This window comes from Prionailurus viverrinus, chromosome X, assembly GCF_022837055.1.
Source record: "Prionailurus viverrinus isolate Anna chromosome X, UM_Priviv_1.0, whole genome shotgun sequence".
In the NCBI taxonomy this organism is placed as follows: domain Eukaryota; kingdom Metazoa; phylum Chordata; class Mammalia; order Carnivora; family Felidae; genus Prionailurus; species Prionailurus viverrinus.
This window is the reverse complement of record NC_062579.1, coordinates 101,848,242-101,992,420: the sequence shown is the minus strand read 5'-3', so window position 1 is coordinate 101,992,420 and position 144,179 is coordinate 101,848,242. Positions and strand designations below refer to the sequence as shown.

General features: G+C 38.4%; 3 protein-coding genes and 1 pseudogene across 3 annotated transcripts; all 4 read right to left on the bottom strand.

Annotated features, from left to right (window-relative positions):
- Nucleotides 1-67,557: 67,557 nt before the first annotated feature.
- Nucleotides 67,558-68,209, bottom strand: LOC125157067 (60S ribosomal protein L13-like; annotated as a pseudogene).
- Nucleotides 68,210-74,349: 6,140 nt separating this feature from the next.
- LOC125157066 (olfactory receptor 13H1-like) lies at nucleotides 74,350-82,095 on the bottom strand. The gene is made up of 2 exons (XM_047843296.1): nucleotides 81,980-82,095; nucleotides 74,350-74,989 (listed from the first exon to the last, which is right to left on the bottom strand). The coding sequence occupies exons 1-2, from the start codon at nucleotides 82,093-82,095 to the stop codon at nucleotides 74,350-74,352; spliced, it is 756 nt and encodes a 251-aa protein (XP_047699252.1).
- Nucleotides 82,096-93,802: 11,707 nt separating this feature from the next.
- Nucleotides 93,803-127,206, bottom strand: LOC125157065 (olfactory receptor 13H1-like). The gene is made up of 4 exons (XM_047843295.1): nucleotides 126,412-127,206; nucleotides 124,279-124,390; nucleotides 94,805-94,972; nucleotides 93,803-93,900 (listed from the first exon to the last, which is right to left on the bottom strand). Exons 1-4 carry the CDS (start codon nucleotides 127,204-127,206, stop codon nucleotides 93,803-93,805), a joined length of 1,173 nt encoding a protein of 390 aa, XP_047699251.1.
- Nucleotides 127,207-139,996: 12,790 nt separating this feature from the next.
- On the bottom strand, nucleotides 139,997-140,923 carry LOC125156890 (olfactory receptor 13H1). Its single transcript, XM_047843111.1, is given in 1 exon segment — nucleotides 139,997-140,923. A coding segment is annotated over 1 exon segment (927 nt).
- Between the last annotated feature and the right edge of the window lie 3,256 nt (nucleotides 140,924-144,179).

The window sequence follows — 144,179 nt, the reverse complement described above, 5'->3', positions numbered from 1 at the left end:
CAAGAGTTACAAATCACCATGACAAAGGGCATTCCAGAAAATTACAAACTTTATCTTATGCTTTTGACATATGTCCGGTTGCAGGCGCTGGAGATATGGGAATGGAATTTAGGAAGATTCTTATTCTTATCTTTAGTTTGAATTTTTTTTAGGTTATTTGCTAAGGAAGCAGATGTACAATGTGTGCTCAGGGCAGAAATAGACCCCATGCTTTGAAGTTTGAAGTCATTCTGACCTTAGTAAAAGTTAAAGTATAGCCTCCCTGGGAGCCCAGGAGCAGGGCCCACAAACATTAAAAAAGTTGTACATTTCCTTTGTCAGTACATCATTGTCAAAATGTTGAAAGACAAAGAGAAAATCTTGAAAGAAGCAAAAAAATGACCCACGATATGCAAGAGAACCCGTGTAGCTGCACCCTAGCAGACTCTAAGCCAAGGGTGGGTGATGGGCTGGTGGGGCCAAAGAAAAGACAATGATGGAAAAATCCACTGCCAGAATCTACACGCAGCAAGCTTTTATAATGTAGCAACTTAGCCCAGCAACTGTCTGTAGCTCTTCCCCTCCTTGCATAGCCAGCCTTCCAAAGAAATCAAAGCCTGCCTTCTGGACATTCTCTAAGGGAGGTGCTCAATGTTGACCACCCCCGAGGCCCTGACCTTGAAGGCAGAGCAGCACATTCTTCTACATATTCTGCCTAATAGGAATGTAAAGGGAGGACAGGATCTCTACATTCTCAAGATAGTGATTAACAGGGACATTCAGGATGTGCTTGCACAAACCAGCCTTCCAGCATGTACTATGCAAACCCCATTAACATTAACAGCTAAATTCCCATTAGAAAATAAAAATGCAACGTACAAAATCTTATGCACCTAAATGCATAAAATGCACCTAAAGCAGTGCTTAGAAGGAAATTTATGGCTCTAAATGACCATATTAAAAAACAATATACTCTCAAATCAATAGCTTAACCTTTAACCTAAGAAACTGTAAAAAGAAGAGCAAACTAAACTACGTCAAGTATAAGGAAATAAAAATTAGGGCAGAAAGTAATAAAATAGAGAATAGATTAAATAACAATAAAAATCAATGACACTAAAAATGGTCCTTTGAAAAGATCAATAAGATTGTCAAACCTTTAGCTAGATTGATCAAGAAAAAAGTAGACCACTCAGATTACTCAAATCAAGAATGAATGAAGGACATCAGGACTAACATTGCTGAAACAAAAAGGATTAAAGGGGATACTATGAACAATGCCAACAAACTGTGTAATGTACGTGAGATGGCAAAACTGTAAGAAAGACATGAAAGACTGGAACTGACTGTAGAAGAAATAGGAAATCTGAATAACTCTGTAACAAGTAAAGAGATTGAATTGGTAATCAAAAAATTTTCTACAAAGACAAACCCAGGCCAAGAGGCCTTCACTTGTGAATACTACTCAATGTTCAAAGAAGAATACCAAAATTTCAGACACTCTTCCAAAGACTAGGAGAGTGACACTTCCTAACTCATTCTATGAGGACAATATTACCCAGACACTAAAGTTAGAGAAAATATCACAAAAAAGTAAGCTAAAGTCCAATATCTCTGGTGAATATAGATGCAAAAATAAACAAAATACTAGTAAACTAAATCCAGCAGCATATTAGTAAGGGTTATGCACCATGACCAAGATGTGTGATGTATTCCAGGAATGCAAGTTTGGCTTAACATATGAAAATGAATCAATGTAATGCATTATATAAATATAGGATAAAGAATTATAGAATAAACTACAAAAAACACATGATAATCTCAATATATAGGGGAAAAGCATGTGACAAAATCCGACATTCTTTCGTGATAAAATCATTCAACAAACTAGGAATATGAGGAAACTTTTTTAGCCTGATAAAGAGCATCTATGAAAAACCCACCTGTGACTGGGAATGCAAGCTGGTGCAGCCACTCTGGAAAACAGTATGGAGGTTCCTCAAAAAACTAAAAATAGAACTACCCTACAACCCAGCAAGTGCACTACTAGGCATTTGTCCACGGGATACTGGTGTGCTGTTTTGAAGGGACACATGCACCCCCATGTTTATAGCAGCATTATCAACAATAGCCAAAGTATGGAAAGAGCCCAAATGTCCATCGATGGATGAATGGGTAAAGAAGATGTGGTATATATATACAATGGATTATTACTTGGCAATCAAAAAGAATGAAATCTTGCCATTTGCAACTACGTGGATGGAACTGGAGGGTATTATGCTAAGTGAAATTAGTCAGTCAGAGAAAGACAAAAATCATATGACTTCACTCATATGAGGACTTTAAGAGACAAAACAGATGAACATAAGGGAAGGGAAACAAAAATAATATAAAAACAGGGAGGGGGACAAAACAAAGAGACTCATAAATATGGAGAACAAACTGAGGGTTTCCGGAGGGGTTGTGGGAGGGGGGATGGGCTAAATGGGTAAGGGGAATTAAGGAATCTACTCCTGAAATCATTGTTGCACTATATGCTAACTAATTTGGATGTAAATTTTAAAAAATAAGAAATAAAATTAAAAAAAGAGATATTGATGCTGATAAAAAAAAAAGAAAAGAAAAACCCACCTGTGACATATATAATGGTGAAACACTGAATATGCCCCCCACTAAGATCAGGGAAACAACAAGGGTGTTTATTCTCACCACTTTTATTCAACATTGGACTGTATATTTTAACCAGATTTATTAGGCAAGGCAAAGAAACAAGACATATAAATTAAAAAGCAAGAACTAAACCTGTGTCTATTTGCAGATGGTGTGATCATGAATAAAGAAAATCCCAGGGTAAATCCACTAAAAAACCTCTTGCTCTAATAAACCAATTCTAAAAGATCATAAGACATAGATGCAATATACAAAAATCATTTTGAGTTCTACACACTAGCTATGACATTCTCAAAATGAATGTAAGTCAATTCTATTCACAATAGCCTAAAAAATTAAAATAGCTATAAATTTAATTAAAATAAATGCAACACTTATACACTGAAAATTACAAAATGTTATTGAAAATATATGAAAGACCTCTATTTGCAGAAAGTCAACCCATGTCCATGGGTTAGAAGATTTAATATTGTTAAGATGACAGTATTCCCCAAATTAATCTTCAGATTCTACATGATCCCTATTAAAATCCCAAATGGCTTTGGTGTGGAAATTGACAAACTGATCCTATAATTCATATGGAAATGGAAGGTACCCAAAATAGTTAAAACAATTTTTTTTAAAAAGAAGAACATAATTGGAGGATTCACATGTCCAATTTGAAAAGCTACAGTATTCAAGAGAGCTAAAGGTTAGCAGAAGTACAGACATACAGATCAATGAAAAAGAATATAGAGTGTGGAAGTAAACTCTTATTTATGGTCAATTAATTTATGACAAGGATGCCACAGCAAATTAAGGTGGAAAAAGTAGTATTTTAACACATGATGCTAGGACAACTGGATATCCACATGCAAAAAAAATAAAGTTGGAAACTTAACTGAGGCAAAAGACTTGTACACTGAAAACTACAAAGCATTACTGAAAGAAATAAAAAAAGATATACATTAATGGAAAGACCTCTCATGTTCATGGAATTTAAGACTTAACATTGTTAAGATGTCAATACTACCTAAATCAATATACAGATTCTGTGCAATCCCTATCAAAATCCCAGCAACTTTTGTAAAAATAGACATATCCATCCCCAAGTCTCATATGGAATCTCAAGGGACCAGAAGAACAAATTTGGAGGTTTAATAGTTCCTGATTTGAAAACTTATTACAGTGCTACAATAATCAAAATGGTGGGTACTGGCATAAATACAGACATATAGAGCAATGGAACAGAATAAAGAGCTCAGAAAGAAACCTGTGTGTATAAGAGCATATGATTTTTGACAAAGGTACCAAGACCATTCAATGAGGAATGTACAGTGTTTTCAACAAATGGTTCTGGGACAAGTGGATATCTACATGCACGAGAATAATGACTCTTACCTTACACCATGTACAAAAATTAATTCAAAATGTATTAAAGACTTAAATGTAAGACTTAAAATTACAAAACTCTTAGAAGAAAATATAGTGGAAAAATATTCATGACATTGGATTTGGCAATGATTTCTTGGATATAACACCAAAGGTACAGGCAACAAAAGTAAAAGCAAAGGAAAAAAAAAAAGCAAAGGAAAAAAAAGTAAAAAAGCAATTGGACTACATCAAAATTTAAAACTTTTATGCACTGGACACAATCAACAGAGTGAAACGGCAATCTACAGAACTGGAGAAAACATTTGCAAATCATATATCTGAAAAGTGGTTAATATTTAGAATATATATGGAACTTCTTAAACTGTAGATGTTCTTCTAAACACGTGGACATTATGCTAAATGAAATAAGCCTCTCACTAAAAACCAAATAGTGTATAATTCTAATTATATGATCTATCCAGAGTCGTCAAACTCCTAGAAACAGAAAGTAAAACGGTGGTTGCCAGGGGCTGGGGGGAGGGACAACTGGGAGTTCTTGATTAATGGATACGAAAAAGTTCCGGAGATTGGTTGCACATCAATGAGTATATACTTACTACTGAACGGTACACTCGACATGGTTAAGTTGGTAAACTTTATGTTATGCATATTTTACCACGTTTAAAAAAACTTACTCTTGCACATCAATACTTGTGATTTCAAATCGTGTTCTGGGAGATAACATGATACGTTGCTAGCATAACAAGGTGAAATTGCCTGACCACTCTTTATTGCTCACTCTGAGTATAAATATTGTGTTTTTTGTGTTATGCATTATTTTGTAGAATTGAATTTGAATCAAATTCTTTTTTCTAATTGTTTAATGTTTATTTTGAGAGAGAGAGAGCAGATGAGGGGCAGAGAGAGAGAGGGAGAGAGAGAGAATCCCAAGCAGGCTCCGTGCTGCCAGTGCAGAGTCTGACTCAGGGCTTGGAATTCTGAACTGTGAGGTCAAGACCTGAGCCAAAATCAAGAGTCGGCCATTCAACCAACTGAGCCACCCAGGCGCCCTTCAAATTTGAATCAAACTCTTGCTCACACCTAAGATTTAAGCAATAATTAGAATTATTGAGTCATCTGATCTGAAGTAAAAGGAACCACAGTGAGTCCTATCCTTCCAGGGAATAAGCCACTCCCTAAAAGTGAGTGTGGCCGTTTATACACTGCTCCAGCTCTTGCTAACCCACTGAATGCAATAAAAAAAAAAAGTTGATTAGTGGGAACAAAAAAATTTCAGATATAGATCCCAGCATATATGAAATATGAATTAATATATGACCAGATAGGTGTTTTGTGTCTGCGGGCAAAGTGTAGTTTCTTTATAAATGATGCTAGCCTAATTTAATATTTACAGAATAAAACTAAGCTAGCCTTTTTTCTCATACCTTGTGTAAAAATATCATACAGATGGATTGATGCCTAAAATAAAACCATACAATGTTATAAGAAAACTGGGGATGCTATTTCATGATCTTTGTATAGGAAAGACCTTCGTAAGACGGGTTACCCAGAAGTCACAAGTCATAAAAACATTGGCATGTTCAATTCCATTAAAGTTAACAAATTTTATACATCAAAAATCACTAACAACAAAACCAAAAGAGAAACAATAAACTGAAATATATGGCATACATGTTACGTGAATGCTAATGTATCTTGCTTCGAGTAAAGCAAACGAACAAATGGGAAAATTAATGAACAAGATATTCTCAGAAGAGAAAATACAGATGTCTGATAAACTCATGAAAAGATTCTTCGTTTTTGGTGAGGGAGATGCAAAATGAAGCTATAACTAAAGGAAAAAAAAATCCCCTGTTGGTGCGACTGAGAGGGAGAGAGTCATTCACACACACATGCTGTTGGGGGGTGTGTATGTGGGGGGATAAATTACTGAAAGCTTTTTATGAAATACTTATGGTAATGTCTGGTAAAAGTAAAAATACACATGTTATTTTACTCAGTACACTCACTGTGGGGAATCAATCTTTTGGGAATAAAAACACTTAATGCACAATGGTATTTGTACAAAATGTTTATTTCAGCTTTATTTGTACTGTCAGAAAACCGAAACCAAATTGAAGGTTTATCTAGAAGGGAAAGCAATGGTTGAATAAAGTATGGTTTAATCTGCTATCAATTATTATGCAACTGTTAAAAATAATTATGCATATATAATATATATAATCAGTTGACTTGGATGCATGTCATCTACTAAGAAAAACGATTCACATAGTAAATAATTGCAGTTTTGTGAAAACAAGTAGTAACCACCTAGTTCTGTTTATATAGCATTATGTTAACTTCGAAGAAATGGAGAAATGACTTTTTCTTCATGTATCTTTTATAGCATATATTCTTTTGTAACTACATTTTATTTTACTTTATTTGATTTTTGTAATTACATTTTAAAATAAATACAATTACATGTTAGATACTTGTCTTTATGTTCCTTTTTTTGTTTGTTTTGCAAGACAGAAGTATCATTTACTAAATTTTTACTTCTAGCTACTCATCATAGTTCAGCATTTCTCCAGTGGAGAAATATGTTTGTGAGTGTGTGTTAAATTGCCTGGGAAGGGTTCTGTTTTTGTTTTTAATTTTCATTTTTTTAATGTTTATTTATTTTGAGACAGAGCACAAGAATGGGGCAGAGAGAGAGGGAGAATCCCAAGCAGGCTCTGCCCTGTCAGCACAGAGCTGGATGTGGGACTCTATCTCACGAACCTGAGAGATCATGACCTGAGCTGAAATCAAGAATTGGATGCTTAACCGACTGAGCCACCCAGGTGCCCCCTTTTGTTATTTTTTAAAGTGTAACTGCCTCTGTTCTTTCCTTTCTCCCACCCTTCCTTCCAGGGATGATGGGTGCAAGTGGGCAAGGCATTTATATTTTTTAAGTTTCACAAGTGTTTCTGATTTGTGCCCTGCACCGCAGTCCCTGGTTGACAACTACCAAGTCCATAGCACTTGAGGCCCTTATCGCAGCTAGAAATTGTAGCTGAGTTTTAATCAAATAATGCATTTTCCTAAGTAAGAAACATAACGTCTTCCTTTTCTGAAAGCGCAGTAATTCTCTGGAGGAAAAGAATGACTTACAATTTCCCCAATTTGTTTTGTGATTTTGTTCTCTGTGAGAGAGACCTTACAGCATTTTTAAAAGCACTGTAGAAGTGCTTTTAAAGCATTAGCCAAATTGAATCATATGAAATATATTTCTGAATCCATCTTTAGGGAAGTTACCTTCAACATTTTTCAACACACTGAGTCGTTGTCACCACATGAAAACAGCCTTGTGACTCCTTTGTAGGATTTAGTCTCCTTTGTTCTGACCAGTCCCTTGTTCCCTGCTTACTTCGGAATCTTTCTGCTTTCTGACCTAAACATTCCATTCTGTTGGTTTATAGCAGCCTCCCTTCATTCAACTGAACTAATGCCAGACCTGATGTTTCATAGGGCTTTTCAAGTTCTGATCTTTGCCTTTGTTCATTAACTATGGTTCATGCTTAGCTGCTTGATTACATCGGTTCTAGGAGCGCTGTGAACATACCTTGTCCATTCCAACAACCTCCTAAAGTCCTTCGCCCAGCACCGTGCTTCTCTGCCCACCAGGGTGAGGATGCAGTAGGAGGGCCCTCAGCCCAGAGCCAGCTTCTCTCTGGGACGCCACTTCCTGACACTCCAGCTGTGGTTTATTAAATTGTGCGTGTCACAAAACCCACGGTGGACCTGATGACAGCTACAGGGAAATGCACCAGCACTGCTTTCGCATATGACTCCGGGGGGGGGCGGCGGTTAGTTTTCACAGAGACTCCCGCCCTTCCCCTGCACCCCGAAGTGAAGAACCCCTGCTCTGTTCTGTTCTCCCCACTTGCCAGCTTCACACTAGCCCAGCCTGCGTTAGGTGTCCTATGCCACAATGACCGCTAGATGCCGACAGAGACCTGGCAGGACTCCTGGCCTTCTCTTCCAGGGCCCAGGGCAACCTTTTCATGGGTCCAGTTTGTCCTTGCCCAAGGGATGAAATTAGGGCTCAGGACAAACCAATGGCCCCAGATCCGCCCCCTCACCGCTCACAGGCATTTTTAAGGGCACAAAAGCAGAAACCCACTCCCTGCTTGCCCCTGGGACCTTCTCCCTTCTCCAGGTGATAGGGTTCTCTCTTGACCTCAGCATAACCCAACTACTAGGAGTACTGTGGGCGGGGCTAAGGACAGGGGCCACATTTTAACAGCTGTGTGACTTTCAGCTCATTATTTAGCCTCTCTGTGCCTACATTTCCTCATGTATACAATGAGAATTGTAATGGTACCTACCTCATGGGGCTACTGTGGGAATGAAAGGACTCGATATTTCTAAAACACTTATGACAATACCTGGCACGTATTAAATACTCAGTGTATGTTAGCTATTCTAATTTGCCCTCTTGGGTCCTTGTAGGAAGGCCTCAATAATTACTTACTTTACTTGGCATTCCCCATGTATAGCTTCTAGTTTTTGATTGCGGCTCTTAACTTTTCTTTAAGTTAGATGGCTTGTTTAATTTTATTTCCTGTTGGAAGGGATCTATTCTGGTAAAGTACAACTTTGAGTCTATAAAACTACCCAAGCTCCTGGCTTCTTCAACTGTGTCTAACATTTCAACACTTTTTGATTCTGGTTATCTACACAGCCTTGGTTTTGATGGTGGTGTTGCTATGCTCTGGGTTGTGACAGTTCTGACATTATATTACTGGAGTCAGTATTTTCTGGGAACACATGAGAGAAACAAGAAGCTTATCACTTTACCTGCAGATAGAAAAACTTCCCTTCTGATACAAATATTTGACCCTGGAGCACAGGTTCAGAGGTCATGCCACAAATGCTGCCCTGGGGATATCAGCCAAACTTTCCCCAGAAGATCCTGTGCCACTCAAGTGCACAATAGTGCTTGATCATGACCAGTCATGGGCCTCAGGGTTCTCCAAAGTGGATCTGCCACACAGAATTTTGCACAAAAGTTCAGGGTGGTCCAAAATTTCCTTCTTGTATCTGTCCTGCATTTTCTTACATGTCCTTTTTCTCTTCTTTGTTTTTAAATTTATTTTGAGACAGAGAGGGAAAGCATGAGCAGGGGAGGGGCAGAGAGAGGGAGAGAGAATTCTGAACAGGCTCCACGCTGTCAGCAAAGAGCCTGATGTGGGGCTTAAACCCATGAACTGTGAGATCATGACCTGACGTGAAATCAAGAGCTGGATGCTCAACTGACTGAGCCACCCAAGCGCACCGCCCCCCCCATGTGTCTTTTTTTTTTAATTGATATATAATTCATATATTATAAAATTCTTCCTTTTAGAGTGCACAATTCAGTGGTTTTCAGTATATTCACAAAACTTTGCAACAAGCACCACTATCTAATTCTAGAACTTTTTGTCAACCCCAAAAGAAACCCCATACCCATTAAAACACTCATTCCCAATTCCCCACCCCTACCTCTAACTCTTGACAGCCACCAATCTGCTCTCTGTCTCTATGGATTTGCCTGTTCTTGACATTTCATATAAATAAAATCATATAACATGTGGCATTTTGTGTCTGACTTCTTAGCATGATGGTTTCAAAGTTCATCCATATAGCAGCAACTATCAATACTTCATTCCTTTTTCATGGCTGTGCATGGATAAACAAAATGTGGAAGGCCTTCTTATCTTTTTTTTTGAGGTGGGTGCTTTCAAGCAGTCCTATTTGGTGCTCTGTGATCGGGCCTGCTTAATTCTGGCCATTCTGGGTGACAAAATCTAACTCTTGCTATAGTGCTGTGGGAATTAATATGAGTCTTCCCTTTAATTTTTTTTAATATTTATTCTTGAGAGAGAGAGAAAGACAGAGTACAAGCGGGGGAGGATCAGAGACAGGGAGACACAGAATCTGAAGCAGGTTTCAGGCTCTGAGCCATCAGCACAGAGCCCGACGTGGGGCTCAACTCACAAACCACTAGATCATGACCTGAGCAGAAATCAGACACTTAACTGACTGAGCCACACGGGTGCCCCCCGCTTTAATTTTTTATACAGGTCAAAATTGGTTGTAAAAAAAATATGCCATATGCAATGGCTTCAAAGGAGAAGATAAGCCATGGCAGAATAAACCTGAGTTGACAAGTTGAGGGCATGTGCAGGAGACATATGCCTGGCGGCCGACTGTATATAAAGCCTCCATATTTTTTTGAGGTGTATAAGTAGGTAGAACAAACCTAACTTTCTAGGATTGATGGAACATATTCCCATGCAACATATGCCTTCTGTTTCAAGACCAGAACCCCATGGTCTCCCACTCTTGCCATTTTCAGATCAGAATCCTTTTATTTGCACACAGTTGTGACATGGCAGCTCAAATCCTCACCTCCATTCCAATTGCCAATCATTACTATTGGAAAGATACGGTAGGGACTTATCTGGACCCTGTTCTCTGAACTCTGAGATGGCATAAACTCAAAATAAGTCACTTTCTCGGCCCAGCTCCAGCCCAGAGATGTACCTTTGTAAGCAGAGGATAGGCTGCTGAGCCCCGTGTCTATGGGTCGATGGACCCACAGAGTCTCGAGACAGAGTCACAGAGGTGAAAGCCAGGCCTTCCCTTAGAGAATGCTTGCTCTCCCTTTTTGGACCTGCCACTCATCACCAAGCTTCTTTTCTCCTCTCACAACCTGTAAAAGTGAATTTGCTTTTCCTCAATCCTGTTTCTGGGGTTGGGTGTCATGTATACTTATGACCACAAGATGCCAATAGAGAGCTTGGCTGGAAGTCTTCCCCTTTGTCTCCTGGGGCTGAGAGCAGCCATTTCATTTGATTCAATTACATTCATTCCACAATACATAGGAAGCACCTACTATGTCATGGCTCTGTGTGAGGCTAGGTCACAGAGTTCACAGAATGATTCAAGCTACAGTATGTGAACTCTGAACTCTATAAATGAGCAGCTTCCACATTCCACAATCTCATTCTTTTCTCCAAAGGGATAAACTAAAAAAAAAAAAAAAAAAAAAAAAAAAAAAAAAAAAAAAAATGGAATCTCCTACGTTGAGCATTATAAGACCTCTGGACACACCAAGGTCACTTTTATTTTCCACAGCCTTGTCTCTTCCCTACCAAGCCACATGTACAATGCTCTCTGTTTCACATCATACCTAATTAGCTCCTCTGTGTTATTTCTTTGGCCCCAGAAGTGCTCATGTATAGTTGTGGAATGTGAGTTTATCCATGGGCTCAACATAAATTCTCATGAGGTCCAAATATTGTGTATTGCAATATTTTAAAGGGCAGGAGCCATGAATTTGTCATGTTTTATTCATATACTATGTCAGTATTTTTGGGTACCTGCTACTTGCCAAGCACTGTGTTAAATTATACATATACAATAGTGAGTTAAAAGAGCATACTCCCATTCCTGGGGCTTATTGGGTTTCTATATGTCCCAGGCACAATGGTTAGTGTATATTAGAAGTTTAGTCAATGTTTGCATCATTACTTTTTTTAAATTTTTAAAAAATGTTTATTTTTGAGAGAGAGCATGCGTGTGTGCACATATGCATGCGAGGTGGGGAGGGGCAGAGAGAGAGGGAGACAGAGGATCCAAAGCAGGCTCTGCTCCAATAGCAGAGAGTGAAATACGGGGCTTGAACTCACGAACTGTGATACTGTGACCTGAGCTGAAACCCAACACTCAACCGATTGAGCCACCCAGGTGCCCCCACAGGCGTTCTTTATATGAAAGATTGTAATTATATTTAAGATAAAGCAATGGTTTTAATTGTGGACCATTCTAGTCAAGTGTCTGAATAGCAAAACACATTAATAACACTTTCATTGAGCTTCAAAGATTTGACTAAAGGACATATATTTAATAAATTTAAATGTTAGAGAATCTTACTAAGAAGATTACCATGGGCAATTTCAAAAGATTATAATCTAGGGTTACTAAGAGAGGTGAAGGATCCTTAACATCAAAGGTAAAGACTTTTGCAATGCTTCAAACTACCGTCTTTAACATACTGGAAATCCAATACGTTGGTCAGTACAGATTGTAACTTTTCTTTATTTTTCCATTTTTATTTTTATATTTTTTGAGAGAGAGAGTGTGCACACAAGTGCGGGGAGGGGCAGAGAGAGAATCTTTTTTTTTTAATATGAAATTTATTGTCAAATTGGTTTCCATACAACACCCAGTGCTCATCCCAACAGGTGCCCTCAATACCCATCACTCACCCTCCTCTCCATCCCACCCCCGTCAACCCTCAGTTTGTTCTCACTTTTTAAGAGTCTCTTATGTTTTGGCTCCCTCCCTCTCTAACCTCTTTTTTTTTTCTTCCCCTCCCCCATGGTCTTCTGTTAAGTTTCTCAGATCCACATAAGAGTAAAAACATATGGTACCTGTCTTTCTCTGTATGACTTATTTCACTTAGCATAATACTCTCCAGTTCTATCCACGTTGCTACAAAAGGCCATGTTTCATTCTTTCTCATTGCCACGTAGTATTCCATTGTGTATATAAGCCACAATTTCTTTATCCATTCATCAGTTGATGGCCATTTAGGCTCTTTCTATAATTTGGCTATTGTTGAAAGAGAGAGAGAATCTTAAGCAGGCTCCATGCGGGGCGCCTGAGTGGCTCTGTCGGTTAAGCGTCTGACTTTGGCTCAGGTCATGACCTCACGGTTCATGGGTTTGAGCCCGTGTTGGGCTCTGTGCTGACAGCTCAGAGCCTGGAGCCTGCTCTGGATTCTGTGTCTCCCTCTCTCTCTGCTCCTCCCCAACTCACGTTCTGTCTCTCTCTCTCTCTAAAAAACAAATAAATATTAAAAAAAAAATTTAAGCAGGCTCCATGCTCAACAGAGATCTCGATGCAGGGCTCAATCCCACAGCTGTGAGATCATGACCTGAGCCGAAATCAAGAGTCGTACACTGAACTGACTGAACCACCCAGACACCCCATAACTTTTCTTTAAATCAGGTGGCTTGTTTAATCTTATTTTTCGTTAGAATGCATCTACTCTGGTAAAGTATAACTTTGGGTCTATAATATTCTGCCCATGGCTGCTCAACTTCCTACAGAGTTTCATGGATGTAGGTGTTTTACCTAGCCCCTGGAACAGAAGAATGAGAAAACTCAAAATTGTTCCTAATGTTTCAACATATGTCACCCAGAAATTACCAGGTGAGCCAATAAATATATACAGTGAGGTAAAGCATTGGGTTTTGTAGAAAAACATTTGAGTTCAAGCCTTGCCTATTCCATTTACTAAATGTGTAACCATGCTAAGGATAAATATTTTACAGAAATATTGGAAATACCAAATGAGGTGGTTCCTGGGAAAAATGCTTTGCAAAATGGCAAACTTAGGTCTAAGATCTGTCATTCTCAAGAATCATACCAGATTAATCAACAAATTCTGCAAATATTTATTGGACACCTACGCTGCACCAGATCCTGTGCTCTGTGCTGGGCACACAGTAATGATTTCGGCATCTTAAATTCTAGCAACTGACAGTCTATTCGGGAGACAGTCCTGTGAACAAGAAGGCCGTCATGTATTGTCAGTGCTGTGATGGCAGAACGCATAGTATATGGCATGTCCGGCCGGGCAGACTTGTGTCATGGCAAGGCAGAAGAATGTGATAAAAGCATGCTCATTTAAATACTGGACTACCTATGTGACCTCAGGTCTCTGTGCCTCAGTTTCCTTACCTGTGAAAGAGGGGATAGTCATGATAATTTATGGGGTTGTTGTGAGAGCTAGCTGAGGGCATCACATACAAAACACCCAGGACAGGACCTGGTATAGAGTAAGGACTATGTAAATGTTAGCTGTGTTTTGTTCTTATTCTGTCAGCAGTGTCAGGTAGAGAGATTCGTAGAGGCTCTGACCCATGAACTTCATCTTGAGTGATGAGCAGTTTTTTTTTTTTTTTACCAGGTGGACATTGGGAATAATGGGGATGCTGCTAACAGAGAATGATGAACTTAGGAGACTCATGAGAAGGTGTATAGAAGGAGGCATATATCCTGCAAGGAGATCTCACAAAAAGGAAAACCACAAGAGAAGTTGTAGAGATGGCTGGAGCTGCACCACGGAGGCCCTGGTTCATCATTTTTTAGTGTTTAGACTTTGCCAGGTGGGTGATGGGGAGGAGATATGGAGGCTGAAAAAGAGGAAAATGTCTAGGAAGAACCTTCAGGTTTGTGACCTTTGACACTGGGGTTCTGGTACGGATGACCAAGAGATACAAGAGGTGTGTCTTAGCCTGAGTTCACTAGAAAACGGAGACTGAAGTACAGCTGTTGTACTAAGGGTTTCTTGAAGGCTACAATTACAGAGCAGCTAGAATGAGCAGAGGAAGGAAATGAGGCAAGGAAGGAGAGAAAGCAAATATGAAGTAGCACATTACAGAGATTTCTACAGCTTCTCGAGGAAACAGAGCTGGTGGCTTGTTCACATTGGATGTGTCTGGGTAAGCACTGTGAAACCACCTTGGTTCAGCTGATCAACGCCCTTGAACTTCTAGGTTGTGTCAGTTACCCCTTCAAGTAATCACGAGAAAGTCGGACCTCGTAGCCCATGTCATGGCACTACATTTGAGGCTAGAAGCAGGAAAGCCAGAGTTTCCATGAGATGGGGTCAGACCTTTGAGGAAGCTGTGGCCATTTGTTTTTCTTTTTTAATTTTCAAATTTTAGTGTAGTTGCTACACAATATTACACTCGTTTCGGGTGTACAACATGGTGATTCCCCATGTTTACACGCTATGCTGTGCTCAGCTCAAGTGTAGCTACCATCTGTCACCGTATAATGCTGTTACAATATCATTGGTTATATTTCTTATGCTGTTCCTTTTATTTCTGTGTCTTATTCATCCCATAGCTGGAAGACTGTATCTCCCACTCTCCTTCCCCTCTGGAATCCATCAATTTGTTCTCTGTATTTATAGGTCTGATTCTGTGTTTTGTTTGTTTATTCATTTGTTTTATTTTATTTTATGTATTTTAATTTTTTTCATGTTTATTTATTTTAGAAAGAGAGAGAGGGACAGAGTGTGAGCAGGGGAGTTGCAGAGAGAGAGGGAGACAGAATCTGAAGCAGGCTCCAGGCTCTGAGCTGTCAGCACAGAGCCCCACGTGGGGTTCGAACTCATGAACCATGAGATCATGACCTAGCCGAAGTCAGACGGTTAACTGACTTAGCCAACCAGGCGCCCCTGTTTGTTTTATTTTAGGTTCCACATATGAGTGAAATCGTAAGGCATTTGTCTTTCTATCTGATGTATTGCACTCAGCATAATACCCTCTAGGTCCATCTATGTTGTTGCATATGGCAAGATTTCATTCTTTTTTTTTTTTTTTTTAATGGCTGTGTAATTGACATTTTCATTGAAACAGCTATAAAGGAGGATCTACTGGAGCTTGGATCTCAGCCCAGGGGATTTCATGAGAGCTGGTGCTCTTAGCAGACAGGGTGACAGTGGTGACAGCCAGGGATCTCCTTTGAGCAAGTGGCCAAGGACTCCTCTTGTGTAAACTGAAAGGAGGCATAAATACAAGATGCTACAATCTACCCCTTGATAATATAATCTGGAGCCTCCATTTTGGTGAGAACAACCCGTTCTCATTTCTTTTCTGGATGAGGAAACAGTCTTTCACATTGGTGGCCAGTTATATTCTCCTCAAAAGGAGGGTTATTCTCCTAATGAAGGTTAGTACATCAAGACACAGCTCCTGCTACTGTATTTGGTCCAAGAACCATAATTTATACTAATCATCTCCTTGTACAACCAATGTGTTTATACGTTCTTCACAATTAACTAGTATACTGGCTAATTTAGTTTTCTTGCTTGGTGGGGTGACCCAGACTTTCATCCCGGAGGGGTTTGAGTACTTATTTGCCTTTCCCTTCTTTCGGTCCTGGTTGCTACAATTGGATTTTTACAGTTATCACTGGGGATAGATGCATTAGGAGATGTTGAGTTTCAAACAGAATCCTCACTATTTCTGTGCACCCTAACTCCTAGTAGAAATTAGGGTGATTACCTCAGCAAGTATAAAAATGTCTTTCTTTGCTTGTTGTCCCACTGGCATTAGAATCTCAAAACTGCAAGATGGGAATTGCTGTTTCTGGTTCATTGGAACATTTACTGTGTCATCAGGTAGAAGTAGCTTCCAATCTTGGAGCCAGTATGTCAAGCCCAGCATAGCTTAGGTTTGTGGGAATGGGGAAGCAAAAGTTCCACAAGCGGGTCACTGGAGGGATAGTCGGTGGAGCCACTCCTACTACTGCCTTTCAGTTCCTGGACCTAAGTTTTTAAGCTATTCAAGAAAATAATACATTGCCTATGGTTTCAGTGATTATACTACATCTCAAGATGTTGTGAGTGAGCTGGTGCCTTAGCTTGTCCTTCAACAGGTCCATCTACTATTGTCTTAGGCTTGCTGATTCTGAGTGACGAGGTACGTGACAACTCCAGGGATTCTCATGTTCATGACCCATTGTTGCACCTCCTTTGCTATGAAGTGGTCCCTTTGGTATTGGGTATTATTGTGCAGAGTTCAATGTCAGTGGATCCGGATTTTTCTCAGCCTTTGCATGGTGGGGATGATGGAGGTTCTACAGATAGAGAAGGCAAATACATATCTGCTGTATGTATCTATTCAGATAGAGGTGAATTGCTGCTTTTCCCCAAACTGGAAGGGGTTTGATGTAATTGATCTTCTGTCAACTGTCTGGCTGACCTACCTGAGTAATGGTGCCATACTAGGAACTAATATTGGCAATTTCTCCTACAGATGGTTTGGGATATTCAGCAGTTGCAGTGGTTGGACTCATGCATAGCTGGTATTCCACATTGTACAAGTATTGGGGTAGCTGAGGAGGGACATGGGCTGAGATCCACTGAATGAGTCTCTTGTCCACATGGTTGTTAAGAGAGTTCTCTGCAATGTATACTATTTGGTGGGTCTTAACTTGAGACAAATATCTGTATGTTTGTGTCCATTTTCACAGATCCATCCATATACCTTTTCCTTATACTCAATCTTCCGGTTTTGGCCACTTGAATGGAGTTGTAATGTGGCAGCAGCAGTCCATTTCTGGCTAGTGCCAGCATACTATGCTGACCCATCTGTAAATCAAGCCCTTGTGATTTCCTCTTCTGTCAGTTGGTTATAGAAATTTCATGAGGCCATTGGTGTGAATCGAAGAATAGGAGTTAATGCAATAGAGTTAGGTGACATGGGCATCTTGACCACCTATTCATGTAGTTCATTAGTACCTTCTGGACCTGCTTGAACATAGTCCCAAATGTATTGCTTCAGCATTCAGGGGGATAAGTGGATAGCTGTTAGAACTACCAAATTTATGACATGGTGGACTTGTTAACACCATGATGTTTTTATGGGCATCTCTGTTTGCAGTCTTTTGGTATCTTGTGGTCAGGTACCCAGTGTTGACTGGGTGTAGTAACACAGCAGATATTTTGCAAACAGAGAGTATTTCCCTGCCACAGAGGGCTTGTTATTTCTCTATAGTTCCAGGTGTCTATTTTATGACGCTCCTATTGGGGACAAATAAATACTGTTCCTCTCTTGGTGGTAAGAGTTACAAGGTGTGACAACTTGTTATTTTAGAAAAAGGCTAGTGTCTTCCAAGACATGCCCTGTTTCTGCTAAAACTTCACCAATATGGCAGGCCCTGAAGCTCTATGTGGTTTATTTACCACCTTTTGGCATACAAGTGAACCCGTAAACATTTCAACAATATCATAGGTTCACAAAACTTATAGAACTTATTTCCCATCTCTTAGTATATAAATGTCTTACCCAGCCATTGAGGGTAGCTGTCATTTCCAGCTCAACAGGTACAATTAAAATGAAGTGGACCAGAATGATAATCTGAAGAGTGTCAAGATATTCAAGGTCCCAGTGGACGATATTATGTCAAAGAGCAAGAGAGTTAACATAGCACTCAGGCAAGAGGATGTATGTACTTGGCTATTTTTGACATGCAAAAGTAAATTGCTTTCAATCCTCCCTGCTGATGTGTGTCACGAAGAAAGTATTCTGCCAAATCAATATCTTTGTACTAAGTGCCGAGATGATGTTGATCTGCTTTTATAAAGATAGCACATCCAGCAACTGCAATCAGGGCTCCTGTTTTGTTAAGTCCACTGTCACCAGGCATGAGCCACTTGATTTTGCAAAGGTCGAACTGGAGAACTGAGAGAAATGTAATAGGATCTGTCTAGTCCATCTTTTAAATCTTTGATAGTGATACTAGTTTCTGCAGTACCTTTGGCAATGTAATGTTTCTTCATCTTTTTAAATTTATTTATTATTTGAGGAGGGGAGGGCTAGAGAGGAAGAGGGAGAGGTAGAGAGAGAATCCCAAGCAGGCTCCATGTTGTCAGCACAGAGCCCTACACAGGGCTCAAACTCAAATCTATGAGATCATGACCTGAGCCGAAACCAAGAGTGGGACGCTTAACCGACTGAGCCACCCAGGTGCCCCTGTAATGTTTCTTCTTATTTAGATTTCTGGAAGGGGAAGTTTTAGGGACTTTCACGTGGCCTTTCCTATTAAAATGGTCCCTTATCCATAAGCCAGAGAAGCAACGGGAGAGATCTTGCAGAATCTAAGAATGTACATTCCAATTATACATTCAGAGACCAGAGAAGGAGGAACAGTGTGGGTGTGTGGACCCACTGACCTGCTATGAGATGGGCATTACTTTCTGGACCAGGGTTTGCATTAGATTGAATCACATGAAATTATCCTGGTTTGAAGACTTTGAAGGACTATTAAGTCCTACAAATTTATACCTAAATATTCATGGCTTCAAACCATCAAACCAAAGCCCAGAGAAAGTATGTAAATTAAATATAGTACTTGAAGAGTATATACATTTCTATGCACTTGTCCAGATAGGATATCCTCTTTGAAAGTCATTAGGAGACCCATGCTTGCATTTTGCATCCATCAGTATCCATAAGCGAGCACTGGTCTTTATCAGGAGGGACTACATGACCTACAGGATGGCCTTGAGTTGGACTGAGGCTCTTTCTGTGGTTTCTATCTACAAGCACTGCTAACCAGTGGAAACTATTAAGAGATTCAAGCTGGTTCTTCTGTCACATCCACTGCACCTGGCCCTGTTGCAAATTCTAAGGCCAGTCCTAGGTTCATTCTAAGTTAGGTTACAAAACCTGTCACATTTCACTTCCAACTCCTCACACCTTTATGTATAGCCCCCAACTTCCTATAACCACCTTTTGTAGAGCTCACTCATTTCTCACACATTTATATTCCATCTGAATAATCAGAGAAAATAAACTGGAATATTTATTGTGGAGTATCTGTTCCCTGCCACCTTCAAGACCCATATCAGGGCTGAACCTGATATGAACAGTGCTATTGATTCCCATGAGCATACTTCTAAGATATGATTGTGCCGTATGGCAATTTTCCATGTCAGTATGAATCTCAATCTATACCAAGTCAGAAATATAACTATTTTTTAATGTTTATTTATTTTTGAGAGAGAGACAGAGAGAGAGACAGAGACAGAGCATGAGCAGAGGAGGGGCAGAGAGAGAAGGAGACAGAGGATCCAAAGCAGGCTCCAGGCTCTGAGCTGTCAGCACAGAGCCCAATGTGGGCCTTGGACCCATGAACCATGAGATCGTGACCTGAGCTGAAGTTAGACACTCAACTGACTGAGCTACCAAGGCACCCCGTAACTATTTTTTTGAATTTAATTCTATTTGAGAGAGAGAGAGAGAGAGAGAGAGAGAGTGAAAGTGAGCAGGGAAGAGAGGCAGAGGAAGAGAGAGAGAATCTTAAGCAGGCTCCAAGCCTGATGTGAGGCTCCATCTCTGGGATCACAACCTGAGCTGAGATCAAAGGTCGGATGCTCAACCGACTGAGCCACGCAGGCTCCCTGAAATATAACTTTTTAAAATAAATAATTCAACTTATTTCTACTTTGGCAGAGGGGCAGAAATATAATTTTAGTCACTTTGCCCCCCCCCTTTTTTTTGCAAGATTGCATCTATGTTTGGAGGAGGGGTTTGAATGCACTGGGTAGGAAACTAGTCTCAGTAATTTTCTGGTCCTTGGATATTTGTCAGTCAGATTTTTGCCGAGTAAACCTCATCACTGCCAGACCTCTCCATATCTGGCAACGCTTCATACTACTTTCTCTCCCCTGTATATGCACTTAATTGTGATAGTAAGAATACAATAATTATACTGAGGTAAATAGCTCACGAGAAATAGTGATACTATTTGTAAATATATCCTTCTGTATTATCTTGAAAAAAATGAATTTGAAGTTAAGTGTCTTAAGCTAGAAGAATATGATCCTCAACAAAAAGCTGATGCAAATGAAATCTTGAAAATGTCAATGTATTTTTGAAATTCTAAATTGTGGCAAAAACACATAACCTACAATTCACTATCTTAGCCATTTTAAAGTGTACAGCTCAGTATGTTTAAGTATGTTCCCATTGTTGTGCAACAGATTTCCAGAACTCTCTTCATCTTGTCAAACTGAAACTCCATACCCACTAAATAACAACTCTCTGTTTTCCCCACCCCCTAGGCACTAGTAATCATTCTTCTACTTTCTGTGTCTATGGATTTGACTACTCTTGATACCTCGTATAAGTGGAATCAAACAATATTTGTCTTTTCATGACTGCTTTATTGAACTTAGCATAACATTCTCAAGGCTCATCCATGCTGTAGCATGTGAAAGAGTTTTCTTCCTTTTTAAGGCTGAACAATATTCCATTGTTTGTATATACTGCATTTTATTTATCCATTTATCTGTTGCTGAACATTTGGGTTGTTTTCACCTCTTGGCTATTATAAATAATCCCTCTATGAGCATGGAGGTGCAAATATTTCTTCAAGACCTGTCTTTCAATTCTTTTGGGTATATACTCAGAAGTGGGATTAGTGGATCATATGGTTTAAATTTTTCAAAGAAGCGCCATAGAGTTCTTCACAGCAGTTGTGCCAATTTATATCCCCACCAATGGTGCACAAGAGTCTCAATTTCTCCACATTTCTGCAAGCATTTGTTATAATAATAGTAATAATAATAATTATTATTAATAGTAGTCATCCTCATGGGTATAAGGTGCTCTTGCTATTACTGTTTCCCCTTCCCAGTGCATGGGAATAAACCTCAGTTGCACAAGGTGTTATGGGAAACAGTTGTGGTTAAGCCTTCAGCTATATACTTACATTATCTGCATCCTAGTAAACTTGACAGAGTTAGCTACATGGTTCACATCCCTCCACATTTCCCCAATGTCAAAGACACACCAGCAGAATAGCAACCCAGGCACTAGCATTGCCTTCTTAATCTGGGTTCTCATTTATGTTTATGACTGGGATGAGCAAGATTTGATTAGAGTACACAATGGGGATTTCACATTCAATTTTACATACATTTAACAGGGTCCTCTAAAGCAATGTGCAAGTATTTACAATATTTGCTACATTCCTACTGTGCAAAATGCAACATCTGAAATACATAAAGTGTTTAGTGAATGTTTATTTATCAGTGTAGGTAGAAGAGAGGGAGAAATGATAGGGAAAGAATTAAGGAGAATGAGAGAGGCAGGGAGGAATATTGGAAGAATAAAATAAGGGAAAAGAGGAAGGAAGAAATGGAGGGAGAAAAAGTGGGAGGAAGGAAAGAAGGAAGGAAAGAAAGTCTATTGTGGGGTGCCTGGGTGGCTCAGTCAGTTAAGTGTCCGACTTTGGCTCAGGTCATGATCTAGTGGTTCATAAGTTCGAGCCCTGTGTCGGGCTCTGCACTGACACCTCAGAGCCTGCTTCAGATTCTGTCTTCCTCGCTCTTTCTGCCCCTCCCCTGCTCATGCATTTTCTCTCTTTCAAAAATAAATAAACATTAAAAAAGAAAAATAAGTCTATTGGTCATAATTTTCAGATATGGAGTCTGGTTAAAATTTTTTAAAAGATGTTACACAGGTGACTTTGAAGCATAGTCAGTTAAGAATAATTGATACGTTCTAAGAACATAAGTCCTGGAAAGGGCAGGTCCATGAGAAGTACCAACAATTAAGTAATGGGGAGAGAAAGAGACTCCAGTAAAGAGAAGGAAAAGTAGTAGATAAGGGGATAAGAGTAAACCATGAGACTGTGATGTAATGGAGCCCATGGAAGAGAAAACTTCTGGAAAGTCATATTCAGCATTATCTAAGGTGGTGAGAAGTCAAACAAGTTTAGACTGAGGCATGCTCAGTCACAATGGCAAAATGGAAGACATTTCTGAAGTTTTCCAGAGCTATCATTGCGGAAGTATGGGTGTTTAAGTTGTAGATTTGGAGTAAATGGGAATTAAGTAATTTTAGCAAGTGTAGACTTCTTATTGAAGAAGCTAGTAGAGAGTGAGAGGTTGAAAATATAGGAAATAAAGTAATTAATGAATGGAAATCCTGGAAGAAAAAGATGGTGGTGTGACCAAGAAGACACACAGATCTATCAGTGTGAAAGGAAAGAAGATACAACGGTGCAGAACCGGGTGTTGCAGGTGCCCGTGTTTATACTTAAATAGGTGGAAGGTGGAAGAGAGTTGAAGCGATTTATATTTAATCGTTTTAATGGTATTAATGATATAATGTTCATAGTTATTGGGTGAGAACATGGGAGGTAGAAATTTGGTTGGGGAACTTGAGAGAAGTCACAAACATTTAGAATATCGGTTACTAGAATGCTAGAATGGAATGGAAAATGACCGAAAACAATTCAAAAGAGAGGATCAGTGAGGCCCAGCTGAGTTTGTGGGCCCTGAATCAGAATCAGGGTTTTTCTCCAGCAGCGGCCAGAAACTCAGACACAGGAAAAGAGAAATGTGGATATGCGACTAACACTGGGGTTTGACTTTGCAAAGGAGGTGTCTTGTAGCCTGGTGGAGCAGAAAAGCAGTTGCAGAAAAGCAGTTGTATCAGCGAGTATAGTACAGGCAAACAACTGCAGGCTCCTGTATTAGGAAGGAAGGGCTGGCAAACGGGGAAAATGGAGGGTGGTCAGGGGACTGCAGGGGTCTAAGGTGGTGAAAGAGTGGTGTGCTACGACATCAATGAATGTTGACAAGGTCTAAGGCATGACTGTGAATATGGGTGACTCAAGTGATAGTCAACTACTGAGAAGCCCCACAGTTAATATGGAGGGATGGAGAGAGCTTTGAATGAATTGTACAAATAGCAGAACTTAGAACATGGAGAAGCTTGGACACCAAGGTCATTGATTAATGTGGTCAGTAAGTAACATGTAATGAAACTGTAAAAGTTGAGAAGGGATAACATGGTGTTATAACTCTCCTAGGCAGGAAAGTTTTACATAATAGTAAAGGAAGAGTAGCTATGATGTAGCTGTGGTGAATTAGAGGTCAGCCTCACTTATAGGCTCCTGTCACATAGGGCAGAGGAGGTCAAACTTTCTATGAGTTCTGGTGACAGAAAGTCTTAGTTCAGAACTTCACTCAGCTACCGTTTCTTGTGCATGTCACATCGCCTCTCTAATATTCTATGTCTAATTTGCGAAATTGATAACGATTACAGCATTTACCTCATACAGTTTTTGTGAGGATTAAATTAACCAGTTCGGGTACAGAACTTAACACAATGTCTGGTGTGTATGTACTTAATGGATGTAAGATAATGTTATCTAAACACAATGTGATCTAAATTTAAGATTTCTGAAGACAAGGAGTTTTGTATCTGTTCTTTTCTACCTCACAAGCCTCTCCCCCACCTCAGCCCCAGCCCAATTATCCCACAGTCTGCCTCATTACAGTTAAATAGCAACTCCATTATTCTCATTGCTCAAGCCCCAAACAACCATCTTTGACTCTTTCTTTTAAACTATACCTTCAGTCTTTCACCTTTGTCTTCCAAGTGCATCCTTAACCCAATTTCTGCCACCAGTTCAGATGTAGAAAGTTTCAGGAAACTGTCACTCTTATTAAAAACCAAAACAAACTGAGTAAAGTACACAGTCATAGCTTTAAAAAAATGTATCGTTGGGCTGAAGACACAAAGTAATCCAATGAACTAAATTGCAGAAAATGAAAAGCCCTTTACAGAAGGAAGATGCTTATTGCCGTGCGTGTCTTTGGCGAAACTGCAGGAGAAGAAGGAATTCACCATAGACAGTGTAGGGAGAAACAAGGTAAAAATACCAGTTTTTAACAGCTCCTGGGAAAGGATACTGTCTGAGAGGCAGGGAGGGCCAGAGACTTAATCCATATCTAGGGAGTGTGGATGTATTGGGTATTTATCATTTTTCTCTCCGGATTCATTTTCAACTCTTCTCCACCCAGGTCTCCTTCTAGACCCAGGAATGATGGCCTCTATTGCTTACAATGAAGTACTTCCTTACCATTTGTTTTTTGATTGGGTTTGGCCAAAGGGACACACAGGCAGGATATTGGAAGGTGGGGGAGAAATCGAAGTCAGAGTATTTGTTCCTCTGGCTCCTTCCTTGAGGAGTCACTATTGTTGGCTTCGAGTGGCCTACTGAAGGCCACAGCTCCTGTAAAATTATCTGAATATATGGCTACCCTCTCTGGGTTCCAGTTACCACCCCTTTACATCTTCAGGCCTAGGCATGGTAACCTCTTCCCTCTTGTCAGTAATGGAATACTGCACTAAATCTGGTACATTTCACTAAATCTTGCCCACACTTTTACTAATGGTCACTCTATTAAACTATTCTCAAATTATCCAGTGTGTGATATCTGTTTCCCTCAACGATCCTGAGACAATAAGACATCTAAGGTCAAGAGTAGTCTTGAGCAGTGTATCCATTATGACAAAGTGGAACATAGCCCTAGGCTGAAGGAAAATACAGTTCAGGGAAACTGCCACCTAGGGGCCCTTCGAGGTCCTAATTGGGTAAACTAAGTCTTTTGGTTCTTTGCTCTTCATGTTTGTAGATCACACATTTCCATAACTTGAATGTACTGTGCTAGACGCAGGCCACCCATCTCTGTACATCATTTGAGTATTTTGAAATTTAGTTCCTACAAGCAATGGCTGTTCCCCCCCACCCCAGCTTTATTAAGATATAATTGACATAGAACATTGTGTAAGGTCAAGGTGTACAATGTGATGATTTGATACATGTATATATTGTAAAATGATTACCATAATAAAGGTTAGTTAACACACCCATCACTTCACATAGTTACTTTTTCTTTTCTTTTCTTTTCTTTTACATAGTTACTTTTTCTTTTTTGTGGTGAGACGTTGTAAGATCTACTCTTTTAGCAACTTTGAACTATACAATACGATATTGTTAACTATAGTCACCATGTCATACATTATAACTCCAATGTTTATTTGTTTTATAACTGGAAATGTATACCTGTTGACCATCTCCACTCATTTCTCCAACCCTCCCACCCCTGCTCCTGGTAACCACCAATCTACTCTGTTTTTATAAGTTTTTTTTTTTTAAGATTCCACGTATAAGTGAGATCATACAGTGTTTGTCTCTCCCTGTCTGACTTATTTCACTTAGCATAAGACCCTCAAGTTTCACCTATGTTGTCACAAATGGCAGAATTTCCTTCTGTATTATGGCTGAATATTCCATTCTTATGTACACACATTTTCTTTACCTGTTCATCTGATGATGGACACTGAGGTTGTTTCCGTGTCTTAGGTGTTGTAAATAATGCTGCAATAAACATGGAAATGCACATATCTGTTCAAGATAGTAATTTCATTTCCTTTAAATAAATACCTAGAAGTGGGATTGCTGTATGACATGGTAATTCTGTTTTTAATTTGTTTTTTAAAGTTTATATATTTATTTATTTTGATGGGGGAGAGGGGTAGAATGAGGGAGGGAATCCCAAGCAGGCTCTGCACTGACAGTGGAGAGCCCCCAGTGGGGAGCTTGATCTCACGAACCATGACACCATTACCTGAGCCCAAATCAAGAGTTGGACGCTTAACCTTCGAAGCCACCTAGGCGCCCCTCTGTTTTTAGTTTCTTGAGGAACCCCCATACTGTTTTCCACAGTGGCTACAATAATTTATATTCCTATGAACAGTGTACATGTGTTCCCTTTCATCCACATTATTTAAAAAGTTCTCAAAAGTTTATTTTGAGAAAGAGACGTGGGGATGGGAGAAGAGGGAGGAAGAGAAGATCCCAAGCAGCCTCTCCGTTGTCAGCACAGAGCCTAATGTGGAGGCTCTATCTCACGAACTGAGATCATGACCTGAGCCAAGATCAAAAGTCAGATGCTTGGGGCGCCTGGGTGGCTCAGTCGGTTGAGCGTCCGACTTCGGCTCAGGTCACTATCACGCGGTCCGTGAGTTCGAGCCCCGCGTTGGTCTCTGGGCTGATGGCTCAGAGCCTGGAGCCTGCTTCCGATTCTGTGTCTCCCTCTCTCTCTGCCCCTCCCCCATTCATGCTCTGTCTCTCTCTGTCTCAAAAATAAGTAAATGTTAAAAAAAAAATTAAAAAAAAAAAGTCAGATGCTTAATTGACTGAACCACCCAGGCGCCCCTTCGTCTACATTTTTGCCAGCACTTTTCTCTTGTCTTTTTGATAATAGCTATCCCAACACGTGTGAGGTGATACCTCATTGTGGATTTGATTTGCATTACCCTAATGATCAGTGATGTTGAACACATTTTCATGTACCTGTTGGCCATTTGTACATCTTTTTTGGAAAAATATCTATTCAGGTCCTTTGCCCAATTTTAAAATCAATTATTTGTTTCTTAGCTGTTCAGTTGTATGAGCTTCACGAACACTGCTTGCTATAAGCCCTGCCCCCTTTTTTGGTCTATCTGATCTTTAGTGGTTGAGCCCCACAGATTCCCTTAGTGATCTCTATCAGGCAAGATTTCAGTGGGCCTCTCTTAAAGTGTTCTGCATGCCTGGGGAGCTGGGTGTGCACCTTGAGCTATCTTTTCACACTGGAGCGACCATAGGCCCAGGGGGGCCCTCTCAGTGGCCCTCTCCTATCCTTCCAATGTGGTCTTTCTCAGTCTCTGTGGTCCAGAGAGGTACTTTAGCCCCCCTTAGGGTTTGGGATTTTCACAATGGAGTCTTTTCCATGGGTAGCTGCTAGTTGGTCTTCTTGTAGGAGAGACTTAAATCATCAACAACCTATGTCATCATCTTTACGATATCACCTTGACAGTGGCTCTTTCTAAAGCACTGCGTAGCTCAGTCCTAAGGATGTTTACATAGAAGAGAGACCAGCAAAATATAACAGCGCATCATTCTGCAGATTCTTTTGGCATGAAATTGTTTCAATTATGAATGGATGAATGGCCCCCATAAGTCAGGGCATTTCATGCTTGGGTGATGGGGGAAAAAAGCCATTAATTTTCAAAACTTGTTCCTTTTTGAGAGTTAGCTAGTTAGATAGCAAAGAAGTTTGGGATAATACTGTCAGTTGGTAATATTATGGCAAATTGAGAAACCTCAGGGTGACCTTTGATGGTTGGCTGGGGACAAGTAGGTCCATCTAAGACTTAGCCTGTATCACTGTTACTTGAGTGACTTTCACCTGCATCATTCACCCTGGAAATATATATGCCACAGGGACTTGACCTCAGGCTGCTCAAAATGCATACTTTCTCTGGTTTCCATGGAGATGGTTGCCAGCTCAGGTCATGTACAAGGCTGTGTCTGGGGAGTACATTAGAATTGTGTCTGTGGCTAGTTCCACTCTCTTTCCAGGACAGAGCGTGCATTACTCTTATTTGATGCTAGAATACTTGGGGGCATGGAAAAGGCCAAAGGGCATGCCTTGGATTTTGAAATGGCCAAGCCTCCTCTGAATTGAAAGAGAACACTAGTCAGAATACAGACATAATGTAGAAGATTGAGGGCTGGAAAGCAGGGTAAATTCTTTTATAAAAGCTAAGCAGGAGAGGAGCCACAGACTGTGAGGAGTAGTGTGAGCAATAAAATACGCAAAAGCTTAGTGATCAAGGGGTTACCCTGTCTGGATTGCCTCAGAGACACTTGCTGCCCACTGGAGAAAGGGACATTCAGGGCACTGCATGGGTTGCATCTTCAAGATGAGACGAGGAGCGGGGCGCCTGGGTAGCTCCGTCGGTTAAGTGTCCGACTTCAGCTCAGGTCATGATCTCGTGGTCCGTGAGTTTGAGCCCCGCGTCGGGCTCTGTGCTGACAGCTCAGAGCCTGGAGCCTGCTTCCGATTCTGTGTCTCCCTCTCTCTCTGTTTTAAATAAACATTAAAAAAAATTTTAAAAGATGAGACGAGGAGCTTTTGAGGGGTGTAAGATATACCTGGAGGTGGCAATCAAGAAATTGGGGATGGGAGGGAAGGAGGGAGCTCCACCTACTAGGGACAAAGACCCAACTCATAAGGGAGTTTTAAATGATAGAAAATGGAGATGGTAAAAACTCTGTGTTCTATAACTCCCTGATACTCTTCCGGATCTATTACGTTTGATATATTCTATTTTCCAGCATAAACTTTAGTAAAACCCTTAAACAGAGAAGATCCTCTTTTTGCCGTATTCTTTAGCAATGCTTGAAGTGAGAAATAGAAGACATGGGGACAGAGAGAGGAGGAAGGAGAGCAGACTAAAAACCCCAGGTCTTAAAACAAAGAAGGAAATGTAGCCAGAAGCAGTTGATCAACAAAAATACCATATCAGACCATCCTGATAGCTGATTAGTAGAAGAACCATGAGACCAAGCTACTGCAGACGATACAGAAGAGTCAATTAGAAACTAATTTTTATGAACACAAACCAAAAACCTGTCCTGTTTATAAATGGCGTATAATGCTTTGCTGGCTGAAAAGCAACTTCTGTTGTGAAAGCAGATCTGTGTGAAAGTAGACATTAATGTGAAGCTGAATAGCTTCATATTTGCTACTTCATTGAATTCCAACAATTCCAGGAAATGAGTACTGTATTTATATCATCACATTAGACATGAAGAAAATCATCAAATAGGTTAAGAGCCTTACATAGGTTAAGTGAACCACAGGTGATATGATTAATAAGTGGCAGAGCTGAGTTTCTCTGGACATTTGCCTCTAGATTCCTAGTCAAATGCACCATCCTTTTGACCACAGCATCCTCATAGTGTTTCCTGTAGAAATTCCAAATGAGAAAGACACATTTAATGAAAAGAAGTTTCAACTGGCATAGTGGGCAGGTTGCCCACCTAGACAGGTTACTATAAGAAACCATTGCCTTATTTTTTCATATTTTTAAAAAAGCTTTATTTTTTATGTTTTAAAATTTTGGAATCAAGGTAATGCTGGCTTCATAGAAAGAGTTTGGAAGTTTTCCTTCCATTTCTATTTTTTGGAACAGTTTCAAGAGAATAGGAGTTAATTCTTCCTTAAATGTTTGGTGGAATTCCCTTGGAAAGCCATCTGGCTCTGGACTCTTGTTTTTTGGGAGGTTTTTGATTACTAATTCAGTTTCCTTACTGGTTATGGGTCTCTTCAAATTTTTTATTTCTTCCTGTTTCAGTTTTGGTAGTGTATATGTTCCTAGGAATTTGTCCATTTCTTCCAGATTACCCATTTTATGGGCATATAATTGCTCATAATATTCTCTTATTATTGTTTTTATTTCTGCTGTGTTGGTTGTGATCTCTCCTCTTTCATTCTTGATTTTATTTATTTGTGTCCTCTCCTTTTTCTTTTTGATCAAACTGGCTAGGGGTTTATCAATTTTGTTCATTCTTTCAACGAATCAGCTTCTGGTTTCACTGATCTGTTCTGTTTTTTTTTTGGTTTCGATAGCATTAATTTCTGCCCTATTCTTTATTATTTCCTGTCTTCTGCTGTTTTTGGGTTTTATTTGCTGTTCTTTTTCCAGATCCTTAAGGCGCAAGGTTAGGTTGTGTATCTGAGATCTTTCTTCCTTCTTTAGGAAGGCCTGGATTGCTATACTTTCCTCTTATGACCGCCTTTGCTGCATTCCAGTATTTCTGGGTTGTGGTGTTATCATTTTCATTGACTTCCATATACCTTTTAATTTCCTCTCTAACTTCTTGGTTATCCCATTCGTTCTTTAGTAGAATGTTCTTCAGTCTCCAAGTATTTGTTACCTTTCCAAATGTTTTCTTGTGGTTGATTTCAAGTTTCATAGCGTTGTGGTCTGAAAATATGCACGGTATGATCTCGATCTTTTTGTACTTGTTGAGGGCTGATTTATGTCCCAGTATGTGTCTATTCTGGAGAACGTTCCATGTGCACTGGAGAAGAATGTATACTGTGCTGCTTTAGGATGAAATGTTCTGAATATATCTGTTAAGTCCATCTGGTCCAGTGTGTCATTCAAAGCCATTGTTTCCTTCTTGATTTTTTGATTAGATGATCTGTCCATTGCTGTGAGTGGGGTGTTGAAGTCTCCTACTATTATGGTATTACTATCAATGAGTTTCTTTATGTTTGTGATTAATGGATTTATATATTTGGGTGCTTTCCCATTTGGCACATAAATGTTTACAATTGTTAGGTCTTCTTCGTCTACCAACCCCTTGATTATGATATAATGCCCTTCTTCATCTCTTGATACAGTCTTTCTTTTAAAGTCTAGATTGTCTGATATAAGTATGGCTACTCGGGATTTCTTTTGTTGACCATTAGCATGATAGATGGTTCTCCATCTCCTTACTTTCAATCTGAAGGTGTCTTTAGGTCTAAAGTGGGTCTCTTGTAAACAGCATTTAGATGGATCTTGTTTTCTTATCCGTTCTGTTACCCTATGTCTTTGGTTGGAGCATTTAGTTCATTGACGTTTAGAGTGAGTACTGAAAGATATGAATTTATTACCATTATGTTGCTTGTATAGTTGGAGTTTCTAGTGGTGTTCTCTGGTCCTTTCTAATCTTTTGTTGCTTCTGGTATTTATATATTTTCATCTTTTCACCCCTCAGAAAGTCCCCCTTAAAATTTCTTGCAGGGCTGGTTTAGTGGTCACAAACTCCTTTAATTTTTGTTTGTCTGGGAAACTTTTAATCTCTCCTATTTTGAATGACAGCCTTGCTGGATAAAGAATTCTTGGCTGCATTATTTTTCTGATTTAGCACACGGAATAAATCCCGCCACTCCTTTCTGGCCTGCCAAGTTTCTATGGATAGGTCTGCTGCAAACCTGATCTGTCTTCCCTTGTAGGTTAAGGACTTTTTTTCTCTTGCTGCTTTCATGATTCTCTCCTTGCCTGAGTATTTTGTGAATTTGACTATGATATGCCTTGTTGATGGTTGGTTTTTGTTGAATCTAATGGGGGTCCATGGTGCTCCCTGGATTGTGATGTCTGTGTCTTTTCCCAGGTTAGGAATGTTTTCCACTATGATTTGCTCACAAAACCCTTCTACCCCTATTTCTCTCTCTTCCTTTTCTGGGATCCCTATGATTCTGATGTTGTTCTTTTTTAATGAGTCACTAATTTCTCTAATTCTTAAATATTGCTCTTTTGCCTTGATCTCCCCCTTTTTTTCTGCTTCATTATTCTTTATAAGTTTGTCCTCTATATCGCTGATTCTCTGTTCTGCCTCATCCATCCTTGCCGCCGCTGCATCCATCCATGATTGCAGCTCAGTTATAGCATTTTTAATTTCATTTGGGCATTTCTTCTTTTATCTCTGCAGAAAGGAATTCTAATCTATTTTCAACCCAGCTTGTATTCTTATTATCATGATTCTAAATTCTGGTTCAGACATCTTGCTTGTATCTGTGTTAGTTATGTCCCTGGCTGTTGTTTCTTCCTGCTCTTTCTTTTGGGGTGAATTCCTTCATTTTGTCATTTTGAAGGGAGAAAAGGAATTAATGAGGTAGAAAAATTGAAATTAAGAAAAATTAAAATTAAAAAAACATTAAAATTAAAAATAAAAACACACCCACAAAAATCGAATAGATGATGCTAGATCCCAGGTGTGTTTTGGTCTGGGTGTTGAAAGTGGTTTGACAGATTAGAGAAAAAAAGGGGGGGGGGAGAAAAAGGAAATTGTTTGAGAATTTGAAAAACTGAATACACTGAGGTAGACTAAAATGAGATGATGGGGGTAAAATAGAATTTGAAAGATATACACAAAAGTAAAGAATATAGTAGAAAAAAATTAACGAAAAATATTTTTAATAAAAATTAAAAATAAATATGAATTTTTTCATTTTCTGTATTTAAGAAAAAAGAAAAATGAAAAAGAGAAAAAAGATAAAAAGGAAAAAAAGGAAAGAAAAAAAGAAACTTTGAAAATTCGAAAAGCTGAATACATGATAGTAGACTAAAATAAAATGATGGAAGTAAAATAGAATTTGAAAAAATTTACATAAAGGCAAAAAATATAGTGATGAAAATTAAATAAGTATATTTTTCATAGAAATTGAAAGTAAAAATGAAGGTTTTTTCTTTCTGCATTCAAGAAAAAGAAATGAAAAAGAAAAAAAAGAAAAAGAAAGAAAAAAAGGAAATTGTTTGAAAATTTGAAAAGGTGAATACACTGAAGTAGACTAAAATAAAATGATGGAAGTAGAATTTGAAAAAATTTACACAAAAGTAAAAAAATATAGTAATAAAAATTAAAGACATTTTTAATAAAAATTGAAAATAATGAATTTTTTCTTTCTGTATTCAAGAAAAAGAATTGTAAAAAAGAAAAAAAATTAAAAAAAAGAAAGAAAATTGAATAGAAGAACCTGCTAACAGATTGAAGTAGGACTGAAACTGTTTCATTTTCTCTTAGGAGTCAGTCTATGTAGCACTTTATAGTCCTTAAACTATGCCGCTGGTGAGACTTGTGTTCTTGAAGAGTGAAGTTGGCCCAGTTGGGCGGGGCTCAGTGTAACAGCTCCGCTCTCCACTAGATGGCGCTGCTATCCTACTGGGGTGGATTGTTTCGGGGCTTGTAGGTGCGTATGCGCATGCGTGGGAATGGTAAAAATGGCGCCACCCAGCTGTTTTCTCGGCCCCTTACTTCCCAAGGACTGTGGCTTTGACCCGTTCCACCCCTCTGCGGGAGGGTCTCACCGAGCAATGGCTGAATATCGGCTGCACCCAGGAACACCCGCTGGACCCTGTTGTTGCTGGAGCCCTGAGACTGTGGCCAGTTGCCAGCCTGTCCCAGAAAATGTTCGCGAGACAGTGTAGCAGCAGCGTTTCAGGGATTATGGAAAATCACGACACACATCTGGCACCAGGCTTCACCCTTAACAACCTTGCCCTAGCACCAGCGAATGTGGCCACCTTCTGGGGTCTGCTGGGACCAGGGGGCTTCAACAGTCTCTACCAAATGTCCTTCGAGCAGTGGAACCACTTTTCCCCGTGTGGCCCGAGAACCTCCCGGACCCCACTCTGCTCCTGGGGATTCGCCCTTCCCACCAGAGCACTGCCAGGTTTGGAGCTGCGGAGTTGCAGCCTTTGCGCTCCCTTTGTTTACAGTCTTAATGGAATTTAAACCCTCTCCTTTCTCCCTTTTTAGTTTAGTCCCTGCGGCTATTTCCAATTTCCCACTTTCTCTCCAGCTGCTTTTGGGGAGGGGTGTTTTCCCATATTCTCTCCCTCTCCCCAGTCTCCGTCCTCTCTCTGCCCGCAAAAGCGGTTCCCTACCCTCACAGGCTTCTCGCTCCCCAAATTTCCCTCCTGCCGCGTACCTGCTGAATTCTGTGATTCAGGTTGTGCAGATTGTTGTGTTAATCGTTCAATCAGTTTTCTAGGTGTGTAGGATGGTTTAGTGTTGGTCTGGCTGCATTTCATGGACGCGAGAGACAGAAAAAGCTTCCATGCTGTTCCACCATCTTGGCTCCTCTCCTTATTTTTTCACGTTTAAGACCTTGCTTACCCTTCACACTCAATGGTGGGTGCTGCTTTTCTGGCTCTGACCTCCAGGTTCCCTCATGGGTGATAGTTTAAACTCTTTTTCACTGTTCTGTTTTAGGCTGCTCATTGAATCCAGACAAGTCTCAGAGCTCTATAACCTAAACAAACTGGCTCCTTTGGCCATGAGCTCTGCTGCATTAACTCCAAATTCATATGTAGCACTTGTGGAGGTAGAGACTTGGTAGACACATATCTTGGGTAACGTAGGTAAACTTGAGCTGTTCCTGACTATGCTGTTGAGGTTTCTTAGAATCGTGAGGTAGACAAACTCTCCATAGCTCCTAATTAATCAGGGATATCTGAAATCTAATGTGGACGCAGTCAGAACTAGCTCATAAACAAGAAATTAAATCAAGATATGAGGCTAGAGGGATGGACATAAGTGAAAATTGAGGGAAAGGGTGTTTAAGAAGGAATGGACAAGGTTGTTATACATTTTTTAAAGCTTTAATTTAAATTCCAATTAGTTAACATACAGTGTAATATTAGTTTCAGGTGTACAATATAGTGATTCAACACGTCCATTCAACACCTGGTGCTCATCACAAGTGCACTCTTTAATCTCCATCACCTATTTAGCCCATCCCCCCCATCCACCTCCCTTCTGGCAACCATGAGTTTGTTCTCTATAGTTAAGAGTATGTTTCTTGGTTTGCCTGTCTCTCTTTCTCTCACTCTTTTTTCTCTTTGCTCATTGGTTTTGTTTCTTCAATTCCACACATATGGGTGAAATCATATGGTATTTGTCATTCTCTGACCTATTTCACTTAGCATAATACTCTCTATCTTTATCCATGTCATTGTAATGGCAAGATTTCATTTTTTTTATGGTTGAGTAATATTCCAGTGTATGTGTGTATACACACACACACACACACACACACAAATGTACATACATGCATACACCACCTCCTCTTCTTTTATCCATTAATCAGTAGATGGACACTTGGGCTGTTTCCATAATTTAGCTATTGTAGATAATGCTGCTGTAAACATTGGGGTGCATGTATCCCTTTGAATTCGTGTTTTTGTATTTTTAGGGTAAATACCTAGTAGTGTGATTGCTGGATCATAGGGTTGTTCTGTTTTTAAGTTTTTGAGGAAACTCTATACTGTTTTCCCCAGTGGATGCATCCGTTTGCATTCCCACCAAGAGTGCATGAGGGTTCCCATTCCTCCACATCCTCACCAACAGCTGTTGTTTCTTGTGTTTTTTATTTTAGCCATTCTGACAGGTGTGAGGTAGTATCTCATTGTAGTTTTGATTTGCATTTCCCTGATAATCAGTGATGTTGAGCATCTTTTCATGTGTCTGTTTGCCACCCGTATGTCTTTGGAAAAGTGTCTATTCATGTCTTCTGCCCATTTTTTAAATTGGATTATTTGGTTTTTGGGTGTTGAATTTTTAAGTCCTCTATGTATTTTGGATACTAACCCTTTATCAGATATGCCATTTGCAAATATCTTCTCCCATTCTGTAAGTTGCCCTTTAGTTTTGTTGATGGTCTCCTTCGCTGTGCAGAAGGCTTTTATTTTGATGTAGTCCCAATGGTTTATTTTTGCTTTTGTTTCCTTTGCCTCTGGAGACATATCTAGAAAGAATTTGCTATGGCCAGGGGCGCCTGGGTGGCTCAGTTGGTTAAGCGGCTGACTTCAGCTCAGGTCATGATCTCAACGGTTTGTGGGTTCAAATTCCACATCGGGCTCTGTGCTGACAGCTCAGAGCCTGGAGCCTGCTTCGGATTCTGTGTCTCCCTCTCTCTCTGCCCCTCCCCAGGTTGCACTCTGTCCCTGTCTCTCTCAAAAAAAAAATTTAAAAAGTTAAAAAAAAAAAGTTGCTATGGCCAATGTCAAAGAAGTTATTGCCTGTGTCCTCTTCTAGGATTTTTATGGTTTCATGTCTCACATTTAGGTCTTTCACCCATTTTGAATTTATTTTTGTGTAGGGTGTGAGAAAGTGGTCCAGTTTCTTTCTTTTGAATGTTGCTGTCCAGTTTTCCTGACACCATTTGTTGAACAGACTTTCTCCCATTGGATATTCTTTCTGAGCAGGTATGATTGTGTGTGTGTGTGTGTGTATAAATTTATATATATATATATATATAACAAATAAATATATATTTATTTATTTTGAGAGAGAGAGAGAAAGTGAGCACAAGCTAGGGAGAGGGCAGAGAGTGAAAATCCCAAGCAGGCTCTTGTCAGCACAGAGCCTGACTCAGGGCTCCGTCTCATGAACTATGAGATCATGACCTGAGCTGAAATCAAGAGTCAGATGCTTAACTGACTGAGTCACCCAGGCACTGCTTGAGCAGGTTGTTATTTTTATACATGAATCCTATAGTGGCTTCTGTGTGTGCTGTACATATACCCCATTTCCCTTCTCAGGACCAAGGTGACTATTACCCTAGCTGTCAGTAGTCTTGCATGTTGACAGCTCAAATCTGAATTCTTCCTCACAAATTGCTTTTAAACAAATATTCTAATATTCTAATATTATCTTATAATATTCTAATATTAGACTTATAATATTATGTTCTAATATTATGACTTCCTTTCCAGGGGTAGCCTGTATCCATTGACTGGTTGACTGGTTGAAGTAGGAGTCTATAGGCCCAACCCTCTTGCCTAAATGTGTGTCAATTTTCCAAGTGAATCCCAGCTCTAGGGTGCCCCGTAAAATTGGCTGAGTCCTCATTGTGACTATATCACGACTCAGCTTTTCTCTCTCCTCAGTCCTCTTTTTCTCACTTCCTGACGAGTGTTGTTAAGCACACCCCAATAAAGGTCCTGTGTGCAAATCACCTTTTCAGGATCTGTGCTCAGAGGAACCCATCTTGTGGGAGTTAGTTCCTGGTGTGGTCCTGGGAAACAGCACTAAAATAGGATTCTCAGGTAGACATTTGCTGACTATCTGACAAATAAGAACCCATCATTGATGGTAGGTGAAGTACTGATAGCCTCTGTCATGCATGTTAAATCTTTTAGTGTTGGAGGAAACTGGGATGGGATATCAATGCGAAGCACATACTAGGAGGTACAATGTCTTCAATGTTTGAGAGATATGGGGGGATGAGTAAATGTGAAGACTGACATTGGGTGACTATTATTTGGAGTTATTGATGTTTGGAGAAAGATGGCAAAAAGCTAAAAATGATTAAGCACTAATTAAAGGCTAAATGTGCAAGCCAGAGATCTTCTTTAGCAGCCGATAAAGAAACTCTCATGTCATTCAGCCTGAGGACAGACAAAAACTGAAGATCAGCCCCACTACTGAATTACAAAAGAGGCAGAGCAGAGAATATTGAATTCTCAGCCCTGACAAGTTTTCTCAGAGCCCTGACTCAGTGAGAAACTCAGAGGGGGTGGGGGGATATCAGGGTCAATATACACAAAAATGTTGAATCTAAAGATTCCCTTGCACATTCTGAGTCTGCAAAAGTGACCCAGTACTCCATGTTAAAGATTTATGCTTGTGGACAATCACAGGAAGGCAAACTGTGCCCACTCCCCGCTGCTCCTAGAATCTACCCTCACTTCCTCTCCTCACCACCAGAACAATAACCGGCATTAAAGTCACAACATAACGCAGCCGGGGAATTGCTAGTCCTGCTAGGATAAAGAAGGGATTATACCCCGCAACAATCATAGTACCTAGTCAACATTTATTGATAGGGGCTAAGAGAGTATGTATGGGACTGGATTCTGAGGGTGCTGGATAAGGATGTGTAGGATGGAGCATAATGTTGAAAAAAGGACATTTTTAAAATATGGGAGTGCTCCAATGATACAGTATTTAATATTTTGGTAAAGATCCCAAGACCAGTGTTAAAATGCTTCTGGGTTAGCAGTTGGTAACTTGAATAAAGCAATGTAAAGGTAAAAAGGCCTGAACTGCTGTGGTGGATGGCAAAGAAAGGCATCAAGGCTCAGAGAAGTGAGCATGCTAGAGTGCAGTCTGTGTATACTCTAGAGTATATACGTTATATAGGCTGGAAAACTTATATAATTATCTTCTTTAGGAGAGCTCTGAGAACATTCCATCAACCAAAGCAAAAAGAGTTGCACTGACAGCCACTGTAAAGAACAGTATGGATGTTTTTAAAAACTTAAAAATAGAATTACCATATGATCCAGTAATTCCACTGCTGGTTATTTACCCAAAGAAACAAAACCACTAATTTGAAAAGATACATGCACCCCTACAGTTATTGCAGCATTATTTACAATAGTCAAGATATGGAAATAACCTAAGTGTCCATCCATAGGTAAATGGATAGAGAAGAGGTGGTATATATACAATGATACAATGGAATATTAGCCATGAAAAGAATGACAGCTCGCCATTTTCAACAACATGGATAGATCTACAGGGTGTAAGGCTAAGTGAAATAAGTCTGTCAGAGAAAGACAATACCATATGATTTCACTCATATGTGGAATTTAAGAAACAAAACAAATGAAGAAATAAAGAAAAAAAGAGACAAGCAAAAAAACTAGACTCTTAAATACAGAGGACAAACTGGTGGTTGCCAGAGGGGAGATGGGTGGGGGACGGCAGAAATAGGTGAAGGTGTTAAGGGTACACTTATCAAAATGAGCACTGAGTAATGTATATAATTGTTGAATCACTATACTGTACACGAAAACTAAAATAACACTGTATGTCAATTCTACCGTAATTAAAAAAATTAATTGAAAATAAAGAAAAAATGTGTCTTTTGCAATCATTGTACACAGTGTCTTATAAATATCAAAGCTACTTCATTGATAGTGTTGATCAAGTCCTCTATATCTTAATGAATTCATTCATGTCTTCTTGTTCTGTTGATACTGATTTGAGAGTGTTGACATCCCCAAATATATTTGGGCATTTGCTTTATCTCCTTTCAGTTTTGCCAATTTTTGCTAAATGAATTTTGAAGCTTTGTTTTTTTGGTGTGTACACATGTAGCATTTGTATATAGTCTTTATTAATTTACTCTTTTATCATTATGACATTCCCTCCTTAGCCCTGGTAATAATTCTTGTCTTGAACTCCATTTTGTCTGATATTAATATAAGTTCTTCAACTTTTTTTAAAAAGATAAGGGTAAGCAGAGTATATTATTTCCATCCTTGAATTTCTAAATTTTTTATTTTTTTATTGAGGTATAGTTGACATGCAGCATATTGGTTTCAGGTGTACAACATAATTATTTGATATTTGTATATATAGCAAAATGATAATATTAAGTCTAGTTACATATATTACCATATTATATACAGAATTCTTTTCCTTGTGATGAGAACTTTTAAGATTTACTCTCTTAGCAATTTTCAAATATGCAGTACAGTATTAACTACAGTCGCCACGCTGTACATTACATCCTTGAGTACCCTGTGTCTTTATATTTACAATGTGTTCCTTGTAGATTGCACATAGTTGTCTTTTAAAATCCAATCTTAAAATATCTACCTTTAAAATTTTTTAAATGTTTATTTATTTTTGTGAAAGAGAGAGAGGGAGCGAGCACAAAGAGAGAGGGAGACACAGAATCCGAAGCAGGCTTCAGGCTCTGAGCTGTCAGCACAGAGCCCAACGCTGGTGTCAAAGTCATGAACTGCAGGATCATGACCTGAGCTGAAGTCGGATGCTTAACTGACTGAGCCGCCCAGGCGCCCCTAAAAACCAATCTTAAAATATCTACCTTTAATTGAAATGTTTAGAAAATCTACATCTAACATCATTATCTACATTGTTAATTTCTTACCATCTTTCTGTTTCCTTTCTAATTTGTTTAATTCTTACCATGTTGCTGTTTTCTTTTGAATCACCTTCCATGCTCTTTGTTCATTTTTATCCTTTCCTTAGCTTTCCTTGACTCTTTTTTTTATCTCCAAGCCATTTTATCTCCAATTGGCTTACTTATCATTTTATTTTTTAGTGGTATTTCTGGGGTTTAAAATATGCATCTTTAACTTATCACAACCTGCTTTAAAATATTATTATACTATGCCACTTCATGTATAATTTAAGACACTTGAAACAGTATATTGCCATTTCCTCCTTCACATCTTTTGTTTATTTTGCATTTTATGGTTGCACATGTTATAAATTCAACAATAAATTGTTTTTAGTTTTTGATGTAAACAGTCAATGAAATGAAAACAAAACTACCTTTTTATATAGTCACTCATATATAGATGGTCCCTAATTTCTGATGGTACAACTTACGATTTTCTGACTACAATAGTGTGAGAGTGATATGCATTAAGTAGAAACTGTACTTCAAATTTTTAATTTTGATCTTTCCTTGGGCTAGTGATATGTTGTACAATACTGACTTGTGATGCTGGACAAATATACTCACAACCATTCTGCACCCATACAACCATTTTGGTTTTCACTTTTAGTTTAGTATTGAATAAATTACATGAGATATTCAACACTTTATTATAAAATAGGCTTTGTGTTAGATGATTTCTGCACAACCATAGGCTAATATAAATGTTCTGAGCATGTGGAAGGTAGTTTAGGATAAGCTATGATATTCTATAGGTTAGGTGTATTAAATGCATTTTTGACTTACAATATTTTCAACTTACAATGGATTTATAGAGACATAACCCTATCATAAGCTGAGGAAAATCTGTACATTATTTCTGGTGCTGTTCATTCCTTTGTATATATCTGAGATTTAATCTATAATTTCCTTCAGACTAAAGGCCTTTCTTTTATTATTCTTATAGTGCAGGGCTTATGGTATCAAACTGATTCAGCTTTTGTTCATCTGAAAGATTTCCTTCTTTTTGCCTTCACTTAAAAAAAAATCAGTTGTAGTGACATGTAATTTATGAGCCATAAAATACATTCATTAAAAGAGTTCACAGAGTTTTTGATGAATGTGTATGCCTGTGTAACCAACACTGCAATCAATATATAGTAAATTTCCATAACTCCAAAAGTGCTTTTGTGCTCATTTGCAATCTGTAATACCTCCCAACCCCAGGAATGCATATCCACTGATCTACTTTCTGTCACCATAGATTAGCCTTGTTTTTTTCTAGAATTTAACTTAAGTGAAGTTATTCAGTATGTGAAATCTTCTTTTCATTAGCTTCTTCTATGAAGCATGTTTATGGATCTACCCAAGTTGTCGAGTGTATCAATACTTGTGATAGAGTTCTAAGATGGGCCCCAAGATTCCTGACCCTTAGTGTATGTACAGCTTTTGCAGGTTATGCAATCAAGCCCTCACCTAGGTGCTATTTAAAAAATTTTTTTCACGTTTATTCATTTTGAGAGACAGAGAGAAAGACAGATTGCAAACAGGAGTGGGGCAGAGAGAGAGGGAGACACAGAATCCAAAGCAGACTCCAGAGTCCGAGCTGTCAGCACAGAGCCTGATGCGGGGCCCAAACCCACGAATGTGAGACCATGACTTGAGCTGAAGTCAGACACCTAACCGGCTGAGCCACCCAGGCACCCCGCCTAGGTGCTATTTTTAAAGGGATTTTGCAGATGTAATTAAAGTCCCAAACTACTTCACTTTAAGACAGGGTTATATTACTAGATGAGCCTGTATTTTATTTAAATTCCACTTTAATTCTAATTGACTTGTTAAGTATATAGAAATGCTATTGATTTTTTTCTAGCCTACATGGTGTTATTTATTTTTTGCATTTTATTTTATTTTATTTTATTTTTAATTTTTTAAAATTTACATCCAAATTAGTTAGCATATAGTGCAATGATGATTTCAGGAGTGGATTCCTTAGTGCCCCTTACCCATTTGGCCCATTCCCCCTCCAACAACCCTTCCAGCAACCCTCAGTTTGTTTTCCATATTTATGAGTCTCTTCTGTTTTGTCCCCCTCCCTGTTTGTATATTATTTTTGTTTCCCTTATGTTCATTTCTTTTGTCTCTTAAATTCCTCATGAGTTAAGTCATATGATATTTGTCTTTCTCTAATTTCACTTAGCATAATACCCTCCAGTTTCATCCATGTAGTTGCAAATGGCAAGATTTCATTCTTTTTGATTGCCGAGTAATACTCCATCATATATATATATACCACATCTTCTTTATCCATTCATCCATCGATGGACATTTGGGCTCTTTCCATATTTTGGATATTATTGATAGTGCTGCTATAAACATGGGGGTGCATGTGTCCTTTTGAAACAGCACACCTGTATCCCATGGATAAATGCCTAGTAGTGCAATTGCTGGATCGTAGGGTAGTTCTATTTTTAGTTTTTTGAGGAACCTCCATACTGTTTTCCAGAATGGCTGCACCAGCTTGCATTCCCACCAACAATGCAAAAGAGATCCTCTTTCTCTGCATCCTGGCCAACATCTGTTGTTGCCTGAGTTGTTAATGTTAGCCATTCTGACAGGTGTCAGGAGGTATCTCATTGTGGTTTTGATTTGTGTTTCCCTGATGATGAGTGATGTTGAGCATTTTTTCATGTGTCGGTTGGCCATCTGGATGTCTTCTTTGGAGAAGTATCTATTCATGTCTTTTGCCCATTTCTTCGCTGGATTATTTGTTTTTTGGGTGTTGAGTTTGGTAAGTTCTTTATAGATTTTGGATACTAACCCTTTATCTGATATGTCGTTTGCAAATATCTTCTCCCATTCTGTTGGTTGCCTTTTAGTTTTGCTGATTGTTTCCTTTGCTGTGCAGAAGCTTTTTATTTTGATGAGGTCCCAGTAGTTCATTTTGCTTTTGTTTCCCTTGCCTCCAGAGGCATGTTGAGTAAGAAGTTGCTGTGGCCAAGATCAAAGAGGTTTTTGCCTGCTTTCTCCTGGAGGATTTTTATGGCTTCCTGTCTTACATTGAGGTCTTTCATCCATTTTGAATTTATTTTTGTGTCTGGTGTAAGAAAGTGGTCCAGGTTCATTCTTCTGCATGTCGTTGTCCAGTTTTACCAGCACCACTTGCTGAAGAGACTGTCCTTATTCCATTGGATATTCTTTCCTGCTTTGTCAAAGATTAGTTGCCATACGTTTGTGGGTCCATTTCTGGGTTCTCTATTCTGTTCCATTGATCTGAGTGTCTGTTCTTGTGCCAGTACCATACTGTCTTGATGATTACAGCTTTGTGGTATAGCTTGAAGTCTGGGATTGTGAGGCCTCCAGCTTTGGTTTTCTTTTTCAAGATTGCTTTGGCTCTTTGGGGTCTTTTTGGTTCCACACAAATTTTAGGATTGTTTGTTCTAGCTCTGTGAAGCATGCTGGTGTTATTTTGATAGGGATTGCATTGAATATGTAGATTGCTTTGGGTAGTATTGACATTTTAACGATATTTGTTCTTCCTATCCAGGAGCATGGAATCTTTTTCCATTTTTTTTTGTGTCTTCTTCAATTTCTTTCATAAGCTTTCTATAGTTTTCAGTGTATAGATTTTTCACCTCTTTGGTTAGATTTATTCCTAGGTATTTTATGTTTTTTTGTGCAACTGTAAATCAATTCGTTGATTTTTCTGTGGCTTCATTGTTGGTGTATAGGAATGCAACCAATTTCTGTGCATTGATTTTATATTCTGCAACTTTGCTGAATTCATGAATCAATTCTAGCGGTTTTTTGTTGGAATCTTTTGGATTTTCTGTATAGAGTATCATGTCATCTGCGAAGAGTGAACGTTTGACCTCCTCCTGGCCGATTTGGATGCCTTTTATTTCTTTGTGTTGTCTGATTGCAGAGGCTAAGACTTCCAATACTATGTTGAATAACAGTGGCAACAGTGGACATCCCTGTCTTGTTCCTGACCTTAGTGGGAAAGCTCTCAGTTTTTCCCCATTGAGGATGATATTAGCGTTGGGTCATTCATATATGGGTTTTATGATCTCGAGGTATGCTCCATGTATCCCTACTTTCTTGAGGGCTTTTATCAAGAAAGGATGTTGTATTTTGTCAAATGCTTTCTCTTCATCTATTGAGAGGATCATATGGTTCTTGTCCTTTCTTTTATTGATGTGATGAATCAAATCAATTGTTAATTGTTTTGTGGATATTGAACCAGCCCTGCATCCCAGGTATAAATCCTGCTTGGTCGTGGTGAATAATTTTTTTTAATGTATTGTTGGATCCAGTTGGCTAATACTGTGTTGAGGATTTTTGCATTGATGTTCACCAGGGAAATTGGTCTATAGTTCCCCTTTTTCATGAGGCCTCTGTATGGTTTTGGAATCAAGGTAATGCTGGCTTCATAGAAAGAGTTTGGAAGTTTTCCTTCCATTTCTATTTTTTGGAACAGTTTCAAGAGAATAGGAGTTAACTCTTCCTTAAATGTTTGGAGGAATTCGCCTGGAAAGCCATCTGGCCCTGGACTCTTGTTTTTTGGCACATTTTTTTTTTATTACTAATTCGATTTTCTTACTGGTTATGGGTTTGTTTAAATTTTCTATTTCTTCCTGTTTCAGTTTTGGTAGTATATATGTTTCTAGGAATTTGTCCATTTCTTCCAGATTACCCATTTTATGGGCATATAGTTGCTCATAATATTCTCATTATTGTTTTTATTTCTGCTTGTTTTTATTTCTGCTCAGCAGATTAGAGACAAAAGGGGAAAGAAAAAAAGGAAATAATTTGAAAATTTGAAAAAATGAATACAGTGAATTAGAATTAAATGAAATGATGGAAGTAAAATAGAATTTGAAAATATGTACATGAACATAAAAAATATAGTAGAAAAAAATTAAAGAAAAAATTTTTAAATTGTTTAACATTTATTCATTTTGGAGAGACAGAGAGACAGATCATGAATGCGGAGGGGCAAAGAGGGAGACACAGAATGTGAAGCTGGCTCCAGGCTCTGAAATGTCAGCATAGAGCTGGACGCGGGGCTCGAGCTCACAAACCGAACTGTGAGATCGTGACCTGAGCCGAAGTTGGATGCCAACCGCTGAGCCACCCAGATGCCCCAAGAAAAATGTTTTTAATAAAAAGTGAAAATAAAAATATATTTTTTCTCTTTCTGTATTCAAGAAAAAGAGAAAAAAAAGAAGAAAATTGCATAGATGGATCAGCAAACAGACTGAAATATGATTGAAATTACTTCGTTTTCCCCTAGAAGTCAAACTATGAAGTGCTTTACAGTCCATAAAGTAAGCAGGTCGAAAGACTTGTGTTCCTGAAGAGCGAGGTTGGCCCAGTTGGGCGGGGCTTAGTGTATCAGCTCCTTTCTCCACTAGATGGCGCTGAATAGCTTACTGGGGTTGTTGCTGTGGTGCTTGTAGGTGTGTATGTACATGTGCGGGAGCGGTGAAAAATGGCATCACCCAGCTACCCAGTCTTTAGTATAGGAACTCTGTTCTCTCCAATCAGCAATTGTGCACCTATCCTTTGTCTTCCACTTCCGTCCACTTCCCGCTTTTACACTGTCCGTGACCAAGCTGTCAGATTGCCAGGCGGCACCTCCCTCCTGAGTTTTATCTCAGATGTGGCTGTGTTTCCCAAGGGACTGCGGCTTTGACCCGCTCCACCCCTCTGCGAATGGTCTCACTGAGCAGCGGCCAGGTATCGGCCGCAACCAGGAATGTTGAAGAGACCGTGCTGCTGCCGAGGCCCCGAGACTGTGGCTGAGTGCCAGCCCCCCCCCCCCCCCCCCCCAGAAAAAGTTCATGCGATCGTTTAGCAGCAGCGTTTCAAGGATTATGGAAAATCACAACACATACCTGGTGCCAGGCTTCACTCCCAACAACCTTGTTCCAGCACCAGCAAATGTGGTTGTTCTCCCAGGTCCACTGAGGCCTTTGCCTGTGTGTGTGGGGGGGTGTACAACCTCTACCAGATGTCCTCCCAGTAGGGGAACTGCTTCTTCCCATGTGGCCTGAAGACCCCCAGATTCCACTCTGCTCCTGGGGATTCACCCTTCCCACCAGAGCACCGACAGGTATCGAGCTGTGGAGCCTCAGACTCTGCGTTCCCCCTGTTTGTAAAGTTTTTCTTAATGGAATTTAAACCCTCCCCTTTCTCCTTTCTCCCTTTTTAGTTCAGTCCCTGCGGCTGTTTCCACTTTTCCACATTCTCTCCAGCTGGTTTTGGGGGGTGCTTTTCCTGTATTCCCCCTGCCTCTCCCCCGTCTCTGTCCTCTCTCCACACACTAAAACAGCTCCCTGCCTTCTGCAGCTTGTCTCTTCCCCAGTTTGCCTCTCCACGCCATGTACCTGCTGAGTTCTGTGGCTCACGTTGTACAGATTGTTGTGTTAATCCTCAAATCAGTTTTCTAGGTGTGCAGGATGGTTTAGTGTTGATCTGGCTGCATTTCATAGATGCGAGACACAAAAAAAGACTTCCATGCTGTTCTGCCATCTTGGCCTCTCCACAAATTAACCATTTTAAAGTGTACAATTCAGTGTATTTAGTATATTCACAATGTTGTCCAACCATTACAACTAATACCTAAACATTTTATCAGCCCCAAAGAAATTCTATACCCACTAGTAGTCACTCTTCATTACCCCCATCTCCTACTCTCTGGAAACCACTAATTTAACTTTTGTCTCTGGATTTGCTTATTCAGAACATATTATATAAAAGGAATCAGAAAATATGTAGTCTTTAAAATTTTTTATTTCTTTTTCTAATTTTTGTTTTTTTTAAAATGAAATTTATTGTCAAATTGGTTTCCATACAACACCCAGTGCTCCTCCCAACAGGTGCCCTCCTCAATGCCCATCACCCCCCCCCTCCTCCCTCCCCCCCCCCCCCCCCATCAACCCTCAGTTTATTCTCAGTTTTTAAGAGTCTCTTATGGTTTGGCTCTCTCCCTCTCTAACTTTTCTTTTTCTAATTTTTGATTTCAATTTATGTTTTAAATTATTTTTGACATAAAAAAGATGCACATAATATATACAACTTCATGAGTTTAGAGGTAAGTATACTGTGAAACAATCACAAGAATCTGTCCAGCTCATCCTTATATATTTATCTGTTGATGGACACTCATGTTGTTTCCATGTCTTGGCTGTCATGAACAATGCTGCAATGAACATTGGAGTGCAGCTCTCTTTGAGATACAGCTTTAATTTCCTTTGTGTATATACTAAGAAGTGGGACTGCAAGATAATATGGTAATTTTATTTTTAATTTTTTGAGGGACTTCTATAATGTCTTTGATAATGGCTGCACCAATTTACATTCCTGCCAACAGTGTGCAGGGTTACGTTTTTTCACATCCTATCCAACACTTGTTATCTTTTGACTTTTGGGTAATAGCCACCTTACCATGTGTGAAGTGACATCTCATTATGGTTTTGATTTACATTTCCCTGATTATGAGTGATGTTGAGAGTCTTTTCATAAAGCTGTTGGCCATTCGTATGTCATCTTTGGAAAAAAAATGTCCATTCAGGTCTTTTCCCCATTTTAAGGGGGGGGGCAGATTATTCCTTTGACATATTTTTATGTAAATCATTGATTAACCATTACAGCCATTATATTAGTATTTAATAACCAATGTATTCTGGTTACAAATGTGGAAAAATATAAGCAAAACAATCTGCTAGGCAGCCAGCTCAGTATATCATTGTACTATAGATTTCAATATGGATTATCTTGAATGAAAATGGATACTTCAGAAATTCTCAGTTAACTTTGGCTTTCTTACTGGAGTAAAATTGACCTTATTTTCCCCCAGCTTTATTGAGATATAAGTGACATATAACATTGTGTATGTTTAGGGTATACAGTGTGATGATTTGGTATGTGTATGTCTTACCAAATTGTTACCACAGTAAGATTAGTTAACACATCCTTTATCTCCTATGGTTACCTTTTCCTGTGTGTGGTAAAAATATTTACTCTCTTAGCAACTTTCAAGTGTACAATACAGTATTGTTAGCTATAGTCACTATGCTGTATATTATATCCCCAGAACTTATTCATGTTATAACTGGAAGTTTGTACCTTTGACCAGATCACCCATTTTCTCCACCCCCTTTCCCCAGCAATCCCCAATCTATTCTCTGATTCTATGAGTTTGACTTTTTAGATTATATAAATAAGATCATACCTTATTTGCCTTTCTATGTCTGACTTACTTCACTTAGGATAATTACCTCAAGGTCCATCCATGTTGCCACAAATGTCAGAATTTACACACACACACACACACACACACACACACACACGTGTATAATCACATTTTCTTTATTCATCTGTCAGTGGACATCTAGGTTGTTTCCATGTCTTGGATATTGTAAATAATGCTGCAATGAACATGGAGGTACAGATACCTCCTTGAGATAGTGATTTCATTTCCTTTGGATATATATACAGTAAAAACCTTGGTTTGTGAGCATAATTTGTTCCAGAAACATGCTTGTAATCCAAAGCACTTGTATATCAAAGTGAATTTCCCCCATAAGAAATCACGGAAACTCAGATGATTCATTCCACAGCCCAAAAATATTCAGGTAAAAATGATTACAATACAAAATAATAAAATACAAAATATAAAGAAAAATAAACAAATTAACTTGCACTTACCTTTGAAAACCTTCGTGGCTGGTCCGAGGGAAATGAGAGAGGAGGGTTATTGTGTAGGATGACTTTCACTATCACTAATGGATGTTGACTACAGTACAGTATTAATAAACTCTTGTCATATACTGTATTTAGTGTAACTGGCAATAAGGCAGCAGAGGAAAGGGTCTATATCTGCAGGCAGCCTAACCTAGAATCAAGCAAAGCATTCCTAAGCTTATTCTTCTAAGGAAAAGCAAAGGACTGTCCATAAGCACTCTGAAGTGACAAAAAATACACTAGTATGAGTTGTGGGTACCTTCCAACGTTCTGAAAAATCACTGATTTGTGTGAAACACCAGAGCCTGAGACCGAGCACCCGAGCATGGGAGATGATCACCCACAGTCCCGCAGAGAGAGAGGGAGAGAGAAGACCCATCGGCTCAGCTGTGATCATGTGACATTCGAAGTCACATACTACTGGTATTGCAAGACATTGCTCAATTGTCAAGTTAAAATTTATTAGAAATATTTTCTCATCTTGCAGAACACTCAAAGAACAAGTTACTCACAATCCAAGGCTTTACTGTATTCAGAAGTGGAATTGTTGGATTAGATGGTAATTCTATTGTTAATTTCTTAAAGGACTTCCATGTTTTCCATAGTAACTATACCAGTTTACATTCCACCAATAGTGTACAAGGGTTCCATGCCCATTTTTGAATTGGGTTACTTGTGGGTTTTTTGTTATTGACTTGTAAGAGTTAATTCTATATTCTGGGGTTAACCACCAATCAAATATATGGTTTGCAAATATTTTTTCCCATTCCGTAGGTTGCCTTTTCATTTTGTTGATTGTTTTCTTTGCTATGCAGAAACTTTAAGTTGGCACAGTCTAATTTTATTTATTTTTGCTCTTGTTGTCCGTGCTGTTGGTTTCAGATAGAAAATTGAGTAAATTTTTTTAGAGTGATAACAAGCATTTATTAGCTCAAAAGAATGAGTTAACTTTTGTATAAAGTGTGAATCTTTGTTTGAGGTTCACTTTTTTCCCTTTGGATTTCCAATTGTTCCAATACTATTTATTTTTGAAAATGCTATCTTTCCTCTAGTGAATTGCTTTTGCACCTTGCCAAAATCAGTTGGGTATATTTGTATATATCTATTTCTGGGTTTTCTATTTTGCTTCATCAATCTATGTGTCTATCACTCCGCCAATACCATACAGTCATTATTACTGTATTTGTATAATAAATCTTGAAATTGGATAGATTGATTCCTCCCACTTTGTACTTTTTCAAAACTGTTTATAAGCTATTCTAGTTCCTTTGACTTTTCATATAAATTTTACAATAGTTCCTAACAAAACCTAGGCAAGGTATTTTTGTAGGTATATTGTTTATATACCTATGTGTAATAGATATATATGGGCTACAATAGATCTTGCTTGGGTTTTGGTAAGAATTATATTACATACATATATTAATTTGGGGAGGATTGACACCTTTATTCTTTTGAGTCTTTCAATTCGTAAGCATGCTGTATCTCTCTATGTATTTAGATTTTTTAAATTTCCTTTCTTGTATAGTTTTCAGCATACAATTTCTTTGCATGTTGTTAGGTTTACAGCTAAGTCTTTCACTTTTTTTTAGCAATCAGAAATGATGCTATATTTTTAAATTAAAATTTTGATATATACTTCTTCACTAGCTATTTGATGCCAAGTTGATCATGAGAGGGTCAGTGTTTTGTCCTTACTGGAATAGACGCTCTGGATAGGGTTTGCCTTCTCTAGGCCATGCTTCTGCCAAAACTACCATTCATGGACTTACAGAATTACTTATGTGCCATAATGGTATTCCACACATCATTGCTTCTGATCCAGGAACTCACTTCGCAGCAAAAGAAATGCGGTAATGGCCCTGCTCATGGATTTCACTAGCCTTATTATGTTCTTCATCATCATGAAGCAGCTGGCCCAATAGAATGGTCAAACTGCCCTTTGATTATGTTGCTGGCTAGTGGCAATACCTTGCAGGATGGGGGCAAGGTTCTACAGGAGACTGACTATGCTCTGAATCAATGTCCTATATGTATGTATGGTGCTATTTCACTGATAGTCATGATTCATGGGTCCAAGAATCAAGAGATGGAAATAGGAGTTGCACCACTCATTATTACCCCTAGTAACCCACTAGTAAAATGTTTGCTTCCTATTCCTGTGTGCTGAGCCAGAAGGGAAAGATATGGCACTAACCAACCTAAGCTGATGTCTTTGTTCTCCCCTAGCCTACTAGACTGTGATGGACACATTCAAGCTCCAAGACTATTAGGGCAGAAGTCAATCCTCTGGGGAGGCCCCTCAGATAAGTTGTGGTGCTGGATGTGCAAATCGTCTCTTTCCTTTCCCCTAGAAAAGCCAGGAGTCTGAGGATTTCTTTTTGATCATATGGCATTGCACTGGGGGCAAGGACTTGGGCAAGATGTCTCAAATCATCCGACTAGCTTCGATGAGTCTGGTTTCACAGTCACTCAAAGTACAGGAACCTTTCACTTCATTTCTGTATTTCTCACGAATAAAATTTCTCCATGAGTTGTTGCTAAATGGGTATATTTGTCAGGGGAAGGATGGTCCTGAGCTTCCTACTCTGCCATCTTGCAGGTGTTACTCTCAAGGCTTTTTTCAAGCTTTGTTAGGATGAATCAAATATGAGTCTTGTTTTAGGTTTATTGTAGCCTTACTGCTAAGGTGTTATAGGGTGAAAAATGCTCCCTCCTTCAAAGATATAGTCACTTCTAAATCTCCAGAATCCATCAATATTACCTTTTATTGTAAAAGAGTGAATATTACTGTATATGTAAATACATGATTAAGTTTGGATCTTGAAAAGACGAACTTAGTTTGACTTATCTGGGTAGATTCTACATGCAATCACATGTATCCTTATAAGAGCGAGGCAGAGGGAGTTGACACACACACACACACACACACACACACACACACACACATACATAAATACAGGAGAAGGTGATGTGAAGATGCAGGCAGAGATTGGAGTGATACAGCCACAAGTTAAGGAATGCTAAGTCATCCATTAGTCACCAGAAGCTAGAAAAGGCAAGGAAAGTATTCTATAGAACCTCTGGGGGGAGTGCAGCCCTGTTGGCACATTGATTTTGTGCTACTGGCCTCCAGAACTGCTAAAGAATAGGTTTCTAATGTTTTAAGCCATCAAGTTTGTGATAATTTGTTACAGCAGCCACAGGAAACTAATTCCTCTGAAATCTAGTGAGTGCTTCAGGTTTCAGTAGCATTTATCTGCTTTAGCTGGATGGAAGTCAAGTGTGTCCTATCCCTGCATGTGAGTGCTAGAAATTATTCAACTGAAATCTTTCTATTAACTGTTATTTGCCTAGCCTTTTGGCATTTTACCTGATGCATGCACATCTTAGTATTCAACAGAATAGTCACAGGGAACCCTTAGCATATTCCTGGTGTGATTTTTCTGCATAGTTTCCTCTCTCATACTCTGCTTTAAAAATTCTAGCTGCCTCAGCTGCTGTAAAATACAGTCTCTGTCTTCACAACCTTACTGGTAGTGTTTCACTCTACTTGGTTTCCCTCTACATGTGCCACACTTCAGAAAGTGCCTGTAGACAAAAAAAAAAAAAAAAAAAAAAAAAAAAGAAAAGGTGTGATTGTAGGGCTCCTTGTAGCGTCAGTTGGGAAACTGACCTTGATATTATAGCTTGAAAATCAGCACATAATGGAATTATAGCAGAGATATGCAGAGTCATCTTAAAGAGCAAATAAAGGCAGAAAACTTACTTATGACATTAATAAGGAAAAAAATGTGTCAACCTAGAGTTGGGTTGATCCTGTTGAAAGCACCCCAAAGAAGATGAATTAAAAAGGAAAGTGTTGGCAGGGACATTCTAAACTTGTTCAGGAAAAAATGTGTCCTAGAGTTATATATCTTAACTTTTGGTAGTTGTAACCAAAATGAAGAACCAAGAGCCTCAGGGACCAAAGATAGCTAATGCAAGAGGAGGAGGTTATTTAAACTAGAATTTGGATGTTTGCTGTGTCTTTTTTTTTTTTTTTTTTTTGCAGAGCTCTTTGATGCAGTCAGAGACATGGTGGGTAGGTAGCAGTCAAATATTTTGACATTACCATGCTACTTCACTACCTTTTTCTTTGGGAAAGGCAAGTCAGAAATTTGACCTATGGAAAACAGTGCCTTCTGGAAGATTTTCGGAAAGTATGATTCTGTGGCTGCTTTTGTGGACGATAGTTTTCTCAATTGGTTTGGTAGTTTTCCTGCCAAAAGTCTATCCCTTCCCCTGTGATGTACTCTGGTTCTCCTCGCTAGTTTGTTGGGTCTGCTTGGGAGTGGGCAGTGAGCCTAGGTTCCCAGTGAACAGACATTCTAGAGAATGGTGGAAAGTAAAATGTATGCAAATGAAGAGGTCAGTTGGCATCAAAAGAACAAGATAGTTGACTTTCTATCACCTCAAAAAAGTCCCAACTGATCATCCTTCAGTGTGGGTGGTAGGTATTTGCCTGTAAGCAGTTACATAGAATTTTTCATATGAATATCCTCCCTCAGTGTATACCAGCCTTGGCTTCAAGCCCTTGTGAAGATCTTGTAGTTCTCATAGTATTGACCAGTTAGCAGGTATTAGCTATCCTGGGGGTAGAAAACATGGTTGCTTTGTAAGAGGTATTTTATATAAAAGGATGTTATATGTTGCAGTCCAATTCTTCTGAGTAGGTGGAAGTATTGAGTTATCCATACATAGAACATCAGAAGTATTCCTTAAAAATTGGTTGTGCTCCATTTAGGCATTAATAATGGATACCATGATGAAGGGCTTTCAATGGTACTCTTCAAACTTGATCTTAGAAGCTTCAAAGATCCTGGAAACTACATAGATGAATAATTTAAATTATTATGGATGCGAAAGGATTAAGAACCAGAATAAGGATAAAGTGTGAGGAATTTTTAGTGAGGAATTCCATAATCACCAGATTGAAGATATGGCAGTGGCAGGGATGCAAGTTAATGATAAATTCTCATGTTGTGGAATCTTAGAGACACATATAGGGGCTATGAGCAGTATATTATATTCTTGACTTCCCAAAGGTATTTCTTGTTTTGGCCACAGGTCTCCCAGATGCTACTATATTGGAGGATGTATAGATATGGATGCCCCAAAAGCCTACGTGAACTTTAGTCAACATCTTGAAAGATCACTGGACATAGGCATGGTATTTGAGGTCAGACTTTCTAAATTAGGGGGAAACCTATTAGTCTGTTCTTTTCATTTTTGTTTTGGGGTATACCCTACTTTTAGTCCAGCACCAGCATGGACTTCTGCTGCGAGATCATTTTTTTAAGTTTACTTATTTATTTGAGAGAAGAGAGAGAGGGAGAGATCATTTTTTTAAGTTTACTTATTTATTTGAGAGAGAGAGAGAGAGAGAGAGAGAGAGGAAGAGAGAGAAAGAGAGTGAGCAGGAGAGGGATAGAGAGAGAGGGAAAGAATCCCAAGCAGTCCCTGTACTGTTAGCATAGAGCCTGATGCAGGGCTCAAACTCACAAACCATGAGATCATGACCTGAGCCGAAATCAGGAGTCAGATGCTTAACTGACTGAGGCATCCAGGAACCCTGATCGTTTTTTAAAATTATGGCTGGATACGGATGCCCTTAAAGGTATCAGTTTGCATCATGTGCCAGGACATGCTTGTTAGGGCAGATGATCTGGCCTCAAAACCTGGTGATTTGGGGTGTCCGGTAAAATCAAAGGATTATAGAAATGTGATTGATATACCTAGCATTGTACCATTCCCCTGATAAATAGTAAGCACTCTGGTGTTGGAAGGACTTGGCCTCAGGCTTAGGGAAACAATTCAAGTGCTTGATGTAACCATGGGCCTTAGATCCCAGATTAATCATATTCCCATGTTTTGCCTTCAATTCTGAAAATGCTTTCTGGTGAGTGGTGTATTTGTCTCAAATCCCAGGTAAGGAAGAGACAGATGGTGTAGGGCCATAGTGGGCATAGCTATTACTTAAGGCAGAAGTGCAGTGTAAGATAAAGAGCATAGATTTCCTTAGGATATAGTGAGGTACTTGGATCTTACTCTGTAAAGGCAATAGACTAGGAAGTCTATATGAGCAGTAACACACTGATCATACTATTTTTTCCATGTTTTCTTATGAGCACGTCAATATAATTATCTCTATTCCTCCCAACTAAGAGAGTTCCACTTAAACTAGGATGACATTGGTATGCGGTTACCAGTGTAAAGGCCGCAGCATACCACCCAGAATTCTGTTATAAAATGCCCTCCTCACTGCCTTTTGTAAGTAAGGGTAAAAGGTGAATCTTCTGCTCTCACTCTGGGACCCTGGTTAGTATAGCAACGAGTTTCCAGTGGTGGCATTGGAATTGGTGAACAAAGTGATTAGCCTTGCTTTGGTACATTTTCAGAGGCTAGCATGTCCATAAGGCCTGTGGCATGGCTTCCTTTCTTTCTTTTCTTTTGCAGACATATCTGTATTCATGCTCTGAGGCTCGTTATTTCTGAAAAAAATAATAGGACTCTGACCAATCCATCTTGTTTCCCCCTGTGACTTGCTGAGAATCCAGAATGCAGGGCTTATTCTTTCCACTCAACAAATGGCATTACAGGTTATCTCCTAACTGGTGGGACTACTGAAGAAATATATTGCAATCTCAACTCTCCTCATATCCTGCCAGAATCTGAAGTACGTAGATTCCTTCCTAATCTGGTGTTCCATGTTGTTAGTGAATTTCCCCAAAAGCAAGAGGGACAGGGCAGCGGTGCTGGTTGAAGGCAAAGGTTCCTAATTCTGTTCTCTCTTTGCCCCTGAATGCATCGTGCTGAACACTGGAGGGCACCCTTGTGCCATTAGAGGTTCAAAGCTCTGGGTATCAGTGGAACCTGCAAACAACTGTGTGGGATGCAGAGAATTTTGCTCAGTCTCCTGAGGGATATATCAGATGGTGCCACTGAGGCCTGGGCTGGGTAAGAAGACATGAGGAAGAAGATTAAATAATTCTTAGTAATTCAGGGATTGGTGTGATTACGTTTTAGGCAGAGCTCCTTGGGCCATGGGCATGAGAGGAGAAATTAAAGGGGCCAATTAAAAGGGACATATGCTTTCAACCACCATCTGCATGCAGATTTCAGAATATATATTCCCAGACTTTTCTTCTGAGCTCCACGTATGTATGCAACCAGCTCTTCTATATATAGCCACCTGAATATCCATCAGACATCTTAAACTCAAAGTTTTCAAAGAAGCTAGTATTTTCCTTACTCTCCTTGCCACCCGCTATCCTCAATACTTATACCCCATGCCAAAACCTTACCTACCATACCCCTTCTTTGCCTCACAGACTTGCTCATTTTCCAGTATTTCCCATCTTAGTAAATAGTACCACCTTGTTCAAGTCATCAAACTGGTGGTACCATCTGGGACACATTCTTCTTTCCATCTTCTTTCTCATCCAGTTACCTCACTCATTTCATTCTGTTTTCTAAATATCTCTTGAATTCACGCAATTTTCCAAATTACTCATCACTGGCCACCATCTTCTCTCACTTGGATTACTGCAATGGCCTTATAGACATTCTTCCCACATGCAATGTTGACTTCTCCCATTTATTCTCCACCCAGCAACCAGAGCCTATCTCAAATGTAAATCTAACCATGTTACTTCTCTGCTTGAAATCATTTAGTGGACATTCTTAGCCTTCAGGATAATGTTTACATGCCTTAGCATGAAATTCATTCATGTTTCTTTGGGAGTATCTATCCCTTTTTCCAGTGTCTGTCATTTTAAGTTATTTTCCCCAGCACTATTCTTTAGAAATGCAAGGGGTAGACAAATAAAATGCTGTGGAAGAGATTCATCTGTCTGCTTTTCAATATTCCAGGCCAGGGACACTTTGTCCAACAACTAGACATTGAACAATGATGATGTAGGACTGAAAATGGTACTTCGTCGTCTCTAATTTTTGAACAAGCTCTGGGACACCCAGTTATTCCTCAATTTGGACTTTTAGGTAGACATACAGTGACTTCCTGTACTCAAAAGACTAAAGATGAAATCAGACTTTTCCATTTCTTTTTTTTTATTTTTTTTTATTTTTTCTGAAATTTATTGACAAATTGGTTTCCATACAACACCCAGTGCTCATCCCAAAAGGTGCCCTCCTCAATACCCATCACCCACCCTCTCCTCCCTCCCACCCCCCATCAACCCTCAGTTTGTTCTCAGTTTTTAACAGTCTCTTATGCTTTGGCTCTCTCCCATTCTAACCTCTTTTTTTTTTTTTTCCTTCCCCTCCCCCATGGGTTCCTGTTCAGTTTCTCAGGATCCACATAAGAGTGAAACCATATGGTATCTGTCTTTCTCTGTATGGCTTATTTCACTTAGCATCACACTCTCCAGTTCCATCCACGTTGCTACAAAAGGCCATATTTCATTTTTTCTCATTGCCACGTAATATTCCATTGTGTATATAAACCACAATTTCTTTATCCATTCATCAGTTGATGGACATTTAGGCTCTTTCCATAATTTGGCTATTGTTGAGAGTGCTATGAACATTGGGGTACAAGTGGCCCTATGCATCAGTACTCCTGTATCCCTTGGATAAATTCCTAGCAGTGCTATTGCTGGGTCATAGGGTAGGTCTATTTTTAATTTTCTGAGGAACCTCCACACTGCTTTCCATAGCGGCTGCACCAATTTGCATTCCCACCAACAGTGCAAGAGGGTTCCCGTTTCTCCACATCCTCTCCAGCATCTATAGTCTCCTGATTTGTTCATTTTGGCCCCTCTGACTGGCGTGAGGTGATACCTGAGTGTGGTTTTGATTTGTATTTCCCTGATAAGGAGCGACGCTGAACATCTTTTCATGTGCCTGTTGGCCATCCGGATGTCTTCTTTAGAGAAGTGTCTATTCATGTTTTCTGCCCATTTCTTCACTGGGTTATTTGTTTTTTGGGTGTGGAGTTTGGTGAGCTCTTTATAGATTTTGGATACTAGCCCTTTGTCCGATATGTCATTTGCGAATATCTTTTCCCATTCCGTTGGTTGCCTTTTAGTTTTGTTGGTTGTTTCCTTTGCTGTGCAGAAGCTTTTTATCTTCATAAGGTCCCAGTAATTCACTTTTGCTTTTAATTCCCTTGCCTTTGGGGATGTGTCGAGTAAGAGATTGCTACGGCTGAGGTCAGAGAGGTCTTTTCCTGCTTTCTCCTCTAAGGTTTTGATGGTTTCCTGTCTCACATTTAGGTCCTTTATCCATTTTGAGTTTATTTTTGTGAATGGTGTGAGAAAGTGGTCTAGTTTCAACCTTCTGCATGTTGCTGTCCAGTTCTCCCAGCACCATTTGTTAAAGAGGCTGTCTTTTTTCCATTGGATGTTCTTTCCTGCTTTGTCAAAGATGAGTTGGCCATACGTTTGTGGGTCAAGTTCTGGGGTTTCTATTCTATTCCATTGGTCTATGTGTCTGTTTTGGTGCCAATACCCAGACTTTTCCATTTCAATTACAGTGTCATACCCTTTGGCTTATGCAGGGCTTCAGTCATATTTTAGTATTTCTTGAATCATAATCTGTATCACCTCCTAGAATTGGGACAACAGTTATGTTTGGATGACATACTCATTCACACTCCCAATTTATAGCCTCACACCACCTTCTACTCCAGTTGGTTTCATCTAGTTCACCATTAGAGTAACCAATTTTGTGTCTGCCATCAGAAATAAATCTTTCAGTGTCTCATTAGTGAATTTCTGGGGCCTAGCTACTGAAGCCAATGTATCCAGAAAATTCCACCAAGTGTTTGATGACTCTAGAGTGGAAGTGCTATGTAATTTCATAGATATTAGTGGTTATTTAACTTTGGTGCACAGGAGGGGCACATGATTCAGCCTCGAGTGAGGATAGAGAGTCACACTCAGCAGAAACTCACTGCTGTACTTCTTATAGGACACTGCCTTGTTTTCACCTGTTGGCTACTGTGTACACACACGCATGTATATATACACATATACAAACACCCATGCAGACACAAGAAAAGCCTGAAGGGCCCATTTTATAGTGAGACTCAAGCACAAGGTTGTGCCAGAATTGTCGACTAGTGTGTATAAATGCTTAAAACTCATTATTATGCCCAGGTGCTTTGCACTGTACACTAGCAGGAGACAAAATGAAATGACCTGGGAAATTTTTAGGCGGTGGCAGACTAGGCCTGATGTGCCTCAAGGGCAAGGAAAACACTGGGGGTTGAAGAAAGGCAACACAAACCTTCTTAGGACTAGAGTGGAGACCTTCCATGCCGTAGCTTACATGTCTTTGCCCCTGAGAGTAGCCTTGGGGATTGTTTTTTGATTGTTGTTTACAGAAGTGTGTTAAAATTAATAAAAGAGTTTATTTGAATCTTCTATTCCATAAACATTTAGTCAGCCTCTCTTCAAATAGTAAGATGACTGGGTATGGCTGTCATAAATGTCCTTGAAATCTCTAGGCTCACAGAAAGTCTATTTGTTTTTACCTGAGCGTGTATTCCTAATTTGTTGCTTACAAATTCCTTGCTTCTCCTATCATAGCCAATCAAACTCTTCATATTTTTTAAAGGTCTCCATCTTATGGACTTTTTTCTCTATGAGAGTGGCCTTGTGAATATTTGAGGGTGAGATGAGGGTAGGACCAATAGTTGATAGATCACTTTTCTTTTTGGATAGATATCTATTATCCCCTCTTCCCACATCCCCATTTGGCTCCAATATGGGGAAATTGCAAGTGGTTACACAGTACAGTAAAGAAAATGTGAGCATGGAGAATGCCATTAAGCTCATTTCTAGCTTGGGCAAAGGAATATTCTAGAATATCTGCCTGATTGAAACCATTGGCAAGAGCACCTAATAAGGTCTTATCAGAAGTCTTCTTAATTGAAGGCCTTAGGGGTAATGCTGAAGGAAATTTCTGGAAAATCCCTAACATTTTGATTTCCGGTCATGCACAAACTATTTTGTACCTCTAACTCAGGTTATCACTTAAAGTTCTGGAAAAATAATCCTTTAGAGCAACATCCCAGTAACTTCCTGAGGACAGAACCCCAAACATGCTACTTCTGTTAAAGGAACCATAGTGGATTTTAGAAGAATATGGTAAACTATTTTGATCATGTCTGTACATGTATAATCTGAGGAGAGCCACTATATGGCAAGATTTCTGTATTCACAGGGTGTAATTAGAGGCAAAACTACATACCAAAGGTTATGTGAAGGGCAGTCTCTGTGGGCAGCCACTCATTTGGCAGATGTTATTTCAGTGACAACTGCCCATGATGCAGTTAGAGGGGTCTTGGCTGCTAAGATTTTGCTTTTGGAGGAGCCACTTATTTGATAGGACTTGAGAGCCTTCTTCCATTTGGTACTTTTTCAGGCAATTGTAGGTGAGGCATATCTAGGAAAATATCGATATAACATATAGAATGGCATGAGGTTTATTGTACAAACAGTGTGGCAACCATTAAACACGTGATTTGAGAAGGTATCTATGTGTGGTATGGTTTTATTTGCCAGGAAAATGCAGTCTGATTTGAGGGACAGCCTCTGCCATTGGTGTAAATCTAGTGCCAGTGGACTCAGTGGGGGGAGAAGAGGCAGGGGAGGTCCTCTACACCATGTGACCTAAAGCACACAGGGTACTTAAAGCACAGTGGCTTATTTAGCAATAATTGAGGAGCCATTGGTCTACAGTGTGGCTTAGTATGACTTCAGTGCAAAGCCAGGAATGGGCTGTGACACTATAAAACTGGCCCTGGACAGGGCAGCAGAACCTGGCCAAAGCACTACATGAACACTGAGGTAATAGCAAAGATACTATTAGTAACAAAACAATGGAAACAGAACTAACTACCATTTGTTGAGCATTTACTATATACCAGGAATTGTTCAAACCACCTACTTCCTACACGTGTATTCAGTATTTCATTTAAACCCAACAATAGCTCTGGACAATATATATGATCCTCTTTTTACATGGGAAGAAATTAAAGCGCAGTGAAGTTAATAATGCTAAACCGTGCAGATATTAAGTGGTGGTGCATGGGTTTAGAACCCAGGTCAGTCTTACTCCAAAGCCCATGGTCTTTCCATTAGACTGCTCAAATTTCAAGAATACTCTATGAGTTTTCTTTATTCTTCTTTTTTAAGAAATTTACTTATTTAAATTCAAGTTAGTTAACATATAGTCTTGGTTTCAGTAGAAACCAGTGATTCATTACCTACATATAACACCCAGTGCTCATCCCAACAAGTGCTCTCCTTAATGCCTATTACCCATTTAGCCCATCCCCCCCCACCTCCCTTCCAGCAACCCTCGGTTTGTTCTTTATAGTCTCTTATAGTTTGCCGCTCTCTCTGTTTTTATCTTATTCTTACCTCCCTTCCCCTGTGTTCATCTGTTGAGTTTCTCAAATTCCACATATGAATGAAATCGTATGATATTTGTCGTTCTCTGATTGACTTATTTCACTTAGCATAAGACCCTCCAGTTCCATCCATGTATGTTGCAAATAGCAAGATTTCATTCTTTTTTGATCAGCACATAGTATTCCATTTTGTATATATACCACATCTTTATCTATTCATAGTCAATGGATATTTTGGCTCTTTCCACAATTTGGCTATTGTTGACAGCATTGCTATACACATTGGGATGCATGTGCTCTTTGAATCTGCATTTTTGTATCTTTTGGATAAATACCTAGTAGTGCACTTGCTAGGTCGTATGGTAATTCTATTTTTAATTTTTTGAGGAACCTCCATACTGTTTTCCAGAGTAGCACCAGTTTGCATTCCCACAAACAGTACACGAATGTTCCCCTTTCTCCACATCCTCACCAACATCTGTTGTTTCCTGAGTTGTTCATTTAGTCATTCTGACAGGTGGGAGGTGGTATCTCATTGTGGTTTTGATTTGTATTTCTCTGATGATGAGTGATGTCGAGCAGCTTTTCATGTGTCCATCAGCCATCTGGATGTCTTTGGAAAAGTGTCTGTTCATGTCTTCCGCCCATTTATTCACCAGGTTATTTGTTTTTTGGGTGTTGAGTTTGGTAAGTTCTTTATAGATTTTGGATACTAAACCTTTATTCAATATGTCATTTGCAAATATCTTCTCCCCTTCTGTTGGTTGCCTTTTAGTTTTGTTGATTGTTTCCTTCACTGTGCAGAAGATTTTTATCTTGGTGAGGTCCCAATAGTTCATATATGTTTTTATTTCCCTTGCCTCCAGAGACATGTCTAGTAAGAAGCTGCTGTGGCCGAGGTCAAAGGTTTTTGCCTGCTCTCCCCTCTAGGATTTTGATGTTTTCCTGCCTCACATTTAGGTCTTATATCCATTTTGAGTTTATTTTTGTGTATGCTGTAAGAAAGTGGTCCAGATTCATTCTTCTGCATGTCGCTGTCCAGTTTTCCCAGCACCATTTGCTGAAGAGACTGTCTTTTTTCCATTTGATACTCTTTCCTGCTTTGTCGAAGATTAGTTGGCCATACATTTTTGGGTCCATTTCTGGATTCAAGAGTTAAAAGATCTGTAAGTTGAAAACTATAAAAACCTTATGAAAGAAATTAAAGAAGACACAAAGAAATGGAAAAACATTCCATGCTCATGGACTGGAAGAAAAAATATTGTTAAAATGTCTATACTACCCAAAGCAATCTACATATTCAATCCAATCCCTATCAAAATAACACCAGCATTCTTCACAGAGCTAGAATAAGCAATCCTAAAATTTGTATGCAACCAGAAAAAAACCCAAATAGCCAATGTAATGTTGAAAATGAAAACCAAAGCTGGAGGCCTCACAATTCCAGACTTCAGACTGCATTACAAAATGTAATCATCTATGACTTGTAGTTACATTTAGTTCTAAGCTTTTTTCTCTTGGCTTTTACCAGAAGAAGGATCACTTATGCTGCAGAGTAGAGTAATAGGGAACTGTAGGAAGAAATACAGTAATTGAAATAAATTAAAATCTCATTTAGTCCCCAAGGTTTCTCCAAGTTATTCTCAAACAAATGTCTCTGTACATCTCTCTAATCCATTTCCTCTTCTACATGCCCACTTCTGTGTAGGTCTTCTCATCTATACTGTTGAAATGACTTCTTAAATAGCCTCTGTGCCTCCAATATCTCCTCCAAGTCTACCCTCCACACATATTCCCTAGTGATATTTTCAAAATACAGGGCTTATCAAGTCATTCTCATGCTGAAAACACTTCAATAAATCCCCATTGCCAAAGGAATTGAGAACACCAATAATTAGGTTCCTGATGAAAATTTTCCAGCTTCATATACTATGCTTTCAGCCATAACAAACCCCTGTCGTTTTTCAAGCACAGCATACTCTCTTGGGACATTGGAATCCATCTCTATCTTAATTTCACCTGAATTAATTCAACTCTTTTTCTACACTTAGGCCTTATTCAGGCCATGTTTTCCTACATGTAGGCTGCTAAGTATTGCTAAGATGAGATATCACAGCTATGTGGATTTGTGCTTCTTAATATTTATGGATCTCAAGCTGTCTTTGACCCTCCATGCTGTATGATAATCTGATGTTTTCCTAGTGTACTCTCTCCTCCATTTCCCACAACAGCTTGTTGGAACCTCTATAAGCCTCCTCCCATCTTTTACTTTATCACTTCTACCTTCATTTTTAGTACTTGGCATCCCTACTATTCCAGAGAATAGAGGTCTTTTCCTTCCTCCTACAAACACATATGCATGTGACCCATCACTGACTCTTTACCTCCTGCTTCAGTGGAAAAGTATCCTCATTTTTTTATGAAAAGTCCTTCTATCTGTGCTCTGGATTTCATTTCCTTCCACTTGCTCTAGAATCAATTCCTTTGTTTTTTTTTTTGTTTTGTTTTTAGTACCTCACTTCCTTTTCTGTTGACTCTTATCCTACAAATATGTTCCAGTTTTTTCCCCACCATCCTATCCCTTCTCTGGATATCACTTTCTATCACAGTTCAACCTTTTTAAAAACATAGCAATCACTAGCCATAATCTTCACTACTCAGGAAAAGTCTATGAAAAGGAGAGATTCAGGAACGAATATATGCGGATCATGCGTTTATGTTGAGGTAAAGAATAAAAATAGACATTAGGTAGGGATAGAGAAAGGAGTAAAGGAAAATAATAAAACAGAAGGACAGCAAAAAACAGGTGGGGTAAACTAGTGTTTGCTGAAAGAAAAAGACAATGTTGGTTTGCTACGTAAAACATCTGCAGTGCAGGAAAGTAAATACTACAGGTTCCCTGAAGATGGAGTCCAAGGCTTGGAAGTAGTGGGAATAGAGAAATGGGTAATAGAAATTCAAATTGGTCAGAGAGGAATGTCTATTTGTTTCTTTTTCTCCCTTAACTTTAACTCTTTTCTGTATCGGAACCTATCCTTTTTTTCTACCTCTGAGGAAGAAGCTCCCACCTGCCTTCTTGTCAGAGCTAATTACTGCATGTACATGGTTAACTGATTCCACCTCTTCTTGATTTTTCTGGATCTTGCTTCAGTAGTTATCCTCACTTTCCATGCTATCATTTTTACCCTATATTTTTATTCCCTTCCCTGCTTCCTTTACTTCTTTCCTTCCCTTCCCCTTTCTCCCTCCCACTCTCCTTGCCTTTCTCTCCCTCTAAATACACACATATATCCATATATGTACACACATGTGTGTGCATGTGTATATCCTACTTTGTACCAAACTCCTTTCCTTATGCCTAAAATCATACAGTGGATTCTCCAGTTCTAAGAACTTTCATCCTTTCATCCTGATAAATTCATGAACTGTCTCATTTCTTACCTTTCTTTTATTACCAGCCTTCCCTAAAGAGTAGCCTACAATTGCTGCCTCTACATTTTCACACCTACCATCTAGCTCCTGCACCTTCCAGTCTATTGAAATATCTTATTTAAAGATTTCTGATGACTTCCTAATTGTCATACTTAATGCTTCTTAGAACTCATCCTCCTCTGAGGGCACCTGTTGGGATGAGCACTGGGTGTTGTATGGAAACCAATTTGACAACAAATTTCATATTAAGAAAAAAAAAGAACTCATCCTCCTCTGTATCTTGGAAACATTCAGCATTGGTAAACACCTCCTTCCTTTAAATTCCTTATTTCTTTGGCTTCAATAATATTTCGGCCTCTGGATTCTTTTTCTGACTCTCATACAATGCTTTTTCTCCTTAACTTGCTTCTTTCTCTCCCTACTCCATAAGTGTGGGTATTCTCCATGAATACTCCTTCTGATCTTTTCTCTGACTTAGTGTTTGGTGATTTCACTCACCTCTACAGTTTTAACTCTCATTTCTGTGTGGTGGACTTCCAATTTTTATCTGTGTGTTTAGCCTGTCAACCCTGCATATCCATATATTTGATGAACAGCTCGATTGAATGGCTCTCAAGCAACTTACATTCAGTTATATCCAATTATGTTTGGTTTTGACCAAAGCCAGCAGGTACCCTTCTTTCTTTCCCTTGTTAAGACTTTTGCTCTCTTCCTAGTAACCCAAATAAAACATTTGGATTTATCTTTGATTCACTCATTCACTCTTTCAGTAAAGATTTGAGAGTCTATTATGTTACCACCATTTAAAAAACTTCCAATGGTTTATTCTTTATAGGATAAAACTGAACTTCTAAGGCTAACAATATGCTCTAGAATGTGCCCCACTTTATCTTTCTTTTTTTCCTACTATTTTATTTATTTATTTATTTATTTATTCATTCATTCATTCATTCATTCATTTATTTATTTATAATATAATTTATTGCCAAATTGGCTTACATACAATACCCAGTGCTCATCCCAACAAATGCCTTCCTCAATGCCCATCACCCTTTTTCCCCTCTCCCCCACCCCCTATCAACCCTCAGTTTGTTCTCTGTATTTAAGAGTCTCTTATGGTTTGCCTCCCTCCCTCTCTGTGTGTAACTATTTTTTTCCCCTTCCCTTCCCCCACTGGTGTTCTGTTAAGTTTCTCAAGATCCACATATGAGTGAAAACATATGATATCTGTCCTTAATTTATAATACTAGCAAACTATCTTTCAGCCAATGGGAACAGCCATTCTGAAATACACCCTATGACAAGCATTTACACTTTGGTGCAGTTTTTCTTGCCATTTGGAATGAATATGACATGATTGTTTCCCATACTACACTTTGCTTATTAAAATTTTAGTTATGCTTCCAAACCTACCTCAAATTCATCTGTCATAGAAGTAATCCATATTTTTCTTACCCACAAATAATTTATCCAATTACTCAATCTCCGCAACATGCTGTTGCTTGCTTATAGTACTAGTCCATTATTCATGACATGGTTTGTTTGAGTTTTTCTGTTATTGAAAAGGAGAAAGATACTACAACAGAGGATTTTTGGTAAAATATCATCATGTAAATGTCTCAAAGATAGGAGATCTGAATTGGAAGGCATGATGGAGGATGTCAATTAGACAGAAGAACAGCTTGGATTTGTAAATTAAGGATTCGGTGCCCTGTCTTCATTCTTCATAAAGTAGAGTGGTTTTGGAGAAGAGGGACATTTCAATTACATCTCAGAAAAGGGAATAGGGCCAGAGATAATTGGAAATTGACCAGTGGAGCTGAATACTTAGAAAATTGTGTGTAAAAACGTAGACTTGAAAGATAATTTGGAAGCGTATGCTAACACTTTGCAGAATGCTCACATAAAAGGGAAGTGATCCAGTAGGGTTGACAGGATTTATATGCAAGAGAGAGTAGAGGTCCGATGTATAAAATGAAAGATAGCACTTTTTCTGATCATGCAATGGTAATAGCTGAAATTAATTTCTTAAAAGCTTGGAAATTTGGCAGAGGTAAATGGGAGATGAGCAAATTCATATAAGTAAAGAAAAGGCATTGAAAATGATGAGGAATGGTCAAGGGGAGAGAAGCCCAGCTTTCATTTCAAGCTGTCAGAGAGGATTGGTACAGATGAAAAAATAATTTGAAGAAAGCTCTCAAGGAAAGAAATGAAGCCAAATGCTTTGAAGAGAAAAATACATTTTCAATTTTAGAACAAACTAATGGAGAGCACAGAAAATGAATAAAGAAATTAGAACAGAAATAGAGAAAATCAAAGAGCAAATGACAAACGTCTGCAATAGACTGAGAGAGTCTGGGTAATATAGGGAAGAAACAAAATCAAGCAAGGCTACTGACATTTTCTCAGGTGCAAGAAGGGAAGATAGTTGTCATGTGTTTGAGAGATTATAGACAGATAAGCTAAGGTGACTTGAAGTCAGTTTATGAGGGTCATTTGTGGAGCTGTAATGCAGGAATGGGCTAACACAGGGGCACACAAAAGCGAGCAGAAAAGGAAAGAATGACTCAGCCACAGACCTCACAGCTCAAGTGTGAGTGAGCATCATGAAAAAGATGTTGAGAAAATCTGTATCTGCTTCTGTTATGGATGTGGCGCAGTGCAAAATCTACACGCTTTGGGGTCAGAGATGGGTTTTAGTCCCACTTCTACCACTTACCAGCTGTGCAACCTTGGGAGAATCTTTGAGCTTCCAGATCCTTGAATTTCTCATCTGTAAAGTGACTTCATATTGTTGTGAAGATCAAATGAGATGATATTTGTGAAAATATCTTGAACAAAATTTAGATATTATTATTCTAGGACTTTTTTGCATGAGCTGAGCAAACACTTATTTTTAGGTTTCTCCCCCCTGCCACTGTATTGAGATATAATTGAAATATAGCCTTGTGTATGTTGAAGGTTTACAACATACTGATTTTATATACCGATATATGACAGAATGATTATATCTGTGGGTTTCTATAGTATATAGAATAAGGAAATCACCAATATGATGAAACAAAGAGAGTGAATGATATTTGAGCAAAGAAAAACTTATAAACTTGAAGTCACTGACATTTTATATACACACACACACACACACATATATGACTTTACATATACATATGACATTATATATACATATGACATTATATATCACATATACATATAACATTACATATTAACCATACATATACATGTACATAATCACAAGTTGCCAGTGATACTTTATTTTTTTCTTCTCAACATCCTGTTCTGCAGCTTCCTTGGCTCTTTTTGCCCAGATGCCAAAGAGCCAGGCATGGGCATGGACCACGTGAAGACCAGCGAATGCCTTGAAGTTCTCCTCTCTAATGACTCTGGCTTTCTCCTTCTTACAGACATTCCACATGGGCATGACTGGTCCTGTCAACTGGGTAGCCAATTTGAGTTCTTCCTTAGGGGCTGATGGCTTCCTGGGGAAGAGGATGAGCTTGGAGCCATACTCCTTCAGCCACTTCACATTGGCCTGCAGGGACTCTGTGGACATGTTCCACCTTCTTGGACTCACTGAGATTCCAATGGTCCATGCCACCTTCTTGTGTAGGCCAGCCACCCATAGCCCTTCCATGCTGAAGCCCCTGCCAACTTGCACTTTGGTGTGATACCTCACTGTGGGGGCACCATGGGATGGGCTGGATGGGTCTGGACATGGAGGCTCTGGGCCTTGCTTTGGCTTCCTGACCTTGAGTCTGCAGATCTTCCCCGCTGGCTGGTTGAACCATGAGGCCATGCCACTGCCAGTCCTTATGGAAGTGGGGCTTCAACATCATGCCATTCGGGCTGGGTGCCATGGCTGCTGCCTACAGGCCTCCTCTGAGGGAAAAAGGCCTGCAGGAAAATAACTATATATATTCTTAAAGTTTTTATTTTAATCACCCAGTGCTCATCAGGACAAGTGTATTCCTTAATCCCCATCACCTATTTCACTCATCCCCTCCTATCTCCCCTCTGGTAACCATCAGTTTGTTTTCTATAGTTAAGTGTGTTTCTTGGTTTTTTTATCTCTCTTTTATTTTTGCTTTGCTCATTTGCTTGGTTTCTTAAATTCCACATATGAGTGAAATCATATGGTATTTGTCTTTCTCTGACTGACTTATGTCACTTAGCATTATACTTTCTAGCTCTGTCCATGTCCTTGCAAATGGCAAGATTTCACTCTTTTTATGACTAAATAATTTTCCGTTGTATATATACACACCACATCTTCTTTATCCATTCATCTATCAATGGACACTTGGGCTGATTATATATCTTTGCTATTGTAAATAATGCTGCTATAAACATATGGGTGCATGTATTCCTCTGAATTAATATGTTCTTTGGGTAAATACCTAATAGTTCAATTGCTGAATCATGGGGTAGTTCTATTTTTAACTTTTTGAGGAACATCCATGCTATTTTCCGCAGTGGCTGCATCAGTTTGCATTCCCACCAGCAGTGCAAGAGGGTTCCTTTTTCTCCACATCCTCACCAACACCTGCTTTTTCCTGTGTTGTTGATTTTAGCCATTCTGACAGTTGTGAGGTACTATCTCATTGTAGTTTTTTTCCCAGCTTTTTTTAAACATTTATTTATTATTGAGAGACAGACAGAGTGTGAGCAGGGGAGAGGCAGAGAGAGAGAGAGAGAGAGAGAGACAGAGACAGAGACAGAGACAGAGAGACAGACAGACAGACAGAATCCGAAGCAGGCTCCAGGCTCCAAGCTGTCAGCACAGAGCCCGACATGGTGCTCGAACTCACAAACCGCGAGATCATGACCTGAGCTGAAGTCGGACGCTTAACCGACTGAGCCAGCTAGGCGCCCCAATCTCATTGTAGTTTTAATTTGCATTTCTCTGATGATTAGTGATGGGCCACATGTATGTCTTCTTTGGAACAATGTCTGTTTGTGTCTTATGCCCATTTTTAATTGGCTTACTTGCTTTTTGGATGTTGAGTTTTTTAAGTTCTTCATATATTTTGGATACTAACCCTTATCAGATATGTCATTTGCAAATATCTTCTTCCATTCCATAGGTTGCCTTTTAGTTTTGTTGATTGTTTCCCTTGCTGTGCAAAAACTTTTTATTTTGTCCCAATAGTTTATTTTTGCTTTTGTTTCCCTTGCCCTAGTGGACCTATCTAGAAAAAAGGTGCCACGGCCAATGTCAGAGAAATTACTGCCTATGCTCGCTTCTAGGAGTTTTATGATTTCAGGTCTCATATTTGGGTCTTTAATCCATTTTGAATTTATTTTTGTGTATGGTGTAACAAAGTGATCCAGTTTCATTCTTTTGCATGTTGCTGTCAAGTTTTCCCAGCACCAGTTGTTGAACAGACTTTTTCCTATTGTATATTCTTTACTGCTTTGTCAAAGGTTAATTGACCATAAATTGTGGGTTTATTTCTGAATTTTCTATTCTGTTCTGTTGACCTATGTGTCTGTTTTTGTGCCAGTACCATACTATCTTGATCATTAAAGCTTTGTAATATAACTTGAATTTCCAAATTGTGATGCCTCCAGCTTTGCTTTTCTTTTTCAAGATTGCTTTGGCTATTTGGGGTCTTTTGTAGCTCCATATGTTCTAGTTCTGTGAAAGATGTTGTTGGTATTTGGGTAAGGATTATATTAAATGTGTAGATTGCTTTGGGTAGTACAGACATTTTAACAATATTTGTTCTTCCAATCCATGTCTTTCCATTTCTTTGTGTCATCTTCACTTTCTTACATCAGTGTTTGATAGTTCTCAGAGTATAGATCTTTCACCTCTTTGGTTAGGTTTATCCCTAGGTGTCTTATTATTTTTGTTACAGTTATAAATGGGATTGTTTTCATAATTTGTCTTTCTGCTACTTCATTATTGATGTATAGAAATACAACAGATTTCTGTAGATTGATTTTGTATCCTGTGACTTTGCTGAATTTTTTCATTAGTTCTAGCAGTTTTTTGGTGGAATCTTTTGGGTTTTCTATATAGAGTATCACGTCGTCTGCAAATAGTGAAAGTTTTATTTCTTCTTTACTGATTTCGATGCCTTTTATTTCTTTTTGATGTATGATTGCTGTGGGTAGGACTTCCAGTACTATGTTGAATAACAATATTTCATAGAAAAAAATTTGAGGCTCATAGTAGTACTATTCATAATTCATGAAAAGCAACAGTATGTCTAAAGGAGTAACAGGTGAGGAGTGAACTTTAGAAATCATGCAAGGAGCCAGAGGACATTTATTATATTTAAATAAACATGTTTTATTTGAACAAAATACAATTTTATATGCCATACAAAGCTATTCTGGATCAGAGAAGGGGGTTGTCATATATGAATAAAACACAACTCTGTGACTTTGGACCCTACCCTCTCCATATCTCTATGTGTTCTTTGAATGTTAGAAAAGAAGTGAATGACGTTCATGATGAGATCACCCAACCCCTGAAACCCTTTATTATATCTGTGCTAAAGACCCTGCTTCTGAGAAAATGCATACTGAATGTAAATGAAATTGCATGTAAAAATGAAAAAGGAAGGGGTACTCCAATGACCTAAGTTTCTTCCAAATCTTTTTTGCTACATTCTTAGTTCATTTCTGCATCAAGTCGCAGATTATTAACAGCCTCCTAGTTGACTCTATGTCCAATCTTATACCTCTTCAATCAATTTTATACATTTTTTTTGTAAAAGTGAGCTTTTAAAAACACAATTCTGAACATGTTACTGATCTGCTTAAAAATCTTTGATGGTTTCCCACCACCTATAACAGGGCTCAGCAAACTTTTTTCTGTAAAGGGACAGAGAGTAAATATTTTAGACTTTGCAGGCTGCCCACAGTCTTTGTTGAATAGGCTTCTTATCTGTTGTTGTTGTTTTTCTTATATCACTTAACAATTTAAAAACCAATCTTAGCTCATGGGCTATGCAAACCGAGAGCTGGATTTGGCCATTTGGGCCATAATTTGTTGACCTGTAGAGTAAATAAAGTGCTAGCTCCTTAATATAGCATAGCAGTCTCTCCATAATCTGGCCTACTGCTTTCTTCGCGGGTTTTATATATTGCCAAAACACTTCCCACACCTTCTGCTGTGGGAATTAAATTGTTGGCAGTATCTGGAAGTACACCAAGCTGGGTTTTGTACCTCAGTACTTGTTCATGTTGCGTCCATAATTGTCCTCCCTTATCCAACTGGCAAGCTACATCTCTCTCAAGACTCTACTAAAGGTGTCATCTCCTCTATTAAATATTTCCTGATTGTTTATTTAGAACTCAACTTTGTAACCTGTACAAATATGGATCACAGTATCGACAGCACTTCACTGTGCTTATTTACTCTCCAACTCCATTATGAATCTCTCAAAGGCAGCAAATAACTTACCTGGATTTGTAGCCCTAACATACAGTAGCCATTTAGTAAATGTTTGTAAAATGAATAGCCCCAGGCATTGTGTTAGCAAGCCATCCAATACCAGTGATAACATAAAGAGAAATGAAGGGAGGACTAGTAGCCCTCTGAATTGTGCATGACCCATACATAGAAGAAAGTTATTACTTTTGTAGTCTCTAGAGAAGCTCCCTCAGCCCCACTCTTACATCTTGTAGATATTTCCCCATACACTCATCAGGGCATGAGGGTGGTTGCACTAATCCTCATGGAAGACTTTTTTTTTTTTGAAGTAATAATACCATCTAACAGTGCCTGTGTTTTTAGAATCCAAATGTGGACTCAAAACCTATCTTCCAATAAACACACTTTAAAAATGTTCCCAGGGCTTTTAGTATTATTAGTGATAGAATGGTGACCTAAATAGGTGTTGGTGAGCTGCCTTTGGAATGTAGCTACTCTGTCTCTGTGGGGAAAACGTGCTCTGAGTTCCAAGCTGATGACTTATGAGTTAACTTTTGAACATAACTCATTCCTAAGTTTGGGGCTGTCTCTACTTAAAATATATCAAGCATAGGTCAGAGGAACTGGAATAGGAGTTAAACAGATTAAAAGTAAAGCCATAAAAGCAAGAGCCAAAGAGAAATATGATATAACTGTGTTTCTAAAACTAGCAAATGGGGTTCTGAGGCTTCTCGTCGTACACTCTGGAGTGGAGAATGTATAAAGGAGATTGACTTGGGAAAATAAACAGGAGTGTTTGGAAACTTTCAGAAAATCACAATAATATCTTAGCAACCTATAAAAAATTTGCTATTCAAAAAATAGCAACTTATTGAATGCTTACTATATGCTAGGAACCATTCTAAAATTTTTGTATAGGTTATCAATTATACACACACACACACACACACACACACACACACACACACACACACCACAATGATCAACCTTCAGAAAGTAAAGAGAAAGGCTAAGGGTAGAAGATAATGTGACCAGATAACCATCTACCTAAGAAAAGAATGTGGGAAGAATGAAAATTTTAGAAACAAGACATAACCACCTCCTCAATGTCCTATGACAGAAAAATTCCAGAGTCAAAGTTAAGATGAGAAAAAGAATCAACAAATTACCATGATACAAAGTGAACAATACATGTTAATTGCCAATAATAGAAAGTGCATATGGCATCTTATTAAATGGGGAAGAAAGAAAAATAATCACAATCTTGGACTTGAAGATGCTTGGGTAGAACAGAAATGCTAAAGCTCATGAATGTGTATGAGAAGTGGGAGTAGAAATGACCAGAGGGTCGCTAAGGCACATCATGGAAGAGAAGGCAGAGAAATAGGAGAAGGCAAAAGAATAACAATTTCAGTTTAGACGTTTTTGTAAGAAATTGATATTATAGAAATTTAATATTTGTAGAAGCAATGTTCATTGAGAAAAGATTTATTAATATGTATAACATGCAAACTATTTTAAAACAAGAAATTATAAGTATAATATTAGAATAATTTATTTAAAAACACTTTTTAAGCGATAAAGTGCTTTATACATACAAAAGATACTTCTTGCTATGAGAAGTTATCACCTAAATGTGGGAATTAAGGGATTATTTGTCCATTAGGTTCAAATTGGGGTAGACACCTATAAAATATACAATGGTTGTATAATCAGTGTGCTATATATGAATTTTATCCTTGTGTGGCAAGTACGAAGATGGTTGGTCACAAAAAACTGGCACTTTATACCTCAGAAAAGAACCTGTCCCTGATAGACTACTACAGCTGTAGCATCCACCTTTACCTATCTCTTACTATTATTCTCTCTCTGAGCTATTTTGGGCACATTCATGGCTTTAGGTCACAATGTGACTTGACAAAATGTTACCATTTATGGTAAACTTGATAATGAGTGTGTCTAGTAGGGACCTAGTAGAATGTTCAGTAAGATTTTTATTGTTGTTTGTTTAAAAATTTTTTTTGATCTTTATTTATGTTTGAGTGAAAGAGAGAGGGAGGGAGAGAGAGACACACACACAATGCGAGTGGGGGAGGGGCAGAGAGAGAAGGAGAGGCAGAATCCGGAGCAGGGTCCAGGCTCTGAGCTGTCAGCACAGAGCCCGACGCAGGGCTCGAATTCACAAACTGCGAGATCATGACCCGAGCCGAAGTTGGACGCTCAACCGACTGAGCCACCCAGTTGCCCCTGTTGTTGTTTGTTTTAAAAAAAAATTGAAATTTTACAGACTGAGTTCTCATTGTTTTTCCTGCACATTGAAGAGATTTAAAGAGAGCCATTAGGATTTTTCATTTCCTTTGGCTAACTTCCTCAGTGTACCTCTTACACCCTTGTTTCTTAGGGTGTAAGTGAGGGGAATTAACATGGGACTAACTGCTCCATAAAATATTGAGAAGTCGCGGTCCCTGAGTTGGAGCCCCGCATCGGGCTCTGTGCTGACAGCTCAGAGCCTGGAGCCTGTTTCAGATTCTGTGTCTCCCTCTCTCTGACCCTCCCCCGTTCATGCTCTGTCTCTCTCTGTCTCAAAAATAAATAAACGTTAAAACAAATTTAAAAAAAATATTGTGACGAATTTGTCCTCTTCCTGAGATTTCTTTGAGGTTTCAGGTACATGTAGATGGCTCTACCATTAAATATGTTGACCACAGTTAGATAAGGTCCACAGATGAAGAAAGATTTGAGGCTGGCCTCTACAGAATGGATCCTCAGCACGATAACCACAATGTGGAAGTAGGAAATAAGGATGATAGTGAAAGGCAAGGTCAATATGAACGCACTGATAACCAGACCCAGAATCAGACTGACAGGAGTGTCTGAGCAGATGAGCTTCAGCGGGGCCTGGATCTCACAGGTAAAATGGCTGATGGCATTCTGTCCATAATAACAAGCAGGAATTGCAATGAATGGTAAGACTGCTACTAAGAATGCACTTGCCCAGGTTCCCAAGGCCAACTGTACGCAAACTTCATTATTCATAATGGTGGTGTAATGCAGGGGATTGGAGATTGCAACAAACCTGTCATAAACCATGACAGCATGGAAGAGACATTCTGTCATCCCTGGAAAGAGGGATGTGGTCATCTGGGCATAACAGCTGGTATAGAAAATAATGGGGAAGTCCCTGAAGCATTGGGCCAAGACATATGGTTCCCAGCTGGTGGAGTAACAGATATCAAGGAAGGATAAATTACTGAGGAAAAAAATACATGGGGATATGAAGTTGAGAATCCCATCACACTACAACAATAAAGTTATTCCCAAACATCGTGACCAGGTAGAAAAACAGCAGTCCCAACAAGGGAGCCTGGGTTTGAGGTTATTGGAAAAATTTAACGAGGATGAATTCAGTCACCTCAGAGGCATTGTCTGTCTTTAGACTGCCCATTTAGTCATCTCAAGTACTGGGAAAGTTAAAATGTAATGTAACCTATATTAGGAAATAAGAGGAATAGCATCTCAGTAGCCTGTTAGAGTTCATGCTCTAGACTTCAGATTAATTGTTATGTGTCATTTGTTTTACTGAGTTAGACTCAGCTGCTCAAGTATCCAATGATGAAAATACAGGTTCTCTTCGTTTTCCTATCTTATGGAACCTTGTGAGGTTAAGTTGTTTGGACTGTGTTAGATCCCCATTAGAGGTACTTATACTTGATCAAGTAAGACCGTCATTAACATTGAGTTAAACAGAATTATTTCTTTCATAAAGGGTCATAGCTAGATGACTGCCTTTATTCTTGACCAAAAAAAAAGAGGCAAGTATCTACATCTCCCCACCAAAAATGCACATTTATAGACAGCTTTAAGTTGGCTCACTGATTAACAAATAATTTTTAACTTTAAGCTCAATGATATAATTGTGAATGCTTGAAATGCTTATTTGCTTTTCAACTCTTTTTTTTTTTGCTTCTTACATGTCATATTAAAACCACATATGGATGGTAAATTAGAAAGTGTATATGTAGCTAAAGCAATCACTCAAGTCAATGGAAAAACAACACCAGCCAAAATGACATGAAATAAATGAAGCAACTTGTGGATTTACTAAAGCATCACTCTTTGTTCAATTGTTCTGACATATATCTTCAATGACAGAAGCTTACTATGTTCAGATACTACCATCTCCGTATAATACAAACAAGAGCTTAAAGGGTGATGGGAAGATTGTATTAGATAAAAGGATTTTATGAAGACAATCGTTACTGGAAATTTTGAAGAGAGATAAGTCAAATTTTGGAATGTATGTTTCCAGAAGTGTGAAAGAAAGAAAGAAAGAAAGAAAGAAAGAAAAGAAAGAGAGAAAGAAAGAACGAACGAACAAGAAAGAAAGAAAGGAACTGAGAGAGGGAGGGAGGGAGGAAGGAAGGAAAAGACAGAGCCTTGTCAGTTTTGTGAGATTTCAGTAGGGAGTGAAACAGATGACCCATTGAAATCTATTTTGGCTGTAGGATTTTCTTATTTAGACACAGAATCAAATCTCTCCATACTGTATTGTTGTATTAGTGCTGCATATAATTGGGTAATTCTTCATTCCCAAAAAGCAGAATGTCAAAATACAGAAAGAAAGTGAGGGAGTCAGTGGAATCTAAGCCTAAATTGTGGTTCAGCCACTAATAAGCTGCACAATCTTGAGAAAGTCAGTTTCCTTATATATTTAGTGGGAATATCACCTGGTCTCTTGCAGGATTGTTCTAAGAATTAGATAAGATTATGTCTATAGAGAACCTAGCACAGTGCCAGGCACAATTATTAGCTACATAAGATACGTTAGCTCCATTCCCAGTTTCACATCCCATGTAGACCTTTCCTTCTGCTTGAATTTCATCCTTGTAAACATGTGCCAAAATGTCATTTCATCCCACCTTTACTTGCGATATTATCACATTATTAGAAACAATACCATCTGAAGTTTTAGGTTTGAGTAACAACTAAAGAAAGTTTGACTGTGTAAGTCATTAAAATTTGTTCCTGATGGTAGGCGGGAAAAGACACATAAAAAGATGAAAATTACTCACTGACTTAGGGCTGGAGGACAGCAACAGAGAAGTGCACCTCATTCATAACAGAAGCATTTTGCAGTTGGCAACACCCCCACAAATGACTAATCTCCAAGAAGAAATTTGATTCCTTCAACTGCGAGGAAAAGAAGTTTAATACAAGCAGCTGTGGTAATAAATCTTCCTATCAGTTGTGGTTATAAGGCTGGAAAATCTTGAGTTAACTGTGCTGGTGAATCATGCACATTTATTTCTACTTGTTAAATGTATTTTTCTTTTATTTACACAGAGAAGTCTTGTAATGAGGCTACCATGAAAGGTTGGTGTCCAAAAAACAATAAAGAAATTCATTGTCTAGCATACATAATAATAATATAGTTCATGCCAGTTCATGACATGCAATTTTTCTTTGCCTGCACAAATATGAAAATGAAATTTCTTCTTAAAGTTTCCAAAATTCTGTTACTTTGTTCCAAGCCACAGAAAAATAAATTGAGGAGATGTCCTTTCTGAATACATCTAGATATTTTTTTTAAAATATTGGTGTTTGCCAAAAATGTATAGTGTACTTACAGACCAAAAATATTTAAGTAGCGTTAAAAGAAGGCACAATTCAAATGCAAGAAGGAACCTTGGAAATTTGGATAATCTTGTGGTGGTTTTAAATTCATGACCTCAGTCTTGAAGAATAGTTTCCACTTTTGGGATTTAGGAGGTATCCTTGTCTAATACAAATAGAGAGAGAAGACAAAGGAGGAAGAAGTTTCTGCTATATTTAGCTCATTAAAATAATGGTCACTTTCCTCCTAATCTGGTTTATGAGAATTTCAGTGACCATTCCATATAGCAGTGATTTTGGTCACTGAATATAGTGGTGTTGGGGAACCACAGCCAGTCTTCCTCAAAGAGAAACTTCATTCTCTCTGAGCAGTTCATCATTAATTTATTTTCTTTTCTGCTAGCAAGTTAAATGTTCAGGTAGTGCTATGAAGAATTTATATTGAGGAATTTTGGAGAACAAGATGTACAATGTAGGATGATTGCATAACTTTTGCATTTGCCGGGTTCTGCAAATGATAACGCTATGTTGGTCAATCCAGTTCTCTTTCAAGTATGATTGTGGGATAACAGAGGTTAGGTAAAGTTTTATTTTTATTTAGTTTTTTTTTTAACTCGAAGAATTTAGACCCCATATCATGGAAGTAAGGCTGAGTGTACATTTTGGAGTTTGTAAGCCCCTGGATTTAGTGACCATATCTGAGTTGCCTCTGTTTTCTCTGGCATTTCCTTGCACAGAGGAAAGTCTTGAAAAATGCTGAAATAAAAGCTTTTGATGTCACTTTGACTAAATGGATTCTTCCATTCAGGTATTTTTTTTTATATTGCATTTAATGATACTGTTTGGGGCCATCTGGCCCTGAATATCTTTTTTCCCCTGAATTTGTACTTGTCAATTTCTTGGTACAAAAAAAAATATTGTGTTGACTGACAGAACTGTAGAAAGATGACAGGAGAGGGGACTTTCAGCCAGATGTTCACTTCTTACTGGGCATTTGTGGGTCAATCCTTCCATAGAGGGTTGATGGTAAGGTTCTGCCTATGTGAGATACTCATTCCTCAAGATTCTATTCTAGGGACTTTCTCACCCCCAAATATTAAAATAAAACATATTAAACCTGGATGGAAATCCACAAAATACGAAAGAGAATAAGATGGAGAACATTTGCAGGAGCATACAAATTGGGAGAAATTGCTGTGCCATCCATAAAATATTTCACAGAGGACATGGTTGATGCTTCCCTAATGAAGATTACAGAACTGGCATTAGAGGCAAGCTACAGTAGGAATGGAAGGCTTCAGCTGTCCAGGCATCTGATAGAAGTCTCATTCCTCTGAAAGCAGAGCCTCTGATAAATTTGGGATTTGCCTTAGTGGCAATTTCATTTCTCAGAAGGTTAAAGAAGCATTGAGGGGAAATGATGCTATGGACTTAATTATGATGGAATGGACCAGAATCTTGGGAGAAAATAACCATATACTTTAGGAGTCCATAATAGAAAGAAATTCCATGGCCAATGTTTCTAAAAGGGAAGTTGGCTGTGGGGACATAGATACATTTTTTCTGAATCTTTTAATTTCAAATTTCTTAAAGTCTCTGATGATAGTTTGACCAGAGACAGATAATCACAAGAGATTTAAGATGAAAACAGACTTTTTTCATGTTAAGTACACAGCACAGAGCATGCAAGTGGCACAGGTGCAGCTCTTCTGGGTGTAGACAATACTTATCTAGCAATCTCATAAGGCCTAATTGACAGCAACTTTCTTGCCTTATAACCGGAGTCTACTAGACCCAATCCCTATAGCATACTGATCTGTGTGGCCTACTCTGAAAGTTTACTAGGTAACTGAATTTTACTTATCTTGTGGACATTTTTTCCTCAGAGCTTTTTGGTGTGTACATGGGAGGATTCAATTGAGGCTTCGTGGTCATACAGAATAATTCATTCATTTATCCATTCAACACATATTTATTGATTTCTTACTGTGTGTCAGTTCTGTTCTATTTGCTGAGGATGTAGCAATGAACAAAAGAGACAAGACTTCCCTTCTTATTTAACTTCTATTCTGTGGGGATGAGACAGAAAACAACAAGTAACAAATAAAGTAATTCAGGTAGTAATAACTGTTAAGATGAAAGTAAAAGAGGATGATATGAAAGAGCAGTGGAACAAGATTGTTATTATGGATACTTGCTTTTGAGGAAAGTGATGTTTGAGTGGGGACCAAAATGACACAAAGTAACTACGTGAAAATTTAGGGGAAGAGAGAATATGGGAGAGGGAATAGTAAGTGCTAATAAGACTAAAGCAAAAACAAGTATAACTATTTGCTGGATAGGAGGTAAGTGTAGCGAAGCTCAGTGTAGGGTGACCAATCATCCTGGTTTGTCCTGGACTTTCTCAATGTTACCACTGAAAGTCTAATTCATGTCCCATGAAATTCTTCAATTCCTGTGTAAGATTTAGGATTACCGCAGAAACTCATTAGTGATAACAACCTCACAGAATGTATTCTCCAAGTTAACCATGGTCCTTCTATCTCAATTCAGATGATATAGTTTGTTCTAAGACCTTTCAATTACAAACCCAGACCTACTCCTGATTTTTTTTCCCAGTGTCCTCTTGAAGAGTTGTCCTTTGAACCATAAACCCTTCTGAAATCATGGATTGACCAGTGTCCATCATGGAGAAACTACAAACTGTGGCAGCATTCTTATACTAAGTGATCCTAGGATGGCCAGTTATTTTTTTAGTAGTATGTTTAGCAAGGAAGTAAGGCCCCTAAACCTTGATTTTTCCACAGAAACTACTCTCAAAACAATTATATCACTTCTTGTGACTGCACAACTGGTTTTCTTTTAACCTCAAGGCTCAGCTTTACCATTTGCTAACCAGTTCTTCATCTTGTTCAGTTTGGCCCAGAGTTCCCTTCCACTGAGGTCCTTTTGAATGCTAATTCTGGTATCCAAAACTTCACCTAAGTACTTCTTACTTTTTTGCATCACCCAAAAATTGGCACATTTGCCCTCCGGGATTTTACCAAAGTCATTTGATAAAAGTGTTGAACACAGCAGGGTCCTTGGCATGTCACTGGAGACATCCTTGCAACATAGCATTAATCCCTTAATCAATATGTTAGGAGAAATTTGGGTAGAAATTAAATCTTAAAATTTCAACCCTACTACGTTACCCATGATTTGGGATATCACATGGAATAATGAGGCCAAAATATTGCTTGAAGATAAAGTTTCTCTCACTTGCTCTTGCAGATTGCTGGCAATAAAAATGATAATACTGGAAATGTAGCTAGAATAGGTAAACAACACTAGGTACACCTAGAAGGGAGAGAAAGAGCCCTCGATGCTGGTTCACAGAGCTTACCCTTTGGGAAAGACCAGAAGAGGAGGGGGCTTGAGGAGAAATGAAGAGTTAAATGTCTTAGCTTGTTATTAAAGGTTTTTGTACTAATGCTACAGCCATAGAAAATATATAAACAAATGGGTGTTATTGTCTTCCAATAAAACTACAATTAAAAAAAACATGTAGTGGGCCAAGTTTGATGGCTGGGCTGTAATTTGCCAGCTTCAATTTTAGATGATTCAGAATCACCTTTATAGAAATATCCTCATCCATGTATATTTTAATCCGAGCGCACAGTTTCCCCCCACCACCCTTATCTCCTCTGTTAAGTTCTTCCATTTCTGAGCTTCAGAAATAGGTTGGGGTCTCCTTAACTGCTGTTTTGTCCTGATTTCCTTTCAGGTTTACTTCTTCAACCTTTCTCTTTTATGATCTGAAACAGGGACTGGTTACCTTTTTTTTTTTTGTAATCAGTCATGTAAAGGAGATTTTAGATTTTGTAGGCCGTAGGTCTCTGTTGCAACTGGACTGCTTTTGACCCACATGCTATAGTTTGCCAATTGCTGATGTAGATTGGATGCTAATTATTCTTGAAATCATGTCCTCTAGCCTGCATACCACCTTGCATTTGCTTTTTGCATTATACTAATTGGGAACTACCCAGCCCAATGTTATTCCATTGTTATTCCTGTACCCAGTACAGGTCACTGCAAACAGTGGTTCCTTATGCATACACAGGTCTTGTGTCCTGCTTCTAACAGCACTCCTCCGTGATACTCTGTATCCTCTGAATCCTTCCAAGAACTGAGGCCTAAAACAGCCTGTTGATCTGGCACTCCCCAATCTCAGAGTTCTCTAGAAGGCTGCTTTTATTTATTTTATTTTATTTTATTTTTTTAATTTTTTTTCAACGTTTTTTATTTATTTTTGGGACAGAGAGAGACAGAGCATGAACGGGGGAGGGGCAGAGAGAGAGGGAGACACAGAATCGGAAACAGGCTCCAGGCTCCGAGCCATCAGCCCAGAGCCCGATGCGGGGCTCGAACTCACGGACCGCGAGATCGTGACCTGGCTGAAGTCGGACGCTTAACCGACTGCGCCACCCAGGCGCCCCTAGAAGGCTGCTTTTAAGCCTGCTGGTTTTCATATGCCCTGCCCCTGGAGTGAAATTTCTGCCGATTTAATTATGAGGTGATGGCAATTAGCAGGAATTAGCACCCATCATGTAAAAGTTCAAGTCCTTTCAGTGAATCCAACTCATACCCGGACACATTGACAACCATTTGCCAAAACAGTCTAATCTCCTCTTGCAGCAGAGGTGATGAGACTCCCTGGGTGACCAAAGGCACTGCCGGCAACAGGCACTTGGTAAGAGCCATGACTGAGAGGAGAAACTCAGGAGTAGGACAAGGGATCCCTGCAAGATGATCAGTCCAAATGACTGCTTTGTCTAAAAGGAGGAAACCAAGTAGGCATATTCATTGTTCATGTCCCGCTTGAATTTAGATTGACAGCTACATTTTTTAAAATGCACAGAATTCTTATTTCACCCAAAGTTTAGATTAATTAGAACATGAAATTCTACAGGAATAGACAGAAAAAGACAAATACTTTATTATCTCACTTATATGTGGAACCTAAAAAAAATTAAACTCATAGAACCAGAAAGTAGAACCATGGTTACTAGGAGGTGGTGGGTGGGGGAAATGGGGATATGTTGGTCAAAGGGTACAAATTTCCACTCATAAGATGAATATGTTCTGGGGACCTAATGTACAGTGTGGTGATTATGGTTAATAATACTATGTATATATTTGAAAGTTGATAATAGAGTAAGATCTTAAATGTTCCCACTGCAAAAAAGAAATGGTAATTAGGTGACACAAGGGAGATGTTAGCTAATGCTATAGTGGTAATCATTTTGCAGTATATAAGTGTATAAAATCATCACATTGCAGACCATAAATTTAGACAATGTGGTAGGTCAGTTATATTCAATAGAGCTTGGAAATTATAAATAAATCCACATCTTCCTCAAATCTTAATTCAAAGAACAACTTAGTCTAAAAGTGCTGAGGCCAAATTTCTTGTCCTGGTTTTGCTAGAACATGCTGAACTTTAGGTTCCTCTTCTATAAAGCAAATGGATCTCACTATGGACAATTATTGTTCCTAATCAACATTTTCTCCAATCAGTAGAGAAAACATGGAAGCCATAGAAAACCATAGGTAACTGAACAAAACCACAGAGAATTCCACTGTTTAGTTGTGACCGTTAACAGAATTTGGGCTCTTTCCCTGTTCCTATGCTATTTTCATAGTCATGATGTCAGCTATACAAAATGTGAACTGCTTTCCCACTCAAGCATTTTCTCATGGAACTAAACAATTGTTCAGGACTCTTCTAGCTCTATGATTTCAGGTATGTTTAGTTTCTTATGGTCAATATAAAGTCCATAAAAAATCATGGTGAATATTTGATTTTTTTCCAATAAGCAAGTTAACATAAAGCTTTTCATGGAAACTAAGTGGAATAACTGTAATAATAAATTATTGGTAAACTTATAAGGAATTATTAAAATCCTTTATTTATACTTGTTGGCCCTCGATTCGACTGTAGCCTAATGAGCAGTCCAGCATGGTAATTTAAAGAACAGATTATACCATTTCTTTCTCCTCCAGGAGAGGCAAGTGATCCATAAGACTAGAAGTTAGCTGTTATGAAAATTACTGGAGATGAATATAATGTTTAGAAAACATTAACTCTGAGTTAAGAAGTTTAGAGTCTAATTTTAGCACCTGTCAAAATAATGAAACAATATTGCTATGTAAGATAGCACGATGGCTGACTTTGGGAATGAATTATGGCAGGCTTTATGTGACAATAAAACAGTACTGAGAAATCAATAAAGCAACATTGGAAATTTGGAGTTTGGCCAAATATTGAACAACATCTCCTACATACGAGGCATTGGCTCTAGGCACATAGCATCTAAGGACAACAAAAGTACTGTTATTGCTTGTAGAAACTCACAGTCGAGTGATGAGATGAGGGGTAATATTTTGAGACAGCTGTCTTTAAGGTGAGGTGCAGAGTAGTAAGTGTCCTGGCAGACAGGTACTTGAGGGGTTATAGGAGTTTCTTTCTTCTGTTGACATGAAAGAATCCTTGGGCTGAATGAACAGTATCACATATGAACACATATGCTTTCCTTTCATTTAGCAGAGCCCTGAAGTTAATTCCAAATGTAACTCAAAAGCAGCAGCAACTTTACTAAATGGGGAGAGGAACACTTCCAAAGTCCAATTATTAGAAAAGGTCAGGGACAGAGGTGGAATCACACCTGCCAGGGGACACAGTATCAAAGGTTTCAAAGTTGCGAAGGGAAACCATTTCAAAGCCTCCAGGATTAGGTCCCAGAGAGGCAATTAGAAGGCCGTTCACATGAAAGAGTTCAGAAGTATTTACAGGAACATGCCCAAGAGAAGGAGTTTATTTCCAGACTACTAACACTAAAGTTGCTTTCCTCCTTAATTAAGTCTCTAGAACTTTGGAAACAAAATATTTCATTACCTTCCTGGCATGGCCTTAAATGGCATGGGAATCCAACATTTTCATCTCAGTGCTACCAAGTGCCGGGATAATAGGCCAAGCAAATCTGCAGCAGTCACCTGGGTGATTCTAAATATCTGGATGGTTGACAAAAAGTTTAATCTGATGTCCACATCATTACCTCAAGGTAACATAGTCTGACTCCTCAGGTAGAACTCTGGTTCCCTTTTCTTATGCCCACACTTATCCTTCGGTGTTTTACCTATCTGTTTGCTTCTGTATCTCCCCCACGGGGCCTAATTTTAGGACGAAAGACACTGTGTCCTTGCTCCCAGTTGTTTCCACAGTGCCTAGCGCAGTGTTTGGAGCATTACTGCACACTCAGTAAATATCAGTCAGATGAAAACACTAGGACAACACTAAGTGGATACGGTAACGCTAAGGTAAGGCAGTGGAGAGAGAGCTCTGCCAAGGGTCAGCCGATTCCTTGGAGATTTGCCTACGTAGGTGGCACCATAGCTAGAGCTGCCCCCCTGTGTAAGGACTCTTTCTGTATTTTAGTTGACGATGACCAGGAACGATGGGGCTGGGGAAGCCAGCTGGATTGATATGCTGATACCATTTTCAGACCTGAACGAGGACCTTGGGGCCCATGTGGTGCCACTCGCACATTTTAAACATGGAGAAACTGGGGCACAGAAGGCAACAGCTGCTGTCCCTGAGGCACTAGCTAGCAGAGGACCCTTTCACACCCGTGCCTCCAGACATGGTCAGTGCTCTTCCCTCTGCAATCAGCCACCTCTCCTAAAGCCTGAAGGTCAACAGCCAGCGTTTCAAGGGCAGCTCCACAAAGGACATGACCACGTGGGCTCTGGGAGATATCTTCCCCTTTCCCCACCTCAGTTTCCTCACTGGGAAAATCAGCCTTATAACGTGTGACTCCCGGGGCCATGGTGAGCTAGCCTTAGAGGAAACAGTGCTTGGAATGTTCCTAGCGGAGTGCCTGTTACATAGCTGATTCCCAGCTCCTGACTCCCTTCTCCTCTACCCGGGCACATGAGGCCTTTCAGGACATGCAGAGATGAAGAGTGTCTTTCGTGGCTGGGAAGGGTCAGCTGTGTAGAGGGTCTCGGCTGCTCAGACCCGTCTCATCCTTCAGGAGACAAATTTGGAGCTCAATCCTGCATCAGTGTGCTCTTACTCTGAAGAGACTCTCCTCCCTGCTCACTCCTGACAAACCCCCAAGGAAACAGAGCTTCTAAACACAGACTTTCCAATTTTCCTAGTAAAATGAATGAAAGAACCTTTTGGGGAATAAAGTGATTTCTTTTTAGCTCCACTTGTTTACTTTTCCATAAGCTCCCAAGATGGCTTACATGTTAGCTGTTAATCACACCATCTGTTCAAACAGTACTTCAGTAAATGATTCAATTCATACTTTTATTCTAAAAGAATCTTTTTAAAGACAGTGTTTATATCTCTGTTATCCTTCATTTGGCAACATAGTATGAGCTATTTTAACTTTGCTATCGTTGTAAATACACATTGAATTCCCTATTTCTTAACTGTGCAGAAAACAAGACAACTCGTCTGCATTGGTTCCATTTGCCTCTCAGCTTGGCGGGGAAAGGGTGCTATTTATTAGAGATTCTGTATTTTAAATTTTTAAAAATTTATTTATTTTGAGAGAGAATGAGCAAGCATGAGTGGGGGGGCAGAGAGAGAGAGAGAGAGAGAGAGAGAGAGAGAGAGAGAGAACCCCATGCAGCATCCATGCTGTCAGTGCAAAGCCTGACGAGGGGCTTGATCTCACGAACCCATGAGATCATGACCTGAGCTGAAACCAAGAGTTGGACGCTTAACCAGCTGAACCTCCCAGACACCCCAGAGGTTCTATATTTTTTAAAAAGAAAAAGACAAGAATTTCCAGTCAGCATTTTCTCTGATATCTTGAGTTTAGTGACAATGACTAGGTTCTAGCTCCGTGAGACTATTCAGGCCAATTCCAAATGAACAGAGAGTCCTTAGCAGTTGGAAACCACCAGCTATGCTGAGGAGCCAAGCCACTCAAATGCATCTCATCTTTCAGGAGGCCAAGTTGCCACTGGGTTAGAGAGGTACCTGGGAAGAAGGGTTTGGATCTCCTCAGCAAGTCCAGGCCCGGAACTTGGGTGATACCAGGCCTGGGCAGGAAGTAAAACGGGCTGGTGGGGACTTGGGGGAAAAGAGAGGCCCTGAAGTCGGTAGGGTGAGAAGTACAGGGGACTAGAGGTGGACTTGTTTTTGTTGCAAAATGTTCTATGGCCCTCTGAAGGCCCTATATCTATGTGAGTGTCTGGGGAAGTTCACACGGCAGCATGGGTTTGTCCTCGTGCTGGTTTCTCCTGCTTTCTAAGACATGGAAGGAGTGCTACATTGTGCAATCATGTACACAGTATAAGAGATGCACAAAGTCAGCACATATAAAGTTGTGTGTCGGGACCCTAATGAACAAGGGATTTTCTCTTCATGCTGAGAGACAAAAAGTAGTTGAAGAAAGCTTAAATTAGAGGAGAATATCTTGCTGGGTTTCTAGGATTGGATAGTTCACTAGTTTTAAATGCACCCATTTTGCAGAGTCCACATCAATCCTATATAGAGATTGGAAATGAATGAAGGGTTTGTGGGAATGGTAATACATTTGTACGGTGGGATCAGCAACAGTCAGTTCACCCACGCAGGCTGGGTTCAGATCTTTGAAGGTCTTAAATGTCACAATGAAGAGTTTAGCTTCTTGCCTCCAAAAAACTGGACATCATTGAGGACTTTTTTTTCAAGTTTATTTATGTTAAACGAAAGAGAGAGAGAGAGCAAGAGAGAGAGAGAGAGAGAGAGAAGGGAGGAGCAGAGAGAGAGGAAGAGAGCAAGAATTCCAAGCAGGCTCTGCACTGTCAACATGGAGCCCACACAGGGCTCGAACTCACAAACTGTGAAATCATGACTTGAACTGAAATCAAGAATTGAATGCTCAACCTACTGAGCCACCAGGAATTTTAAACAAGAGTGAAATACTCTGACACATCTCAGAAAGATAGGTGACACCATAGTGTGGAGCCTGTATTGGAGTGGGTTGCTCAAGAGACCATGTCTCAAATTGTTGCAATAGTCAAAGCAAGAAATGATGGGACCTGGAACACCGGGGTGGCGCAGTCAAACATCCAACTCTTAATTTTGGCTCAGGTCATGATCTCACAGTTGTGAGTTTGAGCCCCACATCGGGCTGTCAGCGCTGTCATTGTGGAGCTTGCTTGGGATTCTCTCTCTCTTCTTCTCTCTCTGCCCCTCCCCCTGCTTACACTGTACCTCTCTCTCTCTCTCTCAAAATAAATAAACTTAAAAAAAAAGAAATGATTAGAACTGGAAAAGGGAGAGACAGTAAGGTGAGTGACTAGGGATGGAATTGAGATTTATCACAGGAATATAATAGGGAAATCTTCAAGGATAATTACAGGTAGTAGTGAGGGCGGAAGAGGAACAGAAGATGACTCTCAGGTGGCTGGTGGTACCATTCGAGACCCAGAAAACACGGGGAAAGGGAGATTTAAGGGGAGAGATGAAGCTCTCTGTTTTTGAATGGTATTATATGGGTTGTCCATAAAACTTGAGGTAAATATGGGTCCATTTTCCATGAATGCATGTGACTGGAGCTCAGAAGAGATGTCTGAGCAGTAAATAGAACTTTGGTAGTTATTACTGTAATAGTAACATGACAGTGTTCATGAGTTTGAATTTGCTCCAACCAACATCTTCTCAGGTTGTTTTGGAAAAGCCCCGTTTAACCCATGCCATGGTATGTCCTTTCCTCATGGTTTGGGGTGGAGAATTAAATTAATTATAAAGCAATAATCACCAAATATACAGTGAGTAATAATCAGTATGTAGGCAGTAAAGGAATTAACACTATGGATAGGGTTGAAAAATCTATAAATATCTATACTCCCTACCTATATAGGGAGGTATCTTTAGTCAGACATGCTGAGTATTAAAACATTGTGGAATTTAAGAAACAAGTGAGCAAAGGGGGAAAAAAGAGAGAGGCAAAGAAAGCAAAAGAGTCTTAACTATGGAGAACACACTGATGGTTACCAGAGGGGTGGAAGCTGGGTAGATGGGTGAGGTAGGTGATGGGGATTAAGGAGTGCACTTGTCATGGTGAGCACTGGGTGAGGTATGGAAGTGTTGAATAACTATATTGTACTCCTGAAACTAATATAACACTATGTTAACTAACTGGAATTTAAATAAAAACTTAAAAAAATTAAAAAATCCAATAATAAAAAAGAAACATTATGGAGAAAGGCATAGTTATCTTCAAAGGGAGGTGGCACACTGGCAGGGACAATGTGTCAGTCAGAATCAGTTTCAGCTTCAAGGGCCAGAAAATGTTTAGTGGTTGAAACAAGATGGATGGCTTTTTGTATGTCACATAGCAGATCACTGAAGATGGAAGCCCAGAATAACTATGGTGGTTCTGCAATATTCATGGATTCATAACCCTTCCAGCTAACTATTCTGCCCACATTCTCATAGACCAAGAAGGTTGGTAGAGCTCTAGATATCACATTTATATTCTACACATCAGGATGGAGGACGGGGAGGGGTGTACCTGGGTGGCTCAGTTGGTTAAGTGTCCAATTCTTGGTTTCGGCTCAGGTCATGATCTCACAGGTCATGATCTCACAGTTCAAGAGCTCAAGCTTGGCATCAGGCTCTGCGCTGACAACATGAGCCTGCTTGGGATTCTGTCTCTCTCCCTCTCTCCTCCCCTCCCCTTCTCCCTATCTCTCTCTTTCAAAAACAAACAAACAAACATTAAAAAAAGTAATTCCATAAAGAAAGAATGGAGGACGGGGGAAAGATGGTGCTGATTTGCTTCTATTTAGGATTTGCTAGAAATTGTCCACAACATTTTTACTTCTACTTCCTTGGTAAGAATTTAGTCACTCAGACACACTCAGCTTCAAGAAAATCTGAGAGCTATTGTGTTTTAGATAGATATGTTGCTATTTGAATACAATTCAGTAGTCACCAAAGAAGATTAGGAGAATGGATAATGGCATAGATAACAAGCAATCTCTGCCACAGGACATAATCTAATTTGGCCCCATTTGGTGTGAAGAAATACTGAAAGGAAAGGATTGCCTCGAAGTTCCATGGGAAGACTTCCAGTCTGAGAAATAGAACATAATGTTTAAGAAGGGTTGTCCAGGCAAACACTTGACATCAGGGAGATCCAACATGAGATACCAGGGATGCTCTCACAGGCACTTAGAGAAGAGTAAAGAAAAAATGTGGGAATAAGTAATGTTTAGAAGGAAACCAACCAAGTTGTGTATACCAGAAAGGTCAATCAGTAGGTAGAAGGGCCCCAGTCACAGTATAGTATACCATTGCAGATGAGGATGCTAATGCACAGGTGGTGGTAATGGTAGAGGACACTGACTGGCAAAAGCACAGCAAGCTCTGAGTCCTATAAAGAGTGAGGTACTAAGCAGATGTCTAAGGCAGAAGATCAGGTCCAGGACTGAGACACAAGTTAAGAGCAGAATAACAAAAAGACAGACTGGTTGTTGACTCCCCAGCTTGGGCTCTGGGCTGACAGCATGGAACCTGGTGGGCTTTTCTCTCTCTCTCTCTCTCTCTCTCTCTCTCTCTCTCTCTTTCTTTCTCTCTGCCTTCCCCACTTGAGCTCGATCTCTCTTTCTCTCAAAATAAAATAAATAAACAAACTGAAAAAAATAAATAGTATTTGAAGGTAAAAAAAAAAGGAGAAAGCAAACTCAAAACAAAGAACTCTTGTCCAAAATTCAAAATGTAATTACGTGGAATACACAATAAAAAGGCTCTCTCCTACGCCTCTCCCTTTATCACCCAGTTTCCTTCTCTGGAGGCAGCCACTGTTACCTGTTCTTTGGATGTTCTCCCAGAGATATTCCATGTATAAGTAAACAAATACATGTGTGTGTTTAGTATTCTATACACACTGTTTGTATGACAAAGGATATCTTGAAAAGCATTGCATGTCAGTACATAGTTTTCTAATTGTTGTTATGTCTGCATAGTAGTCTATTGCATGGATTTACCAAATTTAACAGGCACTTATTAATGGACATTTTTATTTCCAACCATTTGCTACTCTAAACAGTGCTTCACTGAATTGGCTTAGTACACTCTGTGAAATTGAATGAAACTAACTACAAAGAACTCATTACTTTACTTTCTTTTCTTTTCATTTCAACATAGACTGCTAAAAACTTTACCAGCACCAGCACCTTTTCATGTACTTGGGAAACACTTTTATGCAGTTCTCCACACCCTTGAAGTCATCCAGGCTTGTGAAATGGGCCATTCGGTTTTGGCTGTCAGTCGCCTCCTTTATGAAAAAGTGGGATCCATCCAAAAAGGTGGTCTATCTCACCAAGCAGGGCCTGAGTTTCTGTTTCCAAGCACTTTTTCTCATACTGTGTTCCCTGTGTTGAAATATTTTTCCTATTTGGTTTTTTCCTATTGTCTTTTGTAACCAGCCACTCCCATAATACAAAGAGATTTGATATGGCTAGACATGAGATAATTAAAGGTGCCAGATGTAGAAAAAAAAAAAAGGACAAGACTCAGGCACTTGGGTGGATCTGGCACAGGGAGAAAAGGCCATACTCTGGTGTTGGGATATATTAGGCATCTTTTTTGTACATCCTGGCTTCACTTATACATTATTCTAGCTGTCACTATGGTGGTCAGCTGTGTGGGTTCCAACATACTTCATGCAGGTGCAACCAGACAGTACCTCATCTCATACCTTCATTGGATGCCTCTCAAATCCTGAGTTGGGATTTACTAGTAAACACTACTGTGAGACCATCCTTGATGCCTACATATATATGTGCAACTTAGAAGGCTAAGGACTGGGTGGATGGGTGAATTCTTATCCATTGGGAGATGGGACATGGTGGCTAAATTCATCCCCCTGGAGACAGTGCTGAATAGTGTTTAAGGGTCCTGGAATCCTGCAGTTTGAGCTAAAATCCTGGCTCTACCATTTATATGCTGTGTGACCATGGGCAAGTTGTTTAACCGTTCTGGGCCTCAGTTTCTTCATTAGCTACTGTGGAGAAGAATAGTTCCTATCTGAGATTTTTGGTGTGTGGATTCCACAATGTCACATATATAAGGCACTTAGCACAACGCAGGGCATGAAGTAAGTATTCAGGAACGTTGGTTAACAAAGATTTTTTTCACCACATCACTGTCTCCCAATTTGCCCTCAGAAATTTGGGAAAAAAAATTAATCCCGCTGTTTCCACCCATGAATGGGACTGAGTTCATACAACTTCTTTAAAAAATTCAACTGGATTAAGCAAAGAGTCTCACCTAGCTGAGGTCCCCTCAATAACATATCCTTGAATTGGCTTCCCCTGCTTTCTTGATTCATTATCCATGTCCCGTTTTCTTATTTTCTGAAATTGTACTCCCAATATAACATCTCCACGTAATTACTCTGCGTCAAATCTAGGTAGTGATATGAGACAAGACCTTGTAGGTAAGACATAATTTAGGCAAGGGTGACCAAAACAAACAAGTAGAGGATACACATCACCAGTCAGAATTGGGGGTAAGTGATAATGAAAGCTTACCCAGACATGTTGATGGGACATGGTAATCAGAAATTCATTGTGTGTGTAGGTTCAGTACTAAGTAGTTGAGGCAGACAATCATCACTTAGAAATTTTGACAGCAGAAAGTTGTACTGGTCAGGTAGGATTCTAGTCTCTGGAAGGAGGACGTAACACTGCTGGCAAGAGTAAGGCTTCTCGTGAGTCCTAGAGAGCCTAGACTACTAGACAGCTGACCATGACCCAAAGAACTAATTGGAAGAAGGTAATGGAAGTCAACTGAAACACAGGGTCAAATCATGGAATAGAAGTGATTTCCCTGATATTTAATCACAAAAGTATTTAGAGTTACCTAAATATTCCTTCCCTAAGTTCAAGATTGAAATTGGGGTGGGGCTCAATAGGTAGACAGCTAGGTAAAGTAATCCCTGCTATGTGGAAAGAAGTGTTTCACACACCAAAGACTGGGAATGACATAGAAATTGACAAGACCTGGTAGTTGAGATGAAATAAATAAGTTATTTACTCCTCATACAGGAGTAAACCCCATGCCTCTTGGTTTAGAATTTCATGTTATGACCTAAATTCATATTTTTTCACTTGTTTGATTAGAATACTTGAACATGGCACCAAAATGAATGGCAATCAGTTTGCATTAAAACAATTTACTTTAAGGCACATGATGTACCTACCATAGAAACTACACTGGATTTATAGTTAAGACACCTGAGTATAAGTTGTGCCTTTTGGTGAATCATTTGACTTCTCTGAGTCCCTTTTCTATTCTGAAAATAGGGCTAATATTTGCCCTATCTATCTCATAGGTTTGCTGGAATATGAAATATTATAACATGTGAAAATAATTTATAAATTCATAAATTGTTAAGTGTTATGTAAATGCTAGCTATTATTAAAAGAAAGTACCTTTAGTACTGAGGGGAATAGAGTTCCTTATATGATTTGCCTTAAGTTTTGCAATGATACCAATGCAATAATGTGGGTTTCAGGGTGGACAAATTTCATATATTTATGATGTTAGGTTACTGGGCCACTGCTTTGTCCTTTCCAGCCTGATGCCAAAAATATGGCCCACAAACCCCTGTCTATGCAGCAAATGTCTCATTATCCTCTGGAGAAGTCCCAGTTTAGATGTCATTTTGTAAACAACATCATTAAGGATTAAGAAAGGCATCACTGAGTCATTGTCACATAAGCTATAGAGTCCTGACTAATCCAAGGCAGAAATCTGTTCTTTATGGAAAAATTTATTCTTTATTCTCAGTGTTATAGAAATGCGTAAGAATTATAAAATATAATGTCTAATTGTTTAAGGACTTCTGTGTGATTTTGTGTATGTAAATTTTTCTTTCCCCTCATCTCCATTAAACTACCATGCTACCATATCAGTGTCTTCTACATGAGATTGTTCACACTCTGGATACTCAAATGTGTGGTCTACATACTGGTAGCACTGGAATCACCTGGAGGCTTGCTAGAAATCTAGAAATCCAGAATTTCAGATTATAACTCTGACCTATTGAATCAGAATTTGCTTTCATCAAGATACCCCATTTAATTCATAGAGTTTGAAAAACAGGGGTCTACACTAACCTGCCCTCTTAAGTCAGCCCACTTCAGTCTCCTTAGGCTTTGTTCCTGTGCCTCACTCTTCTTTGATCTGGTATCCTTATGTCAATCCCTGACTCTAGCCTTCTTGACTAGTCTTTCCTTGTAGTGCATGTGTTCCCGTCACGTGTCTGAAATTCTACTTTTCCTTATGAATGTTGGTTTACTAAACCAACGTGGTGTCCCTGTTGCTTTCAACATATAAATATATACTGTGTATATTGCAGATCTACCTCTTTAGAACCCAATCTTACACCCCTTACCCATTCAACACAGCTAGTACTGGGTAAGCCAGACCAACTCCATAGGAAGGAAGGGAATAGGGGAAAGCCAATTCGGCAGCACCATAGATGTTACCTAGAATAGATGGGGTATGCACATCTGAATCTTGCTAAATTTCTCATTCTTCTAGTCTTAGATCTTTAGCAGTCACCTGGTCCTTTTCAGAGTATATGCTCCGGGAAGATATACAGACCTCTCCCTTTACTTTCTTCCCTCTCATTTCTGTTTGTAGGTAGGGAAGTGCTAGGGTAGGCAAAACAAAGCAAGAGCTGATCCATACGTCATTCTAATCTGGCTCTGGAAATTACAAACTTGTTGCAGCCAACATATCAAGATAAATGGCATGCCAGGGAGAATGTGGAGTGTACCTCCCTGCCATATCTTTTTCTCTCATCAGGTGAACACCATGGCTACCTAGCTGCTTCAGAGCTAGTATGTGAAATGTGTTGCTCTTAGTGGGTTAGCATCACATGTGTTTGTGGCTACCCCTTCTCTGGGAAGGGGCAGTTTATAAGCAAGGGCATTCTGTTTCGTTTGTATGTAAAAGAGCAGTTTCCGTCATGTGGTACCACAGAGACTAGATTGTCCACTGTATCCCAAGTTCTAGCACTTGCTTTTCCTTGGTTATGATTATAATCAGTGAAAAACAAATTCATGCACTAAAGAACCATCTTCAGGATCCATGTTCTTAAAGATGAAACTGTCATGGAAAGAGTCTTTTGACAACACCAATTTCCATTTGATTGCATCTGAGATAGGTTCATCTTTTATTCAATTCTGTTTTGTGGACAATTGTGAAAAGCAGAGGATTGGTGACTCATTGAAAAGGATGCTGGACAAGATACCTATGGCCATCAGACCATTATCCTTCCTTTGACCACCTTCATTAGGGCATCTTTCACATCTTTGTTTTTCAGAGTGTAAATAAGTGGGTTCAGCCTGGCTGTTACTGCCCCATACAACACTGAAATGATCTTACCCTCATCCTGGGAAGATTGAGAGTGTGGGCACATGTACGTGAAGATTGCTGTGCCATAGTAAATGATGCCCATGGTCAAGTGGAAGCCACACGTAGGAAAAGCCTGGAGTCTGGCCTCTGCAGAGTGGATCTTCAGGATAGCCACAGCATAACTGTACCATTCTGGAGCTGAATAGAACTCAAAGAACCAGTGTGAACCATTGGAAACAATACTGAAGTAAGGGCATTTTAGTTTTGGTTTGACCATTTACTTGCCGTGTGACCTAAGTGGGCTGCTGTTTCATTATCTATAGACTGATGAAAACATACATGCCTTCCCTACCTCACTTCACAGAATTGTGAAGCCCTAACAAGATAATGGGTTGGGAAATGCTGTGAAAATTACACACATATGCAGATATAAAAGTGATTATTGTTTCTGAAAGAAGAAATATAACTAAGATTTCCTCTTGTTTAACCTTATTGTTTCTCTTCAAGGTGTAAGGGAATCTAGGAAGTCAGTAGTGCATTTATGAGCACCTTTCCTTCCCCTCTAATGTTAGAAACAGTATTCAGCCAGAGAAGAGCTTTATAAACAGTTTCTTTAAGTGCTGGAACAGATTTCCCACTATCTCTGTATTCCTGTCAGTAAGCCCTTAGAAAAGCAACAGAATAGCCCATTCAAGCTAAGGATTCAGCATTTGAGAGGAACAGGGAGGAGAGTTTAAAGAAATGCAGTGCTGAGTGATGTTCTCCAGGATCCTTCACTCTCTTAACTGAACCTACTGAGGGTAACTGACTCAACTCCCACATATAGGCAGGGGCCATATGTAAGTAAAAAGTAACTTTAAAAACTTTAATGGTTTTGTTTGTGAAGCAAAAAAGATGATTTTAAAATGTTCAACCTAACTTTTTCTTTGTGAACCTAAAAACACTTTAAAAAAAACAAGAAACCTAACACTTCTTTACACAAGACTGGCTGCACAAAAACTAGTTTAAAATATACACTTTTATACATTGTTTTCAGAGCTAAAAATGTGTTCTGAATACATCGATCTGAATACTGATGCCTACATATATCTATACTTACATTTACATATATGTTAAAAAGTGAGGCCAGTTTACTCAACCACTTGAAACTAAGGATATTAAGCATATAAGCATTAAGAAACTTATGTTTAGTTGGTACTTCAGGGCCATCGGTGACAGAGAACAGGAAGTGAGAGGTAGGAATAAGGAATGGAGGGAAAAGAGAGTGGAAGTATCAAGAAGGAGATACGGAAGAGAATAGTTGTGTTTGTGGCACTTGAGGGTAGAACAGGGACTGGGAGAAAGCGAAAGGGAAGCATATTTCAGCTGAGTAGAAGGACAGGTTTTTCGTCTAGATAACTAAAGTCATTTAATATGATGGAACAAGCAGTTTTATAAATTAGTGAGCTCACTCCCACATTGATGCAACATTCAATTTCAGCCCGGTCAGCAGTACAGTAGATGTATTTCCTGTATTGGACCACAGGCTGAACTGGGCCCACTGTGTACCTGGAGAGTCTATGATGTCATAATTATGAGAAAGACGACATGGCAGGAAGAAATGGGGTTATAGAGAAGGCAAGGGAGAGAAGACATGTCTAGGAGAATGAGAGATCTAGGGAGCAAAAGTAGGGTGATATGGAGGAAGAGTATAAGCAAAGAGTGATGGAAAGAGACATAAGGAATCATGTTTATCAAGAGAGGCACAGCACTAGTTAAGCAACGTCCCTTTCTCACCAAGTTTTTATTTATTTTTTTAAATGTTTTTAAGAATTTATAGGGGCGCCTGGGTGGTGCAGTCGGTTAAGCGTCCGACTTCAGCCAGGTCACGATCTCGCGGTCCGGGAGTTCGAGCCCCGCGTCGGGCTCTGGGCTGATGGCTCGGAGCCTGGAGCCTGTTTCCGATTCTGTGTCTCCCTCTCTCTCTGCCCCTCCCCCGTTCATGCTCTGTCTCTCTCTGTCCCAAAAATAAATAAACGTTGAAAAAAAATTTTTTTTAAAAAAGAATTTATTTAAATTGAAATTAGTTAACACACGGTGTAGTATTGGTTTCAGTAGTAAAAACCAGTGATTCATCACTTACATATAACACCAGTGCTCATCTCAACAAGTGCCCTCCTTAATGCCCATCACCCACTTAGCTCACCCCTCACCCCGCCTCCCCTCCAGCAATCCTCAGTTTGTTCTCTGTATTTAAGAGTCTCTCTCACCAAGGTTTTAATTTAGGGATAAGCTCATCACTTAGCTCCACTTCCACACTCCCTGTTAGCTCCTCAGCTCAATGTGACTTTAAAAAAACACTTTATTGAGGCATGATTGACATACAAAAAGCTGTACATATTTGTTATATACAACTTGATGAGTTTGGAGGTAAGTATATACCTGTGAAACTGTCACCACAAACTAAGCCATAAATATATTTACCTCCAAAAATTTCTTCCTGCCCTCTTTAATTATTATTATTTGTGACAAGAAATTTGTGACAACATAAGATCTACTCTCTTAGTAATTTTTTTAAGTATAAAGTACACTATTGTTAACTGTATGCTCTATGTAGTATGGTAGATCTCTAGGACTGATGATCCAGCAATCCCACTTCTATATCCAAAGGAATTTAAATCAGGATCTCGAAGAGATATCTGCACTGCCATGTTCGTTGTGGCACTATTCACAGTAGCCAAAACATGGAAGCAACCTGAATGTCCACTGGTAGATGAATGGATAAAGAAAATGTGGTATATTTGAGGCATTTAGAGTACATGGGCGCAAGTCCCAAGTGAAAAATGTTGTGCACCTGGGGTGCTTTCTGCTGGCAGCTGTGGTTAAACTGCTTCTCTTGCAGAGCAGAACCAGGATGCCTTAAGGATGCAGTCCCAAATACAAGCCGGACTTAAAACAGAGGACATGTAGCTCCAAAAAGCACCAACGAGCTGCCTGAGTTGCCTTCCAACCAACTAGGACGAGGGAAGTTTCTTTATATAAGCAGAGCCTTCCCTCTGGGGAGACCATCCTAACTATTCTCTGTTGGTGTTGTGTCTTCCTTTAACTAAAGCTTTAGCCCCAGTGAGGCCTTACCTGTGCCTTTGATCTTAGGATACAGCCTCATTTTTATGGTTGTTGGGCTCAAGAACCTGACTCCGGTCACATATGCATACAATGGAATATTATTCAGCTTTACAAAAAGGAGGGGTGCCTGGGTGGCTCAGTTGGTTAAGTGGTCCAACTCTTGGTTTTAGCTCAGGTCATGATCTTACAGTTGTGAGTTTGAGCCCCACGTTAGCCTCTGTGCTGACAGTGCAGGACCTGCTTGGGATTCTCTCTTTCCCTCTCTCTGCCCCTCCCCTGCTCGTGCTTGCTCTCTCTCTCTCTCTCTCTCTCTCGCTCTCTCTCAATAATTAATTAATTAATTAATAAAAGGAAATCCTGCTATTTGTGACAACATGGATGAACCTGGGAGGTGTTATGCCAAGTGAAATAAGCCAGGCACAGAAAGACAAATACTACATGAAACTACGTACATAAGGAGCCTAAAATAATCAAACTCATATAAGCAGAGAGTAGAATGATGGTTTCCAGGGCCTGGGAGGTGGAGAAATGGAGAGGCTGTAGTCAAAGAATACAAAGTTTCAGTTATACAAGAGGAGTAAGTCAACTCACAGCTTCTGTTTCTATCACACAACTGAACCTACTAGAAAGTGACCCAATGAACTACTAATGATTGAATCCAATATTCTTTCTCTGTCTTTAATTAATTTCACCTAACACTTCTTACCATTATCCCTTCTTGAAATTTTTTCTTCCCTGTCTTCTAAGATTCATTTTCTCTCAATTCACCTCTCACTTTTTTGATTATTCTTTTACTATGTCAGCTCCCTCTTCTTTCTGATCACCAAATGTATGCATTTCTAGAGGGCATTGAGCAGAGCACTTGTTGGGATGAGCACTGGGTGTTTTATGTAAGTGATGAATCACTGGAATCTACTCCCAAAGCCAAGAGCACACTGTATACACTGTATGTTAGCTAACTTGACAATAAATTATATAAAAAATAATTTTAAAAATTTTCCATAACCTTCAAGATAATCTAGCTTACTGTGAAGCAACAAACAACCCCCAGACTTTGAATGGCTTGAAACAACATGTTGAATTGTGCATTGCCTCTTTATGCTTCTGCCTGGAAGTGACATAAGTCACTTCTATTCATGTTTAGTTGGCTAAAGTAATCATATGGCAGTGATGTCATGTGTCTGGTAAATGGCAATGATGTCATGTATCTGGTGAAACATGAGAATTGGAGTACCTTTGAAAGATTTTTAATGACCACCATATATGCCTTCCTAATTTCTGTGACTCGACTCTTTCCATAGATGGCCATGTCTGGCTTTATGATTTTGTGTAATTCTTTGTATTCATGGCTTCCAAATCTTATAGATACAGGCCAGGTATCTAAAATACAGGCCAGGGGCGCCTGGGTGGCTCAGTCAGTTAAGTGACTTCGGCTCAGGTCATGAACTCGGTTTGTGGTCGAGCCCTGCATCAGGCTCTGTGCTGACACCTTGGAGCCTGGAGCCTGCTTTGGATTCTGTGTCTCCCTCTCTCTCTGCCCCTCCCCTGCTCATGCTCTGTCTCTCAAAAATAAATAAATGCTAAATTTTTTTTTCTAAATACAGGCCAGGTATCTTTCTTTAGCCTAAGAGTCATAAGTCCATTTGACTTCCCAAGCCCCAGACAGTTGAAACCTAACCTAAATTTAAAAAATGTTTTTTGGAATATATTCGTTAGTATCCTATTTTGAAACTATCATTTTTACTTTCCTACTTCTACTAATGGCACCTGAATTTTCCCAATAAACCAGTTTGGAAAACTTAGTCATCATCCCTCTTTCTTTAAATTTCTTCTATCAGTCATTAAGGTTTGGTGATTTTTACCACTGCACTATGTCTTCATTGTGCCTCCTTTGCTCCTTCTTCTTAAAGATGCCCTGGTCAAAGTCTTCTGTGTATCTTTCACATGGACTCCTGAAATAGGTTCCAAAATAGATTTTACCCATTTTGATACATACATCCTGATGTTTATAGCAGCATTGTCAATAATAAATTATAGAAAGAGCTCAAATGTCCATCGACTGATGAGTGGATAAAGAATATCTATATATCTATATATCTATATATATATATAGTGGTCATTAAAATCTTCCAAATGTGTGTGTGTGTTTGTATACATATATACATATATACAAACACACACACACATTTGGAAGATTTTAATGACCACTATACATATATATATATATATATATATATATTCATGTATATATATACACATATATATATATACATATATATGTATACACACATATATATACATATATATTCATGTATATGTATATACATATACATATATACACACACACACACACACACACACACCATGGGATATTACTCATAAAAAGAATGAAATGTTGAGTGGAGCTAAAGAGTATTATGCTAAGCAAAATAAGTCAGAGAAAGACAAATATCATATGATTTCACTCCTATGTGGAATTTAAGAAACAAAACAAGCAAACAAAGGGGAAAAGAGAGCTAGGCAAACCAAGAAACAGACTTTTAACTATAGAGAACAAACTGATGGTTACCAGAGGGGAGGTGAGTACGGGAATGGGTGAAATAGGTGATGGGGATCGAGGAGGGCACTTGTGACGAGCACCTGGTGATAAATGGAAGTGTTGAATCACTAAATTGTACACCTGAAACTAATATTACACTGTACATTACCTAACTGGAATTTAAGTAAAAACTAAAAAAAAATATTTTACCCTTTCATCTTCACTGGACATTTTTTTCCCAGAATAATCTTATGTTTTGATTATATCACTCCCTTATCCAAAAACCCTTTCATTCTCTACCGCCTCCAAAGTCAAGTCATAACTTCTTAGCCTGACATTCAGTACCTTTCATTATCCTTTATTATCTGTACTATCTAGTTTTCTGTTTGTTGTATTCACTGATCCTTGGTTTCTCTTTTATTTATTTGCTCTCTTTGATGTATGTATCCAATGTCCCACACATATTTAGAGTGACCAACAGTCCCTATTTGTCTGGGACTGAGAGTTTTCCTGGGATGCAGGAGTTCCAGTGCCCAAACCTGGGAAATCACAGGCAAACTAGGATGAGTGGGCTTCCCTAGGTTTGATATACACACCATTCTCCAGACATGCCACTTTCTGTTTTCTATGACTTTGCTCCCATCCCTCTGACCAGAATGGCTACCCACCCATATTCTCTCCATTAAAATTCTAGCCATTTATTTCTTAATCTCTTCCAAGAAGTCTTTCTCCTAAGTCAGAATTAATATTTTCCTCTAGTGTTCTCTCACAGTAGTTCTGTTTTTTCCTCCTCTGTTATAACACTAACCACTTTCTTCAATAAATTGTGAATTGAGTGGGGCGCCTGGGTGGCGCAGTCGGTTAAGCGTCCGACTTCAGCCAGGTCACGATCTCGCGGTCCCTGAGTTCGAGCCCCGCGTCAGGCTCTGGGCTGATGGCTCAGAGCCTGGAGCCTGTTTCCGATTCTGTGTCTCCTTCTCTCTCTGCCCCTCCCCCGTTCATGCTCTGTCTCTCTCTGTCCCAAAAATAAATAAACGTTGAAAAAAAAATAAAAAAAAAAATTTAAAAAAAAATTGTGAATTGAGTACATATTGTACTATTCATCTCCTTCTCGAGACTGTAAGCTCTTTGAGAGCAGGAACCACATGTCATTTATGTCCTTACCTGGCATACTGTTTTATCTACAATAGGGATAAATAAATACTTGTTTGATGAAAATTAGGGATCAAAAAGAAAGATGAGCGCAAGGAAATAAAGAAGTGTGACCATAGAGGGGTTACAGAGGGTAGAAGAGACAGGTAATGGGGGAGTCTCATGCATGTCCCCCTCTTTTCTCCTGCAGTAGTATTCCACCCAAACAGCTTTCCTAATAACTATCCCAAAACAACCAGTAATCTACTTAGATAATTGGTTGTCATCAACTTCTTACTGATTACCAAGTCTTGTTTACTGTTTACCTCTGCTGGAAACACCAATTTATTTACTTACTGCTCTCTACCAACCAACATTATACAACTGTCTATTCCTTATTTTCAGAGGCTCATACCCCCATATCCCTTTTAGCCTGTCACTTTTTACCCATCCATCTTCTACCCCCACCATCTCTACCCCTAAGATTTTCACCAGTACTGACACAAGAAAGTTTGTGTTTCATCTCTTCTAGTACTATCTTCAGTTTCAACCCACTCAACTTATTTCTGGGCCACACAATAATAGTATATTCCCTAAGATTACACTTGCAGAGTAAAGTGTTGGGGTAAAAACACCTAAAATTAAGGAATCGGTTCTTCCATTTTAATATCCTTAGTCTGTGTGCTGGTCTTAATTTGGGGAAGTGGGAGGCATGGGGGAACTTGCACTGAGGACACTTGGTTTTCGATGCTTACTGTGGCCGTGATCTACCTCATAGGTCATGGTCCCCTTTTACTGAGCTAAACTCCTCTTTAGGTAGATTGAATTTAACAAATGGATATTGAGCATCTGTAATGTGTGTGACACTGTGCTACCTGATGTGTTCATACCGTACTCTGCATATACTTCTATTAGAGCATTCTGTATATTAAATTGCAGCTGTTGGTTTAGAGTTCAGTTTCTTCAATAAACTGAGACGGAGAATACATTTTTTCAAGTGTATCCAGTGCTCAATACAGTGTCAAGGACACAAAGAGTGCTCAATAAATGTTGGAAGGATAAATGTATAGGTACTTCAGAATGAAAACAGATGTAAATTAAAGACATGGTCCCTGCTTTGGAAGAGGTCACAAACCAGCAGGTAGAAGGGGAAAAGAGCTGTGAATACAAATAACTTTGAACAAGTCAGACAAACACGCCTTACCATTCTGTTTTATAGAACCAAGTGAAAAACTGAGAGATTCATTTTGACCAGGAGATCTTGAGTCTATTTAAATTTGAACTCAATGATACTTTGGGGGATTACTTAATAATGGCTTATGGCCGGTTTATCTTTGTTCCCAAATTTCCCATTTCCCATATTGTCTTCAAATTAAGCTTTTCTTTTGTCTTAAAAATTCATGATTTGATGACCAGTTTCATTTTTATGCTAACCAATATGTTTTTTTCTCACCATGGACAGAGGGACTAATATTGAAAATCAAAGTAGGTTTGTTGTTTTTCTTAGTAGAGGAAGAAGAAAAATGAGAAGGTACAGGGATGGTAACTGAATTTTCTGAATCTAACACTGATACGGATATTTTGACAAGTATGAGTCAACTCTCAGGAACATTATGAGGGAATATTAGAGCTGGGAATTATCTCATGTAATTCAATTATGAGGAACAATGTGGTGTTTAAGGGAATGGGCTCTGCAGACAGACATGGTTTTGAATCTCGGCCCTGTCACTTCTATGTAATCTTGGCCAAACCATCTAACTCCTCTGAACTTTATTTTTGTCATCTGTAAAATAACTTTTATGTTAGAGTGATGTTACAAATATTAAATGAAATGCATAAAACATTATCCTTAGTATACATTAAGCACTCAGTAAATTTATTTTTATTCTTCTATTATTGCAGGAGCCTGAATATGATGCTCAAGTGACACAGGCATTGACTACAAGTTGGACAAAATGGCCTTTTAGTTTATTCCAGGCCTGAGACTCTGAGTTTATAATTCTCCGGCTGGGGGGAAGTAAACTTTACTCACCAATGCCTGTGCTGATCAGATAACCTCAAAGCCCAGACACACTGCATAATTCTCCGACAGCAATAACTCAGCTGGCAGTTCCCAGGCAGAGATGTGGGAGAAAGTCCAATATCCGGGAAGCGCTAGGATCTACAACTTCCTGTGGTCTGCCTAGTGAAATTTGACCAGATAAGAACAGTTAATAAGAAGCTCTCGAGATAGAAAAGCTCCTTTTATTTCTGAATGCGGGTATATTGATGTTAAATACCTGAATGGATGAAGTTAATTTGAATAATCTTCTATTGTTGCAAGAAATATGGAAAAGTATTCAGGAAAACTAGAAAAATTCTTCATACTTGTGGCATGAACCGAAAGAAGTCTTTCACTATTTTGACAAATGATGACTCCACTGTTTTGTGTGAGGGTAGAAGCTTTTAAGGACTGGACCCCAAGGCACCCCATTGTGGTGCTTAGGAAAAGATCAAACCTCATATTCTGGACCTTCCTTCTATAACACTTTGCAAGTCATGCCAGATTCCCATCAAGGCTGAACAATTTGCCTTGAGGCCCCCAAATATTTCCAAATGTAGTTAATGGCTTCAAAAAGAAAACAAGCATTGCAATGAAAGCACTTAATGTCTATAAATTCAATTGCCAAGAAGTTCTTCTCTTTTGAATACTCAAAGGACAGGATCCCTGGGCAATGACTTATTGTTTCCCTTGCCTGCACTGCAATGATTACAGAGACTGTCCAGGTAAATATTGTGATAACTAGATTCTGCTAGTGATCTCTCCCTTTATTTTCTTGAAACAATTTTATAACTGTGATCATATTCCCCCTTTTCTCCTGTCATCACGTGGGGATAAACTTACTATAAAATGTCAGAAGCTGCATTCATGGCTCAAAATCCCTTGGTAAACAAAACCGAGCTATGGGCCTCATAAAGATTTAGCAAGAAAGCAGCATAGCTTAGTATTTGAGTGAGAGGTCTGTTGTCAGGCTGATCCTGAATTAAATCCCCACATCTGCCACTTACTAATTGTGTCACTTCTGTGCATCTCGGTTTCTTCATCTGGAAAATGGATATGATAATAGTCATACTTATCTCATAGGATTGCTTTAGGGGTAAAATAAAACAAAGCACAGCAGTGCCTGATTAAAATATTCAGTAAATGGTAACTACTGTTATTATTGAGAAGCAGATTTCCTCATCAAGTTCTCAACATGAGAGGATGTCGTGGAAGTGTTAACTGAGAGTAGTACCATCAATTATTCTGTTGAGTTGGCATAATCTAAGATTAGAGGTATTTGTGGAGAGCTGCAACTGTAGTCCTTTAGGGCCTCTGCAATACCTGGGACTACAGCAATATTAGAGGATGCTTGGACAGTAGCGATTTTGAACACCTAAATCCTTGGCCACTTGAGCAAAGTAGGTAAAGGATAGGGGTAGCCTTTAGTTACATTACAAGACAGGATAAACACAGGGGTATAATATCTTGTGCCTGTCTTACTGTTTTACTTCTCCAGCAAAAGGCTGACAGCTCACTATTTGGCTTTTGCATCAAATATCATAAACCCATTAAGGTGGTAGAAATGCCTTTATAATTCTTGCTTTGGGGGATATGGCTTGGGTAAGGTGGAGAGCAAAGGTGAGGCATTCTGTGAAGAACTCCCATTCTCTTAGGAGTTTGAAACACATCAGAGTTCTGCACCTGAAGAGAGAAGGGAAGCTGGAAGACACAGTGGATTGGCTTTTCATACATCTGGGATTGGACTGAAGTAGGAGTGGATTGATTGGACTGAAGTGCTAAGAGTATGGAATTGTTCATTTTTGTTGTTAGAGTATCAGTTGCCTAAAATAAAGGTATTTGTTGACACAGTGAGGTCTAGGTCTTAAGGCACATACATGAACTTGACACAAAACTTTGGGGAATCCATTTGCCTCTGCCTCTATGAGACTTAAGTTTTCTTTTCTTTTTCTTTTTTGAAAATCAGTGGAATTTACATATAGTGAAATACACATATCTTAAGCATGAAACTGATGAATTATGACAGATGTGTACACCTATGTAACCACAAGCCCAATAAAGGTATGGAATATTTCTACAATCTCCCCAGAATCTCTTGCATTCCCTTCTAGTCAGTCTCTACTTCAGTTGGCAACCACTGTTCTGTTTTCCATTTCCCCAGATTAACTTTGCCAGTTCTTAAACTTCATAAAAGCATACAGTACGCATTTTTTTGCATCTAGCTTTTTGTACTTGACATAACATGTTTGAGATTTATCCATGTTGTTGCAAGTATTAGTTGTTTGTTATTTCTTATTACTGAGTAACAGTCCATGGTGTGAATATACCACAGTTGGTTTACCTATTCTTCTATTGATAGAATTTGGGTTTCTGATTTGGAGCTATGTTGAATAATGCTACTATAAACATTTTTGAACAAGTCATTTTGTGGCCATATGTTTTCGGTTCTCTTTGACAAATACCTAAGAGGCTAGTTGCTGGGTTAGAGTAGATACAGGTTTAATTTTTTTAAGTTTTCAGATGTTTTTTGAAATTGTTTGTAAAATTTTACATGCCTACCAGCAATATATGAAAGTTCCTGTTTCTTTATTTTCTTGTCGAAAATTGGTGTTGTTGTTATTTTTTATTTTAGTCATCTGGTGAGTATCTCATTGGTTTTTTAAAACTATTTTTGAAATCATTGGATCACATGGTATTTTTCTATTTTTAACTTTTTGAGGAACCTCCATACTGTTTTTCACAGTGGTTGTACAAATTTACGTTCCCACCAACAGTGTACAAAGGGCATTTACCCAGAGAAAATGAACACACTAATTTGAAAAGTTATCTACATTCCTGTGTTTATTGCAGCATTATTTATAATAGCCAAGATACGGAAGCATCCTAAGTATCCACTGATAGACAAATGGATAAGGAAGATGTGGTATATATACACAATATTACACAGTCATAAAAGAGGGTGAGATCGTGTCATTTGTGACAGTATGGGTGGACCTGGGGGTATTATGCTAAGTGAAATAAATCAGACTGAGAAAGACATATACCATATGATTTCACTCATAGGTGGAATCAAAAAAAACCACAAATGAATAAACAAACAAAAACCAGAATCAGACCTGTATATACAGAGGATAAACTGTTGGTTGCCAGAGGGAAGAGGGATGGGGGAAAAAATGGGTGAAAATGGGTGAAAGGTAGTGGGAGATACAGACTTCCAGTTATGTAATGAATAGGTCATGTGAATAAAAGGCACATTAGAACGAATATAATCAATGATATTATAATAGCCTTGTATAGAAACAAACAGTTCTCATACAGTTTCATCTTAAGATGGCCCTCTTATTGTGGTTTTAATTGACACTTCCCTGATGACAAATAATGCTGAGTAGATTTTATATGACTACGGGCAATTCACAGTCTTCCTCTCTGTGAAGTATATGCTAAAATCTTTTGCCTTTTTTTTGTTGTTCTTTGGTTGTCTTTTTGTTGGTGATTTTTAAGAGTTTCTTGTATATCCTAAATATAATAACTTTATCAGATTAGAAATAATGTGAATATTTTTTCTCCCAGTTGGTGGTTTGCCTTTTCATTTCTTTAATTGTATTTTTGAAGAACAGAAGTTTTAAATTTTGGTGAAGTTTAATTTCTTTTGTGATCTGTCCAGGAAATATTTACCACTGCCAGTGTCATAAAGATATTTTATATTTTCTTCTAAAAGCTTTACGGCTTTAGCATTTAGTTTGGTATATGATCCATCTTCAATTAATTTTAGAGTATGGTGTGAGGTAAGAGTTGAGGTTCACTTTTTATACGTATCTATATTCATTTTTAGAGGTCTCATAACAAATTGCCACAATCTGAGAGGCTTAAAACAACAGACATGTATTATCTCACAGTTCCAGAAGCTAGAAATACAAAATCAAGGTGTCAGCAGGCTCCGGGGAAAAATCTTTCCTTACTTCTTCCAACTTTTAGTGGCTCCAGTCATTCCTTGGCTTGTCTCAGTGTCTGCCTCTATCTTCACATGGCCTTCTCTGTATGTGTCTTCTTTTCTCCTCTTCTTGTAAGGACATCAGTTAATGGATTTAGGGCCTTTTCTAATTCCAGTATGGTATCATCCCGAGATCCTTAACTAATGATATCTCCAGAGAGACTTTCTCCGAATAAGGTCACATTCCGAGCTTTTGGGTGGATGTAAATTTTGGCGCGGTGGGGGGAGGGGGGGGGATGCTATTCAACTCTCTGCAATATCCAATTGTTCCATCATCATTTCTTGAAAAGACTACCTTTTTTTGCTAATGAATTGCCTTGCAATCTGTCAAAATTATGGACTCTGTATGCTGATCCATTGTTCTATTTACTTATGCTTAAAGCAAGATCATTCTAAATATAGCTTTTGAGCACGTCTTCAAATCAGGTGGTGTGAGCCATTCAACTTTTTTTTTTTTTTTTCAGAATTGTTTGGCTATCCTAGGTCCTTTGTTTTTGTTATGTGTTTTATTTTATTTTTATTCAAGTATAATTAACATAGTGTTATGTTAGTTTCAGGTACATAATACACTGATTCAGCAATTCTATGCATTACTCAGTGCTCATCGTGATAAGTGTACTCTTAAACCCCTGTTTCACCCTGTTTGTGATATATATTTTTTAGAAAAAAATTCCTTTGAGACTTTGACTGGATTGTGTAGAACATACAGATCAGTACAGAGAGAATTAACATCTCATAGAAATGAAATTGGTTTTTGTATGTTGATCCAGTCATCAGTGAACCTTATAAATTTACTTATTGCTACTAGCTTTTTATATTCACAAATGCCTTAGAATTCGCTACCTACAAGATTTTGCTGTTTGCAAATACAGTTTTCCAGTTTGATGTTCTTTACTTTTGTTTTCTTACCATATTTTACTAGTAAGAGCCTCCAGTGCAACACTGAGTATTAGAGGTGTGAGTGGACACCTTTAATTGGGTCCTAAACTCAGGTGGAGATAATTTAGCCTTTCACCTGAAAGACACTAACAGTAGAGTTTTGTTGTTTATGAAAGATACTGTTAATCAGGTTGAGGATGTTTGCCAAGAGTTTTTATCGTTAACAGGTGTTGAATTTGATAAAATTCTTCTTCTGCATTTATTAAAATGATCATGTGATATTTCTCCTTTATTGTATTTACATAGTGAATAGCATTGATTTATTTTTTGAATATTGAATCTGCCTTGCAGTCCTGGGATACAGACACATACTCATAACGTAGTATCCTTTTAATACATTCAATTGTATTCAATTTGCTAATTATTTTGAAAATTTTTGCGTACATGTTCTTGGGAGATATTGGTCTGTTGTTTTTCCTTGTAGTGTCATTGTCTGATTTTATTATCAATGTAATAATCATAAAAAATACTTTGGAAGTATTCTGTTTTCTTCTATTTTCTGAGTTTGTACAGTATTGATTGCTCTGTCCTCTGAAATGTTTGGTTAAATTTACCAAAAAAAAAACTGATCCTAGAGTTTTTTTTTTCTTTTTTAGCTTTACTGAGATATAATTGACATATAACTGACATATAAAAGTGTACAGTGTTGACTTGATACACTTACATATTGCAATATGATTATCACTGTAGCTTAGCTAATACCTCCATCAGGTTACATAATTACATTTTTTTGTGTGGTCTTGGAGGTTTTTTGTTTTTGTTTTGTTTTTTTTTTTTTGCTGGCAAACTTTAAACTACTAGTTCAATTGTTTTAATTGATATAAAGTTATAGAGATCAATTTCTTGTTGGGTTAATTTTGGTAATTTGTATCTTTGTACATTTCATCTAAATTATCAAATTTATAGGGGCACCTGGGTAACTCAGTTGGTTAAGTATCCGACTTCAGCTCGGGTCATGATCTCACAGTTTGTGGGTTCTAGCCCCCATCCGGCTCTGTGCTGGCAGCTTGGAGTCTGCAGCCTACTTCAGATTCTGCGTCGCCTTCTCTCTCTGCCCCTCCCCTGCTTGTGTGCGTGTGTGCGCGCGCGAGCACTCGCTCTCTCTCAAAAATAAACATTAAAAAAATAAATTATCAAATTTATTTGTGTGAAGTCATTTATAATATTCTCCTTTTTCTTTTTTATTGTTTTAGGAACTATAATGATGTCTCTTCTCTCTTATTCCTGATAGCCATTTTGTTTGTTTGTTTTCCTTGAACAGTCTAGGTGGATGTTTATCAATTTTATTGATATTCTTAAAAGTTGGCTTTTGGTATATAAAATTACCTTTAAGTACTGCTTTAAGTGGCTCCTACAAATTTTGGTAAGTTGTATTTTAATTATAATTCCATTTAAATATATTCTTATTTCATTTGTGTTTTTTCTGTGATCCATGGCTTATTTAGAATTATGTTTCTTAATTTCCAAATATTTGGCTCTTTCCTAGGTGTCTTATTATTATTGATATGTAGTTTAATTCTGTTGTTGCCAGAAAGCACACTATTTGATTGTAATCTTTTAAAATTTATTGTTTTATGCCATAGCACACACACAATTCTAGTGAAAAGAATGTGCATTATGCATTCATATGGATTAGTGTTCTATAAATATCAATTAGGTCAAGGTATTTATAGTGCTATACAGATCTTCTATTTGTTTGCTAATTGTTCTTGTCTTGTTGTCTTATCAATTGCTGAGAAAGGAGTGTTAAAATCTCCAACCATGATTGTGAAATTGTCCATTTCTCCCTTTGATTTTTGTCAAATTTTACTTCAGCTATTTTGAAATTCCATTAGGCCACATATGTATTTATGGCTGCTATTTCTTCCTGATTAATTGAGGCTGTTATCATTGTGATTTTGTCAAATTTTACTTCAACTATTTTGAAATTCCACTGTTAGTCACATATGTATTTATGGTTGCTATTTCTTCCTGATTAATTGAGACTGTTATCATTATGAAATACTTTTCTTTATCTCTGTTAAAATACTTTTTGTCTTGAAATCTATTTTATCTGGTATTATTTTAGCCACTCTAGTTTTTTTATCTTCATTGTTTGCATTTATATATTTTTATAACCATTTATTTTAACTTATATTTGTCTATATATTTAAAGCGCTTTTCTTATAAACAAAATATATTAGGGTTTTCCTTCTTCCATTCTGAAAATATCTGCAGTTTAATTTGAGTGTTTTATACTTAAGTGTTTATTGTAATTATTGATAGTAATATGTAGTTCATTTTACTATTTCATTGTTATTTTGTCACCTTTTAAAAGTTCTTTTCCCTTTGCTCCTCTTTTAATATATTTTTTGGGATTATTCAAGTACTTTAGAATTCCATTTTAATTTTGCTATTGGATTTTTAAGCTATATTTCTTTTGTTATTGTTATTGGTTGTTGTAGTGAGTAGACTCGACCTTTGAATAATTTGTATCACTCTGTTTCCAACTTTGTTAATCACTTATTTCTACTTTCTCCAAGCTATTGAATTTTCATTTCAAATAGCATGCTTTTCAGTTCTAGAATTTCCATTTGATTGTTTTTCATAGTTTCAGATTCCATGTTGGGATACCCATTTGTGCACTTATTTTGACCACTTTTTCTTTTAAGTCCTTTAATATAATTATGATAGCTTTTTTTTTTTCAACGTTTATTTATTTTTGGGACAGAGAGAGACAGAGCATGAACGGGGGAGGGGCAGAGAGAGAGGGAGACACAGAATTGGAAACAGGCTCCAGGCTCTGAGCCATCAGCCCAGAGCCTGATGCGGGGCTCGAACTCACGGACCGCGAGATCGTGACCTGGCTGAAGTCAGACGCTTAACCAACTGCGCCACCCAGGCGCCCCTATGATAGCTTTTTAAAATTATCCTTCTCTGCTAATTCAATATCTGGATGACTATGGTACCTATTTCTACTCACTTTTTTCTTATATATTCATGTACATTTTTCTCTTTAATCACATGCCTAGTAATATTTGATTGCACAGTGGATACTATTGATGATATTTTATAGAGAATTTTTTATTCTCTTCCTCCTAAGAGTATTTCGATTTTTGTTCTAGCTGACAGTTAAATTATTGGCTAATCATCTTAAGCTTTTGGAGCTCTCATATTACTTTGTTAATTTGAGTCTGATTCTATTTTACCCTTAGTCTTGGGGTACATCTTAATCCTTGGACATAGTCTTTATTCCTAAGGCATGGTCCTTTGAGAGTTTTAATAGAAAGCCCAAGATATTTAGAAATGTTTTCCAACTTGGTGGAATTCAGCCTCTAGACTCTGTCTTCTTTCTTGTAAACAACTCCTAAAATCTCTGTTCCAGTTTTTCAGCTTTATTTCTGCTGCCTTCTGTCAGTTTTCTTCTTATTTTTTTCAGTACACACACAGTTCAGGGGTCATTCAAGTATTTGATAGGAGTTTGTATATAAAAATTGAGACTCACCTCTCTGTGACACTCTTTATTTTAGAGATGTTCCCCTTCAATTACTAGCCACTCTGGCAAGTCCCTATTCCATCCTCTGATACCTCAAACCAATATGACTTGAGATTTCTGCTTGTGTTTTAGCCAACTCATGCCAAATCCCTGGGTAGTACTTTCAAAAGAAAAGCCATGTAGATAGAAATGGGTCTTACCCATTGTGGTTTTGTTCTTTTAACAGTTGAATGTTGTCTAGTTTCTGACTTCAAATAGTTAATTTTAAATATTTTGTCCAGAGTTTTTTTTTTTTTTAATCTGTGAGATGATTGGTCCAAAAGAGCTACTTTGCCATTATCAGATGCCAAATTGGTTCTTTAAAAAAAACCTCAGGGGCGCCTGGGTGACTCAGTTGGTTAGGTGTCCAACTTTGGCTTACATCATGATCTTGTTGTTTCTGGGTTTGAGCCCCGCATCAGGCTCTGTGCTGACAGCTCAGAGCCTGGAGCCTGCTTTGGATTCTGTGTATCCCTCTCTGTCTGCCTCTCCCCTGCTCATGCTCTTTCTCTCTCTCAAAAACAAATAAACATTAAAATTTTTTTAAATATTCAAAAGAAAAAATAATTTTTGTATGACATATCTCACAGGATAAAATGTGCATTTGCATTTATAAACAAAAGTGAGAATGTAGAGTTTTCTGTGGTTTTTAATATAATACATATATCAGTTTCAGGGAAGGGTGTGTGTAACCTTGGGAACAATTATTCTCTCAGTAATCTGTTTATAAAATGGAAAGTAATATCTATCTGAATTTGACTTCATAGAAAATGCCAGGTTTCTGGTCAGTTATCTGTTCTCATCTTAGTTGTCCTGTCAGCAGCATTTGGCATAGCTGATCATTCTCTTCTTGATACCCTTTGCTTTTTTGTTTGTTTTCTAGGATGATGCACTCCCCTGATTTGCTTTATAACTCACTGGCCACTCTGTTTCTGGTTTTTTCACAGTTTCTTTTTTCCATGACCTCTTAATGTTAGAGTTCCTCAGGTGTCAGTTCTTGAATTTTTTTTTTCTTGTATTCTGTAGCTACTTATCTCTTGGTGATCTCATCTAGTCCCATGGCTCTGAATATACTGTCTATGTTTACAATTTCTGTATTTCTGTTTCCAGCTCACATCTCTCCCCTGAACTCTAGACTCATGTATTTAACTGAATTATCTCTTTTTTGTTTAATAGGCATTTCAAAATTAATATGTGAAAAACTGAAATCTTGCTGTCTACACTTCTTCTCTCCAAAATATTCCCTGGCATCCCATATTTCCATTATTCCCATCTTCAGTTGTTTAGAGCATAAATATTTGAATTATCTTTAACTCTTTCTTTAAGATTCCTGATCCAAATCATCAATGAATCCTCGTGATCTTTCTCCTTCAAATATTTCAAAGGCCCTGTAATTTCTTACTACTTTGATTTCTATCTTGTTCTAAGCCACCATCATCTTTTACCTAGGTTTTTGCAATATCCTTCTAAATAGTCTTTATGCTTCTACTCTTGCCCCATTAAAATAAATTTTTCCTACAACAGTCAGAATAACCCTTTTAAAATGTAAGTCAGATCACTCCACTACTCAAACTCTTTTAAAGTGTTAGGATTAATTACTCTTTTAAAGTGTTAGGATTAATTATAAGAGTATGTTGATGGGCTTATAAGGTATAAAGGTGTAATTTGTATGACAAAATTACAAATGAAGGGGGAAGGAACTGAGTTTTATACAAGAGCAAAGCTCATTTATACTGTTGAAATTTAAGTGTTACTAACCCAAACTAGATTGTTATACATTAAGATGTTAATTTTTGGAGGTGCTGGGGTGGCTCAGTTGGTTAAGCATCCGACTTCAGCTCAGGTCATGATCTCACACTCTGTGAGTTTGAGCCCCACGTTGGGCCCTGTGCTGTCAGTTCAGAGCCTGGAGCCTGCTTCGGATTCTGTGTCTCCCTCTCTCTTTGCCCCTCCCCCAGTCATGCTCTGTCTCTATCAAAAAATGAATAAACGTTAAGGAAATTTTTTTAAGATGTTAATTTTTGGGATGCCTGGGTGGCTCAGTCGGTTAAGCATTGGACTTTAGCTCAGGTCATGATCTCACAGTTCATGAATTGGAGCCCCATTTTGGGCTCTGCACTGACAGCTCAGACCTTGGAGCCCACTTTGGATTCTCTGTCTCCCTCTCTCTCTCTGCCCTTCTCCTGCTTGTGCCATCTCTCTCCAAAATGAATAAATAAACATTAAAAGAGAGAGAGAGATAAAGGAAAGAGAAACAAATAAAAAATAGATGTTAATTTTAATTCCTAAAGCCACCACTAAGTACATTACTCAAAAATGTATTAAGAGCCTAAATGTCCATCAGCTGATGAATGGATAAAGAAATTGTGATTTCTATACACAATGGAATACTATGTGGCAATGAGAAAGAATGAAATCTGGCCTTTTGTAGCAACGTGGATGGAACTGGAGAGTGTTATGCTAAGTGAAATAAGTCATACAGAGAAAGACAGATACCATATGTTTTCACTCATATGGGGATCCTGAAAAACTTAATAGAAATCCATGGGGGAGGGGAAGAAAAAAAAAGAGGTTAGAGAGGAAGGGAGCCAAAGCATAGGAGACTCTTAAAAACTGAGAACAAACTGAGGGTTGATGGGGGGTGGGAGGGAGGGGGGTAGATGATGGGTATTGAGGAAGGCACCTTTGGGGATGAGCACTGGGTGTTGTATGGAAACCAATTTGACAATAAATTTCATATTTAAAATAAATAAATAAAGGTTATGCACAGAAAAAGGAAAAAATGTATTAAAAGAAACAATTGAATTAAAATGAGATATAAGAAAATTTATATTTAACACAAAAGAAAACAATAATGGAGGAATAAAGGAACAAGTAAGATACATACAGAAAAGAAATAGCAAATGATAGATCTAAGTCCTACCTTATCAACAATAATATTAAATGTAAATGGATCACACTGTTCAATCAAAAGTCAGAAAGTTGCCAAAGGGATTTAGGAAAAAATCAAAGCATAACCCAACTACATGCTATTTACAAAAGACTTACTTTAGATTCAAAAACACAAATGTGTTGAAAATAAATATTTGGAAAATATATACACCATACCAACAGTACCTAAAATAGAGCTGGTAGACCTAAACTATTATTGGACAAACTAGGCTTTAAGGCAAACACTATTACTATAGACAAAGAAGAACATTCTGTAATGATGAGAGTATGAATCCATCGAGGAGAAGTAACGATTATAAACATATTTACATCTAACAACAAAGCCAAAATATACAAAAAGTAAAAACTGAAGAATTCAAAGGAGGAGTAGGCAGTTCAACAATAATAGTTGGAGACTTCCATACTCCATTTTCAGTCATTGATAGAACAACTAGACAGAGGATAAACAAGAAAATAAAAGGCTTGAACAACACTATAAACTACTTGGATCTATCAAGATCTTACTGAACACTGTATTCAACAACAGAATAAACATTTCTCTCAAGTTCACATAAAACATTTCCAAGATAGATCATATGCTAGAACATGCAACAATTTTCAAGAAATTTAAAATAACTGAAGCCATACAAAGTATGTATATGATCACAATAGAATAAAATTAGAAATTAATAGCAGAAATTAGAGTAATTCCCAAATATATGGAAATTAAGTATTCTAAATAATCAATAGGTGAAAAAAATGACAAGGTAAATTAGAAGGTACTTTGAAATGAGTGAAAACACAAAAAATACCAAAATTCATGAGATATAGCTAATCAGTAAAAGGTAAATAGCTGTACACATCTATATTTTAAAAAGAAATATTTAAAGTCAGTAACCTAAGCTTTCACATTATGAAAGTAGAAAGTGAAGATAAAACTAAACTCAAAACATTGAGAAACAAACAATAAAGGCTAGAATGAAAGTAAATGAAATAGAGAAGAGAAAAATAATAAATTCACTGAAATCAAATGTTTATTCTTTGGAGAGATCCAAAAATTGATAAACTCTTATCTTGAGTTACAAGAGAGAAAGAGACAGAGAAAGAGAAGAAAGAAAGAAAGAAAGAGAAGAAAGAAAAAACTCAAATTTCTAAAATCAGAAATCAAACTTGTGACATCTCTACTAACCTTAGAAACATGAGAATAATTATAAGAGAATACTATTAATAATTGTATACTAAAAGTTGATAAACTAAGTGAAATGAACAAATTTCAAGAACCACACAAACTGCCTCAAGAAGAAATAGAAAATCTGAATAAACCTATAATAAGTGAAGTGATTGAATTAATAATCAAAAATCTTTCCATAAAGTAAGGACCATCCCATATGGATTAACTGTGTAATCCTTCCAAACATTTGGAGAATAATTGACACCAATCCTTCACAAAATGTTCCAAAAGTAGAAGAGAAGGGAATACTTCCCATCATTCAATAGAGCTAATATTACCTTGAAATCAAAATCAGACCTCACAAGAAAATTAAAAACTAGTATCCCTTTTGAATATATAACTCCAAAATCCTTAAAATATGCCAGCAAAGTAAATTCAGCATTATATAAAAATAATTATTCACCATCATTATGTAATATTTATCCCAAGAATGCAAAGTTGGCTTAAATTAATTCATTAAAAGACAAAAATAATATTATCTAAATGGAAACAGTTACATAATTTGATAAAATCTAATACCCTTTCATGATAAAAAAAAAAAGCATTAGGCAACTAGAAACAAAAAGGATGTCCTTCAGCCTGGTAAAGTCCATCAATCAATGAAAACCATGCAGCTAACATTGTAATTAATGGTGAAACACTGAAAACTTTCCCCCTAAGATCTTGGAAGATGACGAGGATTTCTACTTTTACCACTTCTATTCAACGTTGTACTGCAATTTTTGCCAGGAAAATTAGGCAAGAGAAAGAAATAGAATCATCCAGATTGGAAAAGAAGTACAGCTTTCTCTATTCAGACTTATGATCTTGTATATGGGAAATTCTATGGAATCCACAGAAAAACCTACTAGAAGTAATAATCTCTTTTTAAACAAGTTTTCAGGGTATAAGATTACTATACTAAATCAATGCTATTTCTATACACTAGCAATGAACAACCAAAAAAGAAGTTAAGAAAACAGTTCCAATTACAATAGTATCAAAAAGGATAAAATACTTAGGAATAAATTTAACAAAAGGAGTACAATGAAAACTACAAAAAATATTGAAATAAAACCTATCAACATGATACCACATTAACAAAACAACAGATTAAAAAATCATTTCAATAAATGCAGAAAAAGCTTTTGACAAAATTCAATATTTGTTAATAATAAAAACTGTCAACAAACTAGAGGGAAGATACCTCAACATAATAAAGCCTGTGTGTGAAAAACCTACAGCTAATATCACATTCAATGGTGAAAAGCTGAGAGCTTTTCCTTTAAGATTAGGAAGAAGCTAAGGTTGTCTAGTCTCATCTCTTTTATTCACCCTAGTACTGGAAGTTCTGGCCACAGCAATCAGATGAGAAAAAGAAATGAAAGAATCAAATTGGCAAGGAAAAAGTAAAACTTTCATTATTTTCAGATTTCATGATACTATACATAGGAACCCCTGAAGACTCCACCAAAACAATTTATTCATTTAGAAGTAATAAAAGAAATCAGTAAAGCTGCAGGATACAAAATTAATACACTGAAATTGTTTGTGAATCTATACACTAATAACAAACTAGCAGAAAGTGAAATTGAGAAAACAATTCCATTTATAATTGCACCAAAAAGAATAAAATACCTAGGAATAAACTTATCCAAGGAGGTGACGGGTCTGTACTCTGAAAACTGTAAGACATTGAGGAAAGAAATTGAAGACAACACAAATGGAAAGATATTCCATGCTCACTGATTGGAGGAATTAATATTGTTAAAATGTCCATACTACTCAAAGCAATCTACAGATTCAATGCAATTCCTATTAAAATACCAACAGCATTTTTCACAGAACTAGGACAAATAATTCTGAAGTTTGTACGGAACCACGAAATACCTAGAATAGCCAAAGCAACCTTGAGGAAGAAGAACGAAGCTGGAGGTATCACAATCCAAGATTTCAAGATACACTACAAAGCTGTAGTAATCGAAACAGTTTGCTATTGGCACCAAAATAGACACATAGATCAGTGAAATAGAATAGAGAACTGGGAAATAAACCCACATTTATATGATAAATTAATGACAAAAGAGGTAGGAATACACAATGGGGAAAAGACAGGCTCTTCAACAAATGGTGGTGGCAATACTGAACAGCCACATGCAAAAGAATGCAACTGGGTTACTTTATTACACCATACACAAAAATGAACTCAAAATTAATTGAAGACCTAAATGTGAGACATAAAACCATAAAATTCCTATAAGAAAACATAACATACCTTGACATTGGCATTAGCAACAATTTTCTAGATATGTCTCCTCAGGCAAGAGAAACAAAAGAAAACTAAACTATTGGGACTACACCAAAATAAAAAGCTTTTCACAACAAATGAAACTACCAACAAAACTAAATGGCAACCTACTGAATGGGAGAAGATACTTGTAAATGATATGGCTGATAAGGGGTTAATATCCAAGGTATATAAAGAATTTGTACAACTCAACACCAAAAAACCAAATAATCTGATTAAAAAATAGGCAGAAACCTCAGTAGACATCTTTCCAAAGAAGGTATACAACTGGCCAACAGATGCAAGAAAAGATGCTCAACATCACTAATTTTCAGGGCAAATAAAAGCCACAGAGATATCACCTTACACTTGTCAGAATGGCCAGAATAAAAAAGATAAGAAATAACAAGTGTTAGCAAGGAAACGGAGAAAAAGGAACACTTGTGCACTGTTGGTGGGTGTACAAACTGGTGCACCCTCTGTAGAATACAGTATGGAAGTACCTCAAAAATTACAAATAGAAATACTATATGATTCAGTAATTCTACTAGCAGGTATTTACCCAAAGGAAATGAAAACATTAATTCAAAGAGATATATGCATCCCTATGTTTATTGCAGCATTACTTAGAATAGCCAAGATAATGGAAGCAACCCAAGTGTCAATGAATAGGTGGATAGATAAATAAAATGTTATTCTATCTATCTATCTATCTATCATCTATCAATCACCTATCTATATAATGGAAGCAACCCAAGTGTCAATGGATAGGTGGATAAATAAATAAAATGTTATTCTATCTATCTATCTATCTATCATCTATCAATCACCTATCTATATAATGGAAGCAACCCAAGTGTCATTGGATAGGTGGATAGATAAAGATGTGATTATCTGTATCTATATCTTTATATCTTTAGATAGATAGATGATAGATAGATAGATAGATAGATAGATAGATAGATAGATAGATATAGTGGAATATCAGCCATAAAAATGAGTGAGATCTTGCCATTTGTGACATGTCATGGACCTATAAGTTATTATGCTAAGTGAAATAAGTAAAAGAAAAAAAAAGTAACACTGAGAAAGGCAAATACCATATGATTTCACTCCTAGGTGAAATCTAAAAAAACAAGTGAATAAATAAACAAAAAGCAGAATCAGACCTGTAAATAGAGAAAACAAACTGATGGTTGCTAGAGGGGAGAGGAATGGGGGATAAGCAATATGGGTGAAGGGAAGAGGGAGTTATGGGCTTCCAGTTATGGAATGAATAAGTCATGGGAATAAAAGGCACAGCATAAGGAATATAGTCAATGATATTGCAAAAGCATTGTATGGTGACAGATGGTGGCTACACTTGTGGTGACCATAGCATAATGTATACAGAAATTGAATCCCTATGTTGTACACCTGAGACTAATGTAACATTGTGTGTCAACTATACTCAAAAAACCAAACAAACAAACTGTGTGGTACTGATATAAGGGTGGACATATTGATGAATGGAGTAGAACTAAACATCTAATAATAAACCCATATATTTTTGGTCAATTTATTTTTGACACAGGTGCCAAGACAATCCAATGGGTAGAATGGCAGTCTTTTCTACAAATGGTGCTGGGACAAGTGGATATGCACATGCAAAAAGATGAAATTGAAACCCCACCACACACCATATACAAAAGTTAACTCAAAATGGACCAAAGTCCTAATTGTCAGAGTTAAAAGCTTGCAACTCTTAAGGGGCGCCTAAGCACCTCAGTCGGTTAAGCATCTGACTTCAGCTCAAGTCATGGTCTCACAGTTCATTGGTTTGAGCCCCGCGTCAGGCTCTCTGCTGTTAATGCAGAGCCTGCTTCGGATCCTCTGTCTCCCTCTCTCTACTCCTCCTCCAGCCTCTCTCTGTCTCTCAAAAATAAATAAACATAAACATTTTTTTAAAAAGTTTGCAACTCTTAGAACAAACATAGGCATAAATATTTGTAACATAAATATTTTGGTATAAATATTTGTGACACAGGCCTAAATATTAGATAGTGATTTCTTAGATATGGTACCAAAATCACAAGGCACACACCAAAAAACCCCAATAAACTTGACATCATCAAATTCAAATGTGTTTGTACTTCAAAGGCTACTACTAAGAAAGTAAAAAGACAACCCACAGAATGGGAAAAAATATTTTCAAATTAGGTATCAAATAGGGATTAATATATAGAAGATAAAGAGAGCTCTTTCAACTCAATAGTAAACAAATAACCCCGTTAAAAAATGAGCAAAGGATCTGAAAATACATTTCTTGAAAGCTAAACGAATGGAAAAAAAAAGCACATAAAAAGATGCACAACATCATCGGTTATTAGGAAAATGCCAATCAAAATCACAATGAGGGGCGCCTGGGTGGCTCAGTCTGTTAAGCTACCGATTCTTGATTTCAACTCAGGTCATGATCTCACAATTCATGAGATGGAGCCTCACATCAGGCTCCATGCTGGCAACACGGAGCCTGCTTGGGACTCTCTCTCTGCCCCTCCCCTGCTCACACACACACTCTCAAAATAAATAAACATTAAAAAAATTACAATGGGTTACCTATTTTAGTCCACTAGGTGGCTATAATAAACTAAGTGAATATTTTGTTGCATTGGCTAAGATATGGAGTAATTAGCAACTTCATACATTCCTGTGGTATGGGTTCCCACATATCTCTAGTTTTGCAGATACATGTGTATTACATCCTGAAGCTTATTATTTCTGAAAATATAAGGAGAAGCACTGGATGAATTTGGTATATCCATATACTAGAATATTATTCAGCCACAAAACATTAATCAACATAAATCTTGAAAACATTATGCTAAGGTGAACAACCCACATATTGTATGATTTCCTTTACATAAAATGTCTTGAATAAGGAAATTCATAGAGATGGAAAGTACATTTGTGGTTACTGGAGGCTGAGGAAAAGGGAAAATGGGGAGTAACAGCTAATGTGTACAGGGTTTCTTTCTAGGGATGATGAAAATATTCTGGAATTAGTGGTGATGATTGCACATCTTAGTCAAGGTACTAAATGGCATTGAATTGTTCTATTTAAAATGGTGAAATTATGGCATGTGAATTATATCTCAATAAAGCTTTTTAAAAATGCTGAAGTCCTTACAATGATCAAGAAGTACCTATGCAGTTTGATCCCTTGTTCCTCTCTGAGCTCATCTGCTGCTTTCCTCCTTTTGGCTCACTCCCATGCAGCCACCTGGCTTCCTTGGTGTTCTTCAAATACCTTATGTGTTCTTCTACTTTAGCGCCTTTGCCTGGAATATTATTTTCCTACATATTCACACACTTCCCCCCTCATTATTCAAGTTCCAAATTCTCAGGTGGGACTTTTCTGATCACTCTATTTAAGAAGTGCCTATCCTATCTTTCCCTATCTGTTACCATGCTTTTATATTTTAACAACATACTGTATGATTTATTTTTATGGTTTAGGTTCCTGCACCATAACATAAGCCTTATGAATGTGGAGACATTTTTTACTCATTGATGTGTCCCAAAAGCCTAGAACAATGCCTGGTACACACAGTAGGTTCTCTCTATGTCTCTTTATCTTTCTCTGTGTGTCTTTATTAAACATTCATTTGTATATTTATGTTTACCTGTTGTTGAAGGAAGGAAGGAAGGAAGGAGGGAAGGAAGGAAGGAAGGAAGGAAGGAAGGAAGGAAAGGGGGGGAGGAGTGAATGTTATACCACCTACCCATCCCCTTGCTCACTTAGCTCTAGCTAAACTTGTCTTCTTTCTGTTCCTTTAACATGCTCAGTTCTTTCTTCAGAGCCTTTGTATTTTTTCCCTTATTCTAGTGCACTCCCTTTCCTCAACTCCTCAAAGTGTGAACTTTAAGCATTTAATGGATCTTCAGTTTCAGTTTAAATATTACTTCTTCTGAGAGATCTTATCTTACAATCTGATCCAAAATACATCTCACATTTCACTCTACCTTCCTGTTTGTTTCCTTCAGAGTACTTATCATGCTTTTTAAAGTCGTTTATTTATATATGTGATCATCTATTTAATATCTGTTTCTCTATCAAAATGTTTAGCACCTAAGGTCAGGAACTTTGTCTTTTTTACTGGGGATTCCAAGTGCTAGCAAATTACATAACACATAGAAGGTACTCAATAAGTTTTGCTTTGAATGAGTAAAGTGAGGAATAAAAAGAGGCAAAGTGTTAACCTCCAACACTTACAGCCAGACACACATACAGGACTGTGTATGTTTTCCATAATTTCAGGTATGGGATTCAGCCAGGTGAAGTGTGATAACCTTGCTGCACACAGAATAAACTAGGCATTTCAACATACAGGATCTCTGGTGCCAGAGTTATATAATATTTAATATGATAAGGATAGTAAAAATAATTAATATTTCATTGGCTTCCTATTTGACAATACTGTGCTAGGTGTTCTACATTGTTGATCTTATTTGATCCTCATAGCAACCCTATGAAGTAGAGACTTATTATTATTATTATTATTATTATTATAATGAATATTACTATTGTTATCAACTGCATAGATGAGGATGGGAGTATGAGGAAGGTTAAAGTAACTTGCCCAAGGATGCACAGCTAAAAAATGGTATTTTATTTTATTTTTAATTTTAAGTAGGCTCCATGCCCAACATGGAACTTGAACTCACAGCCCTGAGGTCAAGAGTCACATGCTCTACCTGCTGCACCAGCCAGGCGCCCCCAAGAAGTAGTCTTTTAAATCTCAAAAGTCTCAATTCAAACGAGGTCTTTCTAACAATAAAGTCTGTGTGTGCATGTCTTTGTGTGTATGTGGGATGGCAAATACTAGTATACAGGGCCATTGACTCAAACATGTTAGTGAAAAAACTTTAGTGACTGTTTATTTTTTTATTTTCTTAATGTTTATTTATTTTTGAGCGAGAGAGAGTGACAGCCAGAGTGCGAGCGGGGGAGGGGCTGAGAGAGCGGGAGACACAGAATCTGAAGCAGGCTCCAGGCTCTGAGCTGTCAGCCCACAGCCCGATGTGGGGCCCGAACCCACAAACCATGAAATCATGAACTTAGATTGGACGCTTAACCTACTGAGCCACCCAGGTGCCCCTATCGGGTGACTGTTTTAACCAAAACAACAAAAATATTGCAGGAATAAGTGAGCCATTTTCTGTGTGCTCGTTTCCATATGATGAAAAGAGTAGCTTTAATAGTTCTGCTTTCATGACTTGTTGAAACTCAAGGAACATGCAACAGACAATTAATTTCACTTTCTTATTAGTACCGGTGTGTTGACAGACTCACTCAAAAGCCAATGATAGTTTCTTAGCTTTTTAAAAATTATAAATTTCTTTCTTTTGAACACTTCCAGGTGGGCTCTCAAGTGTTTCTTTCTTTCTTTCTTTCTTTCTTTCTTTCTTTCTTTCTCTTTCTTTTTTCTCTCCTGCTGCCAGCACATAGCGCAAAGCTCTTTTCTCAGTTATGTTGATTTTGAAGGGGTCAGTTCAACCTTCTAAGACGTCGCCTGGTGATTTTTGGCACACGTTATGAGAAGATGGTGTGCGGGGAGGCAGAGTTGCCCATTATCAGCTGCAAGTCATAAGTGCTGTTTGGCAGAGATAAGAAATTTAAACACCTCCCAAGGCATAGGTACTTCCAAAGTATTGCTTTGTTTATTATAAGTCAAACTTGTTCATTTTGAAGACAACTTTCCCAATACACTTTTAACAGAAAGGCAACTTATGCACATATCTCTGATCAGTTGTTCTTATAATCTCTTACTTACACTTTCTATTCATCCAGTCTTGATTTCGTGTCAGAAACTTTCCTGCGGCTTGTTCTCCACTTCCAGATGTAACATATTTCTCTCTCCAGAGAGAACCCTGTCTAACTTCTTCCTGAGGTAATCAAAAGGGAAGACATTAGTTCACCTGTCTAATTTTCTCTTGCAGCTAAAAACGTCCCTGCCTCTCCCCAATAAATTTCTTTCTGTCAGCAAAAGTCACATCTCATTGCTTGTTCTTCTCTACCTCTTCTAGTCCCTAATGAAAATGATCAAACTCCAATAAGTATTAGGTTTGCAGTTTCACTCCTTTTTTTTTCCTTTTGAGGAATCATGTTTGTTTCCCCCCTCTAGTGTTTGACTTTATCTGTTCACCATGTCTTGTTAGTTAGTTATTAGTACCTTCCGTTTTGTTTCAGGAGTGCTTTAGGTTAAATGAAGAGTATTAGAAACGCCAGAAATAAAACTTACAAAAGAATTTGTTCAAGGTTAAATTGGCAATGTTACAACAAAGTTTGCATAACACCATAGATTCCCTTTCTAAAAAGTTCTCTGTTGGCATTCCCACACTTTTATTATTTTCATTTACAATAGTCTTCTGTCGGCTTGTGTTGTTGACCAATTAGGTATTAATTTCTTACTTACACAGTGAAATAGAATGGATCAAACTGGGATCTGCCTGTCAGGATTTATCTGGAAACAGTGGTGAAGTGAATCAATGTTGAAATAAATTTGGGGGCTTTTTATTAGTCACAAGTAGCCCACCGCAGCATTTTCTGTTTCCAAAATTGGATTGATTCATTGTCATTTTGACCCAACGACAAAGACCCTGACTCTTGAAATACAATTGACCAATGAACATGGGAAACATATTCAACCTCATCTCTAATAGGATAAATTCACATTAAGACAACAGAACCTATTTTTTTCAGTGTATCATATTCTCATAAATTATTTTAAAAAGATACAGTCATTATTGGTACAGACATAAATGAATGAACACTCATATAATGGGTATAGATGTCAGAGAGTGAATTGACAGTGTTTTTCTTTTTCGGCTGACATGTATTTAGTGTCCACCACATGCCGAACATATGATAGAAGATTAACATGCATCATCTCATTTCATTCTCAAACCAGCTTTGTGAGGTAGGCACTCTTATAATCCCCATTTTACAGATGAGAAAATTGAAACTGAGAGATGGGAAGTAAGAAATCCCACGCGGCCATAAGTCTCAGTCTTAAACACATGTCTGCTGGATTCTAGAACCAATGTAAGCCTCATTGAGTGTTGGCATTACAGGTGCTTTTTTATTTTTTTCTCTACCTGCCTCATGTATTTAAAAATAATGAACATTAGAATTTTTATAATCCAAAAATACAGTACACATTTTCTTGTTTGTTAAGGAGTTTTAAAGGGATTAGATTTGCTCTGTGAGGTCAACTTTGGAAGCAGCATGCGATTATTCATGACTACGGTACGTTGACAGAGAAAATGGGTCCTGATCTACTTATCCAGACATGTAATTGTAAGTTCCATAAGGTCATCATTTCTGGCCCTCGGTACCTACACAGTCTTGAAGGGCTTTTTGCTTCATCAGAAGGCCTTCTATGTGGAAGTCTTATGTAGCAGTTGAGTAATTTTCCTCTCTGCATACTCACATTCATCTCTCTCTGAAGCTTGGGTAATGATATACCTCATAGAAAAAGCATCAAGAGAAAAAAATGTCCATTTTGCAACTTTGCTCTTTACCATCTACCAAAGAGAATCTTAGAATATTGAAATATTTCTCGTTCAGTAAAATGACATAACTACATAGGATTCAAATGTACTAATTATTATTTTGTTTTATAAATGCTCCCACAAGATTGTCCTGTATAGTTTATTATGTAAATGAATGGCATTGTAAATTTTTAACATATCTTTTTGAGTGGGAGGATATTCTTTATCACATGCTTGTTGGAAATAGAAGAAATGCATTTGAAACTAATGGTCTTATGAAAATATTTTGCTATTTATACCTTGTTATTTTTATAAGTCAGTGTCAAGCTGTCAGTTAGATGAACCTCCATGGGATATTCATGTCCTTTCTAGGATTCTTTCTTTCAAATAATTTTTCTTAGGACATCTTTCACATCTTTGTTTCTCAAGGTGTAAATGAGGGGGTTCAACATAGAAGTTACAACACCATAAAATGCAGAGATGACTTTACCCTGGTCCTGGGACTCCCTTGATTGAGGTTTCAGGTACATGTAGATGGCTGTTCCATAAAATATGGTGACCACAGTCAGGTGGGACCTATAGGTGGAAAAAACTTTGAGCCTGCCCTCTGCAGAGTGGATCCTTAGCATGACAACCACAATGCGAGTATAGGAGATGAGAATGAAGATAAAAGGTAGGGGCAGTGTGAATATGCCTATGACCAGACCCAGAATAAGTCTGACTGTGGTGTTTGAGCCAGTGAGCTTCAATAGGGCCTGGACCTCACAGGTAAATTGATTGATGACATTGCATCCACAAAAATGGGCAGGAATTGCAATGATCAGTATTATTGCTAAAAGGAAGGCACTGGCCCAAGTCACCATGGCCAACTGTATGCAGACCTGGTTGTTCATAATGATGGTGTAACACAGAGGATTAGATATTGCAATAAATCTATCATAAACCATGATAGCAAGGAGGAGACACTCTGTCATCCCCAGAAAAATAGTGATTGTCATCTGACCATAACAGCTAGTGTAAAAAATGGTAGGGTCGTCTTTTAAACCATTGAACAACAAAAAAGGTACTGAATTGCTAGAGTAACAGATATCGAGGAAGTACAGGTTACTTAGGAAAAAATACATAGGGGTGAGAAGCTGGTCATCAACTCTAACCATGACAAGGATTAGACTGTTACCCACCAATGTGATCAGGTAAACTGCTACCATGGTGCAATAAAAGCAACCTGGGATTTTGGATAGTTGGAGAAACCCACCAGGATGAATTCTGTCACTTCACTGCCATTTTCAGTACCCAAAATAGCCATTTTCTTCTATCTGCTGAGAAAGAAGAAATTCAATTCATTTTATTTATTTATTTTTTAAATTTTTTTTCAACGTTTTTTATTTATTTTTGGGACAGAGAGAGACAGAGCATGAACGGGGGAGGGGCAGAGAGAGAGGGAGACACAGAATCGGAAACAGGCTCCAGGCTCCGAGCCATCAGCCCAGAGCCTGACGTGGGGCTCGAACTCACGGACCGAGAGATCGTGACCTGGCTGATGTCGGACGCTTAACCAACTGCACCACCCAGGCGCCCCTCAATTCATTTTAATTTGAGGAACATTTATTGGGGTTCTTCTGTGTCCTCAGTCCTATATCAGGTGATATTAGGAAAAGATGTTTGAGAAAGAAGGGATACTGTGGAAGCTTATATTCTAATTTGGGAGATAAAACACTCAGACACATCACAAGATTAATTTGCACAGTAGCGCATTTCATTGTAAGTCTTAATTCCCCCATCTATACAATGAGCACCTGAAACTTGCTTTGAACCTCCTCCTTAAAGAAAATGTGCCAATTCACTGCTCAAATGTAATTAGACTTGAATCATAAAATTGCTAATTGTTTTTCCCCTGCTATAGATATTAGCCTGAAATTTGTTTTTAGGTGGTTCATATCCATGACATAAAATTGTGCCCAGTTCATTCTCATTTCTTCCTCACCCTACACATCCAATCACTGAGCCCTATTGGCTCCTCCTCCTAAGTATGTTTTAAATCCACCTATAATTCTAAATATCCACAGCCAACATTTATTTAGTTAGAGCCACCATCATTTAACAGATCTCCCTACTTCTATTCTTTCCTCTCTATAGCCTATTCTCCATTCAACAGCCAGGGAGACCTTTTACAAACATGCATAATTATCACCATATCTTTCCCATGCTTAAAATCACTCTAGGGTTTCTAATTAGACTTGGAATAAAATCTAACCTATTTACCATGACCTACAAGACTCTGAATGATCTGACCCTAACCTTATCCTACACTGTGTCTTCTTGTGCTCACCATGTTCCAGCCATACTGTCTTTATGAAGCACTGCAAGCTCATTCACACCTCAGAGCTTTTGCACATTGTGTTCTCTCTGCTGGAAATATTCTTCCTACCCTCTTTGACTGGTGAAGTCATAGTCATCCTTAATATCTCAGCCTAAAAGAAATTTCATTAGAAAAGCCTTCCCTAACCTCACTAAAACCAAATCATATCTTTTTGTTGAAGTTGTTCCCAACACTCCAAACTTTTTCTGCGTAGCTCTTATTATAGTTTCTATTTATATATTGTGTAATTATTTAATTTATGCCCCCTTACTAAAATTTAAGCTTTCGGGGCGCCTGGGTGGCGCAGTCGGTTAAGCGTCCGACATCAGCCAGGTCACGATCTCGCGGTCCGTGAGTTCGAGCCCCGCGTCAGGCTCTGGGCTGATGGCTCGGAGCCTGGAGCCTGTTTCCGATTCTGTGTCTCCCTCTCTCTCTGCCCCTCCCCCGTTCATGCTCTGTCTCTCTCTGTCCCAAAAATAAATAAACGTTGAGAAAAAAATCTTAAAAAAAATAAAATTCCTTTAAAAAAAAATTTAAGCTTTCGAGGGAAGAAGCCCTGACACATCCCGTGTACTGCCTTATTTTTACTACCTCACACAGTGCCTAGTGCAAACCCACAATATATGGGTTCAGTACAGATTTGTTGAATGAATCGAGGCCAGTTTGGCTCTTCTGTCTTACCCAATGCCATGACACTGATTTGACTAGAGCCTACATTGAAGTGGCTGAAGGAAATAGGGTAAAAAGCCCATGGTGAGAAGCAGTATTTCATTTCATAGTATTCAATCTTGCTAATGGCTTGTTGCTCAGAAATGAACTTTAAGATCTCGTATTTTTTTTTTAGCCCTACATTTGCTCTTTGCTTGCAGGGAAGATGTTATAGCAAAAAGAGAAAGTGGGTTATTATACTAGAATCTGAAAAAAAAAGTGTTTTTACACTTTTTTGTCCACTCAAATTTTTATTTGCTTTATTTGGTCCAATTCTATCAAGTATGAGTGCTATCACATACCAGCTCATTATTAAGGTCAAAATCTTTTTTTTTTTTTTTTGATTGTAAGATTCCCATCATGTTCTAGTCACAAATCAGAATTTGGGGCATTTGTAGGAGAATCTAGTTTCAGACTCATGAGGCAGGTGTCATACCTTGGTGAGTACAGGCCATGGATAGGAAGGTTTGTCTTAGGAGCTGGTCAGCAAGAAAGTTCATCCAGACTCACGATGTAGGTAATCACTTCAGATTCTCTTTCTAGAACAGACTCCAGAACTCAGAAGGTATGAAACCTAAATTTATGGACAAGTAATTCAGGAAGTAGAGTAAGACTTTGTAACAGGATCCTCAGTATATCCTAATACAGGATAAGGGAGCTCTGAATAGAAATCGGGACCAAGGGCAGACAGACTGAAAAAATATTGAGGTGCTGCTAAGCTTCTAACTACAGCTGCTTACTTATTACAGTGATCCTATGAGGAGGCTCTTCACTACCTCCAATGAGAATTAGAAGACTCATTTTTGTTCTGTGTGCTCCCAGAATTAGGATCAGAAAACAGAATGAATCTGAAAAGGAAAAGTCTTCCTGGAGTAGTTATGAGGCTGAGGCCGAAGTCAGGTGATCTTGTCTTTGTGCAATGGTGACACGACAACCATAATTTCCTAATAGCATTACAAGGAAAGGATTTTCAAGGCACAGCCTTTTTCAAGGGGCATTAAATCTTCACACTAGAATGACAACATGTTTAATCATGAAGCCTTCTTCTAATTTACAATCCTCACCATCTTATAGTCCTGACGATCTCAGAACAAATGCCAGTATGAATAGCTGGAAAACAAAGAACAGATTTTTGTGCTTATGTGATTGGAGTAAATCTCACCAGATCAACCACATATATCTTTTAGTTGAATAATTCAGTGTTTTAGTTCAGTTGTGCAGGCCAAAATCTTCCTAAATTAATTAGACATATGTGGAGATACACATATAGTTACTGGTTTTTGATCTTTCAGAAATATTTGGGGCACACTTCAAGACTTTTTTTTTAACGCAGATTTCCCAAAGAAGTTCTTCTTTATCTACCATGCAAAAGCATGCTTCCCAGGAGGATTCATCCTATCTTTAATGCTAAAATTAAGGGATTCTTGGAACATCTTCCTTGTTTTCTGAGCTTTTCAGAAAGCTCCCAGAAGCTCAAAATATACGTAATGGAATGGGTGGTACTTACAGACAGAAATTTATATTATCCACACCAGGCAGTGTAGAGTGGTGGTTAACAGCATGAGTTCTGGATCAAAGTTTGGATCCTGGATCCATCACTGATTCACTGTGTAACATCAGTAATTTGCTTAACTTGTTTATGCCTTAGTTCCTTGATTGTAAAATTGGGACAATTATAGTGTTTATCTCAAAGGATCTTTGTGCTATATACACATTAGCTATTATTATTTTTAAATAAGGCCTCACTTGGGAAGTAGCACCCATGAAAATATGGCCATATTGGTTATCTTTTTTTTTTCTGGAGGGTGGAAAATAATTCAGTAAATGATAATAATAAGGCAATATGGTCAGATTATAGTGTGAGCCCTCTGGAGACAGAATTTGCATTTTATTTCTTTAACTCCAGTACTTGGCTCAGTTTCTGACACATGGGAGGAACTTAATGAATATTTTTGAAATCGAATTGACTTTACTCACCTGAAGAGCAAAAAACAAAAGAAAACAAAACACCCCACAAAACCACAAACAACAACACTAAGGTCTCTAAGAGTTGTGTTGATATAGCCCCTTATGTGTTGCATGATCATCAGCTCACTGAAGTGCTGCAGTCTTTCAGGAGGAGTGAGTTACAGGTGCATGCTGAGATCCATGTCAAGACTGACCATTCCACATATATATGTTTCAAGAGACAAAAATGACTTCCTTTCTTCTTACCAGGGTATATGTTCTTTACTTGCTCTTACAGTGGATTGTGTCTTGATTCCGCTCAGCATTTTGGAATCCAGGACTCCAAATCATTCAAAGTGTAAAGAAGGAGAGTGAAGAATATTAACATTATCAGCTGCTACCTTCTGAGTTTATTCATTATGGTTCCAAAGAAGTAAGTTCACTGAAGAGACTTCAGGGACCAAGTCCCTAGAAGGCAATTAAATCTCACTACTAAATTGAAGCCGTATATTCTTTGGGGAGTGTTATTTCTAAGTCATTAAAGTACAAGTATCTTTTGTCCACTAATTCCAATAGTTCACTGGTGACACTGTAAAACTTTTGACTCACATCATCAACTTCATTTCTGCTCTTAAGTTACCAAAGAGTAGATCCAGCTCTAGGATGATTACGCAGAGTCCTGTGTTTCTTAGGAGGGTTCCCAACACAGTGACTTAAGAAGGTAATCAATGAATGAGGAGGGAGGAGTGGCCACTGTCTATTGGGACTCTATAAAAGCTTTCAATTAAGCACTCAGGTAAATGCAGTTCTGTAAACAGTGTTTACTGAAGGTGTCCTCTTCCTCTTTATATTTCCCTGATGTCCCCCAGTCCATCCCAGCCATCTTTGTTTTGAACAGTTTCTGTAAATCCCACTTTTTCCTAAAATTTTCCTAGATTAGTTTTGAAGTGTCATACAAACTGTTGCTGTCTAAATATAATATTGCATCCCTTCATTCACTGCTCCATTGATTTACTTTATCTGTGCATGTACTTAATGACAATAGCTTTATTTTATTGATTTCCTGCTTAGTTATGCTCTGAACATATGAAGACTTGTTTATTATTTTTACATGTATCCTTGTTAAATTTTTCAACTTGCCTATTAAGATTTTAGGGACTGGGGATGAAGCATCTTTGCAGATAGTCCAGCTGAGTGGTACTCAAAATGTTTACAATGAGATAAGAACAAAATTGAGGGTAAATATTTAGTAACTTTTAAAGTGATTTGACACAGCTGTGACTTTTTATTATATTTTATAAAATATCAGTCTGTAACAACTGGGAAATTTAAAAGACAACTGTTCTTTACCACCTATAGTCTAGGCAGTATTGGTTCAGCACTCATTCATTTAACCAATTCTTATTGGGCCTATACTCTGTGCCAGAAACTATGCTAGGGAGATGAATATTTATTTATTCAGAGATGAATAAAACAAACTTCTTGTTCTCTATAAGCTTATGATCTAATTGGAATAAACATTCTAAAACAACTAATTATAAAATAACATGAAAGATGTTAAATTTGAGGTTGTACAAAATGTTATTAAGTGAAAGAAATGGAATTAAGTCACCATCCAGGGTTAAACAGAACAGGATAAGCTCTGGGGAGAGCTTCACAGAGGCAATGACCGTAGATCTGGCTCTTAGAGGCTGACTGAGATTTTGTCAGTCACTGCAGGCAGGAAGAACAGCATGTACAGTAACATAGATGCATACAAAGTTTAGAGAAAGAAAAGTATTATTTTCCTGGAGTATGGAGTCTATGGAGATGAAATAGACAGTGAGGATAGAGAGATTAGCAAGGGCATTGATTAATGTGATTCATGTTGCATATTCTATAGGAAATAGGGAGCCCATTGGAAATTCCTAATCTTGGGGTGAGATTATAAACCAGGGATTAACAGGATGAGATCTTTCCCTTTAGAATAGTCACTCTGGAGACATTGATTGGATGGCTAGGTTGGAGAGAGATAAGATTGGATTAGAGAAAAATAGTTAGGTGCTTGTTACACTCATTCTGGTAAGAGTTGATGAGTCTGTGAACCAAGACACAAGCATTGAGAACAAAGAAAAGGGGATGGATTTGAAAGACATTTCAGATGAAGAATCAATAACATTCAGTGAGTGAGTAGTTGTCATAGGTAAGCGAGAAGAAGACATGAAGGCTAATGCTGAGGATAATGAAAATCCCATCATGTAGCATTTGTAATGTGCTTTTAACTTTGTAACATCTAACATCTATGATCTCATTTGATCTTTCAACCATTCTGGGGTAGGTTAAGGAATATATTTTACCCCTGTTTGACACATGCAGTCCAGAGAGGTTAAGTGATTCACCCAGAGTTTCATAGCTCATTAATGGCAGAACCCAGACTAGAATCCAGACTTCCTGACGCCTAATCATGCGCTTTTCCTACTCCATCATGATATTGTACTGAAAAAGTGCTTGACCTGCTGTGCACATTTAACCAGAAACAATTAGTATGTATATTCTTTGTGTGTGGGGGGGAACAAAGAGGAGAGAGAGAAGCCACCCAGTGAGGTGAGCACCTAAACTACTTTTGAGTCAACTGAAAATTCAATAATGGTAATAGTAACTCTATAATAACAATAATAAAAAATAGGTAATGTTTATTGAGGATTTACCATGTCCCAGCTATAATTCTCAGCACTTTATAGAAATCAACAGATTTAATCTTCTTGATAACCCTATTAGTTCAGTCTTATGATTGTCTTCCTGTTATAGATGAGGAAACTGAGGCAGGAAGTTGCCCAACATCAGATAGCTACTAAGTGTCAGGGTCAGATTTTTAACCTAGACAATCTGAAAGCATAGTATTTTTTCCTTTCTCTGCTCAGCAACAGTCTTGCCTTCTTTCTATTCCTCCTTTCCAAAGACTCCCTGTACCTATCAGGCACCCATCAGAAAAAAATATCTAGGTGCCAGAAAAATTGTATTCGTTTTCAAAAAGTTAAGTTAAATTTGAGTTTTTATTAAGGTCGAGTTTTTATTAAGGTATAATTGACATATAACATCATATTACTTTCAGGTGTACTACATAATGATCCAGTAGTGTATATACTGTGAAACAATCACCATGATAAATCTAGAATTGTATTCTAGCCCTAGTCTTGTCACTAACTGTTGACCTTGATAATATTACAGACACTAAATCTTTTCATCTGTAAATGTCAGTTTCATAATACTAATTATAACACCTGTTTGCTTGTCTCATTAAATGTAGAAGATGATATGAGGTCATAAATATACACCAAGAATAAGATAAATTATGAAGTGGGTAAAGTGCTTTATAAACTTAAGAACTAAGAAGAGACAAATTCACACAGCAAGTTTGGCTGTGTACATGTCTTTCTCTCCACCTACAGAGTGAATTCTTTGAGGGGAGAGAACAACTGTGCTTTCTTCAGCACTGTATCCCTGGCAATATCACAGCACCTGCTGGATAGTAGGTGATCATTAAATATTGAATTAATGAAGGATGTGTGGATGCTAGCACGCACAGGTTAAGGAGTAGTCTTGGAATGCACTATTTAAAAAGCAAGTAGGACTGAGAACAAACTGAGGGTTGATGGGGGGTGGGAGGGAGGGGAGGGTGGGTGATGGGTATTGAGGAGGGCACCTGTTGGGATGAGCACTGGGTGTTGTATGGAAACCAATTTGACAGTAAATTTCATATTAAGAAAAAAGCAAGTAGGCATTCTAATACCTGGCATCTTAGGCTTTTGTGATCCAGACATCATAATGACAGCTAATATTTATTGTTCTTTGACTATTGTATAGGCCAGGCAATTTTCTAAGTGCTTTACATGAATCGAGTCACACAATTCTAATAACCAAGCTGTGAAGTCATATTTAACACCTTCCCCATCCTTTTCAGCTTTCACCTGTTTAGTAAAACTTAGAAACTACATTTCCCACACTCCCTTGACAGTAACGTTCAGTTTGGGATTTCATCCACAAAAGGTACTACTCACAGGATCTTGACAAGCCTAAGACACCACGGTTGGTCCTCCTGACATTGCATTTAGGTGTGTAGACTTTGCCAAACAAAGATTTAGGTGGCTCCTGAGCATTCTTCTGTGCCGCATCTGCTTTGGTGTCATTTGTAGCAGTTTCCTCATTGCTACTAAAACTTTCCAAGACTTTTACAACTGTCTGAAGTTGTTGGCAACGCTCCTTTAAAAATGTCCCTTCTCACAGCCCTTCCAAAGGCTTTGTAGGTCTCTAATTCTCTTTATTAAATCCCTCCCTGTCTGAAATAACTGGAGTGGTTTCTGCCTACATGAACAAATACGGAACACTACAGGCAGGTCCTACTATTAGCCCACTTAGATAAAGGGATTGAAGCACGGAAAGTGATTTGAACGAAGAAGTGGCAGAATGTAGATTTGAATCCAACAAGTTTGGCTCCAGGGCCTGTGCTCTAAGTAGTTCTATTCTGTTGCCTTTCCTCAACTGAAATCCCAAATCCTATGAATGGGACATGGTATCTTTTTCTTCAATCCCCATTGGAAAAATGTTATTTGGAGCCCATTTTTTCAGCGTGTAAACTTTCTCCTCAATTTCTGGCAGAACTACCTTGGTTTCGAACCAATCTTTATTTCCAGGCCGAAACCAAGGTAAGCTTTACTACCCAGCTGCCTGAGATGTGGGGTGCACAGTGGAATGTTTCTCGCAGTGCCTATGATTGATCAAGTGAAGAAGCGAGATTCAACCTTAGGAGTTTTTAACAATCCAGAATTGATTTCATTTCATAACATCCTCATAGAGTTCATTTTGTGTTTAAAATGAATTAATATCAATGTTGAATTGGATGGCCTTTGGGGTTTAGATGCCTAGAAACAGAATGTTAGTGCTGGAAGGGCCGTAGTTATGTGAACTAGCTGCTATGTGTGCCTACTTTTTCAGTCAAAACTAACATTTAAAGTCAGGCAGATAGATCTATATATATTGATCTGGAGGAATGTCCATGATATATTGCCAAGTGGAAAAAGCAAGTTGCAAAGTAAATTGATAATATGATTCCATTTTTTTAAGACAAGAAAGAAAATCTATATAAAATAACACCTAGATGCAGAATGTTAGAACTAGAAAGGTCTTTGGGTAACAAAACACAACCTTCCTATTATAAATTAGCAAATTTGAGGGCCAGAGAGTGGTATAACTAAGGTCACACAGCTAGTTAGTAGCAGAATCAATTCCACAGCCCCTGTCTCCAGATTCCACTATGTCCATCTGTAGGCTGTGCCCTACCAGCAAATCAATAAAGAGACCAAGCACCTAGTGACAGAGCTACCATTTTGTGGTAGGGGAACCATTAGTGAAAATATGCTTCTCATTTTAAGCTATAAACTTACCTGTGATAGAGAGTGGAGTATTTCTCCCCCATAAGCCAGAGTCATTAAAATTAGTACTTTTTTTCTGGTGGGAAAGTGTCCTTTTTATTTTTTACTATTTATTTATTTATTTATTTATTTATTTATTTATTTATTTTTATTTTTTAAAAATTTACATCCAAATTAGTTAGCATATAGTGCAACAATGATTTCAGGAGTAGCTTCCTTAGTGCCCCTTACCCATTTAGCCCATCCCCCCTCCCACAATCCCTCCAGTAACCCTCTGTTTGTTCTCCATATTTATGAGCCTCTTCTGTTTTGTCCCCCTCCCTGTTTTTATATTATTTTTGTTTCCCTTCCCTTACATTCATCTGCTTTGTCTCTTAAAGTCCTCATATGAGTGAAGTCATATGATTTTTGTCTTTCTCTGACTGACTAATTTCACTTAGCATAATACCCTCCAGTTCCATCCATGGTACGTGGTGACGGATGGTGGCTACACTTGTGAACATAGCTTAACCTGTAGGGATGTTGAATGCTTCCTATGTTGTACACTTGAAATTAATGTAACACTGTGTGTCAACTGTACTCAAAGTGTAGCCACCATCCATCACCATGTGTCACTATTGTATCATTGACTATATTCCCTATGCCATGCCTTTCATTCCTGTGACTTATTCATTCCATAACTGGAAGTGTGTATCTCCTACTCTCCTTCATGCATTTTGCCCATCCTCTCCCTTCCCTCTGGAAACCATCACTTTGCTTTACTTATTTATTTGTTGTTCTCTATATTTATAAGTATGACTCTGCTTTTTGTTTGTTTATTCATAAAATGAGTACTCTTAACATGCCTCCTAGTTTCTGAATTTCTCTCTCCCTGAGTGCTTTACTTTGTTTCTCCAAAAATCTTATTGATTCCACCAATTTAACTATTTCACAATGTTAATTTGAAATGTTTACTTTATTTTTTTTTTTTTTTTTTTTTTTTTTTTTTCTGAAATTTATTGACAAATTGGTTTCCATTGAAATGTTTACTTTAATAGTAAGATACGTTTTGCATAAAGTATGAAATGTGCCCTAGCACCTAGTACAGTGTCTGGTTGAAAGTAGGAAGTTAATATTTGTTGAATGAACAAAGATTGGGATTACTTGTTTTTTTCCTAAATATATATTTTTAAAGGTTTATTTATTTTTGAGAGGTGTGAGGGGCAGAGAGTGGGGGAGAGAGAGAATCCCAAGCAGGCTCTGCACTGTCAGTGGAGAGCCCTACACGGGGCTTGATCTCATGAACTGTAAGATCATGACCTGAGCTGAAATCAAGAGTTGGATGCTTAACTGACTGAGCTACCCAAGTGCCCCCTAATTATTTTGTTCTTGATATTAAAACATGGTTTCAGTGGCTAAGAATACCATACACATTAAAAAATATCCAATGGATGGAATTTGAATAAATGTAGCATTTATTTGAAAGTTAGTCTATGTTGATAAATCGTTTATTCAGTCTGTTTTCCTCTGCATTTAAGTGAGTACATGTGTGACACAGGTCCTGTGTATGTCGGGTACTCTCTTAGCAGCACCGTCCAGTGTCACATCAACTCCCAGCCCAAAGTAAAGTGAGACCAGTAAACAGGGTATCTGGGTCTTAGGCCTAAATCTGCTTCCAGAAAGTTTCATGATCCTGGGGAATTTACTGCTTGCTCAGTAATGCCTGGCTTCACATCTAGGTGTGCTGTGCATTGTATTTTTCTCCTACTGGTTTGTCTCGGTTCTCCATCATGACCACTTGGGAGATGACTTCTTCATGTTTGGTGGAATTGCCCAAAGTAAAGTGAGTCCAGTAAACAGGGTATCTGGGTCTTAGGCCTAAATCTGCTTCCAGAAAGTTTCATGATCCTGGGAAATTTACAAACTGTTCGCTGAGCCTCTGAACTAACTCATCTAAAACTGACAGATTAGTAGTAGATCGTTCTTTGCTGAAACTTTTTCTTTTATTTTTAGAATTCCATTTTCAAATGAAATTGTTCACAGAAAGCTTCACCTCCATTGATGGGTTCCAGGCATACAACTGAATGCATAGGACTACGAGATCTAAAGTTTAAAAGCTACCGCATTACATCCATCAACAAGGAATGGATTTTTTTTAATGTGGCAAGTGTGTGCAATGAAATATTATTCAGCAATAAAAAAGAACGAACTGCTGATATAAGAAACAATGTGGCTGAATCTCAAAAGCATGTGCAGTAAGAAAAGCCATACACAAAAAAGTACATACACATATGATTCCAGTTATTGTCAATTCTGGAAAATCAAAACTACCATATAGTTAAATAAATCAGATCAGTGGTTGTCAGGGCTTGGGGCGGAGGGTAGGGTAGTCTACAAAAAGGCACAAGGAAACTTTTGGAAGCAATGGAATTGTGTGCTGATTCAGTGGGCATCTGTCAAAATTCATAAAATTACATACTGTAATTGGGTAAAGTTTATGTACACAAATGATGCCACCATAAAGCTGATTAAAATCACTTCATTATATAATCTCTAAGGTCTCTAGTGTGGGTACAGTGAATAGGATCTGAAATTAACCATACCTAGATTTAAATATTGGCACTGCTTTTTGCTGGCTCTGTCACCATGGGCAAATCACTTAGCCTCTAAAAGTCTCGGTTTCCTTATCTCTAATATGGATGGATAATAGCATTACTTCAATGAATTGTTGTGAGAATTCTATGTGACAATGGATGTAGAGAGCTTAGCTCAGTGTCTGGCATATAGTAAGTGCTCAATAAATGTTAGTTGCATTTGTAATTCTAGAATTCCAAATAGTTTTCTAGACAATATTGACAAAGTTCAGAGGTGGTATATATGGGATCTAAATTCTAATTTTAATTCCACTACCAATTGTGTATGACTTTATACAAGTCTCAACTCCTCCTCTGGGCCTCTGTTTTGTCCTCATCAACAGAGGGGAGTTATGGATTCTTTCTTAACAATTTCATAGAACTATATTAGGAATAGAAAATAAAATAATAGATTTGAAAGAAGTTTGAAAAAGAACAAGAAAAGAGAAAAACCACTCCACACAAATGTAGGAAATGGCTATGATACAATTCTCTCATGATTCTGAGGTTAAGCAGAGCAAGAAAATTGTGCTTGCACAACAGGGCTTACCCTCAGTCAAGTAGTAAAGTTTCTGACATTTGTCTTCTGGTCTTTTATGACACCGTTCTTTGTCCTGTTTTCCAATTTCAGTTATGTCTTGCTTCCTGCTAACAGTCATAGGAGATTCTCTTGCTACTTATGTCTCCGCTGTTAGTGAGGAAATGATTCTGACAAGCTGATTTACCTAACGTTAAGTGACCTAACTGGTGACCACTAACATGTTATATGTAAAGAAAGAGTAAAATAATGCCTCTAATGAAAATTCAAGTCTTGGTAGGGATAATGTTTTGGGGTGGGAGGACGTCCTGAAGCTTCTCAAGTGATAACCACCGGCTCTACCTAGGGGAAAGTCAGACCCTTTAAACAATTTTCACCATCAGTGAGGATGTAAACTTATTTCAGAAGTTTAGGAACAAAGAAGGCTCATGTCCTTTTTGCCATAATTTTCCTCATTGCCCCTTTAACATCCTTGTTTCTCAAGCTATATATTAGGGGGTTCAGCATGGGTGTCAGAGCCCCATAAAGCACTGAAATAAACTTGTTCTGGTCAGGGTATGACTTGGACTGAGGTTTCATATACATGGAGATGGCTGCCCCATAGAAGATTATCACCACAGTCAAATGAGAACCACAGGTGGAAAAGGCCTTGAGCCTACCCCGGACTGAGTGAATCCTTAGGACAGTAGTGGCAATTCGGATATAGGAGAGAAGAACAAATCCAAAGGGTAGGAGCAGGGTGAAGATACCTGTGGTGAGGATCATAAGCTCATTGAGGCTGGTATCAGAACAGGCCAGCTCAAGGAGGGAAATAATCTCACAGACAAAATGGTTGATGACATTAGCTCCACAGAAGTGAAGTGGCAGGGATATGATGAGCATAGCAGTGAGCACAAGTGATGCCCCCCATGAGGTAGCCACCAGCCAGACACACACTGGGCCATTCATGATCATGGAATAGCGCAGGGGATTGCTGATGGCAATCATATGATCATAGGCCATGACAGCCAATAGGAGGCACTCTGCTGTGGCCAAGACCAAGGAGACACTCATTTGGGTCAAACATCGTTGGTAAGAGAGGTAGGGATGGGTAGAGAAACAATGCACCAAGGCCTGGGGCATGGAATTGGTTCCATAGCAAAGGTCTAAGAAAGACAGATTAGTAAGGAAGAAGTACATTGGAGTGTGCAGGTGGGGGTCAATGTAGATAAGAAAGATGATAAGTCCATTCCCAAACAATGTGCTGAGGTATGTTATCAGCACCAAGGTGAAAAATGTGACTTTCTACTCAGGATAGTTAGAGATTCCAATAAGAAGAAACTCAAACACCGCTGTAGCATTATCCGTGGCCATTCTTCCTGTTGGCCATTCAGTGGATGAGTGCCAATGCAGTTGCTTAATTTCACCTAAAAGAATGAGAATAAAGATGGAGGGATGGTGTGAGAAAAGTGGAAGTAATTAAGGTGAAAAGGACCATTTTCTGTCCTTTTCAAAAGGTAAGGAATACAAACGGGATATCTATAATGAGAACAGAGGCAAAGCTAGAAATTTCCTCCTTCCCTTGGAAAACAGCAAATTCCCCATCCTTTTGAAAATAGTTATATGAACAGTTCTCCATCCCTCTTCCACCAGATACCTTCTTGGGCTTTTTTTTTTTTCAAGTAAGAGAGGAAAGGGAAAGGGAGGCCATCTTCCTGCTTCTCTTACTTGTTCACCATTTTCCCAAACTGAACTTCAGTCAGCTTATGTTACTAATCTCCACAAAGAGGGTACCTTCTGACAGTCTTAACTAAAATGTTGCTTATTCTTGTGTCTGTTGGTCACTCCTAAATTGTTCATGCCTCCATTTTCCCATTGTGCCAGTGTCTACCACAGTGCTTGATATAAACTGCTGAAAAATACTTCTTTGATCTGAATTGATATTATGTAAATGGAGTATTTCATGGGATCTTTGAGGTCTGTGAAAACTTGCTACTATTCCTGGCTGGAGTTTTCCAGCTTCTTCTGTGTTTTTTGTGCTGTTGTTGCTGAGCACCAGTTAGGAGCATGAAAATCGAACATGATGTTTCTAAAAGAATGGGCGGAGGGGCACCTGGGTAGCTCAGTTGGTTGAGTGTCAGATTCTTGGTTTCGGCTCTGGTCATGATCTCAAGATTCGTGGGTTCAAGCCCCATATCAAGCTCCGTGCTGACAGCATGGAGCCTGATTGGGATTCTCTCTCTCCCTTTCTCTGGTTCTCTCTCTCTTTCTCTCTCTCTCTTTCTCGAAGTAAATAAAATAGGGTCACCTGGGTGGCTCCGTCTGTTAAGCATCCGGCTTCAGCTCACGTCATTATCTTGTGATTCGTGGGTTGGATCCCCTCATCGGACTCTGTGCTGACAGCCTGGAGCCTGGAGCCTGCTTCGGATTCTGTCTCCCTCTCTGTCTGCCCCTCCCCTGCTCATGCTCTGTCTCTGTCTCTCTCTCTCTCAAAAATAAATAAATATTAAAAAAATTAAAAAAAATCAAAGTAAATAAAATGAACTTGAAAAAAAAAGTGTGGGTGGTAAGGAGAGGGTTAGAATGACCAGCCTATCTGAAAAGGATTTCACTTTCCACCCTACCACTCTCTTTCCCCTCAGTTTATGTTTTTCTTGTCGTACATTCCAATACCTGAAATTATATTAATAGTTTTATTACTTGTTTATTATTTGTCTCCCACTCAGCTATAAATTTACTGAGGACAGGGACCTTGTCTGCTTTGTCTACTGGTGTACGTCGTATGGTACCTGGGGCATCATAAGGACCTGATAGATATTGAGTGAATAAATATATATTTACAGTCATAGGCAGTCACAAATATTATCCAGATTCGACCTTCTCCTCTTGCTGCCTGGAGTGCCATCCTTTATTCCAAACCATCGCCATTACCACCTGAATTTTGTCAGTAACTTCCTTATTGGTTTCCCTGTGTCTGGCCTTGCCCCCATTTAGTTCAAGTGATTCAGTTAAATTGTAAGTCAGGTCAGATCACGTTTCCATTAAAAAATTTCCGCAACTTCCCATCTTAACCTAATTGAACACCAATCTCCTTGTTATGACCTGTCAGCCCCTACAGGGTTTGCCTCCCAATTACCTCTCTGACCCCAGCTCCCATTGCTCTTTTCCCCACTCACGTTGCTCTAGTCACACTGGCCTCCTCATTGTTCCATAAATACTCCCAGTGCATCTCTTTATCCCTTTCTCAGAGCCTTTGTTCTCTTCCATCGTGTTGCTCCATATTTATGAAACCCAGATCCTTGCATGGCTCACCATCTTACTTCTCTCAGGTCTTTATTCACAGGGCGTCTTTTTAGTGAGTCCTTTATTGACCACTGTGTCTAAAAGTTCATTTCCACCTTCCTGGAATTTTATACCCTTCTTTCCTACATTTTTTTTTCTCCTTATAATCAAAATTTCCAGCACGTGGTATATTTTGTCTATTAATTATGTTTATTGATTGTCTCTTTTATTTAGAATGTACACTCAAGCTCAACAAAGTCAGGGACTTTGCCTGTTTGGTTCACTGCTGTATGTCCCAAACTTAGAATAGTGCCTGGTACATAGAAGGTAGTCAAGAATGATTTGATGAATGAGTGTGTGAATGGAGCTCTTTGTTCCATATTATAAGACAACCTCTCTTTCTCCATCTGCTTCTTCCCTTGACATTGAGGTTTATATGCCAAGCGCTCCTGAATGTATATGTGCTTCTTCATGAGAGTAACTCTCCCTTCTCTTTCTAATCCCTTCCTTGAAGTTTCTGCTACTCACTGGCTATATGTCTGGATAAGTTTCTTCCCCTCACTAGCCTAAATTTTTATTTGCAATCCAGTTAAACTAAGTGATCTGTAAGAGCCCATCTAGTTCTAACATGCTAAGATTCTCTCATTTCCCTCAGCTAAAATGAAGACAAAACAAAACAAACCTTAACACTTCCCACAACAAGAGGAACCTGCTACATTTTTCTCCATTGTTGGAGAGGCATGTGGACTGGAGGAGGAGTTTGATAAGGGATGGAATTTCTCTAACCATCTGAAATGGGAGACTCACCTGTTCTTAAAAGTCTTTAGCAAACAAGACTCCATAACTCCCCCACTTCCCTGTGCCGGCCTCTAAGAACTTATCCCTGTGTCTCATTCTCTACCTTGTTCAGCCTCTCAGGCAGGTGAAGTACATAGGAATGGCAAATCCATGAGTGAAAAGTGTATGCCACTTAGGAAGTGGCAAACACATGCAAGGGATGGGGAGTATGATGAGTTGCCTTCACAGGAGTGTCCGCAGAGCTTGAGAGACCTAATCTAGTTCTGTCTTCATGTATCATGGGACCCTGAGAAAGAGGTTTTCCCTTGGATTGCCTTTATCCTTGCAAGTGAAAATCAAGATAATCATCTCCATAGTGGGAAAATGAAGAAAGATGAGAGTCATATGGCTATATGAGACAATTCCCTGAAGACTTTTATACTTTAAGTTAGTATACTCATGCCCTAACTGTCTTTGAATGGTCTATATCTAACTACTAATTATCTATACATGTAGATAATCCACATGTAGATAGATAATTCTATCCACAGTAGAATATCTAGAAATATGA

Bases quoted from the DNA above. Each gene is read 5' to 3' on its own strand.
- LOC125157066 (XM_047843296.1), bottom strand. From the start codon at position 82,095: ATGGCTCTTACCAAGTGCCTGTTGCCGGCAGTGCCTTTGGTCACCCAG. The intron at 74,990-81,979 runs GTATGAGTTGGA...TTTTTTCCTCAG, and splicing joins ATGGTTGTCAATGTGTCCGG to TAATTTATCCTTCCTTGATA.
- LOC125157065 (XM_047843295.1), bottom strand. From the start codon at position 127,206: ATGGTAGCAGTTTACCTGATCACATTGGTGGGTAACAGTCTAATCCTT. The intron at 94,973-124,278 runs GTAAGTAAGAGA...AGTTCTATTCAG, and splicing joins AGACTGGATGAATAGAAAGT to CTCCAGAATGGTACAGTTAT. The intron at 93,901-94,804 runs GTAAGATCATTT...CATCTATTCTAG, and splicing joins TCAATCTTCCCAGGATGAGG to GTAACATCTATGGTGCTGCC.